Source organism: Toxorhynchites rutilus, chromosome 2, assembly GCF_029784135.1.
Source record: "Toxorhynchites rutilus septentrionalis strain SRP chromosome 2, ASM2978413v1, whole genome shotgun sequence".
NCBI lineage: Eukaryota > Metazoa > Arthropoda > Insecta > Diptera > Culicidae > Toxorhynchites > Toxorhynchites rutilus.
Genome location: NC_073745.1, coordinates 226,350,085 through 226,494,263, shown reverse-complemented (window position 1 = coordinate 226,494,263; position 144,179 = coordinate 226,350,085). Strand labels below are relative to the sequence as shown.

The following is a 144,179-nucleotide window of genomic DNA, read 5'->3' as shown; positions in this document are numbered from 1 at the left end:
AATAATCTTTTGGAATAAGTTAACTATCCTATATAAGGTTCTTCTGTATACTTATTTTAAATCTAAATGTGACGTCACATGCTTCTACTTGCGGTTTTATGAAGTTTATAAGGTTTATGTGGCTCACGGCGACGGATCAGGGTGGGTGGCGATGACGTGATATCTGCGGTGCGAGTGGTACGATGATTTCAATTCTGTTTCTGGTTCATGCAGTCTCCTTCCAACCGTGCAATAAACCTCTCTTCAATCTGCAGAGCACCGACAGACAACACGCACCTCTCTCGACTGCTGAGAGTGGAGGTGCGACTGTTTCCCTTGGATGGATGTGGTATAGTATATTTCCAGATTGCTTAGCCACGGAGACTTTCTACAACACCAGTTCTATTGTTGGTTATTCAATCCTGATCGCGCCGAGGAACACAATGGCGTCTTTGATCCTGGCGAATAACTGTATGTAATACAAAGAAAAATGCCCTTTGTTGGACCTATCCACTTTGAGACTTTGACACTTTGAGATAGTTTTAAAGCGAATATCAAACCTACTAACCCACAGTTTTCATTCGTCCAAAAGTGGTTCTTTCACCGTCAACCTACGGAAGAAACCAGGCATGACGTTAGTAAAAATCACTTTTTACTTCTCTTGGCCCTTTCGGCCATTTACCCATTTTAATCAGGGCGCGCACTAACTGCTCTCTAGCGTAGTCAGGATAGAACTCCGTTGACTCCTGCTAACACGCCGAGCAAGAGGTCGACAATCAACCTTATTAATCTAGAAAACCCGAGCTTTTCGGTATTTATGTTTTGGATCCTACTCGCGAGTGCCTTCATCCCTACCCGATCCACGGAAGACCTTCTCGGGTGAACGGCAACTGTCATACGCCGAGATTGAGTGATGAAGTGAGAGACTAGAAGGTGCGGGAAACTGAACATCGTGCGGAGAGTTAGATTTTGGTCGTCCTTCAAGTGTCCTATAAAAAAAGTGTGACAGAGTCACACGCTCTATTTTGGAACTACCGGTTACAGTTTCATGATGATCTGAATCAGGTTTCTTATGAAATCTTGTAACTGTTTTTATTTGACGGATGATAGTTGTAGTATCGTGTATTTGTTTCTATTATTTATGTGGTGAGAAGGGTTGCTAGGAAAATGGTTTATCTGAAGCCAAAACAGTTGAGCCGGGTTAAGCCCAAGGCCAACTTGTACTAAAAGTTTTGAGTCTAGTATAGTTCTAGGCCAAAACAGTTGAGTCGAGTTCAGCCCAAGGCCAACTTATAAATAAAAAGTATCACACTGAGTATGAATCAAAGTCAAAAAAAGTTAAGTCGGGTCAAGCCCAAGGCCAACATGTACTAAAAGTTTTGAGTCGAGTATAGCTCTAGGCCAAAACAGTTGAGTCGGGTTAAGCCCAAGGCCAACTTGTACAGAAAAGTTATACATCGAGTTTCGGTTACAGTTGAGTCGGGAGAAGCCCAAGGCCAACTTATACTAAAAATAAATAAATGAGATAAAACAAAATTCAACTAGTGTAGCTCAAGAAACAGTTGAGTCGGGTCAAGCCCAAGGCCAACTTGTTAAGTAAAAACAGCTGAGTCGGGTAATGCCCAAGACCAGTGTATAAATAAAATTTATTTGTGTGATCCAATGTTCAATGCAAGCAAATACAAGTGAATGTATAGAGGAAATCAACAAACATTTAAAAAATTAATTTAAACAATCAAACATTAACAGACAAAAAGTCAAGTCGTACATCTCGTAATGTTGCGGAAGAAACAAAAGTGGTACAGGTTAAGCAGAGAAAAGCGACATCGACATGGCTATCGGGCTCGTGGCTGCTTAAGCCATTTGCAGAGAATTCGCCCCTCAACATACGCAGAGCGGAGTCAGAGTAGCGAAAAGAAGAATTCATTCAAGCGCTCGAACGTTCTGTATTGGAGATCGCGATGAAACTTTTTGTTGAGCGATGCAGTTAAGGATGATCTTGAACGGATTATGACGAATGGTTGATATCTTGATTATATACGGATGGAAGCTAACGAAAGAAATTCAGCAATTTGGCGGACAAGGGTAATGTAAAAAGAAATGAAAAACTAGGATTTTTATGTTAAAATGAAAATATGTTTCCGATTTTTTTTCTCTGAATTTATCCTCATTTTTATTCAAATAGCGTGGGAAGATGGTCACGCGTATTCTAGAACTTGTCACTAAGAATGCATTCAAGGAGTGTTATTTGGCATAGAAATCTCAACTAAGTACTAATGAAAATGACGCGAGTAATATATATGTTGAGACGGCGAAGTTTATCTAGGAATGTTAATGCCATTTAAGGGAAGAAAGAAGGGAGGAAGTTCCTGAATCAACACAAAAATTTGGCTGCCATTTTCAAAACACGAATCGCCCACAAACGATCCTAAGAAACCCAGTTTGTCTGAAGGTGCATTACCAGATAACAGAGAATCTATCGCTAAGCGCTTTGACACGTGGCAGATCAGAAGACCCCAGAGATTCCTTAATGTGATCAATGAAGCTGATGAATAAAAAAGATCATTCTTGTACGGTGCTTTCTAGTATCGTCATTTTTAATGTGAGGGGAGGATGTGGTATCCTAGATTTAGTGTGTAGTTGGAATGACAGTTAGAGTGTGTTGAATACTACATTGAGATGAAAATATATATTGGTTTTTGAGCATTTAATAGTGCTGTGTGTCTTGTATGTCGGAATATCACAGTTGCGTGAACACACCCAAAATCGGACAAACCAACATGATTTACTCTATCAGTAACAGAAATTGTTTCAGATTTGTATTACATTTCTAAAATACTGTTGAAAAAAACTAAAACAAATTAAGGTGTTTGTTGACAGGATGGCGAATTTCACACCTATTCGACTGGACGTTGGTAGCAACATCTAATTGGAACTCATTTTTCTCAAACACGTATTTTTTAAAAAATTCTCAAAAAAAAAATTATATGAATGGCCGTTACAATTTCCAACAAGTCGTCCATACATATGGTAACATTTGTGTGCAAATTTTCGCATTTGACATGTTTCTAGATAGAAAAAAGATTGCAGAACATGTAAACCATGATAATGTGTACATGAAAATGTTACGGGTCAATCATTATTAGTATTTTTTCAAAGAAAACATGAAAGAATTATTGTTATAAAATCTCTCTTTCCCTGTAAAAGTGTCCATCTTCCGATTGTCTTCCGAAATTGTAAAAGCTATTATTATAAAAAAATTCAGAATTAAAAAAAACAAATTATCGAAAATAATGATTTTTTTTCTAAAAAGTTGATTTTTGTGTTTCAAAGATTTGACGTTCGCTGAAAATAGCAACTTCGCGATGAAGTTACTACTGCGTTGCCTAATTTATGAACCAAGGAAGCGATCTGGCGTAGTGGTAACATCCGCTGTTACAAAGATCACCTGTTCAATTCTCACTCCCAAATGGAAGTAAAGTCACGAAACGGCCAAAAGTGTTGGAAGTCACTATAAGGCCTTGTTCTCACTGCAGCGGGGCGTCAGCGTGGCTTGGGCCGGGCGTGTGACGCTTACTATTAATCGTGTGTGTTCTTACCGATGTGTTCACACCAGGCTGACGTGTCGTGAGCGTGTGACTGGCGTGCAAACGAAAACACTTCACGCCGGCGATATTTGTACTTCTCCGCTTCTCTCTTGAATATTTAAAAATAAACCAATTTTCACTCTTTCATTCAAAAACACACATTGACAATTTTCATAAAACACGCCGAAGACACGCCGCTGGCACGGCGCAATGTGAGTAAATTAAAATATCGTGGCAAGAAGTGAACACTCACCGCTCATGCCACGTTGACGCCCCGCTGCAGTGAGAACATGGCCTAATACAGAAAAAAAAATGAACAGGCTGCTACTCTGGGGGAACGGTGTTATTTTTATAACCAGAGTGGCAACTCCTGTTGTGGTTTCCAAGTTATGGTGAAGGGTTCTTCTCTTCTTCAATGGCACTAACGTTCCTAGAGGAACTTCGCCGTCTCAAAGTAGTATTACTTGCGTCATTTTTATTAGTACTTAGTTGAGATTTCTATGCCAAATAACACGCCTTGAATGCATTCTGAGTGGCAAGCTCTAGAATACGCGTGATCACAGTGCAAGTCGGAGGAAATTTCTTTGACGAAAAATTCCCCCGACCAGAACGGGAATCGAACCCGAACACCCGGCATGTTAGTTATGACGCTAACCACTCGGCCACGGGAGCACATGGTGAAGGGTTGCCTAATTGAATTTAGCAACCAGAATTTAGGTAGGGATGCTCTAAACCAAGGCGCGTAGAAGTATATCCTAAGGTGGGCCAACTTGCTAAAACCACTCTTCAGCCATCTTGGAAGTCTACTGTGTTTTGTTTGTAAACAAAACACAATACGCTTGTGCCGGAGCTCGCTCGTGATCAGTCTGTCTCTTTCACGCTTCAAGCAAATAATTCCCCTTCTGCTTTCTTCCGTACTGTTTTTATATACCGCTCCCCTAACCAACTTAGTGACGAAACGGCCTCACCTAGTACCATAGACCCGTCTTACTCTAAACGAAGCTCAATACCGTCAACGCGAATAAAATTCCCTTTTTCAAATTTTAGTACAGTGATTTGCCTCTAATTGAACATCTAGTTGATTGTGACACTAATAATTTGACATTTTATCCTCCAACTGAACATTTTTGTAAACATCCTTTCGGCAAGTTTCTGAAACACGATACTGTTTTAGCAGTGTTTTCAATCATTTTACTAGTTTATGTATTTTGTAAACATTTTAACTGGAATAATGGGTATAATGTGATTATATCTATTCCAAGGCGCCTAGAAGTATATCCTAAGGTGGGCCAACTTGCTAAAACCACTCTTCAGCCACCTTGGAAGTCTACTGTGTTTTGTTTGTAAACAAAACACAATACGCTTGTGCCCAAGCTCGCTCGTGATCAGTCTGTCTCTTTCACGCTTCTAGCAAATATTTCCCCTTCTGCTTTCTTCCGTACTGTTTTCATACACCACTCTTCAAACAACCCTAAGTGGTGCGCACTCAATCCACTTCATTTCCAAGCAAATTCATGCATGTTTTCGAGCGATTTCTTGCAATAAATTTTCAGACCACCAGAGATGCCAGATTTACAAATATGTTTGTAAATTTACAGACATATCTGTAAAACACTTATTTTTGTTTTAGACTTTTTGGATATAACAATATTTCACAGGTTTTTGAAAAAATAAGAGGCTCTATTCATCACATCAAAGATATTTGAAGTTATTATATTTAGTTTATATCAATACACATGACGTTAGACCAGCGATACTCAACCTGCGGTCCGGCAGTCTTTCTGGTTGGCTCATCTGGTGTGTATGAAGTTTAGAACTCATACACATAAGTACTTTTGCCCTGACATCATTGCAGACGAAAGAGAGTATACGGTTATTCACAATTAATGAAAAATTGCATTCTCTGCAGGTAAGGAAAAATCTTGAACGAAAATTGTCTCTGATAATTATTTTCTGTTCTAGATAAGATTGTTTTGCTGAAATACAAGGAGATTTATTGAAAAATAGTTAAGTTAGGGTCAGGACTATGCCTTCTGAGTATTTAAACAACATCGAATAAAAATTTTCATTCTATTTTCAACAACTTACATTCGCTTTCGGGTCTGCTTATGACGAAATATGGGTTACTGTTCGATATTTTTACCACAGACATGGTTCATGGCCGTGTGGTGATCTAAAGCTTGTATAGCCTTGCATGGCGGATGGAAAATATACACTGCATTTTCTTATAAATTTCATCAACGACAAGACCGCAAGCTTTGGTGGATGTCCAATATATCAACGAAGAAATACTGATTTTTATAAAAATTAACAGCGCGTATGTATCTGTATGTATGTATGTGTAGATCGTTGAAACATTTAAACACACTTACAACACATAAATTATTAAGTGGTCCGAAAAATCAATTTTTTCCACATTTTCCCAAAAATGACAAATGGAAATTAATAACTTTTGAATCACTGAACCGATTTAGATGATCGACATATAAAATTGAAACTAATGACATAGCCTTTTATTGGAAAATATTTAACTTGCGAAAAAAATAATTATATTTTAGTAATTATTGATTGTAGTCGTTTTTTATTTTTTTATGACTCTGGACTAGAGGGCGCTATATTTTTTTATATTTTCTCTTGAAAGCTGGATTTTTTACATAACATATCTCGATATCAGAGATGCTATTTATTCGTTTTTTAGATATGATTTTTCAAAGTTAACCGGTGGTACGAAAAATCAATTTTCCCCCTTTGTCCAAAAATAACTTTCTGCAAAAAATCATAACATCTGAACTACTGAACCGATTTAGATGATCGATATATTAAATTGAAGCCAATAAGCGAAATTTGAAAAATATCACACTTGCGGGAAGATTGGATTCCAGTAGCATAGGTCTAGTTTAGTCACATATGAATATTGATCGAAGACTTAAAACATATTAAATTTACAAAATTATAACTTAAAAACGATAATTATAGCATCTTTGATATCGAGATATGTTAGCTAGATAATCCTCAGCTTTCCATAAAAAATATTAAAAAATATAGCGCTCCTATCTTTAACCGAGAAAACTATGAAAAACTAACTCAATCAATAATTACAAAAACAAAAATTCAATTTTGAGCAAAAGTTATATTTTTTCAAAGAACAATAACTCGTAAGCTTCAATTTGATATGTCGATGATATGAATCGGTCCAATAGTTCAAAAGTTATGACTTTTTGTAGTGGGAAAAATGGGGAAAAATTGTTTTTCAAACCATCGATTAGTTCTGAAAAATCATATTTCAAAAACTAAAAAAATTGCTTCTCTGATATCGAGATATTTTATGTACAAACTTCTCAGCTTTCAAGAAAAAATAGCGCCCCCAAGTCCAAAGCCATGAAAACATTAAAAAACGTCTACAATCTATAATTACGAAACTAGGATCCATATTATCTGCAAGTTCAATATTTCTCAATTAAAGCTCATTGGCTTCAATTTGATATGTCGATCATCAAAATCGGTTAAGCTGTTCGAAAGTTATAAATTTTTGAAAAGAAGGCTTTTTGGGAAAAGCGGAAGGAATAATTTTTTGGATCACCCTAATCAAAATGGGCACCCGAATGAAAAAATAAAAAAATACGAGTTTTATGTTTTGCGATAAAGAACAAAATTACCACTTTTGACGAAGATCTGAGAACCACTTGGTTTGGCATGGAATGGCGGTATATATATATATATATATATATATATATATATATATATATATATATATATATATATATATATATATATATAAATACAATCTAACGTGCATAGCAATGTACAAAGTATTAATGAATATGTGAAAATTAAAGTTAAAAGACATTTCTATAGATCTGCACACTTTTACAGACTTTTCCATATTTTTAACAGACATTCACATGTTTTTACAGCCTTTTTTTAAAAATCATCTGGCATCTCTTCCTTCCACTTTTTATCGAATATTTTCAAATCGCAGGAGTAAACATTTACGTGACTTTGACTTCGTTTGTTTTTATTTCGTTCGGAAAAACGTTATGTCAAAGAGAGGGGACATTAAAAATGCGTTGCTCAGTGAAAGACTGAGATGCTCTTTCAGAGATGCAATGGTTAATTAAACAATTGACGGAAAAATGTAGTTCATTCAATTTATAATTTTAATTTTTTTTGCCCTTGACAACAATACCTCTTTTATAGTGTTGATTATCATAAGAAAAATAACACTCCTGATCGTTGGATCTCTTGTGACATTTCAATTGGATCTTTTTTGACAGCCGTTTTGATTCAGTCCGCACCAAGATGGTGGAGTTAACAGGTGGCTCGTAATTTACACTATTTAGAAAAGACGTATGAGGAATGGCAAGACGAAAAGTTTGGATTTGTTTATGTTATTACTTACGTTGGTATGGTTACATTTGATTTCGTCGAAGGTATTTGAGGCAGTATAATGAATAAACAGTTGTTGTTGAAAATAGTAACCTAGTAACCTTTATGCATATGCTTCCGCCAGCTGGCTCGGCTAATGTGATATGATTTATTCAGGGAATGCTTTGATCGAGGTACCGCCACTGGCGCACAATTTGCAGCTTTGTTTTTTGTGCTGGTTCATAACGGCAATCAACCGTGCCGGCGAAACTGTAGTCAATGTTTAGTGTTGTTTGGATACCACCTATGTAAATAAATTCAAACTTACGGGATTCGTCCGAACGGCAATTCTGACATTACGCTTTACCTTCCACTTCACTTTCCTTGGTCCGCACCAAAATGGTGGAGTTAACAGGTGGCTCGTAATTTACACTATTTAGAAAAGACGTATGAGGAATGGCAAGACGAAAAGTTTGGATTTGTTTATGTTATTACTTACGTTGGTATGGTTACATTTGATTTCGTCGAAGGTATTTGAAGCAGTATAATAAATAAACAGTTGTCGTTGAAAATAGTAAGCTAGTAACCTTTATGCATATGCTTCCGCCAGCTGGCTCGGCTAATGTGATATGATTTATTCAGGGAATGCTTTGATCGAGGTACCGCCACTGGCGCACAATTTGCAGCTTTGTTTTTTGTGCTGGTTCATAACGGAAATCAACCGTGCCGGCGAAACTGTAGTCAATGTTTAGTGTTGTTTGGATACCACCTATGTAAATAAATTCAAACTTACGGGATTCGTCCGAACGGCAATTCTGACATTACGTTTTACCTTCCACTTCACTTTCCATGGTCCGCACTACCTAGAACCAAGGCGCTTATATCAATGTATTACAGGTGAAGCAACATCATCACTTTAACAAGAAGGGGGTTACGGTTTGTGGAACGGGGGTTGTTTGTTTTGTTATTTCTAGGATACGCTATTTTTGCATTTTCACATGCGAGAGCGTGGGAATGAGAATGAAATCCTACAAAATCATCCCTTCTTTTTCACATAAATTCGCAAAAGCCGAACATAGTAGGTATAGTTCAAAAAAGCGTCGTAGCAGTTTGTAGAGAGCCGCCGGCAGCGTTCTGATGCTGTTTGCAAACAATACCGACAGCAATTCCAATATGGCTGAAAGTGCATTTCATATGATTGTTTCACCTGGTATATATAGAGGCGACTTGCCTAGAACCAAACTGTGACGAAACGACCTCACCTTAGGATATAATTCCAGGCGCCTTGATCTATTCAACGAAGATGGCATCAATGCCGGTAACATAAGATAACGTTTCAGAAAAAAATCCAAACAAAATAGCGCTGTCAGAGTGTAAACACTTTTGCAAATTAAATTACTGTCATAGCGACTCAAGTTGTTTACAAATCTTTGAGTTCTTTAAGTTACATATGAATTCATACAAATATCTGTTAAATGATGACGAGCTGTGAATCGATAGAAATGTATGATTTTCAAAGCTAAAATTTAAGTCATAGTGCCACACTCAAAAAAAAAACTTGCTCTATTATTTCAGCCCCAGTGATAATCCGAATAGTTATTGCCGTCTGTGTTTTTCGGATCGAAATCTGGTGTCGCTTTCTGCTAATGATGCGGATTCGGAAAAGTTTCTGTTGGAACAAATTTCGCAGTGCACTGGAATCGAAATAAACCCAACTGCCGATCTACCCTGCTCAATTTGCTGGAGATGTGCTGTAGCGCTAGAAGATTTCCATTTCTTCAGGCAAAGAAGCTTAAAACACGATGCCATTGTACGTGGAGTACATGTACCAACATCCAACAGTATCGAAGAAGATAGTCATATAATATCCATCAAACAAGAAGAGGAAACCACGTGTGTGCCTACGTCACCTCAGGAAGACAGATTATTGAGCTCTGACCATATAGATAATGACTTATTAATGGTTCAGAAACCACTACATGAAGACACGGAAGCCACAGCATCTGATATGAATGATGAAAACAATGCTGAGTTATTAATACCAGTGAAAACTTTCACCTGTCATATTTGTCAAACCAAATTCAGCGGTCAACAGTCGCTGAGTGTCCATTTCAAAGAACAACATTCCGATCGTGGGCGGCCTTTTAAGTGTTCCTATTGTCCTGCCACATTCAAGCGAAAACATCATGCGGAAAATCACATGTCATCCCACACTGGTGAGATGAGATATTCTTGCAAGGACTGTGGTGCCAAATATGCAAAATCTAAGTCACTGATACGCCATCGTCAACAATTTCATCATTCCGTTCCGGTAGAACAAACAGTTAAGATTCCAAAAATTATCGGTCAATTCCAGTGCGCGTATTGCCCAAAATCGTTCAAACACAGGCCTTCATTAAATTTCCACGTAAAATCGCATTATGACATATTACCACATGTATGCGAAATATGTGATGCACGATTCGGAAATGAAAAAGGATTACGGGTGCATAAAGGCAAGTACCATTCGATCGAAACTTTCAGTGTGCTTTCTGCCTCGCCGAACGAAGTTCACGAATGTATGCATTGTCCTCGAACCTTTGACGAGCAGAGATACCTTACACAACATATCAGATTCATGCATCAATCATCCTGGCCAGAGTATCACGATGAGCAAGTATTTACAGAAGAACCGAGCATGGAAACGCAAAGTTTTGATGAGCCTGATCAAACAATTGATGAGTTTCAACCAGCCACGATTAAAACCGAGGTTGAGGATAATGAGCTGTTGGACGGATTTGGAATGTAGTATTCATAAATCTCACAGAAATTTGCCATATTGTATGTCTGAAAATACATACGCTATAGTAATTTAAACTGTTGTTTTATTTGAACGTCTTTAATCTCCTCCTTAAATAAACGACGCAATGTCATCTAGATATAATTGGGCTATTTTGGAGCGACATTTAGAAGATCAATTTTGTCCATTTTTTTCGATTTTTTGGATCGATTCTTCGACTTGAAAGAATCGCGAAAATCGATTTTTTTATTTCGATCTTAGAAAAACATTTTGTAGATTTGTTTTCCAGTTTTCCAGATGGTAAAAATTCAATAAGCATAAGGCTGCGGCGGACTACATACAAAAACATGATACTATCAGAACAATCTATCTTGCATTCCTTAGAATGAATTTAACAGACTTTTCACAGTCCATCTCACTCCCACAGGCCACTGTCCGTTTTACCCCACCAGTACAATTATTTCAAAAGATTAAATTTTCCACTCAAAAATCTCTGTTAACTCATAAACCGAAATATACCCATCAGCGAATTGAATATTGGTATTAAACCCGTCAAAATGCTTAATATCGAAGCCGCTAAAATTACATCCACACGCAGGATGAATGTATGGTTTTTGGTTTTTGTTTCCCAATATAATTGCCAAACTCCAATTCAACGACATGTTTACATGCTAAAATACACAAAACATTTTTTTCAATACGCAAAACAATCAAAAACATTGGTGGCATAATAGTTGCCACCTGCCCGGCTAGCGTAAAATGTTGGTGGCAATATAGATGCCACCTGCCCGTCTAGCGGAAAACACTTGATGGTAAAAATGTAGTTTTTGTATTTGAAATTTTGATGTTAGTTTCAACAAAAACAACTAATAAAATTCATGATCAGACTCAATAGGTCCTAAACAGTTCATATGTATTGAAAACTTCAACAAAATGCCTGTTTTCCAATAACTTTACGGGAAATTTGATCTTGCTGCTCTAAATTGGGAGTTGTTAACACAAAAATGGCTCCAAAATGAATATTTTTGGTTTTTTCGCGCTCAAAAAAATCAGGCATGTTGCAAAGACATTAGAACAAGTTACCACATAAGATTAGAAGTGATAATTTATTGTTCAAGAAGAGAAAAAAAATCGTTGGTGGCAATATAGATGCCGGTACCCGTTAAAGAGTTAAATACTATAAAATAAAATGTAGAAGATGTTCTCATTTACAATAATCTGAAATTCAAAAGGTAACTATTCAAATCAACCACATGTCCATATTACCCCCACCATCCGTATTACCCGCACTTCCCCATACATCTGCAAAACATTGAAAAGAGTCAGAATGTAGTGCCGAAAGAAAACAAGAGTCCCGGAATACACTGAAAAACAGATTTCGATGCTGAAATCCCAATCCCAATTGATAACAAAATATTCCGGAATATGTTAGACGACGAAAGTTACTCCCCTTTTTCAAAGACGCGCAGTCTTGGAAACGAGCGATACTATTCCATGAATAGTTCGACTGCATCTCCGAACATAAAATAAAAGTTTAAACATAAGTTTGACCAGTAAGTAATGCTGTACGTTGTCATTTCCGAGAGAGATATTCCTAAGCCATGGATGAAGCCATCAAATTTTCTTTAAAAAATGAATTCTGGTTTACAACTTGATTGTTAGCCCAAACCAGAGACTATCAATCATGGACTGTGTACCAGAACTCATTTTTGTATGAAAATTTTGATCCCCTTTTATCAGAGACATCATGCTGATGGACTATACGTGTTTTGGTTGGATAAATCCTCATCGCATTACGCCAAAATAACACAATCTATCCTGATTATTCAACCGATCCCATTTGTATCCAAAAACCAACCCGACAAATCTGCCTCAGTATCGCTCAATCGAACATTTCAACGTAATTTCGAGCTCCTTGGTGTACAAAAATAAGAGCTACGAATTGCAAACAGTCGATTGGTAGAATGGAGAGATGCATTCGCAAAGTTGACATTAAGGACATCAAACGGAAGCTTCAGCGAACAGCTGGTTACGAACCGTTTTCAAATGTTCATTAATTTTTTTTTCATGTTCACATTTTTTTTTCTGGTTTTACAACTTGTGAAAGGAATTCCAAATTTTTTTGTTGCCACCAGTTATATTTATTTAAGTACAGTAGAACACCGATTATTCGCGGAATACAGTGGCAGATCACCGCCGATAACGCAATAAGCGACAAAAAATTAGGTGTAAGCACAAAAAAAACAATATTTCAGCATGAAAACTATGTTTCATCAATACAGATATCATTAAAGTGTCTATCTTTGAGGTTGTCATTTGATTCTAAAGTATTGTAGAGGAGGTGCGGGTAAGACGGATAGTGGGTGTAAAATGGACAGGTGGTTGATTTGTATAGTAACACTAGCGGACCCGGCAAACGTTGTTCTGCCAAATAAATTATTATTAAGTGACAATAACAATAGTGATTGAATAAACAATAACTAATATATTGTAAGTATGTTTGAATGATTTTACGATTTTGATCCATTCGTTGATGAAGATCAAACGAATATGTGGCGATGAGAGCTCTGACGTACAGAGGAATTGAGCGCTTTTGACGATAACTGCCGACAACAATAAAAAAATCAAATCATTCAAACCATCTTATTTCAATGTATTTCATTTACGTAACTGATGTGTTTGATGTAAAGTGTTAATATGTAAAAAAGTAAAAAATAAATAATGTTAATAAGCTAAATGTAAAGTGAAGGAAAGTAATATATTTTTGTCTTAAAGTAGAAAATGAAATAAAGAGAATCAATACTATAATCAATCGTTGGTGAAAAATAAGTTTTCTGAATGGACAGTCAAATTCATGATTGCTGGGTCCCGTTTATGAATTGTGAAATCAAAAATATGACAGACAACTTCATTGGTACTGATATACTGGCCAATTTTTTGGTGCATCATTTCGTCGTTGTCATTCAATCGAGAAGTAGTCACATCAATATTCTGAATTTGAAACACAGCCGTATTGCTTCACATATTCAAGGACTTTTATTTGTATTTACTGCTTTTCGCCGAACAGCCGAACTCCACATTAATATGAACATATGAATGTTTGTCAGCTGAGGCGAATATGGAACTATCCAACGATTTTCATTCCGTCAACTTGATGAAAAATAGAAGTTGTGGACCAATTTACTCTCCATCAGATTAGCAGATTACTTCATGTTATTTGAATACTTAGATGACATACTCCTGACCCTAACTCAACTTTTTTTTCTATATTTTTTAACTACATTTCTGGTAAAACTTTCTTAATAATATAAATATATTATCAGACACAATTTTCGTACAAGATTTTTACCCACTTGCAGAAAATGTTTTACTGTGTTACATACAAAACATATTTGAAAAGATATAGCTAATTTACATCAATATTTTTCATTTTTTCGGATTTTCGAGTGAAAAAAACACGCTTTTAGTTTATTCCACTCGAAAATCCGCTTATATTTTTACAGAAATAGAACACGAAGCTCAATGTCGTCTATGTCAAATTGCTATGCATGATGACGTTATCACAACTTAATTGGACTTGAGTCGAATGGATTATGTAATGAAAAATGCAATTTGTTCGAGTTTTTCTGACTCGATCGTATTTCAGAATAAGCGTGAGTAGTTGATCAGTAGACGGATCTAAAATTTCCGAGGCAATTACACTATCGATTAACATATGCATTGCGTTTTAGCCTGGCAATAGCAAAGACTGTATCGGCATTGCTTTTGATAGCTTCTCGCAGGTGAGTTTATTCGTCCTCATGCTGCTTCTGTCGATTGTGTCATAGGAATCGTAGTCGTTCGCCTCCTACCTTCGCGTACATGCTGACCATGAATTGTTGGCACAGTTCACGACATCGTAGATCATAGTCTTAGCTGCGTTTAATCTTCGTTCGACAATAAAAATACATGGAATTCTCTTGTTTGTTTCATCTCATATAACTACATATTCATAAATATTAATTCGAATCATTGAATCAATACACGTGTTCTCCAGCTGATAATTTATCTGGATTGATGACAATAGCGTGATTAACATTTTGCTATCCGATCATGTGTGATCTGAAGGATTTCAATAATTCATTGTACTTATTCGATAAGGTTTCAGTATCTCATCGATGCCTTCATTTTTAGAAGAATTGAGGTTTTTTCCGCATATGTGGGTGAAAGTTCGATGAAGCGTACGTAGCGCCATTTGTCATTCAACAACGTAAATAAATTCGTTCGGTTGGAAAATAGAGCGGCAGTTAATTTTTTTATTTGGATATTGTGTTTACAAAAATACTGAAATCGTGAAATAAAAAATTTAAAAATGGGACGGTGTTAAAAGGATAAAAATTTGTGTTCTTATGTTTTTTTTCTGAAATCAAATTTAAAAAAACCCGCAAAAAAATTATTCAATTTATTCAGAAAAATGTTTTTTTTGCATAGTGTCACCCTAACCGATATTAAAAATACGGTAATCGATATCCTAGCGGTATGTAATATAGTTTACGACCTATTCTCATGCCTAAGGGTGCTCATACACTGTTTGACCGAAGCCAAATATTTGACTCTTTTTAACAGATAAAATTTGGTCGACGTGTACTGATCAAATATATGCTACACAAAACACAACAAGCAAATATTCAATTTTTGGATGCCTCGAATACTTTTTTAGTCTGTTCTTCGAACCTGTCGGTACATGGTTAGGTTACCTTGAATATTTCAGTCGATTTTATCCATGTTCGGTGTTTGACATTGTTGAATATTTAAGAGTGGCAAACAAAAAAGTGTTTGTACAAATATCAAATCAAACTTTATCTGTCAAAATATATCAAATATTTGACCTCCGGGCAAACAGTGTACGGCCACCTTAACAAACGTTTTGTGCATAATTCCATTAAAATCGGTCGAGCCGTTTCGGAGGAGTCCGGCAACGAACATCGTGACACGAGATTTCTATATATATAGAGAAGAATAGATTATGAATTTCAAATTTCTGGTAGCGAGAACCCCTTCTACACGCTATTCTGTAATATTTTATCCACCTTATGACAATAAATGCAGATCAAAAGTGGAAAAGGGAAACAAAACACGAAAATCAAACATGATTCTGCGTTTGGATGTATTTTTTTTGCGGTTTCGATATTTAGCATTTTGAGTGGTTTAATTTCAATTCGCTGATAGTTATATTTCTTTTTGTTAGTTAACAGAGAAGAGATATTAGTTATGTACGGGAAAGTACAAATTCATTTGTGAGTGAAAAATTTATATTATTACTGGTGAAGTGAAACGGACAGTTACCAGTGAGAGTATGATGGACTGTGGAAAGTCTGTTTATTCTATTCCTACGGAATGCCCTTCGTCTATAAACAGAAATCGAATCACCAAAGGTGAACTGTTTAGAAGATGACTGAAACCAAAAGCAAAATAGTTGAGGGTCTGTCCGTTTTTACTGCTGAAAATCAAAATATGACTTCCAGGTGGATTTATTCGATTTTCTCATCATTTAACGAATATTCGTGATGATTTCAGACCTTGGTTAAATAAAATTATTCCTCTCACGAGCGATAAGCTTTTACACTTCTTCGGCAGCAGTTTGTTCCAGATTTTCCAATTTTCGAATTGCTTCCCGGTTATTTGCTCATCCAATTTCAATCCGATTCGCCATACTTCGTGAAGAGTGACCTTGAGATCATATGCAAAGCAGCTCTCACTTGGTTGGAGCTCGACTCCCATCAAATAATGTCGCGTCGAATCGTTTATAGCAAATCTTGAACATGAAACAATCCGTCGATGTGCCACCACATCCCTGAAACTTTCTCCGTGGCCATCTCCCCTGCTAAATTCAAGTTCTTCTCTTCAGTTGGTTCTTTATTCAAAGCCTTCAGAACTCTAGAAGAGTTGGAGGTCCAATTCCTTATTTCAAAGCCCCCTTGGGCGTGAACGAATTTAACGGCCTTCGCGAGCTCAATGCCTTTATTTTCCGTCTCAGTGCTTGCGAGCATGTCGTCCACATAGTGATTCTTAGTTATAGCCACCGCTGCTGCTGGATACTCTGCCGCAAAACGCTGGGCGTTATGATTTTTCACGAACTGTACCCTGGTTGACGATGAGCGTGCTCCAAAAATCATTACTTCAACGACGTACGTGCTCGGCTCTTCCTGTTCAGTATCATCCCACCATAGACAGAGTTGGTAGAACCGATCGACGGGTCGAATTCCTATCTGGAGAAACATCTCGCGAATATCTTCTCATATGACGATACGATGTTCTCGGAATTGTAGCAGGACTGATACCAAAGAGCTCATCATATATACTCCATGCACGGAAGCGGCTGCATCCCACACGACCCTGATTTTCCCAGGTTTGTTGGGATTTATCACCGGGAAAGTAGGAAGATACCAAGTTTGCCCCTGTTTGTCCCTCTGGGCTATCCTTCCTCACATAACCTTTGGATTGGTGTTCTGCCAACTTATCAGTGAAGGCACGCTTAAGCTCAGCGTCTCTTGACAGACGCCTCTGGAGACAATTTAACCTTTGAATGGCCATCGGACGGTTCTCAGGCAGACGAATAGTATCGAAACGTCTGAGAAGGCCCGTTTCGTACTTCTTTTCAACGACTCGTGTGAACGATTTCAACGATGATATCGCCCTTTCATCATCTCTTGACATCAGAGAACTCACAGGCGACATGATTCCCAACCTATCTAGGCTGAAATACTGCTTAACTTCTTGGTGACTTCGATCATCGCTCTGTAGATTACACGCACAAATGTGCTAGGTGTACTTCCCGTCGACAGCTGGGACGAACAGCCTCCGAAAATCGTCCAGCCCAGGTGAGTTTGTACGGCAATGGGCTCACCCAACTTTCCTTCACGACAACGTCGAACCAAAGAAACGTTGGCATGTTTCAAACCAATTAGTATTCTAGGCCGCACGAGATTGTAAGACTCAACTTGAATTCCTTCTAGGTGTTTGTACTTTTTCCTCAGTTCTCGACGTTTAAGCTCTGCAGTGGTAGTTCAAGTGCTTCGACCGTTCGTACGTCAGTAAGGTCAAATCTTTTCCTTTTCGACCCGTATATTCCGACATCCACCTTCCGCGATTTTTCTTCGAATCGATGAGTTCCTCCTGTTCACTCAAGATACTACGCTTTAGACCAGCTATACTCAACCTGCAGCCCACCAGGCTCTTTTGGTTGGCCCGCCTGGCCCGTTATCATTTTGTATGTGTAACAATCACGAAAACTTAAGAAATCATTTAGGAGACATGAGATGAGAATAACGGAGTTTAACACACTACACATTTCACATCTACACATTAGTTAGTTGTCTAGTTAGGTGGTATTAGTAAATTAAATATCTATTAAATATATTTAATCCGATCATTAGCACTAACCCCGTCGATATTAGTGAATAAAAATGAAAATATCGATATGAAAATCGTGACCTTTTTTGACATAAGACTACGTTTCCCAGTAATGGTACCAAATCAGAAAAACTGGTTTTTCTATGAAACAGTTTTACCGTTAAGCTGTTATGTTACCATTATTTTAGCTGTGAATCAATTTTGATGGTTTGCATTCCAATCCAATCGGAAATTCTTCAGTTTTTTCAGTAAATTACACATTATGGTTCCCCAACCCGTAAATGATTTTAATTAAGAAAAACTGGAAGAATACACATTTTCCTATCGTGTTGTTGTGGCCGAGAATGTATGAGGGAGGTACTATATTTAAATATTACTGTTAATTAGACATACGTAAATTAGTCGCTCGAAATGCAATTGCAGCATTCGTTCTACGGACAATGTGGATAGAGATAATATTACAATCTTAGCTTCCCCGTATTCTATTCATTGAGTATAAACAAGTCATTCGCGATTTCAAAACACAGTATTCACAATTCATCAGTCATCTAGCTAGTAATAGACGGCTGCGAGTCTTTCAGTCTTTCTCAAGGCCGAGTGTTGTTGAGTTTTCAAAATTGGGCTTTTTCAAGGCTAGAGGCGAATGAACTGATGAATTTAAAAGCCTCTATAATTGAAAACATCAACATCATCATCATCATCATTCAAGTCGTCTCGCTCCAACAATCAAAATGCAGTCTTTCTCAATGTAGCTATCACACACAATGGTTTTGCTCGATTCTATGTAAATGTTTTTGTATGGTACAATTTTGTTCGGTGGGGGCACCGCGTCGATTTGCGTGCCGTCTGGTGAAGATTGCCTCTGTATTTTTGAATCAGATCATATTTGAATCTGTACTGGGGTGTAAGTTTAAAATTTCTGAAACAAAAGCGTTGCAATTGGGGCGCAAAGTTTCAAGCGTTGACACCTCTTTGTCAGTTGTACAATGTGGTATGTCAATCATTTCATTCGAAAGATAAAAGGTGTATGAGTAACAATCTATTTAATATTTATGTTTGCCTGAAGAGAGCTTCTGTGAATTCACGAGTATGTTTGGATTTATTGGTGTAATGATGTTGTTTTGAATCTTAGAGGGTTTAAGCTTTCTCAGTTTATTCGTCTCTAGCCATGAAAAAGACCAATTTGAAATACCAAACTAAACAACCCGGCATTGAGAAAAACTATTTGGAAAACCTTGCTGCTTGGAGGACTGATAAATCGTGAATGACTGATTTGTGATGTTTTCAATCGATCATTCAATTTTGTGATTTCAATGCTTTCGGGTTGAAAGTGACGTTAGGCATTTTTCAACGTTGAGAGTTGTGTTCTTCGGTGACAAAAATTTAAGTTGGGCTCACCCAACTTTCCTTCACGACAACGTCGAACCAAAGAAACGTTGGCATGTTTCAAACCAATTTGTATTCTAGGCCGCACGAGATTGTAAGACTTAACTTGAATTCCTTCTAGGTGTTTGTACTTTTTCATTCATTTCAATCCTTTTGTCAATCCTTGTCTTTGCTATCAAATCATCGTACTAAAGAGCTCTATTATTAAATTTCTTCAATGTTTGTGCTCGACGGCAATATTTTCGTAGTTCTATGTTAACAGAGCGGTTGTGTCTTAAACATTACCCTTCTTCATTTAGCTTTTTTTTTCTTTGCGGCTCGCGGCATCATTACCAGCACGTGTTTGTGGCCCTTTTGAGAAAAAAGGTTGAGCACCACTACTTTAGACTCTCCTGACAGCTCTTGGTCACAGGCAATTTGTTCATCTAACAGCATATTCTAAATTCGCGAACAAAAGCCCAGCGTGCTTCTTACGAGAGCTCCCGAAAACGCTTACATTTCGTGGCTTTCGGACAAATTCACTTACAAATCGGACAACTCTTCGAGACTATCGTTCCGGATTTCTCGGCGAACTGGTGGTTGACAATCGGACGAGCGTTCGCTGATTTCTGTCCGGGTACGGTCACCGATGGCGACTCTACGTATGTGTTGACAAAGGCTTTACCTTGGCGCTTCCCACGGGTGTCTTGTCCATAGCTAAAGGATTTTCGAGGTTCTGCGAAAGTGCTGGCATTTTCTGCTATCGAGTAAATCCAGTCGGAAAATGCAACCAGATTCGACTTTCTCAGTGTCTTGCTATGTCTCGCCCAATCTAGCTTTGTCGCAGGAGGAAGTTTGCTGACGAGTTCCTGCATTAGAGTTACGTCACTCATGTACTCTTTCCTCCCACAAGCGTCGATAGTAGAACGTAGATTCTGAACGTCGAGGGCATAGTCCACGAGTTTCACAATGGAATCTGATCTAACTTGTGCCATGGCTAGAATTTTTTTTCCCGAAGAGAACCGATAATCATGCGCGGCTGCCCAAATCTGAGTTTAAGAATGCTTACTGCTTTCGATACCGTTGACGGATGCAACTTCGCACTGTTACTAAGGCTTCATCCTTCAGGCAATTCTGGAGGCGGATCATGTTCTCCTCGTCCCTATAGCCGCACATCGTTGTCATGCTTTCGTATGTCGATATAAACATCGGCCACTCTTCGTGATTCCCACTGAATCGGGGAAGATCACATGATATTACCTGCCGTGCAACTACCTGTTCACGGCTGAGCGCAACGTTCATCTGAGAAAAATGTCACTTTGGCTAGAGGTTTTATGTGACGTTTGTTGTGTTGACTTTCGCTTTGGAACGAAGGGTGCGTGGTGATCGTCATCGCTTTCATCGTCATCGTCGCTTTCGGCTTGCTCCTCCTCTTCGGGATCGGAGCTTCCAGAGCAGATGGTGCATCAGAACCACCGCCACCGCTAGCTCCAGCTATTTCCTCCATCAGTTCGAGCTTTTTTGCCATCGCTTCCGTTTCATTTCCTCAAGCATGAGCGTCTCTTCTGTCAGCACCTTTTGAAGCTGCATCTTGAGAATTTGCATTGATTTGTTTAACGAATCTGATGTCACAGATTTAGATTTTGTTGATTTATTCACCTTCTCGATTTTCGCAGACTTTTCTCCATCCATACAATGTTGTGATTTCTCCCGATCTGCTACTTCTTTGCTCTGAGGATGACCCTTAAGACTCGAATTCTTAACCGATTTCTTAGGTTTGTTTGATTTCGATTTCTTAGCACTTACAACTGCTAGTTTGGCTTTCTTCACTGTACTTCTGGTGTTCCTTCTGGAAGTCTTCATCTTCTGCTGGTTTGTCGCCGCGGTCTCACATTTCGGACAAATCCATTCATAGTCTTCGACGTCCTTCGTCAATCCAGCACAATCGAAATGAGTCCAACCTTCACAACAGTCGCATTGGACACAAATCTTACACAAATCACAACTCCGTTCCTTCATGAGGGCGAGTTGCTGAGGAGCTTTCGGTGATTTCTTCTCAACCCCTGACTTTTCCGTGCTTGTTGTAGCCTTGTTGGATATAGGAGTAGTAGGTTCGGCTGAGTCGGACATCCTCTCTTACTTACGTTTAGTCAATTCTCTCCGTGTTTTTTCGTTACCTAACTCCTATCTTCGATCTGGCTGTACTGTCCATGTTTGCATAGGAGACGTAATCACCAACACCATTAGTGTTAGGAAAACGCATTTTTTTTTTTTGGTTTTTTGGCCTACAAGCATAACCATGCAAATTTCCAATGAAATGATCTGTCCAGTTGAAGGATATCATCGGCAAAAAGAGAACCTAGGAGATTTTGCGGATTATCATATTTTTTCCATTTGGAAAACGCTTGCGTCTATTAATGCGGACAATCAATCGTTTCAACGAGCATTTGTTCGTATAGCTCAGTGTCGAAGTCTATTTCAGTGTCTATTGGCAATCGCTTTTTTATCTCTGTGCATTGTGTAAATTGAAGCTAAATGGAAAAGAAAAGTGGCTGACGAAGGACGTGTATTCCAGGAAAAATTGTCTGAAAGATACTTTTTTACGTGCATAAATCATGGTTTTTTTGATTTGTAATGAAGCTGCTGCTGTTTTGAAGGTTCAATCTGAAACGAAAATATGAGTCGAAACATGCGTCAAAAATGGACAAGTTTTTGCCACATCCTGTTATCCTGAGTTTGGAGCGAAAATGGTTTGTTTGAAAGTTTGAAAGAACGAGCTGCCGAGTATGTATTTTACTCAGTGATGATAGATGAGAGAAGGATTTCGAAGTTACCGAGGAATTGGCTAACCTTTTTCCTATGGATGTAGGATTCGAGGATGCCTTGAAGGATATCGTCCAAATCACCAATCAACTCGCACGCATTGGATCATTGTGAGTTCCAAGCTTCTTTTCTTCTTTTCTTTATTCTTTTTTTACAGTCGAAAACAAACTCAAGTTCTAACAACAATTGGGAAATTTTCATTTTACCCATGTTGTGACATTGAGAATTTCTCTAGTATCGACAACAAGGAAAAATGTTGATGCACTCCAGTCGATGAATGCTGTCGTTCTCGCAGATTTTGGTACTTCAAAGCACATGAAAGAATTCTCCAATTTTCTCTACCCCATTCAGTTTCGATGATGTACCTACATATCGCCGAAAACATTCAGATGGAACTCATTCAAACGCAGTGTGAATTACTATTGCGTGACAAATTTGAAAAGCATGATGTCTTGGATTTCTACTCCAGAATTGATCCAGAAGCGCGATTTCCAGAACTAATGAAACATGCTCATATTATTACTTCTTTGTTTGAATCCACAAACATTTGTTAGAAATTGTTTCAGTTATGAAAGAAGTGAAATCAAAGTCATGGAACAGAATTACTGACAGTCAGTCACTATCAGTGACTATCACTCATATTCAAGCTGATTTAGATAAAATGGCTCAAGAAAAGTAGTTCGAGTGAAATCGAAACGGTGTTGGAGTGAGTTTGTATTTAAGGATTTTCGATATTGAAACAAACAAAACATATTGTAGAAACTTTTTTATGATTGAAAGAACGTCCAATTCAATTGTGATACCGTATTTACATAATCAAGTATAGCCATAATTCTGTCAGTGAAATGGCGACTGCTCTCAGCAGAGAAATTTGGAGCGAAGAAAAGTGGTAACACTGCAGTCGTGTAGTTCGATGTCCACCTTCATACCCCTTCTGTATGAGAAGCGTGTGGAAACTGTCACGTAATTTAAGTGAGGGAAAACGGCAAAACGACGCTCATATTGAAGCAAATATATTTGGAACGATGCAAAAAACTCCTAGAATGGTTAAAAAACGAGACTAGCAACAAACCTACTAGACTTCATCCCCGCAAATTATTGGCCATTTGCCGATCCATCGGATTATTCACTTTGGGACAAATTGAAGGAGCGTACCTGTGGACGTTCTCATTGGAATTACCAATCGTTAAAGAATTCTATCGAGAAGCTGCAGCGATTGACCATGGTCAATCATGGTGTATTCGACTCTGCGTGAAGAAGAGATGGTCGAATAATTTTGCCAAAAATGTAAATTCTGGATAATTTTATACCTTCAATAAAACTTTTGGGTTTTTATCTTATTTTGTTTTTGAATTATAAATTTTACAGGTATAAAACTGCTTTATAATTTAAAATAAAAAGTGAATCAGAAAAGTACCAGTTAAATACGTAGATTTTACATTTCATTATGAAAAGTAGTGAGAAAAAAAATATTGCGGCCCGCACCATGTCTATGCCTGGCCACCACTGGTATAGCTAGACGTAATCACCAGGTTGATTTGTCTGTAGTGTTGGCATTTACCTTTCCGATAATAGTCACAACGTCTCCGTCGATAGTTTCAGTTGTTGTCGGATAAAATCAAATCGGGTTGGAAGGAATTCCAATGACTAACCATCACATGAAGAAATTGAAGATATTGACAAAAAAGAACTGAAAGATGTTTTAAAGCTTCATTTAATTTCATTGACCAGCTTCAGCTTCAAAAAGTCACAAAAAGATTTTATAATCATAAAAAGTATGGCTCTAAGGCACATGAAATTGAAGATATTGACAAAAAAACTGAAAGATGTTTTAGCGCCTTCATTTAATTTCATTGACCAGTTTCAGCTTAAAAAATCACAAAAAGATATTATAATTATAGAAAGTTTGGTTGAATCCGATAGATGAGACCTAGTAGAATAAAAGTTTATACAGGACCAGACCACATGCTCGATGTCATGATAACCATCAACACAAACGCAAATATTAGGCTGTCAAAAAAGTCCTGCGGTATTTTTTTTGAATTTTCATTTGTTCATAAAATTAGTTACAATCATCTGTTTTAAGTCAAATATGCGCCGTTTTGTTCGATGACTTGTTCCCAACGAGATGCCAACTTCATAATACCCCTGTTATAGAAGCTCGCTTCCTTATTGGCAAAAAACTCGGATAGCTAATTTTCACAGGCCTCTTTTGTGGCTAACTTCTGACTACCTAGCTCGTTCGCCATGGACAAAACCAGGTGGTAGTCACTTGGTGCAAGGTCCGGACAATATGGCGGATGCAAAAGAACCTCTTATCCGAGCTCCCGAAGCTTCTGGCGCGTCACCAAAGAAGTGTGTGGCCTGGCGTTGTCCTGATGGAAGACAATGCGGCCTCTGTTTATCAAAGATGGCCTCTTCTTCATGAGTGCTACCTTCAAGCGGTCCAGTTGTTGGCAGTACAGGTCCGAATTGAGCGTTAGGCCATAGGGAAGCAGCTCATAATAGATTATTCCTTGACAATCCCACCAAACACACAGCAGAACCTTCCTGGCCGTTAATGAGGGCTTGGCCACCGTCTGAGCCGCTTCAGCGGGCTTCGACCACGAACGTTTGCGCTTCACGTTGCGTAAGTGACCCACTTTTCATCGCCAGTCACCATCCGCTTCAGAAACGGGTCGATTTTGTTGCAATTCAGCAGCGATTCACATGCGTCTATACGGTCAAAGATGTTTTTTTGCGTCAACGTGTATGGCACCCATACATCGAGCATCTTTGTGAATCCAAGCTTCTTCAAATGGTTAATAACGGTTTGATGACTTATCCCCAGCTCTTGGCCGATGCTACGGCTGCTACTATGCCGGTCTTTCTCGGCTAATTCAGCGATTTTGTCGCAATTTTCGACGACAGGCCTTCCGGAGCGTGGCGCATCTTCGACGACCTCTACACCAGAACGAAAACGTTGAAACCATCGTTGTGCGGTGGAAATGGAAACTGTATCGGGTCCATAAACTGCACAAATTTTATTGGCAGCTTGAGATGCATTTTTGCCTTTGTCATAGTAGTACTGTAAAATATGTCGGATTTTCTCTTTATTTTGCTCCATATTTGCGACACTATAACTCACGAACGACTTAACCAAACAATACACTGTCAAGGACTATATTATAGCGCGCAAAAATACCTTTCCAACAAGCTATAGTATGACTCGATACAATGAATACAACTAGAACTACGCACTTACAACGACACCTCGCGGAAATACCGCAGGACTTTTTTGACAGCCTAATATTAGTGGAGGTGGGGGTAGAACGGACATGTTAAGCAGAACTTCAATTTTATCTTTCGAGAACCATGTTTCCCAAAACTTTGATGCAGTTTCTTGCAATTCAATATACTGTTTTTCTACCTAATTGGCCAAATATTTCACAAAAAAGTGTTTTTCAATGTTTTTTATTGAAATTAAAACAGACCGAAAAATACAAAAAAAATCAATGCGGGTAATATGGACATGTTTGTAATATATGAAGCGTTCTCTGTTAACTCACAAACCGAGATATAACCATTAACGAATTGAAGTTTGATATTAAACCACTCAAAATGTTTAATATCGAAGCAGCTAAATAAAATTACATCCACACGCGAAATCATATATGATTTTCGGTTTTTGTTTCTCTTTTCCACTTTTGATCAGTATTCATTGCCATATATTGAAAGAAATTAATATCTTTGATAATCACACTTCAGCTATTATTTTAGAACTAATCACCTCTACCTTTAATCCGATTCGTAGAATATAACAATTGTAGGTTATGCTCAAATGTTGGATTTAGTTTAGTTTTTAATCTAGAATAAGAGAGGTACTTCGTCATAAGTTTAAACATTTTAAAAATACAGTAAAACCCCAGTTTTCCAGTTTTTTGGTTTTAAGGGACTCTAACCCGTGCTCTATAGTAATTCTATAGAACTTTCCGAAATTTGTCAGTGAGTGGTACGCTCTTGATCTTTTGTTTTGGTTATGGCTTTCACATTGTCTGTCCTCCGATATACACGACCTCACAGAAGGATAGTTGAATGATTGCTGTATTGATAAAACATGCTGAAATATTTTTTTTTCGCGTTCTCAATTCATGTTTAGTCCTTTATTGCTTTTTCTTCGATTTTCGTTATCCGAGGTAACAAATGAGGATATTAGTAACAAAGAAAGTAATAGCTTATTGTTTTGGGCCGTATTCACATCATAAACCTATCGGGAATGAAAGATAGTCCCGAATCTAAAGATGCTTAAATTAACAACAAAAACACAGCATGGAATGTATTTTAAAAATATGTATATTTACATGTAACTTCTTCCTTTCGTTCCATTTTCTGAGATATTTCTTACAACCTAAGCTATATTTTATACGCTTACAGTAATATTCTCATTCAGTTATGTAGCCACCAATACAATATGGTTGCGTTAAACCTCGAGTGAATTGGGACCCTTAAATTTACGCGGAAGCGTACAGCACAGTGATAGATTTCCCACAAAACCGAAGCATAGACAGGAGAGAACAACAGGGAAAAATAGGAATACATACTTCGCACAATACACCAGAACGCGTACCGTGAAGCGTGTTTGAGTGATATACCCGAACAATATCCAACTTGAATTTGCACTATTTCCTAGCATTTACATATCTAATTTGATCTGAATAAATAATAAAATAAATAAATAAGTTTGCAGTCCTTTCAGTAATCGCACGTAACAACTTTCTGCTTGGGTTAAGAACACTTCATCTACAGCTCAGGAGTTGGTCGTTTTCGCACGTACTTTGCAAAATAATCCGGTCTCCAGCATTTGCATGATCCCGGTATTAAGAACCAATCGTAATAGAGTCGTACTTGGAAGCACCCAATCTCATCATGACCATCACAATGTTGATCCTGCTTACGAGTCGCATGGTTGCTGTTATTTTCGTAAGAGGTCCCTTCGGAGGCAGTTGGAAGACCTGCCCTCTTCTGCAAATACTGTTGATAGGCCTGGAAATCCTGGACAGAAGGCGTGGTTGTCGTGGAGGTAGACGTAGTATAGTCTTCAGCATTTGGATAGAATATTTCAGCAACCAACAAACTGACCCAGCGAGGAGATGACAAACACCCTCCGTCAAGATAATGGCAACGCGCTTGTAGACATCGCGTTACTTCCACTGTTTGGGTGAAATACCCCTCGTAAGGAATCTGCACAACGTATCGCCAGGAGCCTTGATAGTTTTTGGCGAACACAGGGGTAGCGTACTCTACCTTCGCTGGACAGGGTGTGGGTGGTCCTTCATAACGGGGTGGAGGTGGATAAGCGCTGGAAATTTCTTCACGTCGTTCTGCGACCAGCTTACTGCTGATAGGTTCACCCTGTACAGCGCGATACAGAGCACAAAACACACCACCACCGTCGCAAAATTTTCTGGGCATTCGAGGTTCTTCTTCGTCTTTGGGTTCTTCATGCATACGGATTCCTTTGCCCATACGACGACCAATACTATGGGACAAACCATGAGTGTAAATAGTATGCAAGGAAATCGTTGTTATCGTAACTTACCCATTATCATCAAACTGGTCTACGGAGTCATTCGGCAGAATTTGAGTAACTTTGGGTAATGTGTCATCAGCTTTCAGCACAGGCAACGTTTTGGATAAAAATTTCAGTGTTTGATTCCGAATAAGCTCGCTAGAATTGTTGTGAGAAGTATGAACCAATTATTGAAGTTATTCTACCGGTATGTAATCAAACTCACAATGGATAGGGTTCGCCCAGTACGCTCTGTCGCATAGGGTTACGTGGAATTTTACCCTTGTTCAAGTCACCGCACAGGTTGTTAGCAGACACATACGGCTTAGGATTGTTGGCATCCTTGCAATCGACATTGATATGAGTGTAAGGCGGCGAGCGAACCTTGGGTGGGACAGCAGAAGGCGATTCTATAAAAGCATAGTATCTACAGTGGAAAAGAAAAAAATACAAATGAATTAAGTGAGTCACATGAGCGTCCTGAATAATATTACCCCTCAGGAGGTTCCTCCGAATCTAGGAGATCATCGGCCTTGATCAGTAGTTGGCACCCGAAAAGTAGCTATAAATAAACGAAAAAAATTGATGGTTTCGAAATAAATCATGTTCTTCTTCTTAAATGACATTAACCCATATTAGGCCAAGTGTTCGAAAAATCGAACAGCAACTTTGATAATTTTCCATGGCTCTGGAAAGCAACAATATGGTAAAGTTTTGGCATCAAATTATAGCTTAGTTTATTAGCTACCACTTACCATCAACCTCATTAAATTTTGTAGAACCTTATTGGGCAATAAATTCGTTTTGAAGCAACTATGTGCGGAATGTGCATAACCTCACATAACCTCACAAAAAATAAAACCTTATAAAATGCAAAAATATGTAAACTTTTCTACAGTATTACTTTGATAAAAGAGCACACATTGTGATGTAGGAAAAAAACCCATTGGATTAAATCTTCTACTGGAACAAAAATGTAGGTTTTGGCCAATGTTTTCGTTTGACGATTTTCCAAATTTTTGTCATTTTCCGAAAAACGGAAGAACGAAAAAAAAAATCTTGAAGATTGGGGTTTCTGTAAAGCCAATAATCAAAACTAAACCAATGGCTTTCGTCAAAAAAATAATTTTCACAATTTGGTCGTTAATGGGTTAACGTTTCTAGAGAAACTTCACCATCTCAACGTAGTATATTTTTTGCGTCGTTTTTAATCATACCTAGTTGCATACTAAGCCAATTAACACACCTCCTAGTCATAACGAGAATCGAACCCGAATCCCCGACATGTGAATGTGTGTCACTAACCACTCGGCCACGGAAGCAATAAATCATGTTATTCTCTCCGAATGGCTCCACGTCGCAATAAAAATCAAAATTGAGAATTCGTTGACAGTGGAAAAAATGCTCAACCATTACACAGTTATTGATATTTTCTAATCACAGGTTATGTCTGGCTTTAACTTGTTTCCCCGAATTTGTTCTCATTCGAAAAATACGCTTTCAGGTCGTCTCTGATGAGACGAAAAATTCAATTTGGTTGGGCCAAATGTTGTTGCTTCCTTACGGAATGAGCCTCGATATTATTCAATTCGCTAGATTGAAGGTGTTTTTTTGATTTTATGATTCGGGGAGTTTCATTTCAGAAGGAATGGACTTCCATCAACTCGAATGAATGATCAGGAATACATCAAAATGATTTACAGCTATTTTTACATCTAAATGATTGAATTTTCCAATGAATCCGGATTTGGCATCCAGCTGTTATGGAATAATGCAATGGAATGGTATGCCGTGAATAACGCGATGGTGGATCATCGTCAAGTAGAGCTTGAAGAAGACGCAAAAACGGTGGAAAACGAGAGACAATGCAAGGCGAACTGGTGCTCTGTGGCGGTCCAAGTCGACGAAACCGCTATATCAAACTTAATCACGGATGTTAAAAGGAAGGTTCGGACTGTTCGGATTTGGCAAAGCGGAAACTTCGATGAGTATTCGATGAGTACAATATTTATTGAACTACTAAAAGATGGTAAATGGTTTGGATGGATGGTTTTCCAATTGTAGATTTTTTGCAATCATTGTTTCTCTCAGAACCGGTAAGTAAGTTATGAATAAAAAAATGGCTACAATACAAATTATAAGTAGGTGTCTAATCCAAAAAATGGTGGAATGCTAAAAAGCTATTCCATCGTTCCATTCGAGCCGTTCCACCAGATTCTGGTAATTTTCATCAATAAAGCAATTGAGATGAGAACTGGCCGACAAAAATAACGCAATCCTAGCAAATGCATATGGCACAATATTGAATGTATAAAGTTTCGAACAAAGAACTTTTAAGAGTGACACCACTTTGGATTGAAAAAAGATGAAGCAAAAATTCAGTATTTGCCTAAAGGAGGCTGTTGTCGCATTCAAAGGGTAGACGAGCCGCATAGAAATCAGATCAAGACGGTCAAAACACCTTTAGGGCATCCATATACCATTGCACAGCATGTGACAGCGTCAAACATTGCCACCAGTTTCACTCGCGAGAACTGCCAAAATCAAGACTCTTAAAAATATACTACAAATGGAGAGGGCAGTATTGGCGATCTAACGTACAAATCTACACCTAGGCGGCGCTGCGGTGAAAGTGATGATGGTTTTAAATTTTGCCATGTGAGCTTATGGAAGGTTTGTAGTTCTTTCCATAAATTACAATGTTATTATCATAAAAGATTATTTGATTGCGATGAGTTTGTAAGAAATTTAGTTCTGCGCAATTTTATATATAACATGTTATTTATTTACCTCTTTCAGTAGTGAAAACTATAAAAATGTTGACAATGGTTGAATTAAAAAAGGAAATTCGAGAGCACAATCAAACACAAGTAGAAAAATGCACGATTCCTGCATGTGAGAACTACCTTGGAAAGCCCGAAAGTAAAATATACGTGATTTGTTTTTGAGTTTTAGGTTACTTCAGCATCATTTTCTTAGTTCAAAAACAAAATCCAGATATCTCACCGATCGCTTACGTTTTGCGTTAGATCGCCAATATCAAAACGCTCTGCAGCAATCTTAAGCGGCCCAAACACGACATTGGCATTGACACTATCAGTAATGACAATAGTAGCAAGAATCTCTCCATTCCGCATTATTATTATTATTCAACCCAACACGATCATTTTAATCGCTTGGAGGAATGCGGCAACTCTAGCCTTCATAGTTGTAAGAGAAATCAACACATTTTCGAAATGAAAATTATCAATGAAAATTAAATTTATTGTATCAAATAAACATCCCCATCAATAATTTGAAAGGTTGTCTGTAAACAATGAGAAAATTTTGAACGAAACTTATTTCTAGAAATGATTTCTAATTATTATTTCATCAATTTGATCTGTTCTTATAATGTCTTTCAGTAATGAATGAAGAAGGTTCAGAATAATATGTTATGAGCATTCAATAAAACATTTTGAAATGCTTTTCATTGATCTATTAACAATTTAAAACTGTATTTTGTCATAGTAATTTCAAAAGTTTATGCTTGATTCATTACCATCTAATACCTTCGTAGATGTCGACACCGTTCCTTATCCGTATGCTCCACCCCCGTATTTGGGCAATAGATGTCGACACTGTATCGTCGCCATCGCGAATTAAGATTTTAAGCTTCTTTTTTCCATCTTTGTGGAGCGAAAATGATAACGGATTTCCAAGTGCAATGAACAAACTTTTAAAATCAAAAAATATAAATGTAAAATTATTTTCTTCGCATCAAATATGTTGCTCTATGTAATCGAGTAACAAGTTTCTCCATAATTAGCTTGAACTAAAATAATATCTGGTGGTAATTTTATTTCACAATAATGAATTTTAGTAGGGATTTCAGAAAAATTATTGAAAATTGCAAATAACAGCAAATAATAACTTTCATTCAAATTTTATGAATTTAAAATTGCCTTTGGACCCACTAATCTAATAGAGAGTACATTGTCTCACAAACATAGGTTTTAACACAAGATGTCGCACAGTATCCTTGACATCTCGAATCAAGGCGGGTCTATGGTACTATATACTTCTAGGCGCCTTGTCTCGAATGATAGTGTCCCTGCGCTGTTACTGTAATGATGGAGCGAGATCAGAAAATCCGGATTTTCATCATTATTGCCCGACATATCAATTTTGTCAACCTTATACGATCATTGTTATTGTAATTCTCATAAAGTAATGTCATTATTATTTATCGTGTAAGGGACCCTTTTGAAGTATAGTATTTTTGTACACAAAACAATACACGGTTTTGTGAAATCTATTCAATACGGCATTTTACGTTGCAAACGTTTCGTCTTTTCTATACGCAACACGTTTATCTTCGAATAGAACTTGCACCTGTACTGCTTTCATACACCGCTCCCCTAACCCACGTATCAACCATACGGTCGCGCTTTATACCATAGAATCGTCTTGACTTTACCGATTAGTTTGGCGAAGACTGCTAAATTGACAACAGATCTTGACTCGCGGATCATATTTTCTTAGCCGGGGCCTGGATCAAAACATTGCGAAACAAGCAAAAAAAGCTCAACGGAATTGACAGCTGAAGGAAGGGAAATAAAAGAAGTTGCTCCGGCTCATGAGTTGTTGAGTCTGATAGGTAGGAACAGGTGGAGCTACCTCCCTGATGTCGATGATTGGCACTAAAGGGGCGGAAATAGGCCGACGAAAAATAAGCGAAGATAGAACAAACAGATCCCACTATCAGGAAGAGCAAAAAGTGTTACTTTTCTGGTGCAACACGACACGATGCGCCAACTCATCAATCGACCATTGTGAACAATTTTGTACGAAGAATGATTCGTTGATAAAAATTCAAGTATTCCAGGATAAAACGATATGTCAAAATCGCTTATCGGCCATTGCTTGCACAATTACCAATGTGTTTACCAATACAGGGCGTATTCTTCTATAATGGACTCAACGTGACTCCCGGTGACTTTTGTCGTCTCAACATAGTTATAAACTTACGGTAATTAATAGTAATACTCAATTGCGATTCTTTATGCCAAGTAACACGCCTTGAATATATTCCGAATGACAAGCTCCAGAATACGCGAGACAACAGTGTAAATTTCGTGGCCATAACCACCGAATTGTTATGAGAGAATTCAAAAACGTATTTTTTCAAACATATCCAAAACCAGTACGCAACAATATCCCACGTAATTCAATGTCAACTATGCGGTAGTATTTGGGATACAACTCTCCTGTAACCTTTTTAAAATGGGAAAACATTTTTTACGGAACCACAGAGCACTTTCGTGTAGTAGTTGGGTGAGTTCAGCCCGTCCGTAGCTGCCAAAGTAATAACGAATAGTAAACATCACGAGAAACGCCAAACAGCATAACATGGTACGAACATTCAGGAAAACATAAACAAAATGAGATAACAGCAAAACAGTAGTGATTAAAGTGAAAATTCTTTTTATATCTACCAGAGAAAAATAATGAAATAAATCAAATAATTATGACTAGATCATCGAGATGCGATAATGCGATCGCGTCTTCGACTAGCAAAGGCTCAATGCTACACGATAGATTAGTAGAATGAAGTGTACCAGAAGTTCTTCCTTTTCACCTATGCCCAGTTGTAATCCTATGTTCCCAACTTCTGATCCATCTTGGTCAAAATCATGCGATGAATAGTTTGATGCAAAACATCCATAACAAACGGGTACCCAATAGGTTCACATCAGTAACGATTGGAATTTCTCGTTCAATGTTAAGTTTCGGATGTCAACCAATTTGGAGCAACGCGAATATTATCAGTACGAGCGTAGCTGGGACAAACGGTGGAATAGAGTCGGTCACCGTAAACCAAATTCCGGTTTCATCGCAAAGAACGTTCATCCTGAACAACGTCGGTGAAATTCCAGGTACCACAAATGTATCGATACCGCCTACATCTAGCGTAACTTTTCCCCCGTTTGAGACTCAACAACAACCCGCTACACCAGTCCGAAATGGGCCATCTTGTGAACAGATGGCGGCGAGACAAATTATGCCGCGGGATCTTTCAAAATTTGCTGGTGATCCGCAGAACTGGCCGTTGTTTTACAGCTCGTTTTGCAACTCCACAGAAGCGTGTGGATATACGGATTCGGAAAACTTGACGATCATGCAGCGCTGTTTGAAGCGCTTTAAAAACAGTTTGGATTCGTTTGCTGATGCCACAGTCGGTGCCATACGCTATCGATAAACTACACAGGTTGTACGGTCGACAAGAAATCCTGATTTATTATCTCCTCCAAAAGCTCCGGACAGCACCTTCTCCAAAAATTAATAATTTACAGACGCAGATTTGCTTCGGTCTCGCGGTACAAAACATCGTAGATCACATGTCTATCGCCAATCTTACTGATCATCCGACGCTGCTTCACGAGCTAGTAAAGAAACTGCTACCTCAAATCTAGCAGTGGTCCTACCACAAGAGCAAATTTGCTAGTGTCAACCTAGCGACTTTTAGCGCTTTCGTGTCCAACTGGTGATGCTCATACCTATCACCACCTGGAGGACCTTCCTGTTCTCAGTTACACGGATGCAATTCCGGGGATCATCATTAGTATAGAACAAGTCCGACTATTAACTGCATTGGAAACACGAGAAGGAAGAGATAATAAGTCGATAGCAACGAAAACGCGTCTTGGATGGTGCATCTTAGGGAAAAAAATCCGACAGCGGAACTACGACGGAGCAGCTCAATCTACATGCAGCTGGCGAAATGAAAAAAATTGAAACGCATCAGTGGGTGAAGCAAGAGTCGAGCGTAACTGTGTAACCGGAACCAGAAGAAGACAAATGTGCGATTTATAGTGGTAAAGACACGGAGTTCATAAGAGGAAGTTACAGAAGAAGCGAGATCCAAGATATCCATGAGGACTTTGCAGTCACGTCCACGAACGGTAACACAAACTGGCCTTCCAATCCACCATCAACGGCTCATGTGGGGGGGTTCATGGAAGCCTATGGTGCGTCCTGTTAAGACATTTTTCAATGCCTATTCGAACAGCATTAATCAATTTACACGCATTCTTGTTTGACCAAATTTGGATCGTAGCACCCTTTGATATTTTTCACACTCTATCTAGCAGCCTAATGCTGAATACAGCTATAACTACTCATTTTCACAACCATCATGCGATGGTACTGACCCCAGAATTATTCTTAGACTTTTCTATTCGATTAGCTCTAGTGAGCATAACAAAGAATCATCTGAATTAGTGGAGACAAGAAAGCATGAACGATCGTATCTGACATTTGACTGGTGATGACACTTGTTACTATGGGTGCTCATACACTGTTTGACCGAAGCCAAATATTTGACTCTTTTTGACAGATAAAATTTGGTCAACGTGTACTGATCAAATATATTCTACACAAAACACGACAAGCAAATAATCAATTATTGGATGCCTAAAATATTTTTTCAGTCTGTTCTTCGAACCTGTCGATACATGGTTAGGTTACCTTGAATATTTCAGTTGATTTTTTCCATGTTCGGTGTTTGGTATTGTTTACTACTGTTGAAAATTGAAGAGTGGCAAACAAAATAGTGTTTGTACAAATATCAAATCAAACCTTATCTGTCAAAAAATAACAAATATTTGACCTCCGGGCAAACAGTGTACGGCCACCTTATGGTGAGTTGGTTCCATCCAGTGAACGTGTGTGCTCCCAGTGTAAACTAAATCTGTTTCATACACGACTTGATACTGTCGAAAATTGGTTCAGAGCTTTGGCAGCTTGTGAAGATAAGAAATGTGCTGTCTCCCAAATTTATTCAGACACCGTTTTCACGCACAAATTATGACTGCAATGAGCCAATGTTGAGCATTTGTCGATAATTTAATAAACACTGCAATAGTTTTGATCTCGGTAGGGGAGGACGGGGTAAGACGGCCACCCTGGAATACAATCAAACACAATGTTTACAAAATTGAAGCATTTCTTCATATCAACCCTTAATATAATTATCAAAAACGAATCAAAGGGCCTGGCCGGATATGGAAGTAAAAAGTGCCCCCAAACCAAATTGCCTGCTCTATGGCAATTATTGTATAGGGTACTAAATAAGAAATTTTGACTATTTTTTTGAACCCTTATGAGGTTCAACATAGGATCTATGGTCAAAAACGTTCTTTTCAATGTCTTTCATGCCATTCTCGATAGCTTCGAGATAAAAATTTGAACAAAAAATACTGAAAGTACATGGTACTATAGTGTATCGAGAAATATTGGGTTGGGAAAAAAGAAATGTCGTATATTGTCAATATATGGCAACACTTAAACATATCTTGTGTTGTACTTATCGCATCGAGTCATACTATACGGCTATCTAAAGACGACAATCTGTACTACAAGTGTCGTTTTGACAGTGTTGTGATTGTCCTTTTCAGTCCAAAGTTATAGCGCGTCAAAGATGGAGTCCATCAAGCAAGAAATTCGCCATATTTTACGTTTTTACTACCTGCAAGGTAAAACTGCAACGAAGGCTGCCGAAAAAAATCGTGTAGTTTATGGACCCGATACTGTAACGATTCGCACAGCACAGTGTTGGTTTGATCGATTTCGTTCTGGTGTAGTGGCTGTCGAAGATACACCCCGTATCGATAGGCCAATCGTCGTGGAAACCGATAAAATCGTTGAAATCATCTAAGTAGACTATCTAAGTTTAATCTAAGCACTCGCTCGATTGGCCAGGAGCTGCGTATAGATCATAAAACCGTTTGGAATCATTTGCAGAAGATTGGATCCCAAAAAAAGCTGGATGTATGGGTGCCACACGAGTTGACGCAAAAAAATCTTTTAGACCAAATCAACGCCAGCGATGCACTGCTGAAACGGAACGAACTCGACCCATTTTTGAAGAAGATGGTGACTGGTGATGAAAAGTGGATTACGTACAACAACCTAAAGCGAAAAAAGTCGTGGTCGAAGCGCGGTGAGCCGGCCCAAACCATCGCCAAGCCCGGATTGGCGGCCAGGAAGGTTTTGCTGTGTGTTTGGTGGGATTGGAAGCGAATCATCCACTATGAGCTGCTCAACTATGGCCAAACCCTCAACTCGGTTCTCTACTGTGAGCAGCTTGACCGTTTGAAGCAGGCGATTGACCAGAAGCGGCCAGAAATGATCAATAGGAATGGTGTTGTTTTCCACCAGGACAACGATCGGCCTCACACATCTTTGATGACCCACCAGAAGCTACGGGAGCTCGAATGGGATGTCCTATTGCACCCACCGTATAATCCGGACCTGGCTCCAAGAGATTATCATCTCTTCCGGTCCATGCAAAACGCTCTTGGTGATACTAAGTTGGCCTTTAAAGAGGCTTGCGAAAACTGGCTGTCTGAATTTTTTGCAAATAAGTAGGAAGTGGGGGGGGGTTTATAAGGGGATGATAATGGAGTTGTCTTTTAAATGACAACAAGTTTGCTTGATTCACTACTACTCTAATTCGTATTTAAACATGTTTCTGCATCTTTTCTTGATATGTGTGATTTTTTTCAGAATTTCAACAGTGTTGCGCGATACAAAAAAATATATATTTAAAAAATGTTGATATTTTTTTAGAAATTTAAAACTCCGTACTGGTTTAATTTCTATTTAAATATGTTCGTTATGAAGTTGTTGATATTTGTGATTTTTTTTCATGAGACTTAGAGAAATGTGCGGCGCAAAAATACCCAATAATTAAAAAAAAAACTCATTTTCCAATATTTTGTCAATATCCTAAAATCTATAATAGTATTGTATTCATATGTTCGTGAAAAGTGCCTCAAAATCTTGTCACCAACGCTATGAAAAATTTTGTACAAGGTATCAAATTAGAAAAATTAAGTATTTTTTTAAAATCCCTTTATGGTTCACTATCAGAGCTGTAGCCAAAAGCGTAGTTTTTGACGTAGAACTACGTCTTTCAAGAAGGGTGCCAAATCAGAAAACGGGTCACGTTTTTGTGAAATAAAGTTAAAGTTAATAACTATTTTCACAGCAAACAAATTCTGATACTTCGCAAACCAATGGAATCGGAAATTATCTAAGATTCGATTGATATACAGTATAATCCACTAATGCCAAAACAGTTTAAATTAATGAAAACTGAAGGCATTCTCATTTTCCCATACATTTGTTCTGCCGATTTGTGTGCATTCCCGAACAGAGCTGTCAATAACGAGCAACTGATACATTCGTTTCTGCCCGTTTGGTTTAAATAAGCCATCCGCGATTTGAAGCTGCACCACTTCTCGTTTGGTGGTCATCGAAGCAACGTGGTTGCCGCAGAACGTCGAGCGGGAGAGGATTGTTTTTTTTTTGTCGGGTGAAGGAGGAGTGTGGAATAGAATTTCTCTCCACAAGTAGCCTTCTCAGGCCTAGAGGCGGAAACCAGAAATAGAATAGAATGAAAACACAGATGCGAGTGAGCTAGCATACCGCAACGAGCGGATATCATTCATGCCCAATGCTGATTTCACACACATACACATAGCTCGATTCAAGGAGAGGAAGCCCACTGTATCAAGGTGTGCTACGACGAAGAAGCGCAGCATACGAGAATTTTCTGTGCTCGTGCGGATATGGAAGAGTATCCGGAATTTTGGAATATGGATATACATTGCATTTATTTAGATAAACGTATATTTCATGATAGTATGCTTTCAAATTGCAACAGGGTAACCTTACTGTTGCGTGTTGTGGGGTTCGAACACATCTCAAGCGGAATATAGGAGCAAAAGGGTTCATAGTTTGTGATCGATATCTGAGTGGGAAGGAGAAAGTCTGATGCGAGTTGAGCCAAATAAACGAGAAGTGCTGATATCTTTCGACTCTACTCGATTCTTTCGAGTCTACTGAAGTAATAAAAAAAAAATAGCTAAAAAAATATTACAAAAATTGCAATTGCGATGCATTCTAAAATAATATTCGAAGTGATAAACAAGTGGATTGAATAATATAATTCCGTAGTTCTACGTCGAAAACTGCGGTCGTGTCCTAGATACAACCCATTACAATTTTTCTTTTTTTCACACCATACTCAATACGCTTGGAAATGAACATTCGAGAAAATACTCAAAGTACGTCTGTACTTTGACCATGACAAATTATTAAAAAAATATATAGAAAATAAAATTTTTAAAATAAAAGTATTTTGGATTTTTTTTATTTTTAGATCCATTAAAACATAATTTTCATTTAAATATATCTGTTTTTCATATGCCTTTTTTTCATTCATGCTCTAAGTTTTGCGGCACTTTTTTTTATAATTTGAAATTTTTGAATTATTAAATTATGTTTTGAGACACAATACTGCAGTGTTAGTACTTGTTTTTTTATATTCATGATTTTTTTATAATGTATCGAGTATTTAACGTACTATTTTAAGGCAATTCTTGAATACAGCTATAAATCATGGATTCTTCGTTGGAAAAAGTATATTGATTCAGAAGAGACACATTTTGGAGGCGATAATATAAATTTAGATGATAAATAAAGTATTTTCTTTAAAAGCACAAATTCCCGGTATAAATTTGGCAGAATGTATTACATATTTAGTGAACATAGAGTTGTGAAATCAAAACTCGAAACATAAAATATTTACAATTGTAATAATAGAGCGGTGAAAATTGTGTGACAATAAACATTTAGAATACCAAACGTCATATAACACCTAAACATGGACGTGTGTAACAAAACATGTAAAAAAATCATACTCAATTATTTTCCACAATCTGACTAAAAAAGTCACTGGTAGGTGGTATCCACTTGAAGTTAGGCCCGAACTGTATGAGCATCTCCCAACAAAGTTTCCGCAGCTTTGATAATAGACTGAGGAGAAGTAACAGCAGCTTGCAGTAAATCAATTATTTTCAAATATTTTCCCAATTTTCACCGTCTGCATTTTTATTTTTTATTTTTATGAAACCGATGTTTAATAAAATTGTAAATTTAAATTCATAAGACTAAACATATCAACATCTGTTCTATTTATAGAAGCATCCAATTACGTATAAAAAATTCGAAATGCCAAAAAATTTTGAATTTTCGATGGTAATTTTATCATAGTAAGATGCACTATGAGAATTTTTTCTATATTTTCTTTTCCAAACTATTGAGAGTGTCGTGAAAAAAAGAAAAAAAATACGTTTATAGCCATAGCTCTTATATCTAATTTTCTAATTTCTAATTAAATAGCGCTGGTGATATGATTTGGGGCTCTTTCTACGAATACACGAATACTATACAATAATAAATTTTGGGAAAATTTAAAAAATGCTAAAAAATCATTAAACAAAATGGAAATAAAATAGTATACTGAAAATTTATTAGATATTTTCGTACCGCGCATTTCTCTAAATATTCTAAAAAAAAATTACCAATATCAACACATAATAAATACACAAGCAAATAAATATACATATTTAAAAATAAGCTAAACCTCAATGGGTCTCAAAATTCTAAAAAAAAATTAGAAATATTTTATTTTGTGTCGCGCAACACTGTTAAAATTCTGAAAAAAATCACACATATCAAGAAAAGATGTAGAAACATATATTAGGCTGTCAAAAAAGTCCTGCGGTATTTCCGCGAGGTGTCGTTGTAAGCGCGTAGTTCTAGTTGTATTCATTGTATCGAGTCATACTATAGCTTGTTGGAAAGGTATTTTTGCGCGCTATAATATAGTCCTTGACAGTGTTTTGTTTGGTTAAGTCGTTCGTAAGTTATAGTGTCGCAAATATGGAGCAAAATAAAGAGAAAATCCGACATATTTTACAGTACTACTATGACAAAGGCAAAAATTCATCTCAAGCTGCCAATAAAATTTGTGCAGTTTATGGACCCGATACAGTTTCCATTTCCACCGCACAACGATGGTTTCAACGTTTTCGTTCTGGTGTAGAGGTCGTCGAAGATGCGCCACGCTCCGGAAGGCCTGCCGTCGAAAATTGCGACAAAATCGCTGAATTAGCCGAGAAAGACCGGCATAGTAGTAGCCGTAGCATCGGCCAAGAGCTGGGGATAAGTCATCAAACCGTTATTAACCATTTGAAGAAGCTTGGATTCACAAAGAAGCTCGATGTATGGGTGCCACACACATTGACGCAAAAAAACATCTTTGACCGTATCGACGCATGTAAATCGCTGCTGAATCGCAAGAGGCCATCTTTGATAAACAGAGGCCGCATTGTCTTCCATCAGGACAACGCCAGGCCACACACTTCTTTGGTGACGCGCCAGAAGCTCCGGGAGCTCAGATGGGAGGTTCTTTTGCATCCGCCGTATAGTCCGAACCTTGCACCAAGTGACTACCACCTGTTTTTGTCCATGGCGAACGAGCTAGGTAGTCAGAAGTTAGCTAATTTTATGAACAAATGAAAATTCAAAAAAATACCGCAGGACTTTTTTGACAGCCTAATATAAATACGAATTAGAGTAGAAGTGAATCTCAAAAAATTTGAAAAAAAAAATTCAATATTTCAAGATTTTTTTAGTACCTAATTTTCTCGATACACCATAGTAAGATGCCCTTTAGTATTTTAAAAAAAATTTCATCTCGCAGCTATCGAGAATGGCATGAAAAACATTGAATAGTACGTTTTTGACCATAGATCCTATGTTAAATCTCATAGGGGTTCAAAATAATAGTCAAAATTTCTTATTTAGTACCCTATACAATAATTGACATAAAGCGGTTGATTTGGTTTGGGGGCACTTTTCACTTCCATACCCGGACAGGCCCTTTATCATGAATGCGCCGCGAGTTATGCAGTCAACAAGTCAAGTGGTGTGGCGTGCGTTCAAATGATGGCAAATCACATCTCTTACAATAGTGGCCGTCTTAACCCCGGTATGAGTGGAGTAAAAGTGCCTCAGTAATTTAATGAAGTGCTTGAAAAACATACCGATTTCTATAAAAGCACACTTAACAGACATGTACCTTTTTTTGTGCGGGGGATAGGGACCGCTCAAAAAAAGTCGCATAAAAAAATCGTGCGAAACTTCACCAGTAGCTTTAAAAAATCGTGTTCGGTGCACATTTTGGAAAAAACCTTTTTTTGTGCGGTAGATAGGGACCGCATAAAAAATTTTCCCCTCAAGAAAATCACTCAAATCCACGCCATTCACCGTTCAATTTCCTTTTGTTTCCTGCTTTGCGATGGGACACTTTGCCTTTTCGGTTGCGCGTGGCTGTTTTGTGCTTTTAGTTGCATGTCGAACGTGTTGCTGTTAGAAATCATGTCATGCAAAAACTTAGAAAAACTTAGAGTATTTGATGAAAGGAGAGGACTGATTTAAAAGTGAATAATTGAGACGCAAATATGCTTTTTTCGCACAGAAATGCGTATAAACCATCGAAAAAAAATAAATGGACGATAATTTCGTCAAATATCCTTCCTTTCATACACCGCACAAAAAAAAACCGCACAAGAACAGAAAATCGCACAAAAAAACCGCACAAAAACAGGTTTTACTGTATTCACCACTAAAACGATAATTTCAAACGGGCAAATTTATAAATCTGTGCTCGTCGCCATCTGAAAAGTTTATTTTTGTTGTTTTATCATAACGTTGCACCTATACACACGCCAAACTGGGAATACATAATTAAGGGTAATGCAATACACTAAAATAATACATTCTAATTGTTCAATAGTTGATTGTTTCAATAATCTAGAGAGTGGCCATCTTGACCCCGGGTGGCCGGCTTCCCCCGCCTTCCCCTATGTTTCGCAGATTGTTGGAGTACATACATCTCTTACATCTATCATCTATCTCTTCAACCATAAACACTCCTTCTAGTTATTAAACTTTATGATTATATTTAGTACGTAAGCGTCATTGGGGTTCCGTACCGCTGTTGTTAAATAAATAAGAAAGCCAAATTCATAGGAATTAACATCATTCGTCTGTGTTCTATGTCTTTAAAAAATACACTGTATTGAAACAGAATACACCCAGGTGTTTTTTACGCGGTTTTTTTTGCGCGGTTTTTAACGAGTCTTTTTTACGCGGATTTTCCATTTCACGCGGTTTTTTTACGCGGATTTTCCAATTAACGCGGTTTTTTTACCCGGATTTTCCAATCAAAGCGGTTTTTTACGCGGTACCCGCGTTAAAAAAGACCAGTGCAATATCACATCTCCCCCTCATCTCACACTTTTCTCTTATGTTCCCTCAGAGCATATTACGGTAATTAGTGCTTGTAACGGAGCTTAGCGCTTATGAAGGAAATCAGTGCCGCACCTTATCACGATTCTTCCGTGCATTTTAGGTGCTAGGTAACGGGTAGCTCACCGGGCTGTATAACGGGACAGGGTTTTTACGGGCAGCGATTCGTGAATGGATTTCCCTGTCTACTTAGCTCTGGACGGTCCAACAGTGGTACTGCACGTGCATCGGAAGTAGAGTGTACAAATCACAAGGGAATCTTCTAGCAAAAGCAGATGAGCTCATTCGTGAGAAAAACTGAACTATAGCTACCAGTACCCAACGAAATTGCAGGAAAAAACTACGGGTTTTCGGAAGCGAGTAACACTCAACTTTATACTTCCGTTCTACGTAAGGATAGTCCCATTTGATATCTATCATTAGGTGACATGGTTTTTTACGCGGATTTTCCAATTAACGCGATTTTTTTTACGCGGATTTTCGAATTCGCGCTTCTTTTTTCGCGGATTTTCCAATTAACGCGGTTTTTTACGAGGTACGTATCACCCGCGTAAAAAAAAATCTGGGTGTAGTCACGTTTAGTGAGGAATACAATGACCAAACAAATAATGGAATAACAAGCATTATCTATTGAGAAAATACAAATCATTCGTAGAATTCAAATTAAATGAACGAACTGTGACAAAAAGACTTGATCGTATAATTGTTTATCGACCGCCTAAAAACTCTCAAAAGTTATTTATTATTTTCATCAGCCATTAATCTTGCCGTTCTGTCTCAATAGGTCTTTCGACTTCTTTCCGCCATTCGATATCGTATTGACATTTTTTTTTTTGAAAAAGTAGGAAATTACGTAGGCCAATTATAGAAAAAAGTGGAAACAAACGAATTGCAAACAATAGCCAACATTTTGAATAATATATTCTCTAAAGCCAATAATGTAACGAGTTCAATTACTGCCTCTAATCTGTATCAGCTTCCGAATATGAACTTGACGTAGCTTGAGTAAATGAGCCTTGGAATTGAATGAGTAATAAAAAATAAATTGTTGTTGTTGCACACTTTCAATATTATTTTTCGACTGTTTCAGTGCTACTTTCATTTTGTGGTAAACATCGAACATTCGACTGTTAATATCTCTGTGAGAAATGAATCATGCATGTGCCACTTCACCATGGGATTGATATTTAACACGCTGAGCGCCGTGTCGGTTCCTAAGGACTGATGTTGAGCTTTTCGTTAGAAAAACGTTAGAAATATAAAAAAATGTTCGTTCCCGGATGTATTACATGAAACACTTTCTAGTTGAATTTCTGACTATTTCCACAAGCGATTTTCTTAGACTGCAACTATAAATGTACAAAATAATGAAAGTAATTGTAATATAACTCTTTTGTGTCAACATTTTTTCGTTTTTAATCATTTTTTATTCCCGTGCCGTACCTTAGCAGCTAAAATTTCTACCAACAAATATTCATTTCAAGAGCCACTTTCCTTTTTTTTTGCATTTTCGAAACGAGTGTGCTGAATTCACTTTCCGAGTTAACTAAAACAGTATGAAATCGATTTTAATGAAAGGAAAAAGCTCTCGTTCTTCAATTTTGAGTACGGGGAAACTTCAATCTCCGAACGACGAACCCTTAAAACCTGTTCTCAGCATTGCCATAAAACAGCTCTTAGCTCAGCAGGAATACTCCGAATTTCACTTTTCCAAAAACTAAAACCATCAGACATTCTTTCCACGTGACGTCCTCAATCACGATTGTTATTGACGACTGTGTCCAGGTCAACGATTTTATCTTCTTCAATACCACAAAGTCGGCACCAATTAAAAAATAACAGTTTTCCACTTGACCTAGAAACACAATTCACTAGACGTGTTTGCCGATCGGCTCCATTTCCGTGTAATCCGTTGTTCCCGCATTAAAACACAGGTTTCAGGTTAATTTCGCGAAACAAGTTGAAAGAAAATTTTCCTCGTATCATTTTCACTGAGGTGCCCTCTCCAAAAGTGGGACATAATTTACATATGGGTAGTATTAGAGAATTTGATTCAATAAATTCAGGTTGTGGACAAATTTAATTTTTTTTTTTTTTGAACACTTGGAACACTAATGCTTACCAGAAACACTAGGCAATTCATTTTTGCCATTGTTTGCTGGAGATGACGGAAAAAAAACTTGTAACTTCACGATATTCAAGCGCACCGGGTTGCGCAGTGCAAGTTGTGTACGGCTTGAGATCTAAAAGAGCACTGTTTTTCTAGCGCACGATTGCCACCAGAAACAGATAACGAAAGAAGAAATTTCTTGTAGGCTGTTCACCTTTCTTCCTCGCTCTCTTTACACACTCTGTGCTCTTAACTCGCTGCTAATGCTGTATCGGAACTGCCGCGAGATTATACAATGAACTCAACTACTAGAGAGAGAGAAACACCCCATGCAACTCTTTCCCAGTGCATTCATAAAGATTTGTTCCGCTTATGTAAATGTTCGAACATGCGGAAAACTAGAACTATTAAATGCTGTCTCATCGAATTGTACAATACAACATACTTGATTTTTTTAAAAGGTAAAGAAATCGTAAATGAAATACGCAACGGGTTTTTTCTTCAGAAGTTCAGGACATCGCGTAATAATCTGATTTTGCAGTTTACAGCTAATAATAATGATTCACAGTTTAAACGGAACCCCGCGCTAATATATAAACGAACCGATTGAAATATACGGCCGCTGCCGTTAGCGAATGGTAAATGCACTTCTCTCATCCAATGATCTCATTGTTTATCATACAGTACTTGTTCCACAAACGCCAGTAACGGGCTGTACCACTGGAAGAAATATTTTGTTTTATTTATGCTCTGAATCCAAATGAGTACAACGCACATCCGAACACAAAATTTCATCAAATCAAATAAGAACCATAATATTATAATCATCGTATACGGCATCATCAAGGTCTGATTCGTTGATCTACAAAACCGGTTCCACCAGGTACGAGGAGAAATTTCTTCGGAAGAATTTTCTGATGTTCGTCCTTCACCCCTAGCGGCGGATGAAGGTGGAGAAACTTTCTATTTTGTCTTCATGCTGTTGTAGCACATTTGAATCAATTCACAGGTGCGCCTAGGCTGCGATGATCTTGTACGATTCCACCAATGTTGGGTGAACAAAATCTTCGTCACTTCATCGATAAATTGCGAGTTGATTGTGAAAAAGTTCTTGGTTTGCATAATCAACGGTTTACACTTGTCGGCCCAGCTGTGAGTGTTTATGGTTGACCTACATCGGAAGAGGCGATATCGGAAGCGAATAGAAGGCAAATATAGTTACGTATGCCTACGCCTTTTTTAGCACAGGTGAAACTGAACAGTTATAAATATTATCAAAAAGAGAAAATCTGCTGGCAACAGGAATCAATTTCCATAGCAAGAGGAATAATGTAATCGTTCTAAATTTATATATCTTCGTTCATGTAGTGTATATATTATATTTTAAATTCATGTTTTAAAATTCATCAATAAAATATTGTAAAAGATAGTTCATACTTTTTGTAATCAGACGATTGCATTATACAGTATTGTTTGAGTATTCACACGAATATGACCCAATTAATATTTCAGGCAAACTGAATTGATGGAAGAACGTTGAATTAAGCATTAGTGGTCTAGCTGAGCAACAACAAAACAGACGCAACTCAATTCTGATTTGATTTCGCGAAATCGTTTTAAATGTAGGGGATGACATTTAGGCACAACAATTGTAATTTCATTCGATGCGTGATCCAAAAATTTAACTTATTTCTTCGTGTTAAGCTATTCCCAATCATTCCCAGTGTTGAATCGTGATGATCACATGAAAAAAGTATCCAAAAACAATTATCTTTGCTTCATCGCAATTCGAAAACATATTGGGCAACAAGAGCATTGCAGTCTGATAACAAACGGATGTTCAACATACTTTATATAACCGGACAGAGATGTACAGTGATGCTTCTGAATCCGGACACTTTTTCATTACATTCAATATCATGCCTAAACCATGACATTTTTTGCATGTTGAATTAATTCGACTGAGTTACTGAATTACTATTGTGTCAATTTAGTTTAGTGTCAAACATCGTACCTAACTGTTGACAAAAAATGTAAAAAATCAAAAATCAATGTGAATTTCACAAACCCATGTCCGGCAAATTCAGAAAATGATTTTAAATCCGGGCGGTCAAAAGTTGACGATTAAATTTCTCATTGAAGGAGTTGCATAAGGGTATGTTAGAAGCCTTAGTATGCAGTATGGGTGTGGAGCAAAGATTTTCGATCCGAGAAACCGCAAAACTCTTCGGTATACAGGACGGGGTCGATTATATGACCCGTTTATATGTACGTGGGTAACTTTGTAACTTTGTCTGTAGCGCTGTCCTACATTAACAGAAATTTAACCCCCTTCCTGTTGACCGATTGATCTGAAATTTGGAACGCACCTTTATCTCTGCAGTCATTATTAAACTGCGTATTTCATGATCTTGAAAATCCATTCAACCATTCCAACCATTCAACATTTTCTTTAAAATTTTGGATTTGCATTCTTCTACTAGTCAATCTCGTTTGATACCCATATTGATGGGGTTTAGAGAAAATATGTAATCCGTCATTTTGTAGCAGCCGCCATCTAGGATTTACATTTTTCATCAATGACTGTGTTCTACTAGTCAAGCCCTTTCGTGTGATACCCATATTGATGAGATTTTGAGAAAATATGTAATCCGCCATTTTGTAGCAGCCGACATCTTGGATTTACATGTTTCATCGATCGATCATTGGTTCGACAACTCGCAAGCAGATCGGACAAGTTTTTAATCGATCCAACAAAGGTGTTTTTTTCACATCGAATAATAGTGTTCTTTTTCACCGGTTGCGCTTGCGAGTGGAGCGAAGTTTAAAGTGGTGCGCGCTGAGGATCCAAATCAGACACATTCATCACACACGCCACACAGCCGCGGCAAGTAGAAATTTATTTTTCTTTTGTTTCCCTATCATTCCTTCTACCTTCTGTGCACGATTTACACCATTGTTCAACTTTATGTTAACCAAATCGGCAAACGTTGGCATTAGGGGTGATCATTATTTCTTATATACCGTTGAACATTTATTGGATTTTTTTTTTTTCATTTTATCATTTTATTTAACATAAAATAAATTGAATTTAATATTCGCATCATAACCTTATAAAAAATATTTTTTTCACTTATTTATTTATTTTGATTATCATTATATTTTGTTCATATCGAACAGTTGACCGATTTTTTTGATATGGCTGAGGGCGGGAAGGATCCCCCATCGACGCCATTGAATATTTCCGATACCGATCCTTTTCCTGAAGAGCAGAAAGATGAAGCAGAAATTGAGGAAGAAACTTCTGTATATGAAGTTGGAAGTTCCGAAGATGAGGACGTTGAAGAAAAACAGGATTTTCGTCCAAAAGAATACCCTAGAGGCTACAAAGACCCATTCATTGTATACTTTAGACGAAAATCTAAACCTCTCAATGTCATTCGTATCTCGAAGGAACTTACTCAGAAGTTTTCCGAAGTTACCGAGATTACACGGATGGGGCCAGACAAACTACGAGTTGTCGTCTCAAGCAGGACCCAAGCGAACGAAATCACGCGCTGCGACCTCTTTGCGATTGAGTATCGCGTATATGTGCCCTGTTGCAACGTCGAAATAGACGGCGTAATAACCGAAAAGGGTTTGACTCGAAAAGAGATTATCGATGGTGTCGGTCGCTTCAAGAACTTCACTAAAAACTGTGAAGATTCTTGCGTGCGATCGACTGAAATCTGTGTCACAAAAAAATGACAAAAGGGTTCTCAATCGGACAAACTCTTTTCGTGTGACTTTTGAGGGTTCCGCCCTTCCAAAATACGTTGCAATAGGTGCACTTCGTTTACCTGTTCGGTTGTTTGTACCCCGGGTAATGAAATGCAACAAATGTATGCAACTCGGTCACACGGCCGCCTATTGTTGCAATAAAAAACGTTGCGCAGATTGTGGAGAGAGCCATGATGAGAATCCTTGCGCGAAACAGCACAAGTGTCTTCATTGCGGCGGGACTCCTCATGATATTATTCAGTGCCCGGTGTACAAACAACGAGGGGAAAAATCAAGCGTTCCTTAAAGGAACGTTCCAAGCGGACTTATGCAGAAATGCTTAAGAGTTCCGTTCCAACGACTCAGGACAATCCCTACTCCATTCTGCAGAACGACGAGCCTGTTGCTGACGCTCCCAATGCAGGAAGTTCCGGTACATCGCAGGGTGCCGTCAGGAAAAGAAAAATTACTTCTTTTCCTTCACTCCCCAGAAAGACGACCGAAACTTCCCAAGTTGGAATGAAAACTCGAATTGAACGTGCTGAGAATAAACCGAAGCAAGTACCTCCTGGTTTAAGCTGTTCTTCCACGCACCAGGGGTCCTCAGCACTTCCCGGAGCAGCACCCACCCGGTCTGTTCCATTTTCGCGGTCGAGGCAACAGCCACAATCTGGTTTGCTTGCGCTTTCTGACCTGGTGGACAACATTTTAAATGCTTTAAATATAAATGACCCTCTTAAAAGCATAGTATTATGTTTGCTTCCGATTGTGAGAACATTTTTGAAAGAAAAATGTGGTTTTTTAGCAGCGTTCATTTCCCTCGATGCCTGATTCAGTGCAAGAGGTCAAGGATTTGACCACTGTAATACAGTGGAATTGCAGAAGCATCATCCCTAAACTAGATTAATTTAAATTTTTAGTTCATAGTTCTAACTGTGATGTATTTTCCCTCTGTGAAACATGGTTTTCTTCAGCCGACGAGCTGAATTTCCACGATTTCAACATTATTCGCCTCGATCGAAATGACTCGTTTGGTGGCGTACTATTGGGGATCAAAAAATGTCATTCCTTCTATAGAGTCACTCTCCCATCGATGACAGGCATTGAAGTTGTCGCTTGCCAGACACAAATCAATGGCAAAGACTTCTGCATTGCCTCGATATATATTCCTCCAAGTACCATGGTCGGCCGCCATCAGTTTTTTGATATCATCGCGGCATTGCCGGAGCCGCGGCTAATCTTAGGTGACCTCAACTCCCATGGAACAGCATGGGGGTCACACTATGATGACAACCGTGCCACGTTGATTTATGATCTGTGCGACAACTTCAACATGACAGTTTTAAATACAGGGGAAGCAACTAGGATAGCCAACCCTCCTGCACGGGCAAGTAAGCTAGACATATCACTTTGCTCTTCTTCATTATCCCTGGATTGCACGTGGAAGGTAATCCAAGATCCCCACGGTAGTGATAACCTGCCAATAATTTTATCGATCGCCAATGAATCAGGTTCTCGTGAGTCAGTCGATATTGCGTATGACCTCACGAAAAATATTGACTGGAGAAAATTTGCAGAAATAATATCTGAAGCACTTGTTTCAATGCATGAACTTCCTCCACTCGAAGAGTATAACTTTATATCGAGTTTGATTTACGAAAGCGCACTTCAAGCTCAAAAGAAACGTGTTCCTGCTACCACTTTCCGACGTCGTCCTCCATCACTTTGGTGGGACAAGGAGTGCTCAAAGGTCTACCTTGAAAAATCATCCGCTTTCAAAAAATTCAGGAAAATTGGATTAGTGGAATGGTTTCGAAAGTACCAAGCTCTAGAAGCCAAACTAAAAGGTCTGATTGAAGCAAAAAAGCGTGGATATTGGCGGAAGTTCGTCAACGGTTTGTCAAGAGAGACAGCTATGAGCACTCTTTGGAATACGGCTAGGAGAATGCGTGGCTGGAACCATACAAATGAAAGTGAGGAATACTCTGACCGTTGGATTTTCAAATTTGCAAGAAAGGTTTGTCCCAATTCCGTTCCTGCACAAAACGTCGTACGCGACATTCCGCTCCAAGGCGATTATGAGAATTTTTCGATGGTAGAATTCTCAATTGCACTTCTCTCATGTAACAATTCAGCTCCGGGGTCGGACAAGATTAAATTCAACTTATTGAAGAATCTTCTCGACTTGGCAAAACAGCGTTTGCTGAACTTGTTCAACAAGTTTCTGGAGCTGAATATAGTCCCGCATGACTGGAGACAAGTGAGAGTGATAGCCATACGAAAACCCAACAAGCCGGCTTGCGATCACAATTCGTATAGGCCGATTGCAATGTTATCCTGTATTCGTAAATTGTTAGAGAAAATGATTCTACTTCGTTTGGACAAGTGGGTTGAAGCGAACAATTTGCTGTCAAATACGCAGTTTGGTTTCCGCCGAGGTAAAGGGACGAACGATTATCTCGCGCTGCTATCTTCTGAAATCCAAATCGCATTTGCTCGCAAAGAACAAATGGCTTCCGTTTTTCTCGATATCAAAGGGGCATTTGATTCAGTTTCCATGGAAATTCTCTCAGAGAAACTTCATAATCGTGGACTTAGGCCAATTCTGAATAATTTCCTGTACAATTTACTCTCAGAAAAGCACATGTTTTTCAATCATGGCAGCTTGAAATCTTCTCGATACAGTTTTATGGGCCTGCCACAAGGCTACTGCCTAAGCCCCCTCTTGTACAGTTTTTACGTCAATGATATAGATGATTGTCTAACTAGAGATTGCACGTTGAGACAACTTGCAGACGATGGAGTTATTTCCATCACGGGTACTAATCCCGCCGTTCTGCAAAAATCCTTGCAAGATACCCTGAACAACCTGTTCACGTGGGCTCTCAAGCTGGGTATCGAATTCTCTACGGAGAAAACCGAAATGGTCGTTTTTTCTAGGAAGCACGAACCCGCCCAATTCCAGCTTCACCTATCCGGCAAAGCGATCAGGCACTCGATGTTTTTCAAATACCTTGGAGTATATTTTGACTCTAAATGTACCTGGGGAATACACATTGCGTATTTGAAACAGAAATGCCAGCAAAGAATCAATTTTCTCCAAACAATAACCAGAACATGGTGGGGCGCCCATCCAGGAGACCTCATTCAGTTGTACAAAACAACGATATTATCAGTGTTAGAATATGGCAGTTTTTGCTTCCGATCAGCTGCCAGGATTCATATTCTCAAGCTGGAGAGAATACAATATCGTTGCTTGCGTATAGCCATGGGGTGTTTGCATTCGACACATACGATGAGTCTCGATGTTTTGGCAGGAGTACCCCCGCTTACTCATCGGTTCACAGAATTATCCTACAGATTTCTCATCCGTTGCAAGATCATGAATCCATTGGTGATTGATAACTTCGAAAATCTACTCCAACTGACTCCTCAGTCAAGTTTTATGTCTTTATACCATGAGTACCTTACCCATGAAGTGCACCCTTCACCGGGCATCTCCAACCAAGTTTGCTTCCCATACTTTTGCAATTCCTCTGTCAATTTTGATCTGTCCATGTGACAAAAGATCCATGGAATCCCAGATCATCTACGCTCCGATTATATTCCGGAGATATTTTCGGCAGAATATGGGAAAGTTATATCTAATATCTTTACTGACGGTTCATGCATAAACGGGTCCATTGGCTTCGGCATCTTCAATGAAAATTCCAGTGCCTCTTTCAAACTCAAAGATCCTTGTTCCGTGTATGTCGCTGAACTGGGTGCGATATATTACGCATTAGGGATCATTGAAACATTGCCCATCGACCATTATTTTATTTTTTCAGACAGTCTCAGCTCAATAGAGGCAATCCGCTCAATGAAAGTTGATAAACGCTCATCTTATTTCCTAACAAGAATAAGACATCTATTGAGTGTTTTGGTCGAAAAATTATTCAAGATTACCTTAGCATGGGTTCCCTCTCATTGCTCGATTCCGGGGAATGAGAAAGCGGACTCGCTAGCTAAGGTGGGCGCTTCAGAAGGCACACTTTTTGAAAGGCAAATTGCTTATAACGAATTTTTTCACATTCCTCGTCAGGACACACTCGTTAGTTGGCAGCGCATGTGGAGTGAAGATGAGTTCGGTCGTTGGTTACACACGATTATCCCTAAGGTTTCGACGAAAGCTTGGTTTAAGGGATTGAATGTCGGTCGTGATTTCATTCGCGTGATATCTCGGCTTATGTCCAATCACTACAACCTAAACGCGCATCTCTATCGCATTGGGCTCGCAGCAAACAATCTTTGTGATTGTGGCGATGGCTACCACGACATCGAGCATATTGTCTGGTCGTGTATCCGGTTCCATGCTGCTCGCTCTCAGCTCTCTAGAGCACTGAGAGCAAAAGGCAGACAATCGGATATCCCCGTCCGGGATATCTTAGGTAGCCGTGATCCTGATCTTCTGCTTCATCTATACCTGTTCCTCAGAAACACCGAAGTCAACGTTTAATGATGTTTCCTTCGTTGTGTCCCTGTTTCGTATCCCTCCTATCCGATCTATAAACTTTTACTTAGTCGCGGCAATACATACACACACTCTTTACAGATACACGGGCCAAAGGTTGTGCAGTCCACTGATGATTCAACAAAAGCCAAAGGTTGTACCGCTCATGACAACTCTACACGAGCTGATGATTGCGCCGGCTAGTGACCATTCTATCCTGGATTCCTCGAGAAGACGCACCACGCTAGATATGGGGTGCGTACGCCACCACGCTAGATATCGGGTGCGACGAAAACACTTGTAATACTAACCTCGAGCCAACCGCGAGTAATCGGTTACATATTACTAACATAGTTATAAGGCAAACATTGTCGAAATATTGAACTCCCGGCCCCGTCAGGTTAACGCCATATAAACCTTAATAAAAATATATATTTTGGATAAAAAAAAAAGGAAAAATGAGAGACTTTTTTGTCAAAAAAGAGTTTCTTGTGAGTTCAGGGGATTTCGCCCCGTTGATGGTAACACTGCATTCCCCATTTCGGGACGACAATTTTCGGCTACTCGTTCAGTCTGATCGGACGGTTTTTAGTGTCAAGATGTACAATTTACAAGAACTCGAGCAACCGAAGACTTAATGAAACTTTATCCTCTTATGGTAAGAATTTCAACATTTCTCGACGTCGATTACTTCCCCTGGAAGTACGTGAAGGACCGTTGCTATGTTAATAAGCCACAAAATGTGGAGGAACTTGAAGAAGAAATAACTCGGATTTTCAACAGCATCGAAGTCGTAATGTTAGAGATGTGCATGAAGATTTTTGTTCACCGTTTAAAACGCGTTATCGAGAAAAGGGGTGGTCACATCGAAAATGTCCTAAAATAAGCATCATTTCCGTTTTTTTTTTAAATCGGATCTTTTTTGTAGTAGTTATTAAAATGTTTTGCGTGAGCGTTAAATCGCGATTTTCTAACAACTTTGCTGTACATCGTATTTTAAGCAGACGTATGTATTCCGAGTTATTATTTCAGCAAAGAAAGGTCAATGATTCTAGGCATGTCCTTATAAAATCAGTCATAAATGAAATTGATCATCTGATAATGAGAATAATGATATTGGTACCTGCCACCACGAGTATTGGGGTAACGGCCGGTGGTTTTGGCGTGGAATTGCTCTAAATCCGATTTGTATCTGGCACTAATTCGTTGTTACACATTTTTATCTCATAAATTATAACTTATTCAATCATTGTCCACTTACCAAACAAAATATGTTCACCTATTTGAACTGGTTTTTTTACTAATGCTTCTTTGAACATCTGACCATTTAGGAATAAATTTTAATTTAAAACATAGATTCTAATGTGTTTCTCCTAGACTAGACTTCTATTATTCAATGCAGTATCGACAAAATTTACACCGTTTTGATAAATTCAGCATACTATGTTTCTTCTGAATTAACTAGAGTTTTAAGTACAGTTTGTACAGTTCTCACGTAGCGAGGAAAACCATTCGGCTGAATATCCTACAAATTTCGCTTCGTCAATTTGGAAGCTTTCGGGCTTAATATATTCGGCTTTATCGGGATATCCATCGATTTCGAATTCAGGGAGCTCGCTAACTTTTTTTTCCAAATCGAGCCCATGTATTCGTAGAACAGTACCTTCCTGAACATACTGCAACGTACGTGGGACCATTGTATCCAACTGCTTCAGCGTGGTTAAAGTGCCCTAGCTTCTTTCTGCATCTGCGATAACCGATGAAATAAGCTTATGATTAGCAGCCACGACAAAATCATGATCTAGAAGATTAATGCTATATTCGAGATGCAACACACTCAACACTCGGTTAAACATACTTCATTCCAGTGGCGTAGCGTAACCGGGTGACACTCGGGCGGGTGCTTTGGGTGTTTAACAAGTTTTTTGTTTTTTAATTAAAGGTAAATGATACTGAACCAGAAAATCTTTCTATTATAATATTAGAATAATAAAACAATCAGCAAATTCAACAAAATTGACAACGAAGCCAGTCCATTGAGGCGTACCTATCCCATTGTTGAGCCCAAAAAAATCAATTAATTTCAAGTTTGAAAAATTTCTTTCACGAGATACCACAAATAGCAAACGGTTACTAACAGCTATGCAGCTATGCTATGCTTTGCATTCAGCTCGCATCAAGAGCATTTGCACAATCTCAGTGTCTGTCCCCGCTCCAAAAAATATTTATTGTATAAGAAGGAAATAGTAAGAAAGTAGACAGTAGAACTAGAAAGAACTAGAAAGTAGTCACATATTGTAGAACATCCTAAAACTTTTTTTTTCTATTTCCTTATTTTGTAACTGTAAGTCCCATATACGTTTTCCTAACGAAAAGCTTAACGTTAGTCCCTAGGGACCATCACGGGGCTCAACGTGTTAAGCTCACTTTGAGGTTCGGAAGCGTTTCATAGAAGTTTCATTTCAAGATGAACTGCAACACATTCAATGCAATTCAACAATGGTATCGTCCAGTTTAATTTCAGCAACCGATGAGATTTTGATATCACAACAAATGCTCACTTTCCGAAACTTCGTCATAGAAATTTTCCAGTTTGTGGGACGTATTTTCAGTTCACTGTTAGATGCTGACAATATATGTCGAGCTTGAATTGCTTCGAAAATTTCGGCTACTTCTTCAGACGATTTTGACCGCTCTTGAATTTCCCGATTAAAGCGATCAATGTACTCTAACATTCCCACCCTATGTTCGTCCTCAATTGTTAGACCGGGATCGGAAAATCTTTCGTCTAGCTTGCTTGTCATTTTCCGATTTGTCTTCCAGAAGCATATTCGTCCTCGTGGATTTTTAATCAAGCCTTTTGAATGGCTTTCGACTATGCTGCTCCAAAAAAAATTACCAGCGCACTATGTCTGGTCTCAACATTACCCAGATATTACATTTTAGTTTGAATTGTTCCTACTTCACGTAGTACACCGAATTATAATCACAAACTACTGATAGAAGGGACTGTGCACTAGATCTAGTATTCGAGTTTTGGCAAGATCGCCAAAAACTTCAATAGCTGTGATCAGCCCATCGTAGTTCGCATAAATTGGTTTCTCAACATTATAATGAACACTTATCTAATTTGCGACAACCTTTTTACCATCACACCAACATGGCTCAGAAGCATATCCCAGGGATGAGTTGATCTTTGCTGAATCGATCTTTGAAAAACTGAATGCCTTTTTCTAGTTTATTTATTTATTCTATCTAAGTGCCTTCGTTTAAACATGGAATAAACATTCACATTTCTATCCAAATTTCATTTTGATTCGCAGCATGAAGGTCGCAGAAAACTTGAAAGCACAGAAAAATAATGTTTTTCAGGGCATTCATCTTGTACCGGCATGGAATGAATACCATAATCCCATAAAATCCAACCGTGCCATACATCTTGCTTTTAGTCAAAATCATGGTAGCAGTCCTAGTTCTAGAAAAGAACGCTTCAGTGGGACCTAATGTCACCATTCGTCATAATTTTCACCGTCATTTTTTAGAGTACAAAGAATCGATCCAAAAATCGGAAATCGGAGAGGAAAAGCTCGATCTTAAATTATCGATCCAAGATCGCCCAATCCTAGTCTTCAAACCCCATTGATATTGCTTTTTTGTTTTGTTTTATCAACAAAACCTGAACTTCTCCGTTTGATCCTGATGTTTGGAATGTTGTTGAAAGATGTTGAAAGGCTCATAATGAAATGAATTCTCCATTTATGAACGAAATCGTTACTCAAATCAGTAATCTTTCCCCTATTCAAAACAAAAAAAAACAAAAAAAGGTTCTTTGACATGAGCTTTTCCATAGTTAAGTTTTACACTAAATAATACCGCCAATCACTGACGGGCGACGTTCTTTCAAAACATTGAAAGTTTTTTTTAATTGTTTCATAATATACGTATCATGGTCAGGGGTGTCATCCCTTTGAGGGTGACACACGGGGCGGACCGCCCCCCTACACAACGCCACTGTTTCATTCCGTCCCAAAATCGAAGCCAGCTGCTCAATAATAGAATGGAAAAAATGGAAAAAGGGAAGTTTATTACGTAACGATTACGGCTACCCCCCTTCTACCCCGATGACAGTCATTGGCCTTCATTAAGCATCGGATATAAACCACAGACGATGGAAATCTGCCAGGAAATCAAATGAAAATGGGTAACGAATGCCTGCTGCTGGATTAATTAACTCTTTGCACTCGAGGTCTGTTTCGCTTGCACGAATCAGCTACATTTATAAACAAACTAACGTATACAAACATTAAAATTTCACTTGCTCATTTATTTTTATGTCAAAAACAACAAACTTATGAATGAGTATTACACTCCGTGATTAGACAAAAAAAAATTAGTACAAAATACCATAAAGTCGTAGCACCCTCGCTCAAGTCGGCACTTCACATCGGCCTGGCGCCGCTCGGGTGCAAAGGGTTAAAAGAGCTGTTTATTAAAGGGGTATTCTAGTGTGGAGGCAAGATTTTCGGACGTTTTTTCGAGCTTCGGAAAAATAAAACAAAGAATATTTTTATCATCCAACATATCATTATGTGTTTATCTATATTTTAACAATAAAACAAAAATTGGACGGAAAAAATCATAATTTGAATAGTTACACGCTGATGAAGTGAAGTGAAGTTCGTACACAATTCCATCCCATCTGGATATCTGAAACAAATAAAATGAACAAATTCTGAATCAGTAAAGATGCTGCCATCGCATGAACCTCGGACAAGTCAAAAACTGTGGCTGGTATAAATCGCAGCAGGAAACAACTGCAGAAAAAGACCGCTCAGAAAAAGTGTAGTAGGCTACACCCAAAGTTAATTTTTAGCACATGTTATGGCATCCCGATTTATTACACTAAATGAGCTGAAAAATAACAGTAAATGTTATACTCCCCAATACATGTATATCATTTGTATAATATATACGCTAGAACCAATATGAGCGAGCGAAACAGGAGACACATTTAAATGAAAGCATATGAAAGCTTTTCGTATAGTTTGCCAAATACACGGCTCAGACAGAGAAAGATATATTCTCGTTCATGTTCTTCTTTATCCTCTTCGAAAACACTTTCCAACTGCATGTTATGATGAGGTGTAATATTATCACGCTTCTTTATAACAGCACTGGCAGCTATATGGATAGCGTGGTCGTGTAAAATAGCTTTGTATTCCAGCTGGCCTTGGTTCGATCCCCTTTGACGTCGTATGGACTTTTTTTTTGCACAATCCCAAATGAAATGAGAAAAGAGAAAAAAAGACGGGTGGGTAATGTCGGGGACATAACCGGAGTGACGTAGGACTATACAAAGGGGACAGCTTTTGTTAAATATATATTTAAAATATATTGTTTTACTTTCTTCTCCTACGTGAATACCTACCTATCTACCTGAAAAATGGATTAGTTTACTGTTTACTCTTAATGAATATGTGATGGTTCTGAAAAGAACCTTTGGTGTTGTGTTTTTGTTATCACTCGATATTCCCATCTTGTTCGGTTAAACCTTCCTGTTTAGCTATTGCGTTTGCCACTCGCCACAGCTTTCACAGTTGGAAAATTTCTTCCCATCCAGCTTGTGACATGTTGTTCAGTAAATTACATTTAATGCGACGTGCCGGAGAAACACTTTGCCACTCACTGAAACTAATTGTTGCCTTGATGAGCGCCGAACCGAAGCTGCTCTGTTCTTGATGCGGGTTTTCTGATTGTCGTGAGATGCTTTGCAAGCCAACTCGAGCACTCCGACGGCCGAAACTCTATAATCGCTGTTAGGTATACTGGTGCTCCGGCACCAATCCGTTCGGCCTAGTTACCCTTGCGGAGCAATCAGTGAATGCGACCAACAGGGAACTGGAGACCTGCACGGTTCGAGTGAGACTTTGCCTTTCCCTTAACTTGTCCTCCTTTGTTACGTCCACGATGCCGATGCCGTACAACCACACGGGTTTACGGTTTGAAAGAAAATAAGATATTTTTTTGGGCTCCGCGTGTTTTATACTCTAGCGGTACACACTCACAGGATAGAGAAAAATCAGCAGACTCAGCCAGAGAGGCGAGTCCAACGAGACGAACGAATGAGCGTTAAAAGGGAGCGATGGCAAAAAAATACATTCATTACGATTTGTTCGCTCGTTGGATTCACATGCAGGCTAAAAAGGATCCTTTTCAGGATCACAAAATTATCTTCAATCTAAAGAGTTTATTGTTTTGTTATCACTCGATATCCCCATCTTGTTCAGCTAAACCTTTCTGTTTAACGATTGCATTTGCCGCTCGCCACAGCTTTCACAGTTGGAAAATTTCTTCCCATCCAGCTTGTGACATATTTTACAGTAAATCACATTCAATGACACGTCGCATTACCACCACTCAGTATCGGATTGGAGGTAATTTTAACCTGTAATTGAACATTTGCGATGACAGTGGTACAGTGTCGACTTTCAATGTGGGGTCATAATTTGGATCTCTATGTTTACAAAAATGTCCAACTAAATATGTCGCATTACAATTAGCTAAATGTCGAGATAAGTGTAAATTACTGCACTTTCAATCTAGAAGCAATTTAAGAATTGGTGAAAATCAATAAGCTCAGAACAACTGCCAAATTCACATACTCATCAGATCCTGGCAAACAAATTATGAAAAAATCAATTTGTGTTTTATTATTATTTTGGATAATGTTTTAGAAAGCATTGAACTGTATTTCCTAAACTCTTTTTTGGAAGGTTTAATGGCCCTGAAAAGCGCCTTGTATTTTGGAATGGTTCCAATTTAGAAAACTTAGTACTCGTGGTTTTGAAAAAAAAACATTTCGAACGCCCTCGATGCCGCCTTGTTCTGGATTTGCCACCAAAGCAGTTTGTATAAAGAACAAACTTTTTTCTTCTGCTACCTGATGCCGTTTTGCGATTGCGTTTGCCACTCGCCACTCGCTGCAACTGCCTGTTGTCTTGATGTCCACCGAACCGAATGTGTTCTGTTCCGAATGCGGGTTTTCTTATCGTCGCGAGCAGCTTTGCCAGCTAACTCGATCACTTCGGCGGCCGAAACTATATAACGCCGGCTAGGTGGACTGGTGCACTAGTACTAACGCGCTAGGCCTAGCTACCCTTGCGGGGAACTCCAGATCAACACGGTTCGAGCGGGATTTTGCCTTTCCCCTCACTTTTCCTCCTTTACCATGTCCAAACATGGCTGCTTGGGTTGGTTTGTTGATGTGTTGTGATGCGAACCGATGTGGTGTACGGTTTGAATGAGAATGATCGTTACGGCAGCGGAGCGGGGATTTTTAAGCTGACTGGCTGGCTCGAGAATTACGCATGTGTGAGACTGCGACCAATGTTTCGTTCATTTTTTTCTTTTTCCTTTCCAATCGTGCTTCATTCTATTTCGCTGCTGCTCTGGTTGCCCGTTTTGGTCGGTACGATTTGAGGAGCACAAAATGGACCAATCAAAAATGGGCACATAGTGCATTTTGACAATGCTTGATATTTCGCAATTATTCAATTATTTATCTCAAGAAAAATGAAATGTTATTCGTTATGATAGATGCGTAGATATATTTCCTATCAATTGATGCAAAAACCTTTGCGATCTATTGAGAAATGCTCGAGTTATAAGCGTTCCAAATCTTGCATTTTTTCCTACTTGTTCAGTGCCTAGATGGAAATCTAGGCACTGAACAAGTAGGAAAAACCCCCTATATCTTCCGGTTAGACGTAGTCCTACGTCAAAATAAAGAGATGTCTGCTCGCATACATACAAACCATTTTTAAGCTTTAAAAACAGCTCATTATTTGCGCATTTGACCCTTCAGCACACCAAATGGCATCTTTTCTGCCAACGCTAGTTTGGGTGAATAAATATTGTGGCGCGGGAAAAACATGAATGCCTCACTGAAAAAGCGTAATTTCTATTATAATCAATGTTTCGTTTTAGTTTTTCGAAATTTATTCTTAGCTCAATGCAGTGCCGTCTCGTCCACCTGTTCAAACTGTTCATAGAACAGGTAGACAATCTCAGAAAAAAAAATATCAATTCACATTTGTAGCATGGATTTTGTATTTTTTTTATTTGTAATTTTCATACTATCCCGAATATCCTTACTTTCTTTTGTGTTTGGGTGAAACTTCTCCAACGTGAGAATGTAATCTGATGGCTACACTTGACAAAACTGTGGGAGATGCGATATGAATAACAAATACTAGTTAAGTTTATCGGTTCAGAAATTTCTAGGAACATAAATAGTTAGTGTGAACCTATGTTTAACACTCCTATACTCGCGCATTGGTCTGTCAGACCGAGAAATCAATAATTCCTTCATTTCTCAGAAAATATCAACACTACGACTTTGCGATTCTCTCTAGCTTCGTTATTCGTCGTTCGTCATCATTTAGCGTATCGTATGTGTTGGTACAAAGGGGACATGTGCCACTTTTTTACACATTCGGTCTGACACACCGACGCGAGTATAGGAGTAACTTTTTTGGACAAGTGCCTTTTTCATATTCTGGAATATTGTTGAATGAAATGTATAAATTAATGTTAGTAGCGTGGAATATTTATTGAATATAATGCATAAGATTATTACCGGACTATTCTTATTTGATTTCAGTCCTTTTTGTAACTATTCATCGATATATTCGTCGTTAGATTCATACGTTCAAAAGCAAAATATAAATGTTTGACTTTCGTATAGTTTATTCGCTAAATATAATGGTCATACATTTACACACTTGTGAAAGAATTTCACTTGTTGAAGAATTGTAAACAGTAAACTATGAACTAATCGGTACCTTATTGTAATTTTTAACAGTTACAGTTTCGGGGATATTTTTCCACAAGAAAACAAGAAAAACAAAAGGAAGTTCCTAGAAACTTTTTTATATCATCTTTTTATGCCCCATCTAAAAAAAGCATTAATTCTTAGTTTACCAAAAAACAGAGACAAAGAATATTAGGAATATGCAAACTTTATTTTCCAGAATCTTTATCATCTGATAATTATCTAGGAGGTCGTTATATATTCTTCTCTTCGATAAAAGACCCGAAAAACACGCATCAACTGCATGAAATGTAAAAAATATGTTTGTTTCGAGCATGCAGTTATGCTATATTCTGATTCTTACTCCAATGAAACCACAATCGACGAATACGTTTTTATTGTAATTTATAGCTCTTTATACTTCCATGAATTATATTCAGTTGCTTACTTTTAATTAATAACAGTGAAAAATTCGAATTTCATTCAGCTCGCGCAGTCCGAAGACATCGGTCGCAAATTTGTTCGCGTCTATCATATAGTGGAGATTATACCGTTATCAGTGGCTGGTGAAGTTATTTCGCCCTAACGGGGTTCTCTTTATTGCGCGAGTGAGAAGAGCAGCAATCACAACCAGCGTGAGGAAGAAGTTCTCCACCGCGGGCGCGGTGTGTGTGCCGTATCATCGCTGTGTGTGCTTTATCATCGTCATCGATTCCATCATCGTGTGGTGGTGCGATTTACCGTTGCAGCTGTACCGAGCGATTGCCACGCGGTTCGATTGGGACGCCGTTTCATTTCATTCGCATTGGTGTGCGATTTAGGTATAATATATATATTAGGTTTAGGAAGATAGAAGAATTCAAAATTATATTATTTCATATCTGCCGTAATGGCAGAAGGTCAAGTTGAAATGGAGATTGAAACTACTGTTTCCTCCTCACTAGCTACAACGGGGGCTGGGAAGTCGCTCAAACGCGTTCCCCCCTCAGAAGATGTCTCTTCAGAGAAAGAGTTAATTAACCTCAACAAGCCCCCCTCAAGAAAATTGGCAAACTTTTCCTCTTCGCCCCCTCCATCTCCCGCTTCCGTTCAACTCCCGAACTTGCCTCCCAGTCCTACTGATCCCGCTCCCGCTCAACAATCGACCTCGTCCTCCCCCTCAGTTGTTTCCTCTCCTCGTGTCAAGGTCTATCCAGACGATGCACCTGGAGCTGGTCCATGGGTTGTTTTTTTCCGGCCCAAACCTAAAGGAAAATCTATTAATGTCATTCAGGTTTCGAAAGATCTGGCAAGATTTTATTCCTCCGTGGTCGAAATCTCTAAGGTTAGGCCGAACAAACTGCGTGTTGTCGTGAGTGATCGGAAACACGCAAATGCAATTGTGATCGACGAGAGGTTCACCCTAGAGTATCGTGTCTACGTGCCCTCCCATGACGTAGAAATCTCTGGGGTGGTAACTGAAACGGGTCTGACGTGCCAATTGATAAAAGAAGGAGTTGGTAAATTCAAAAGACTCCCTTTGGTGGGCGTTAAAATTTTGGACAGTCGCCAACTAGGTAAAGTATCCCAAGAAGAGGGAAAAACGAAATTCACGCCGTCAGACTCGTTTCGAGTAACTTTTGCTGGTTCGGCCCTCCCTGACTACGTCATGGTGGACAAATTGAGACTGCCTGTGCGACTCTTCGTGCCAAAGCCCATGACTTGCAACAAATGCAAGTCAGTTGGTCACACTTCAGATTATTGTGCCAACAAGGAGCGCTGTGCAACTTGCGGAGAGCAACATGTGGGGGAATCCTGCAGTGCGACTGAGCGTAAGTGTCCATATTGCGGGGGATCCCCACACGTGCTCTCAGCTTGTGAAACTTACAAGAGTCGCTGGGAGAAACAGAAGCGCTCTTTGAAGGAACGCTCAAAACGCACTTTTGCGGATATTTTAAAGGGCGCTTCTCCACTTGCCCAACAACAATCAATCAACACTCAAAATGTCTTCGCCACGTTGCCCGTTGACGATATGGAAGCGGACACAGCTAACGGGGGCACACCGTTCATTTTCCAAGGGAATCCCCGGCGCAAAAATGTGACCACTCCCAAAGTTCAAAGACAAGCCCCACCGGTTATACCCCCTGTTAGCATGTCTAAAAAATCGAGTGCAGCGGACAAGCAAAATCAGGTTCCTCCTGGTTTCCGTGGGAATGGTTCACCTTTGAACGGCCCAGCACTCGAGGGGACATCAAAAACCCCAACTGTCCCTGTTTTTCCGTCTAGTTCAACTTCCCAATCGGGATTTATAAAGTTGACTGACCTTGTGGATCAAATCTTCACGTGTTTTAACGTTTCCGACTCCATCAGAACCATTGTCATCTCAATGCTTCCAGTGTTAAAGACAATTTTGCAGCAATTGATGCAAACATGGCCCCTTCTTGCAATGATTATCTCTCTTGATGTCTAATTTAAATAGAGAGGTCGGAGATATCACTGTTTTACAGTGGAATTGTCGTAGTCTTATCCCTAAATTGGATACTTTCAAATTTCTAATTCATAAATTCAATTGTGATGTTTTTGCTCTGTCCGAAACCTGGCTCTCTTCTCAAAATGATCTCTCTTTCCACGATTTTAATATAATACGCTTGGACCGCGATGACAGATACGGAGGGGTACTATTGGGGATTAATAAGTGCCACCCATTTTTTAGAATTGAACTTCCACCTATTGGAGGGATCGAAGCTGTTGCTTGTCATGCAAACATCAGAGGCAAAGACCTCTGTATTGTCAGTTTGTATTGGCCTCCGAGAGCTGCGGTTAGCCGCAAGCAACTTGTTGACATGTGCTCACTCCTTCCTGAGCCACGATTGATCTTGGGAGACTTCAACTCTCACGGAACTGCCTGGGGGGAACAGTACGACGACAATCGTTCATCGTTGATATATGACCTTTGTAACAGCTTCAATATGACCGTTTTGAATACTGGGGAAACAACACGTGTACCTAAACCTCCTGCTAACCCAAGTGCTCTTGACCTCTCGCTTTGCTCGAATTCACTATCGTTAGATTGCAAGTGGAATGTAATCCAGGACCCCAACGGTAGTGATCACTTGCCAATCAAAATTTCCATCACCATTGGGTCGAATTCTTCTGAATCTATAAACATGGCATATGACCTCACAAGACACATTGACTGGAAAAAATATGCGGACGCGATTGATCTAGCCATCAATTCCAGAGATGGTTTGCCTCCATTGGAGGAGTATAACTTCATTTCTCGTTTGATCTATGACAGCGCGGTTCGCGCTCAAACGAAACCCATCCCAGGCTCCACTATTCGTCGAAGGCCTCCCAATCCATGGTGGGATAGCCAATGTTCCAAGCTTTATCAGGATAAATCGAACGCATTTAAAGCTTTTCGAAAACGTGGAACCATTGAGAATTTTCAAACGTATTTGGACCTTGAAAATCAATTTAAAAACTTGATCAAAGGGAAAAAGCGTGCTTATTGGCGAACTTTCGTGGGAGGTTTATCACGAGAAACGTCAATGAAAAAATTATGGAAAGTGGCTCGAAACATGAGAAATCGCTCTTCATCGAATGAAAGCGAAGAATATTCACATCGATGGATTTTTAAATTTGCACGGAAAGTTTGTCCCGATTCCGTTCCTGTGCAAAAAATTGTTCGAGATATACCACAAGATAGGTGCGATCTTGATTCCGAGTTTTCGATGGTAGAATTCTCTCTTGCTCTCCTTTCTTGTAACAATTCGGCTCCAGGAACAGATAGAATTAAGTTCAACTTGCTGAAAAACCTCCCTGATGTGGCGAAACATCGCTTGTTGAATTTATTCAATCGGTTTCTGGAGCATAATGTTGTTCCAGATGATTGGAGACAAGTGCGAATTATAGCTATTCAAAAACCCGGAAAACCCGCGTCCGACTTCAATTCGTACCGCCCAATAGCAATGCTGTCTTGTATACGGAAATTGTTGGAGAAAATGATCTTGTTTCGCCTTGATCGTTGGGTTGAAACGAATGGCTTACTCTCAGATACACAATATGGGTTCCGCAGGGGCAAGGGGACGAATGATTGTCTTGCGTTGCTTTCTTCAGAAATTCAAATGGCTTACGCCGAAAAAAAACAAATGGCTTCAGTATTCTTGGACATAAAGGGGGCCTTTGATTCTGTTTCAATAGAGGTTTTGTCAGACAAATTACACTCTCGGGGTCTACCGCCTCTATTGAATAATATGTTATATAACTTGCTTTGTGAGAAACATTTGAACTTTTCTCATGGAGATTCGGCAGTAAGTCGGGTCTCTTACATGGGCCTCCCTCAGGGCTCATGTTTAAGCCCCCTTTTGTACAACTTCTATGTAAGCGACATTGACAATTGCCTTACACAAAATTGCAGCTTAAGACAACTTGCAGATGATGGAGTAGTGTCTGTCGTAGGATCAAAAGAATCCGACCTGCAAGAACCCTTACAAGATACATTGAACAATTTTTCAACCTGGGCCATTGGGCTAGGGATCGAATTCTCCACGGAGAAAACAGAGATGGTGGTTTTTTCTAGGAAGCATAGACCAGCAAAACCAAAGCTTCAACTTTTGGGTAAACCGATCACTCATGCTATGTCATTCAAGTATCTTGGGGTCTGGTTCGACTCCAAATGTACTTGGGGGGCCCATATTAGGTATCTGAGTAAAAAATGCCAACAAAGAATAAACTTTCTCCGTACAATTACCGGCACCTGGTGGGGAGCCCATCCAGAAGATCTTATAATGTTGTATCGAACAACTATTCTCTCAGTGATGGAGTATGGCAGTTTCTGTTTTCAATCAGCTGCCAAAACACACCTCATTAAACTCGAGCGAATTCAGTATCTTTGTCTCCGTATCGCGTTGGGATGTATGCCCTCAACGCATACCATGAGTCTCGAGGTTTTGGCAGGCCTACTCCCACTAAAAGATCGCTTCAATTTATTATCTCTTCGGTTCTTCATCCGGTGTAAGGTCATGCACCCATTGGTGATCGGAAATTTTGAGCAGCTGATCGGGCTAAATTTTCATTCTGGATTCATGACTTCATATCATGAATTCATCTCCATGCAGGTTGATCCTTCTTCGTATATTCCCAACCGTGTTTGTTTTCCTGACTACATCAATTCCTCTGTACATTTTGATCTGTTCATGAAGGAGAAAATCCATGGAATTCCAGATTATCATCGATCGGGGATCGTTCCTACGATCTTCAATGCAAAATATGGGCGTATCAATTGTGATAATATGTACTTTACTGATGGGTCCTCTATGAATGAGTCCACAGGATTTGGAGTGTTCAACGAATTTTTTAGCACCTCACACAGTCTTCAGAATCCTTGCTCAGTGTATATTGCTGAATTGGCAGCGATACACTGGGCGCTGGACAGCGTCGCCTCACGACCTGTTGAACACTATTACATTGTAACGGATAGTCTTAGCTCTGTCGAAGCTATCCGTTCAGTGAGGCCGGAAAAGCACTCGCCGTACTTCCTTGAGAGAATACGAGAAATTTTGAGTGCTTTAACCAGACGCTGTTATGTCATTACCTTTGTCTGGGTCCCCTCACATTGCTCAATTCCGGGTAATGAGAGGGCTGACTCATTGGCAAAGGTAGGTGCAATTGAAGGCGATATTTATCAGCGTCAAATCGCCTTCAATGAATTTTATTCTTTAGTCCGTAAAAATACCATCGTTAAATGGCAACGTAAGTGGAACGAAGATGAATTGGGTCGGTGGCTTCACTCGATTATCCCTAAGGTTAGCCTCAAACCATGGTTCAAAAGTCTGGACTTGAGTCGGGACTTTATTCGCACCTTCTCTCGACTCATGTCCAATCACTGTTCGTTAGACGCGCTACTCTTTCGTTTTAATCTTGCCGATGGCAATATCTGTGCTTGTGGCCAAGGTTACCACGACATCGAACACGTTGTTTGGTCGTGCGAGGTGTATCTTGTTGCCAGATCGAATTTAGAAAACTCTCTTCGGGCCAGAGGAAGACAGCCCAATGTGCCGGTGAGAGATGTGTTGGCTCGGTTAGACCTTGATTACATGTCCCAAATATACGTCTTCTTAAAAGTTATCGATCTTCGTGTGTGATTGTCCTTATATCCTTATATTTTCCTTTTCCTTTTCCTTCGCGAGAAATTAAATCCCTTCTTACTAACAATAGAATAAGGTGAAATGTAAATACATGTTAGATATAAGATAGGCTTAAGAATTGAGTATGATGAATGTGAGTGCGAATGTGAGTGTGAACATTGTCAACATATCCTTATATCCCTTCCTTTTCCTGAAAAAAATGTCACCCTTCTAAACTCGAGCAAACCGCGAGTAATCGGTTCTCTACTTCATTAACACTAGAATTAATGAAAAATGATTATATATACTTGTAACAATACAGATAGGAGTTCGGCTCCTTTAAACTTATGTAACTGAGCCTGTAAAAATAAACGATTTAATAAAAAAAAAAAAAAAAAAAAAAAATTCGAATTTCGTTATTTCTGCTGGAGTATCAAAAATAACTCTATTTTGAGGAGGCTGAATAAGATACCTATTAAAACATAACAAAGACGAAGAAAACATATTTTTTGGAGCTTTTCATTCAATCATACCCTTTTCTTCAAATAAATGCCAATAAAACCTGAAAATTACACAATGGCAATATTACAGAGAAGTTTAATTTTCGGTCTGTGACACCGTGCGCGAGTATACGTGTTATGATTTTGCACGCGAGTACAGGAGGGTTAAGGAATCGTGGATTTAGAACTCTCTATAAATAGCAATGAGAGAAAGGAAATGAATAATGCTTCATAGGCCTTCTACACATTGGGCAACCGCAACCCGATCTATGTTGGTGATGTCAATCGCATCTCCAACTCAGCTCTGCACATCGAGGCAACTCTAACGTGATGAAATCGTTAAGTTTTCACCTGTCATCATGAATTCGGAATCGCTGGCAAAGATGTCATTTCTTCAACTATCGCAGGAAATCATATGAAAAGCGAATTATAAAAACATGATTTAAAAAAAATAGTTTGAGTTTTTTCTTGACTCGATCGAAAAGAAAAAAACAAAAGTACTTAATTTTAAACTCTTCAATGGTTTGATGCCATGAGCACCATAATACAATAATACAATGGGCCTGATTCTCCTGCGCGAATGGAATGTGACAGCGATGAACTCCTCAAAGTCACATGACCCAGGTCACCGTATCGCCGAAGGCGATTGTCCTGACGTGAGAGGTTCATTTTGGAGTAAAATACCCAATAAATTACAAATGGTGCAGTGTTCATTGAAATATATGTCAAAGCTTGTGATTTTTGCAAAGGCTCCATATATTCAATGTGTTTCATGAATGTATATTTTTTATATTTTAAAATTTTTTATTCTTTGTTACAAATATGTACAGGAAATAGTTTCGTTCATCTTTATAAATGTTTTCCTCTTATTATAATTGATGAAAAATAATATTATTGAGATGAGAAGACAAGAAAAAATATATTTTCAAATCTGTTTTTGCACAGTCCCTTTGCATTAATATGAGTGTATGTTATTTGAATTGTTTTGATTTCGTATCCGTGTTTTGATTCCGCATTCGTATTTTGACTTAGTATCCGGTGCTGATTCCGTAATAATTACGCTGAAAGTTTATCTGAATGTTGACCATTCTTTATAACATTGCAGTGAACATTAAATTTCATAGTCGCCTCACATAAAAGCCATCAAGGTAAGATATATTTATTATGGCATTTAAATAAATTTAAAAGCTAATTTTTTTTCATAGACAAGGAGCCGATTAAAATGATAGAGCTGCCAAGGATCTTGTAATTCTACTGTCCGAAACTGCGCTGTTATCGTCTGGATTCTCACTGGATGAGCCCGGTGTGCACGCATCTCGCATCTACCTTATGGGTCTTGGAATCGATAAGGACGAAGCTATGAGCACAGATGATAATCCAGCCGCAACTACTGATGAAGATGCTCCTCCACTAGTGGATGACACCGATGATGCCTCACACATGGAAGAAGTTGATTAAACACATACGGTTTTAACTACTTAAGTAGCTTTTCGTAATTTTTGAAAGTCTGATTTGTGTTTTTGGAGAAAGGAAACGGTGTGCTGAATTGAGTTTCTCGTATCAGTTAGGGTCAACTATTGTAAACTTACGTTTTAATTTTGTACCGCGTTATAGCGACTGCAGAAGATGTATATTCTTGTCATTAGTAATAGCATACCAAATACTTGAACTGACTACATGTTAATAATAAATATAAATTATTTCAAAATTCACAGTTTAACTGGATTGCATTAGAAATTGCTTATTTCTTCCGAAAATTTTCACAAAGTAGATGATGAATTCATCTTTGAATCTGGAGTAGCAGTTGCCCGTTTGGAACGGCGAATTATTAGAGATCGTTCAAATCCTTTGGAAATGCCTAATCCTATTTTTGGCTACCATTGCTGGTACCAAGATGATGAACTATAGGTGTTTCGTTCTTGACACTTTCAGGACATGATGTGAGACGAGTTGCGAGACGTAACTTTCAGAATTATTTACTTTTTGTTTGGGTGTGTGGTTATGATTTCAATGTCAATTCCTTAGCGAAAATAATTGAAGGAAAAAATAAGCAAATATATATTCGTGGAATATAGTGCACAACCTCCTTTTGCTCTAGCCAATTACTTGTAACGGCCCTCTCCGGATCTCCTTCCCGGTATATGCACAGCATTCTCCTCCCTGAGCGAAATCAGTGGAGCCACAATCAGCGTTATTTTTTGTCACCATCGCCGTAAACTGATAGTACTCTTTTCCCCGCCGATGGGAGCCAAACAGAAGTACATTTTGCTTGGAAAGAAAGGCGAAAAGATATACTAAAACATCCTTCTGCACTGTTATGATTCGACAATAAAGCGCGAGCAGTTATTTTGCCAACGAATGCATTTGTCACCAAAAGATACGACTTGTTTTGTAAACAAATTTGTTTTTTCACGAGCAATGACCGAACAGCAATTTTGACATTGCGGTCCACCTATAGTACAACGCCTTGGCTGGTACTAGTCGATAACAAATGAGGATACGACTTCAAAAGTCACAAAGTGGCATGTTTTTCTACCGCAATCGCCCACGAGAATTGAGTGAGTGTTCATGAGAGTTCATTCAAGGTAAAAATCTCACCACAGTCGCCTTCGGGAATTGAGTGAGGCAATTTTTCCGAGCTGTCACTTCTCATTCGCACATCAGAATCAGCCCCAATATGTTATTTGCAGAACAATACTGTTAATCTTGCTCGAAATTCAAATCAACTGCGAGAAACAGATAACCTTCATCAAATTTTGTGATTGCATTAGAAATACAAGAAAAGAATACGTTGCCATTCGGCAGTAGGCTTTAGTAAGATACTGAAACTTTGAACTGAAAGCTTTGAAAACGAATAATTCTAGTAAAAACATTCATGTTCGATACTTCGTAACTAGTCACAGTAGTGCCGTTCTGTTCTCATCATGTATCACGTCTCCCCTCTGGTACCGGAGCAACATAGGTCGTGTCAGAAACCTGACGCTTCCAATTCGGGATCCTCGTACAATTCTGCTGGTCGCTTTACTCGAAAAAAATATAAATATATACAATTGTATCTCAAATTAGCAAAATACTTACATTTCGTTCGTGTTGCTAAAGCTGGGCTAACCATGGAAGCACTGTTTGTTATTATCACTGACAAATACTGAAACTAAACGAACGCAAAAATTTAAATGTCAACAGCAATTGAACGAAAAGTTTGCCGACACACATCGCGCACAACACGACATGCTAAGTTGAATAGAAAAAGTTGGTCCGACCTAATGTGCCAGTTGCCTAGTGTGTATGCTCTCATTTGATTACACATGCTCTCAACTTTTTTGACATATTCGTTAAGTTGCTGTCCAACTTAGGTTGCCTAGTGTGTAGATGGCCTTTACATGAAAACATTGCAGAGAGAGGAAATCGGAAGTGAAAACCGATCTCATTCTCTTATAGCGAATTCGTTTTTGTTCAGTTTCAACCACAGTGCCACATTAACTGCTGTCAAAACGTTTTTTTTTTCACTCAGTTTCAACCTAGTGTCGCACTAGGTTCGCCCCGAAAGCTGTTAGTTTCGCACTGAGATATTTCACGGGTTGGCACTCGGGTTCACCAATACAACTATACTGAACTGTCAAGTTCCGAGTATTATTTTGGAAAATCTAAAAATAAAGACTATGAAAATGGAAAACCTGCCGCTTTTGCTTTTGTATTATTGGAATCGTAATCCAATTCGGATTCTGATTTTGAAAAGTATATTCGCGTAGACGACATTAAGCTTTGTGTGCTTTCATAGGGAGGCGAAAATAATGATGGATATTCAGGTGGAATAAACATGCTTTCAAAATCAAAATTACATATTGAACAAAAACTGTGTCTAATGATGATTTGATATTATAATAGTAATTGTTTGTTGACCAAACAGGAAATGCATCGACAAATGGTTAAATTAGTGTCAAGACTACATGTGTTAGGTAATCAAACAATATGAGCTAAAAATTTCCATTCAAACTATCATATTTTTACATGGCACTTGGCCCTTCTAATCTGATAGAGAATAATTTACCTCCCAAGCACTAATATCGCCACCAGACGTCGACACTGTACATTTGTCGTCGCAAATATAAACAAATCAGACTATATAACGCACACCAACAAACACCAAATTACAGAGTCAGTTTGGCACTAACTCAGTTTTAAAAACGAATTCGCTATTATTAACATACGACAGAATATGTAGAGCTGAGAATTTGGCAAAAAGCAATATGTTAATAGCCCTTTAATAATGAGCTCATTGAAATTAGAGTTCAGTCTCTGAATTATTGTTGGATTGAGTAGTCGTGTTTAAGGTGAAGGTGGAAGCTGCCACAATGGCGCTCATTTCTTTCAACTCCCTCCCTCACCCCTCGCCCGAAAATCAATAATTTTGCGAAAAAGTGTGAAGAAAATTATCGTTTTCGCACACTTCCCATCAAGTAATATCAACAAAACTCTAATCAATTGCTCACAAGATATTAAATGTTCATCTGCTGTCGCACTGTATAGTGAAAAACGTCGGAAAACTCGAGCTAGTGCTCTGAAAGTTAAATTTTCGTTTTTCAATCTTCGGCAATGGTTTTGTTTGTATTGGTGAAAGCATCATTATTTTTTCGACACTGATGCCAGACAACATCATCGAAACAGCTATAAAAACCACTCAATAAAATGTTATTCCTGAGTCATAGCGTTTCATGTCATTAGAATCAATAGAATAAAATTGTGTTGATATCAATACAATTATTATTTCTACTATTAATGAGGAGGCGATCTGGCGTAGTGGTAACATCCATGCCTCTCACGCTAAAGGTCACGAGTTCAATTCTCACTCCCGACATTCTTCCAAAAATGGAAGTATAAGTGACGAACCAGCCAAATGAGTTGAAAGTCACTATAATACAGAAAAAAAAAAAAAAAAAATTTCTACTATTAATGGGTATATAATGTAAGTTTTAACAACTTTAACATTGGGTATGAAAATTGTATTGCAGAGCTCGGAACACTGCCACGGCTGCCTATGATTTCAAAAATAGTAAACGGAAAAGTATTACAGTCAATCAAAATGACTCGGCCAACAAAGAGAAGGGTTAAGGCTCTCCAACGTGAATATGTGAAAACAATACGATCAACGAAGGAAAATATTAAGCAATTATCAACATCGAGTTACTGTGCAGAGAAACTTGTTAATTCCAAAAGAGCCCCAATTCGCATGTGTTATAAATTTGCTCATGTTACGCTCCCGTATAATCAGATTTTACTTCATATGCAAATACACCTTCTATATATATTTATATTTGCAAATGTTCATCGGAACAAATCGTTCATATATTTTACTTCAGTATTGAATTGTTATTTTTTTTCAAATGTATTATGTGTAATGTAATGTACTCGTGTCAGTGAAGCACCACACAGTCTGATAAATGAATTGATCTATTTACGTACAAAGATCAAAACAAACGAAACAAATTGCTCTTCTCTCACAAACACTATTACCCCATTTTTACACGTGGTTTTACCTATACTACTACAAAGACTTGCTTCCACCTTCACTTCAAAGCGGGAAAATTGGAAACCTGAATACGACAATGGCGACAATGTGGAATAATCTCGTTAACCGAATTTTGTGGAAAGTGCGATTGTACAAATGTGAATATTTTTCTGAAGAAAATAGTACACAATTGAAATCAAGATGTGAAATGTTTTTGTCGGCCATTTTAAGTGGGACGAAAAATGTGTTAACCATGTAAAACTAAAGTAATTAAGTAATTTATTTGCCCATGAAAATTGCGGAAGCGTTCCGAATTATCGAGCACACAGAAAAAAGGGGAAAAGTCGGTCATGATGATTCGTGGAACAAAAAGACGTGGGACGAAAATGATTTCACCGGCCATGCAAAAATAAAAAGGAAATGTCGGCCATGAAGATTCGTGGGACAAAAAGACGTGGGACGAAAATGATTTCGTCGGCCATGCAAAATAAAAATTGAGGGGTTGTGTCCGAGACACGACCGCTTAGGACGTAGGACTACGCAATCTTTTTTTTTAAATTTGTTGGTTTATCATTTCGGATTTTATTTGCGAATACGTCGAAATTTCATAAATAACTGTTTAGTAAAAAGTTCCGGAGCCTTAAAAAGGTTTAATAGCTTGGGTGGGTTTGTTGAATCTTCCCGAGAAACAACGATTCTTTTTTTTTGCGAGAATAATAAACTAATTGGTCATGTGTCGCAATTTGTTTCTTTATATCAATGCACGCATTGCACTGAGTATTCAACGAGAGACATCTTTCGTGCATCGCCATTCGAAAAGCATCGCACACGCGTCTAACAAATGCACACAGTTGCAGCGATAAAAATAAAACATCGTGAGAATGACCGTTTATGAACGTTTCTCGATCTCGTTCAAAACCGTCAACAAAGCTAGGAGCTTGTTGCATCAGAACAGAGCCGATGCACACGAGAGCAAATACGAATGGCAAGCGACAATTTATTTACAATGCAAGGGTGAAGTTTACTTCGCAGATATTCTCTTTTCGTTTTCCCCCTTCATTGTTTCTATTATCTCGGCTGCATAAGTTGCCCGTTATTGACAGCTCTGTTGGGGAAAGTACACAAATGGACAGAACAAATGAATGGGGAAATGGGAATGCTTCCAATTCCCGTCAATTTAAACCATATACAGACTATGGGATTGTAATGTATAGCATATCAAAAAAAATTTTAGAAAATTTCCGATTCGATTGGTATGCAAATCGTTAAAATCCGTTTGCAGCAAAAATAGTTATCAACGTTAACTTTATTTCATAAAAACGTGACCTGTTTTCTGATTTGGCACCCTTAATGTAAGACGTAGTCCTACGTCAAAAAAAACTGAAACACCACAACACACAACCCACACACAAACAACACAACATTACGAAATAAGCAGTAATGACTACCGGGTCCAAACCTGGACGGCCGTCATTCAAACACTGCATTTTCAAGTGCGACAGGGCAAACGCAATCAGCTACTAATGCGCCGCCCAGCGTAGAAATAACATTTGAGGTTCAATGTTTTCTGCTAAACGAAGTCGATGGAAACGATGGAAATCACACACTCACCATTTTTTATTGAACAGGCAGCTTACTTGATCACGCGTCGCCTCTGTGTGAATGTAATGGGGGTGAAGTCCCCATTTAACGATGATAAGAAATCAAGGCGGCCCAAACCACCAAGATGTCACGATCCGAGTCAACCGCCGACCTGCCGTCGGGGGCGGCGGTGTCTCGCACGCAAACCTGTGTCCCACTGATTGCCCGGTTAGTTTGAAACACAGGTATTAATGTAACAAAACATAAAAAGTGGGATTTATGAAATTTATTAATATTAACTTCCTTATTTGGGGGTCTCCGTAGCCACATTGGTTGCGCGTTCGCTTAGTAAGCGATCGATCGTGAGTTCAAAACTCAGGGCCCCCATTGACCATCTTTGTGTTGTTACAGAATAACTACGTCCACGCAACAATCATCAGCGATGGAGATCGATCCACGGTCGAAATAAGATCGATTCATCCATACAACTGCTCTGCTCTGCAGAAATATCGGGCAGCTGTTCTATAAATAACTCAACAATGGATCAACGACTGTTTCCGCTGTCCAGTCTTAACTGTGGATAATGGAAGAACAGATAGAAAACTCTTTCGCCTAAATGGCTACTGTGTAAATATGTACCATTTTCAATGGTATAGAAGGGAATACTCTAACGCCGAAAAATGGCAACTGTGTAATGTGCTAATTATAGATATGATAAATATGTGACATGTACACGATTAAAATTCGGCTCTGTTACAGCTAAAATGCTAATGAGCCTAAAATAAACAAAAGGGATAAAAAAAACTTCCTTATTTGTAGTATACATGTATATATTTTTTTGACGTAGAACTACGTCTTTCATTAAGGGTTCCAAATCTGAAAACAGGTCACGTTTTTATGAAATAAAGTTAACGTTAATAACTATTTTTGCCGCGAACGGATTTTGGCGATTTAAATACCAAACGAATCGGAAATTCCCTAAGATTTGTTTGATATGCTATACATTACAATCCCATGGTCTGTATATGGTTTAAATTGATGAAAATTGGAAGCGTTCCCATTTCCTCATACATTTGTTCTGTCCATTTGTGTGCTTTCCCGAACAGAGCTGTCAATAACGAGCAACGAAGGGGAAATCGTAAGATGTAAAGTCTCCGTGAACAAAGGAAAAGAAGAAGAACGAAGGGGAATATTTGCCTAGAGTATAAACAGTGGATCTCGCTGAGGCCAACTTTCATTCTTCTTGAGGAAATCGGCTGAACAACATCGTTGTTGGGCGTTGATGGATAAAGTAAAGTTTTCCAAGAGCCTTCAGCTAACCTTCAAGGTTAGAGACGAATAAACTGAAGAAGTTTAAAGACTCAAGCAAGGAAGGAAGGCAAACTTTCAGTATCGTTCTGTATTCAAACCAATGAACATCGCTTGTTCTTCCTTGTTTTGTGTCATCACATGTCTTCGTTTCGAATTGAACTGTGGACGCGACCAAATTACTCACTCGCTGATGTCTCTAGCATTGCAATTATTGCATCAAACTGACGCCATTGCATTAAGGTTCTGAGCTACACAATTGTGTGACTAGCTAGGCTATCGTCAGCTCACCAAGAAAATAAATGTTCTGGAATTTTATCAGTGATTTGGTTTCGCATGACGATAGGAAAACTCTATCCACAAAGGATGAAGGGCTTCTGTTAAGAAGAGCGCAAAACGGAGAAAAGTGTGTGTATATTTAGTTGCTTCAAGCCATCGATATATGGATATTTGTGTGCGTACTTGCGTTCTTCATAACCCTTACGTAAAAATAGTGCATCTCCACTACGCTGAAACCCCATTTGTATCTGGTCCCGTGTGCATTGGCCCTGTAACGAAGCAACAATCGCCTGATTTTTTTATGTTATGATTGACGATTTTTTGGTGTTGCAAATTATGCAGTCGTAATTATAAATATAAACAAAGAGGGGAGATAGCGGGAGGGAAATATTTACGCTAGGGTATTAGTAATGAAATTCTGCTCGGGCAAATATTCAGCCTTTTTCCAAGCAGTTAAAATTGTTTGTTTTCTGCCATCAATGCATTGAACTGACGCTATGGTGAAGCAGGTGTTAAGGTTGTGCACCAAAAAAATTTTTTTTTTGGAATACCAAGTTATTCAATAAGTTATATTAAGTTATTAATTTATTTGGGCTCGCGCGCCAGTCGCAAAACTGCTTTCAACTAGGATTGTATTTGCGCTAATCTTGATCATTATGAAGCAGTGCTACTCTTTTAGAGGTTATGGAGATTAACATATAGAGTTTATTTCGTTTATTTAGTCGCCAAGAAAGTAAATGTCGTTCTGGAATTTTGTATGTGATTTGGTTTCGCTTCAAAATTCAAAAAGTCAAAAATATTAACATATTGCGGACCGCTCATGAGTTTTCTCGTGTTTCGCGTTCCGTCTATTACGGATGGACCACGAAATAACCCGTGTATTCTACACGTGATGGTTAAATCCATTGGTTGCCAAAAATCTAACAAGACCTACCGATTGCTCGGCTTCGTCTCATCCACGCCGAAAGAAACAATCTCATTCGTGGAATACGAAAAAAATGAGCGTACAAGTTTGCCCCAAAACGTGCGGTCCGTAATATGTTAACATAAAATAAAACAAGAATAGCGCTATTGCGCTCCCCGCACTTTTGGCATATAACAAGACCTAATCCCCGGGATTAGCGCTCTCCCGGATTCAAAGGGTTAAGCAATGTTTTGTGCGAGCCAATTTGGCAGTCTTAAAAGCAGATCACGTATGTTTTCATTGGCAATATACTACACTTAACCCTTTCAATACGGCAGTGTGCTCCGCCGGAGTGCTACCGCTGTACGGTGCACTGCGCCGAAAAGTATGCCCATCGCGCTGGTGTGATCGATGTGCAGTATCACTCTCATGTCGTCTATAGACGACCCTCGTAGCGAAAGGGTTAAATAGAGGAGCTTTATTCTTCACTTCGTTTCATAGTGGAATTTTAAGGTGCTGACAAATACACTAGCATAATCATGCATCAATCTTAGTTACACTTACCTTGCTATCGTTTGTCCGTTGCCTTCCACAGTTTACCAGATTGGAAGCCTTGTCCTAAATAATCCCCTTATCTAACAATCGATGGTCGGTTGGCTGAATTTGCATGTGCCCAAGCAAAGACATTAGTTCAATGTCTTCCAGCATAGATCGATAGATCGCGTTTCTCATCATTGCAGTGACGGTTCGTATACGGCATACTTTCATTAAGTTGAATTGAGCCTCAACATGATCTCCAACAACTGTTGGAAAATCTTCATAATGAGGCAGGCTTTAAATTCAAGAAATGTTGAAGTCTTGAATGGTGCATATACATAGGTTTTGGTGACGCGATGGGAAAAGTGAGACAAAGCTTTCCAGCTTTTTTCTAGCTTTTGGAGAGTACGAACGTCGCTTTTGTGAACCCCTACTTTTCGACCTGAGACACCACAACTATTTATACTTTGCTCAGATATCCGGAATAAATTGATACGAGAGGTCAACTTTAAATATATCAATATACTTTGTGACTTGAATAATTGATTTGGAAAAAAACGTGTCATCTTGAATACTCACAGAGTGTTGCACTATGTCACTCCACTAGCTCCACCTTAATTTCTTTCCAATTTTACTAACACCTCGTTTTCAATTGCACACACTTACGCTTACACACAAACCTTATTCACAAAACGCAAACTGCTTAAATACTACCCGAGGCAACAACGCACTGATTTCTCACATAATTGTAACCAAAACAAATATTTAGGTGATGATAAACACACTTTATTTTTGCAACAATACAATGTAATACATTCGAGCATATTTCAGAGAACAGAATTGCGATTGAAATTGAAGAAATCTGTTGCCACAATTGTATAGTCACATATTAAAAGTAAACTTCTTGCTCTGGTTGAATATATACAGAGATGCTACAACTTTGACTCACTGACACATTTTTATCTGTTTTCTTCTCATATTAATTTGTGAAATAAATAGTAAACAAACTGAACTGAATCGAAACAAAAACTTCCATGTTCTCGATCACTGTACTCTTTCGGTGCTATCTGGCAGCAATTCGTGTAAAAGCGCCTTTTAATACAAAGTAACATTTGTAAAACCAATTTCAAAATCAGAATTTTCACAACAAATGCTACATCCTATTATAAGCGCTTGATAGAGACATGTCTGTCAATATTAGCAAATATTGGAATATTGCTTCGAACAACTGTTTCATTGAAATCACTTTCACATGAAAAAAATACATTATACATTATCCGATTTCGGCACTTTTTCTGTAGCTGTAGAAACTCCAGAAATTCGGAAAAACGTTAACACTGCTACACTATCGTAAGTGATGGTCTACTACTAATCACGTAGCACTTCACAAAAAGAAGAGCATAAATATCGTGATGGCGAGCACATTAGTTTCATTTAATGGGAAAACTTAACGTTACGGAACACAGAAAACTAGAATTTTATTTACTGTATATAGCTCTGAAACAGAGCTCACGATAGACACGAACACAATATTAATCAAACCAGATCACAAAACCGGCACTGGCACTAAGTTCAAGGGAAACATGAAACACTGTATCGCTTGAACGAAAAATGAGGTATAAACGTTCATAACACGAACTAGAATTAGAATTGTGCCAAAACTCATCAAATCATCGATTTCTACACTTATTACACGAATTACTTCAGCATTGCTTCAAAATATGGAAGGGCCACCAAACTTATTGATCGTTTGTAACTATCAGGAGAAACTGTATTGAATGATCAAAACTAATAAACAACTCATCACAAATTAAGGGAAAACGGAACATATCACTAGAAGTACATTTCGAGTCAATTATGCTTGATTGCAACACTTTCATTTGACGCAATTAATTTGTTCTGCTACATATTTCATTAACACTGGACAACACATTGTATACTGATGTTCTTCAGATACGTATCTATATATTTTAGATGCACGAAACTTTTAAATGTTTTTTTTGTATATATTTACGCTCAGGGTGTCTTAGCTTGTAATACAATATTATAGTTCCAGAAGCGGTTATTATATTATACGTTAACACTAAATCATTACTATACTGCGTAGTACATAAAAACAAAACTTCAGTTTTCTCACATTTCTATTTTCAACTCTTTTTTCTTCGATCGTTTAAAATGTGTCTCCTTCTTATATAGTCACTTTCTTTTCTCACTATGGAAACTAGGACTTGAGAATAAATTTTCGCAACATTCCCAACCTTTATGAAATGAATGACTGTTGGGAAAATATACTACATCGAAAATTTCAATGTACGACATAATTATACATTTGAATGCGTCTCGGCTTGATTTATCTCCGTTGTTATGAATTATAAATTTATCCTAGCATGAATCTCGCCATTGAAAACTACAAAACAACCGCTAGATGTTACACTTCCACTTCACCTCGATGCACACATTATCTCCGGCTCTGGCTCGGTGTTTTATTCCACGTCACGTCATCATTTTCATCAGCGTTTTGGTTCTAATCTGCCGGTTTCCGCTTTTTAACTGTACTCGCACTGCGCGCGCCGCTGGTTGCCACCATTTCGATACACAAAACTCTCACATAAAACCGCACTCATCGGACATAATCCATCATCATCACTCATCACCAGCGCATTTTTGGCGTCGTATACCAGCATCGCATTGAACGTGTCGAGGTTTTTCGTGTTTCAGTTTCACATTGAACTTTTCTTCGCGGACTTTGCGTTCTTTTTTTTTGCATTTCTCACTGGCTATATTTTTACTTGGTACTCTTCTGTGTATAAGATCAATGATGAGAGCAAATTGTATCGAATGGGTGTGTTTTCAATGTTGACTGATTAGGTCGATCGATCTTACGTTCGCTCGATAGTGTTTTGTTATATAACTTAATAAATAATTTTTCACCTGCAATAATTGAAACCCGTTAGTGTTGATTCGTTTCGATATATGGAAGTGCAGAATTTTCCAAATACTACATATAAAGCTTGCTATTGGTTCTTTAATAGTCATTGCAAACGAACCAGAAATTATAAAGAAATCAATTAGCACGTTGAGTGCCACGGTTTTACAGGGACTCTATAGAATTTTTAAACATGTTAGGACCAACGTTTCATATCGTAGCGGAAGGTATTTTTGTTCGAAATTCAATGCTTATAAGCTTATGTGCTTATATTAGTTAGCTTCATTATCATATATTATACTGTCAGTCACCGGTGACTGATGTGGCAGTCAACGTGTTAAATTAGTTCGGTAATTCAAAATAATTTGATTATGAGTATTTTAGAGTATAAACATGTAAACGAACAGCACTACACAAAAAATATTCATGCTTTGATAAAACGTAGGTGAATATGAAAATCATCCAAGCACCATTATTGGAATATCATCTAAGGAAATGCTACAACCTAATCATGATGCTGATAGTTAAGAAAACCAACTTTGAAATACACCTAAAATTTATTTCTCACGTAAAACTGTTGGGAAAATCTATTTTATCTACGGATAATAAGTACTGCCCTCATACTTGAAAAAATAGATGGACGAGATTTGCGAAACCAATAAATATAAAGAGATGAGAAATTTTTAGATTAGAATGTACTGACTGCATGCGAATAAACAAATAAGCTTCATTCTTTTATACATTCATGATCGTAGGTATGCTCTTATTTTTTTTAATTATCAAACGTATCTTCTATTTAACGATATAAATATTATGCTCAATTTATTAACTAAAAACATTAATTTCAGTCACTGAATCAATAATCAAAACTTCAAAGAAATAATTGGAGCATAATCACGATACAAGAAATGATTTAAAAGACGACCTAATAATTATAATTCACGCTTGAATCTCAAAATAATTTCAACTTACGCATCAACGTTGCTTTCGTCTTCTACTCAAGCCGTTCCACCTCGAACAACCACAATCACAAGGTGGTCTTCCTTCAGTCCTTCCTCAGTTAGATTGTGACATGTGCGCTTGAGCAGTTCGGTTGAAAAATCGCACGGCGGGAATGAATACAGTACTCCAGTGGCTTCTGTTTCCTTATTGAGCAAGGATATAACACCGGCGGCTTCCTTCTGCTTCAGGTAAGAAACGAGATTACGTAATGGGCGTGTCTGAACACTGGCGTCATCCGACGATGCTACCGAGGATGTTGATCCTGGCAACCCGAGGAAAATTGCATGAGAGGATGAAGTTGAGATACGTTTCTGTACGTCTTCCAGTTTGGGTTGATCTAGACGCAGACGTTGAGTAATTCTAAGGTGGTGTTTGCCTTCTTCATCCTTCATCAAGCTCTCTACGATGTCATTATCTCCATCAGTCAGATGGAACTTGGCAGGGAATAGTGAGCTTTTCAGTATCAACGCACCCTGCCATACAGTAGTAGATTTACGGGCGACTTCTGGTAATGTCCGCGCACTCGACAACATGCCGGTTCTCCTAGACGAAGAATCCGAATCAGAATCAGCTGGGCTTCGTCGACGAGGTGAGCGAGAACGAGATCTATCTATACCTGGTTCACGTGAACCAGACCGCCGACGGGATTCGTATTCACCATCGGCTGGTGGACGACGCCATTCGTCACCTTCACCGTGATGGTGATGTGGAGGCCCATCTCGATGATGGAAACTGCCGCGGAAACCTCCGCGACCACGGAATCCTCCTCGTCCACGGAATGGTCTTCCACTGTATCCACCGTAACCAGCCGCGTCATCGTACGATGCTGCACCTTCCGGATATTCATAATCTGGACCTCGACGGTACTCTCCACCCTCTTCAAATCCTGCCCCACGTTTCGAGAAAGGTGGCGTTGTTCCATTATCAGCAAAATCGATACGGATGCGGCGATCCGGGGCACCTAGGGGGAAGCCTCGCATTTCCTTAACGGCAGCAGTAGCTGCATCAATCGAATCATATAAAATATACGCTTGGGTATCTCCCTTGTTGTATTCAATTTTTTTAATCGCGCCAAATCGATCAAATTCACGCTCAAGCTGAGTAACCGAAGTCCATGCTCCAAGGCCACCAACCCAGACTCTCGTTGTAGGGGTAGCTTTGCCATAACCAATTTTACATTGGAATTTGCCAATATACTGACCTGACAATTCAACTTTGGCTCTGTGAGCCATGTCCAAGGTTTGATAACGCACAAATGCGAAAGCATTGCCAGTTCCCGGTGGTGGTCGCTTAATATCAATATCTTCCACGATACCATACTTTCCGAAAATACCCCTTAGTTCTACATCTGAAATGTTAATTTCTAGATTACCAGCAAACAAAGTCCTGGTAGCTAGTGGATCTTCCTCTGGTTGAATATGATGTAAATAGTTAGGAAATTTGTCCTTTTTGTTATCAGGCTTTTCAAATGGAGCTCTTGGTCTTGGAAGATACGGACGTGGCATGTAATGATGATGTGGAGGTCCTGGATGCATGTGAGGCGGTCCATGATGATGCATTGGTGGGCCACGTGGCATATATTCATGGTGCATCGGGGGTCGAAATTCTGGATGATGCATACGCCCTGGGGGTGGACCATATCCTTCATATGGATGGTGCTCTGGTCGGCGACGTTCGGGTGGAGGAACACCAGGCGAACGAGCATAGTAATGCCGATCATATTCTTGTGGGGATGCCGAACGTGGTCTACGATACGATTCGGATTTGGACGATTCATACACTGGTTCAACCAATGCCACCTTATCATACAGAACAATTCGAGACTTGGCATGCTTCGCTTCTCGAGCATCTTCCGACGTACGGAAACAAACATACGCAACACGTTCATCCAAATCATGCGAGATGCGAATGCTAAAATCTCCAAATTTTTTATACTCCCGGTACAAAGTTTCTTTGATAAATTCATCAGATGCTTTCGGATGCAGGGCACTTACACATAGTACCTTATAGGAGTATCTTTCGCTAGCCCCTTCTCGTGCTGAACGAGAATATTCCTCGCGATGAGGAGATGCATAACGGGCGCTTCCGCCACGAGGGCTTGGGGATCTTGCTACTCGTCGTCTCATTCTATCGGGTGTAACTCGCTCGTCTGAACTTCCCTCGTAACGTCCAATACTTCCGCGCCTCTTCGATCTTGGTACTGAATCGCGCGAGGCACTACGTTTCATGTTACGTATCTTCACAGTAATACGATCTCTATCGCCTGACCGGATGCTACTCATCAGCCGTCTTCATTAAATCTGAATAACACAGGCGTGGGCAGCCAGTATATAAAACTTTTTTACAGTTTTTTTTCTGTAAGTACACCTGCAAAATAAAAAAAAAGATGGTTACGACATTGCGAACAATAGAACTATAAAATATTGCAAATTTTTATGTTTTTACCAACCAACGAAAAATTAACTGAAAAAACAGCTGAGAACGCTGTTAAAGTATATGAACGACGCAACACTAATCGTTCAGATTTGAAATCACATTTGAAATCATCATTTCCATGTAAATATCTCACAGATTCAAACAATCAGCACTAACGAAAATCATATCGATATTAAATCTGATTTGATATCAAATTACAAGTTTGTTATGGTATTTCGTTTTACCATGGACAAAATCGACAGCCTATTTTTATAGCACCGCATAGCAATAAACTTTCACACACATACAAACTAGGCGCATCACAGTGTGCAAATAATACTGAGGGGCAGATGAACTTTGAACACCAACACACACTAGCGTGCATCACTCAATATATACCCATGAGCGACGGGCTCAGCTTCCGAGAACCTGGATTGTAAAACAAAATGGCGATACATTTTCACTATGAATGATTAGACACTTTAAAGCCGCTTATGTCGCTCTTCTACTTATGATCAAATAAACTAGTAAATTAGTAAATCACAAGCACAGACACAGTTTCAAGGCTTCAAAGCCAAATTTAAAATGTTCTCCGGACTAATCGCACAAACTGAAAAATGTACCGCGTCGTGCTACGCCATAAAAGCATTCAATGGTAGAATATAATACACCTTAATAAAATCTATATCATTACACCTATTACTCACTTGAAAACTGTAATAGGACTAGAAATAAGCACTTTTTAACTTTCTGAAGCACTTTAATAAGAACTACCTAAAATCACTTCCTCTCGGTTGGATGCACCAGAACCTATTAAATACTGCGATGAACTGGATGAAATGAGTTCCTTTTCTATACTATTTTTCATACCGAATATATATATTGAAGTGAATAATACAAGGTGGGAAGATTTTTCTCCAATATTTATTGACGAATTTAAGTTAGAATTGCAACCAGATGGCGCAGCGAGTAAAATGATGATGTATTGTTTTTTTTGTATGGAATTGGTTTGATTTTTTCTGAAAAATCAGAATTTTTTTGCAAATTTCCCGGATTCAAGTATTTTTTCTACGCTGAAAAGGTTAGAAAATCATCATTTTACATTGTTTCATTCATAACATATGACGAGTGATTCGATACAAGTATACATTTTTTTATTAGGTAAATGATGGGTAGCATTTGTTGCGCTTCAAATATTGCAGATCCTTCTCGTATTAGTCGAAAGGAATCCCCTGCATAATCAATTGTATCAACCAACTTGGTATAATATCGATTGCATCGTCATTATTCACAGTTTGAGCTTCTGAAAAATGTCCGGAAGTTAGTACTCATAACCTATATTTACTATCAAACACAAACACTTCGAAGGTTATCTATAACTTTGGTCACATCGCGTCTTAAGACCATTGTAAATAGACAAAAATATAATTTTCTGACCATTCATTGATGACATTTAATGGCTAAAATGATTGTAAATAGAAATAATAAACATAATCACGACCGAATCGCGCTTTTAAGTGCGTGAAATAAACAAGCACCCTCACTTTTGTAGTTCTGAGCTCTAATGTAGGTGTCGCATGAGCTGATTCAGCTTTGCGTAAATTCGTCAATAGCGAATTCATTTTTGTTCAGTTTCAACCCCAGGGCCACACTAACTGCTGTCAAAACGTTTTTTATTCACTCAGGTTCACCCCAGTTTCGCACTAGCTTCAACCCGAAAGTTGTTAGTTTCGCACTGAGATGTTTCACGGGTTCGCACGCGGGTTCCCCAATACAACTATACTGAACTGTCACCAACAAACTGCCGCATTTGTGAAACTGAAAACGTTTTTTTTATTACATAGTCAGTTTGGAACTGACTCAGTTTTAATTCGAATTCGCTATTAAAGTTTTCCGAAAATTATTTCGTCGGCAATTCCACCTCATTTTTTTCCACGAATTAAGAAAAGACACAGCGCATATTTGCTAAATAAAACATAGTTCTTTTTCTTATTCAAAACCCTCACTAATAATGGTTGTTTTCGAATATAATGAATACCCGAATTGATATAAGTGCGATTCACATACAACATCCACGTCACGTTCACGTCCCGTCACGTCACGTTACGTAAGTTATTCTACCATGCAATTCTCATGAAACCATTCACATACACCGGCGGCATAACAACCCGTCAGCGACCGCTCATCGAATACGACCGGCAGGATTTGTAGAAAACAATGTTTGACGGAGACGGACGGTTCGTTGGGGTTTTGTCTGGGCTTTGTGTCTCGGCTTTTGTTTTGATTTTGGTTGTATTCTTTATGCCAACATATCCCTTAGTTCCAAATTTCGGAGTCAAAATCATTCGCGACTAGCTGAGAAAAATAGCCTATATATTATTATTGTTGAATAAGACTCGGGACTACGGGGTTGAACCATTTAAATAATAGAATTCAATGATTTTCATTGAATTTTTATAAATTTAGTACTGGTTCTAGGTATGTTGATTCGAAAGAGGGCATTGCAATTTAAAACTGTTGTAGGTGGCGACACCATGAATAACATTAAATAAATCATTCGTTTGACACTTGACGTGACGGTGCTGCTGCAAGCATAGACTGCATGCAGGGGATAGTAACTTCAAGCAAAAAAGTGGGACCGATTCGAGATTGCTTTTATGTAAACAGTGAACTTTTTTTACACTCTAAAAATCGAACCGACTTGCACTGACAACTGAATGATATTGTCAATTTGTGCGAGATGCCTCAAAACAGCTGGGAATAAATATTGTTTATATACAGTAAGTTACAGTTGATGCGACGTTTAGATTATTGAACAGACCTGTAATGTGACACGTTTAATGTGACATTTTTGTAAACATCGAGTTCGGGGACCAAATTATTGCGCCACATTAAAGTTGCCACCAGACGTCGACACTGTACCACTCACATCGCCAATGTTAAATCACAGGCCTCCAAAGCGACACTGAGTGGTGCCTCGGCATGTCGTATTAAATTTAAATTAGTGTATTATGTTGTTATTTACAGCCGTATGGCACCCGCCATGTTTTTGGTGCCAACATCTCAAACGTTAGAAGTATTTGTTTTCTTCAAAACAGCGATCCGCGTTGACGGCAGTGAGCTTCGTTTACTAGTTAAGGGGAGCGTCAAAGAATGGCTGATTTTCAGTCGGAATGAACGTTTTCAAAATTAAAATTATGAATGAAAATTAGCTTTTCCATATCAAATTAGTATTCTGTTTAAATAAAAAACATTTTTGTTTGCAGGTGGGGAAAAAGTCTCATACGAAAATTGTTTATGAAGACAATTTTATATTATAAAGAAAAAACAGGAAGTGGGTTATATCTATGGTATAACCGCAAGGGTGACGTAGGACTATCGTTGATTTAGAGATCATTTGTATGCAGTTGAATCTGAATTCATTCTGAATGAATGAATATTTGGAGACTTCGAAAACGAGAGCGTTACGTTGGAGGCACAAGGTTTTATGCATCCAATATTGGATACGGAAATATCTTACTGATGGGGAAGAATAATCTTCAGAAGCTATCCTGTTGATTGCGATTGATTGAAAAATCACAAAACCTAATGTATTTGGTCACAGTGTTACATGGATAGAAAACATTAAAATAAACTCTTTCATATGAATGTAATTTTAAATTCCCAGAGGAACTGGCAGATTATTTTCAGTAACGATTAGATATTTCCACATTTTCCTCGATACTGGAAGCCCACCAGTGGTTAATGCTAACTCGATAACCATCTGTTAATAGCACTTGATTGAAACATATTTGGTCACAGTGTTACATGAATAGAAAACATTCAAATAAACTCTTTCACATGAATGTATTTTTAAATTCCCAGAGGAACTGGCAGATTATTTTCCGGATCTTTCTCGATCCAAACGGAAAGAATTCCGTGCGTGTATGTGTGTGTGTGTAGCGGCTGCTTCGAGATCTTCCCGGGGAACCGTTTGTAGCATCACTCTCCTCCTGATGGATTCCCTTCTGGCCTAAAGTGCACAAACAGACTCTTGGTGACACCGTTCATCCGCGCTTTCATGATAAATGAAGAGCTTCACCACAACAGCGACAACATGCTCCAATCGCTGTTCAATTAGAACAGAGTGGATTTCCGAGCGGCGCTCGCTTATATACCGATTGGTGATTTCAATAGCCTATTTTGAAAGCAAATTTAAGACTATTGAAACAAGTTTTTGGATCAGAAAGTAACAAGTATAGAACGCGTAGACATTTTATCTTTCGAATGAAGTGTTTATCATACCATTTCGTTCAGTTGTTTAGGAGCTATTAACACTCAAAATCTCGGTCTCCGGCGTAACGCTTTCGTTTTCGAAACTTTGATTTTACACCCCGGTATAGAAATGAAAGACGTAGTCCTACGTCAAAAAATCAGCAACAATGTTGGAATTGTATGACCATATGGTTGAATGAAAGTCAGAAATACGTGTTTCTAATAATTAAATAACATAATGTGAAAATTTTCATTCAAATTTTAAAATTTGAAAACCGGCTCCGTGTCTTCTAATCTGGTAGAGATTACACTTATGATTTTGGGACCCAAATTATGGCTCTAACTTGAAGTCGCCACCAGACGTCGACGTCATCGCGAATTACCAATTTACCACCAACTGACATATCGTGATGTCGATGATGAACTTTTGCAGCAGAGGGATAGTGAGATAGCTATAATCCTGTCATACACCTGGTTATTTATGTCATAATGTATAATGTCATAAGCAATGAACACACATTTATTTTCCACTTGCAACAGTATTCACGATGGTTGGATGGATGAATATACGACTCCTACATGCATCTAGTACGACTATCGTCGTCGTAGCATATGATACGAAAGAGTTGCACTTGGATACTTCATTCCTGATTGTTTATTGTGCTTTAGTGGAAATATCGCAAAATTTATATAGAAATGGTTAAATAAAGTTCAGTACTACATGTTTCAAGTAATCAAATAACATGAAGTAAAAAATTTCATTCATATTTTAACAATTTAAAACTGCCTTCGGGCCTGCCCAGCAAACATTGAATAGTAAAAAAAAATTCGAGGGATTGTATCAGAGACACGACCGCTTAGAACGTAGGACTACGCAATCTTTTTTCTTTTGAAATTTGATGGTTTATCATTTCGAATATTATTTGCGAATACGTCGAAATAACTCTTTAGTAAAAAGTTCCGGGGACCCTGAAAATGTTTAATGGCTTGCGTAGTTTTGTAGACTCATTTCGAGAAGCAACGATCATTTTTTGCCTTTGCGAGAACAATACGCTATGGTCATATGTCGCAATTCGTTTCTTTATATCAATGCACGCATTGCACTGAATATTAACGAGTGGTATCTTCCGTGCATCGCCATCGAAGACGAATGATCTCTCTGAGTTTCAAGTGTCTATAATTCAAAAGAAGAAGAAGAAGAAGAAGTGCATCGCCATTCAACAAGCATCAAATACGAGTCTAACAGATGCATACAGTTGCAGTGCTAAAAATGAAACATCGCAAGAATGACCGTTTATGAAAATCGTTTCTCGACTCTCGGTAGATACCGTCAACAAAGTTTCTAAGTTCTATGTTTTGCGCAATGAAAACAAGCTACACACAAAAAAACCAAACACTGATGTTTAGAAGCGACCTAAAATTATTTGTACTCTTCTCTTTTTTCGCCTGCTTTGCCATTCGGATGGTTGTGTTAATTGCAATGCCAGATGCACTTCAAGTGAAATATTCACTAGCGTTCACAGCTCGAAGGGATACACTTAACACAAAACGAGCAGAATAAGCGACCTTTGTTGTTTCGGGCACAGACATATTCTGAGAATTTTCCTCAGAGGCGATGCAATACTTATACGCTAGCGACAGCTTACATACTATGCAAGGGTGGAGTTTACTTCGCATTTTTTTCTTTTCGCTATCCCCCTTCGTTGTTTCTGTTCTAGCGGCTGCATAAGCTACCCGTTATTGAAAGCTCTGTTCAGGAAAGCACAAAAATGGACAGTACAAATGTATGGAAATTGGGAATTCTTCCATTTTTCATCAATTTAAACCATATACAGACTATGGGATTGTAATGTATAGCATATCAAACAAAAAAAATCATAGAAAAAATTCCAATCGAATACAAAACGTTTAAATCCGTTCGTAGCAAAAAAAGTAGTTATTAACATTAACTTTATTTCATAAAAAAGTGACCTGTTTTCTGATTTGGCACCCTTAATGTAAGGCGTAGTCCTACGGCAAAAATCTAAAATTGGAGGCGATATACATACATCTAAGACACATTACTTGTATGATGTGTATAACTGGCATATGCATATGAAATTGGAGGCCATATACATGTATATGGCGTGTATGATGTAATATAAACGATAATTATACGATTTATTATTTTCTAGGATGTATGTATATCGCCTCCACGTTTGCATGTATGGGCTGGCTAGGCGCATCATATACATGCAATTCATATTAATCATACTTGTATGTTTGTGAATATAATCCTCAAAATAAAATAATTACACTAAACCTTCATTTCAAACAACTTATGCAGTTACCAAATCACGCAATAAACATCAAGAATTGCTGGGAACCACTTATCAATATTTGTTCAAATTTAAAAATGTGCTTAACTCCAGTTTTGTTGACAACTTTTATGCATTCAATTAAATCGTACGATAAATCATATATAAACATAAACATTCCCACCTTTCATCCTTCATTAAACACCTCGTAGTAGAAATCTGTCAGTATGCATACACTCTCCTATGAAACATAGTGGAAAAAAATATATTCGTCGATGTAAACAAGCAGTGAAAAAGGAGACACTTTTCGACGAGTGATTTGTATGAAGTTCCACTGCCGTGCTGCATGTGTGAATTGGTCGAGACGTTGACGGAACGTGGACTTTCTTTTCCGTAACGTTCTATGTGAATCGCACAATACTGTAAGTTACATTTAAGTGAGCTACACATACAGCGTCACCGTCCCGTCAACTATTCTCTTGGACTTATTTTTCCGACGTGAAAGTTTTTTTAATTTATTAATTCGTTTATTTTTACAGGCTCAGTTACTTAAGTTTAAAGGAGCCGAATTCTTAAATATAATTTCAAAACTACAATTTTACAATTTACAATTTTCTTACATTTATGGTGGAAAACCGATTACTCGCGGTGTACTCGAGTTTAGAAGAGTGACATATTTTTAGGAGAAGGATGGGATATAAGGAAATTGTAACAATGTTGATGAACACTCAATTCAAAAATCTATTCGTATATCTATAGTGTATTAATGTATCAACTTATTCTACTATTTATAGCAAGGGGACGAATTAAGTGCGATTCACATACAACATCCACGTCACGTTGCGTCAATTATTCTTCTTTGGAATTCCTATTGAAGCATTCACATACACCAGCAACGGCAAGTCGAAGTTCCCGTTGCTGGTGTATGTGAATGTTTGCATAAGAACTGGTTGGAAGAATAATTGACGCAACGTGACGGGACAGAACGTGAACGTGACGTGGATGTTGTATGTGAATCGCACTTTACCCGCAAAGGACGGAAAGGAGGGTATACACGTCAAAGTTGCCGTTGATTCATTTCATTTCTTTACGTTGACTTCACGGTGACGGGACGTTGTAATGTAACATACTGTACTTATAATCAAGATAATCTATGGTGCTAGGTGAAGCTAATTTGTCACTTGGTGGATTAAGGGAGCGGTATATGCAGACCGTACGGAAGAAAGCAGAAGGGGAATCATTTACCTGAAGCGTGAAGGAGTGGTTGATCACAAGTGAGATTGTGCACAAGCTTGTGATGTGTTTTGTTTTGTTGTTTAAAAACAAAATACAGTATACTTACAGGATGACTGCAGAGCGTTTTTGACATATTGGCGCACCTTAGGGGTTGTTCACATACCACGTGGGTACGAAAATGTCCACGCTTGTTTATGGTGAGGGGGAGGGGGACATGAGCACATTAAAGATATTTTTGAAAAATACATCCAAACCTATAATCAAAAATCAATAAAATTAGCTCTGACTTTTTTTTAATGTTTCTGCCCACTCTCAAAGATTTATATTTTTCCATATCTCTAAACTTCTTCACTAAAATGCGCATTTTTAAAGTAACGCATTTGAACCAAGAGCGATCGATTTTTTTGGTATTTGGTATTGAATGTTGGCTGAAATGCGTTACTCCACTCGCCGTACTCACCAGATAGTGCACCTTCAGATTATCACTTGTTCAGACCCAAGAAAAATTATCTCAAGGACAAAACTTCAACTAATCTTAGGGATGACGGAAATTTGTGGAAGAAAACGGTGCATATATATTCGAATAAACATACGTAGAATCATTTTGCTTTTGAATTTTTTTCCCAGATATCCAATACTTATGAAATTATACAGAACGCTCATGATGAAACCATCAATCAAGATTATACTGCAGGTTTATGGTTTTTTTTTTATTAATTCGTTTATTTTTACAGGCTCAGTTACTTAAGTTTAAAGGAGCCGAATTCTTAAATATATTTTTAAAACTATATATATATAAACAATTTTCTTACATCTATGGTTAGTAAGGTGGAAAACCGATTACTCGCGGTGTGCTCGAGTTTAGAAGGGTGACATATTTTTAGGAGAAGGATGGGATATAAGGAAATTGTAACAATGTTGATGAGCACTCAATTCTTAAATCTATTCGTATATCTATAGTTTATTTACATTTCAACTTATTCTACTATTTATAGCAAGGGGACGAATTACCCGCAAAGGAAGGAAAGGAGGGTATAAGGATGTAGGGACAATCACACACGAATATCTATAGCTTTAAGGAAAACATATATATGGGACATGTAATCAAGGTCTAACCGAGCCAACACATCTCTCACCGGCACATTGGGCTGTCTTCCTCGGGCCCGAAGGGAGTTTTCTAAATTCGATCTGGCGACCAGATACACCTCGCACGACCAAACAACGTGCTCGATGTCGTGATAACCTTGGCCACAAACGCAGAGATTGCTGCTGGCAAGATTGAAACGGAAGAGTAGTGCATCTAACGAACAGTGATTGGACATGAGTCGGGAGAAGGTGCGAATAAAGTCCCGACTCAAATCCAGACTTTTGAACCACGGTTTGAGGCTAACCTTTGGGATAATCGAGTGAAACCACCGGCCCAATTCATCTTCATTCCACTTGCGTTGCCAGTTAGCGATGGTATTTTTGCGAACTAAAGAATAAAATTCATTGAAGGCGATTTGACGCTGATATATATCGCCTTCAATTGCACCTACCTTTGCCAATGAGTCAGCCCTCTCATTACCCGGAATTGAGCAATGTGAAGGGACCCAGACAAAGGTAATGACATAACAGCGTCTGGATAAAGCACTCAAAATTTCTCGTATTCTCTCAAGGAAGTACGGCGAGTGCTTTTCCGGCCTCACTGAACGGATAGCTTCGACAGAGCTAAGACTATCCGTTACAATGTAATAGTGTTCAACAGGTCGTGAGGCGACGCTGTCCAGCGCCCAGTATATCGCTGCCAATTCAGCAATATATACCGAGCAAGGATTCTGAAGACTGTGTGAGGTGCTAAAAAATACGTTGAACACTCCAAATCCTGTGGACTCATTCATAGAGGACCCATCAGTAAAGTATATATTATCACAATTGATACGCCCATACTTTGCATTGAAGATTGTAGGAACGAACCCCAATCTAAGATAATCTGGATTTTCATGGATTTTCTCCTTCATGAACAGATCGAAATGTACAGAGGAATTGATGTAGTCAGGAAAACAAACACGGTTGGGAATATACGAAGAAGGAACAACCTGCATAGAGGTGAATTCATGATATGAACTCATGAATCTAGAATGAAAATTTAGCTCGATCAATTGCTCAAAATTTCCGATCACCAATGGATTCATAACCTTACACCGGATGAGGAACCGAAGAGATAATAAATTGAAGCGATCTTTTAGTGGGAGTACGCCTGCCAAAACCTCGAGACTCATGGTATGCGTTGAGGGCATACATCCCAACGCAATACGGAGACAAAGATACTGAATTCGCTCGAGTTTAATGAGGTGTGTTTTGGCAGCTGATTGAAAACAGAAACTGCCATACTCCATCACTGAGAGAATAGTTGTTCGATACAACATAATAAGATCTTCAGGATGGGCTCCCCACCAGGTGCCGGTAATTGTACGGAGAAAGTTTATTCTTTGTTGACATTTTTTACTCAGATACCTAATATGGGCCCCCCAAGTACATTTGGAGTCGAACCAGACCCCAAGATACTTGAATGACATAGCATGAGTGATCGGTTTACCCAAAAGTTGAAGCTTTGGTTTTGCTGGTCTATGCTTCCTAGAAAAAACCATCATCTCTGTTTTCTCCGTGGAGAATTCGATCCCTAGCCCAATGGCCCAGGTTGAAAAATTGTTCAAAGTATCTTGTAAGGGTCCTTGCAGGTCGGATTCGTTTGATCCTACGACAGACCCCACTCCATCATCTGCAAGTTGTCTTAGGCTGCAATTTTGTGTAAGGCAATTGTCGATGTCGCTTACATAGAAGTTGTACAAAAGGGGGCTTAAACATGAGCCCTGGGGGAGGCCCATGTAAGAGACCCGACTTACTGCCGAATCTCCGTGAGAAAAGTTCAAATGTTTCTCACAAAGCAAATTATATAACATATTATTCAATAGAGGCGGCAGACCCCGAGAGTGTAATTTGTCTGACAAAACCTCTATTGAAACAGAATCAAAGGCCCCCTTTATGTCCAAGAATACTGAAGCCATTTGTTTTTTTTCGGCGTAAGCCATTTGAATTTCTGAAGAAAGCAACGCAAGACAATCATTCGTCCCCTTGCCCCTGCGGAACCCATATTGTGTATCTGAGAGTAGGCCATGTTTATGGTTTTGACTAGGTTCATTTTAGCCACCAGTCACTACCCAAACTAATTTTGTGTTCTGTAAAAGAAGGAGTGTTTCACCGATACATTGGCGAAGTTTATGTTTTTGAATCTGCGGAACTGTTAACTGAATCGCATCAGAAATTGTTCACTTACCAACGTCTATGAGTTTGAGCGGCGATTCGGGTGTTGATCGAGCCAAAACTGCATAACACGAGACAACACTTGAACATCGAATTGTGCTGTGTTGTAGAAATATCAACTAAGAATTAATAGAAAAAAGGGCGCCAGGAATACTATGGTGAGACGGCGAAATTCCTCTAAGAACGTAAGTGCCTTTAAAAAAATGAGAAAGAAAAAGATGTACATCGAATTCTTTTGTACCATTGTCGTCTTGATTCGAAATCCAATTTTTCTTCCATAGGTTCCAATAACTATTATTACCAAAGCCCTTGATTGAATTGTCTGTTTTTTTTTTTTAAACACAAACAGCTCGGCCATCTCACGTCGGTTTATAATATCAAAAAATAATCAAGATTAAATTCACAAGCGATGTTTTGATATGGAGTTTTGCGAGAAAATGGAATTTGGTAGGAACTAAACAACGATACAAATATCTAATCGCGGAAAAATCAAAGAATTGAGAGAAACCCGCCATCATTAATAAAGCTAACATTTTTTGACGTAGAACTACGTCTTTCATTAAGGGTGTCAAATCAGAAAACAGGTCACGTTTTTATGAAATAAAGTTAACGTTAATAACTATTTTTGCCGCGAACGGATTTTGGCGATTTACATACTAAACGAATCGAAAATTCCGTAAGATTTGTTTAATATGCCATACATTAGAATCCCCTTGTTAGTAAATGGTTAAAATTCATGAAAACTTTAAGTGTTTCTATTTTTCATACATTTGTTCTGTCCATTTGAGTGTTTTCCCGAACAGAGCTATCAATAACGAGCAACTTATCGACGACCAACGGAGGGGAAATCGTAGGATTTAAAGTCTCCGTGAACAAAGGAAAAAAAGAATGAAGGGGAATACTTGCCTAGAGTATAAACAGTGGATCTCGCTGAGGCAAACTTTCATTCGGCATCGGACTGTTGAGTAATCCAGTTCACTTTGCTTTCGCTGCGCTTCGATCTAAGATTGGACCCCACCAGTGGTAATCCAACTTGGAAATCGTCGTTTGATTTTTCTGTTCGTTTTTCGCGTTACTCGTATCGTGTGTTCTTCTTTCCGCGTCATAAATTGGACGCTTCGCGTAGTGTGCGATGAGCAAGAAGAAGAGGAAGGCAGGCTCGAGCCCTACAAAAAACGAACGCATTGCCAGGGGCAATACAATTTCGAGGTAAGCGTCATCTAATGATGCACGCGATGTTGGTGCAGTGAAAAGCGCTCGCACTGAACCGAGCCTTCGCGAATGTGACACCGCACCGAACAACAGCGAAGTAGGCGATTTCGGACCGTCGGTCGAAAATGTAAACGCCCAGGCAGCAACCAAATCAAGCTCCCCCCGCTGGTGGTGAAGGCGGTCGCTCTTGACAAACTCATCAGTGAATTCGCATCGATGGCTGTTACAGCAGAGTACAAGCTGTGTGGCATAATTCGGTCTTTTTCCAAGCAGTTAACATTGTTTATTTTCCGTCTTTGTGCCTTTGAGAATGTATCAATGCATTAAACTGACGTTATGGCGATGCAGACGTTAAGGTTGTGCACCAAAAAATTATTTGGGAATACTAAGCATCTTGAATATCTTACTGGAATGTTATAAGTTATTTGGGTTCGCGTGCCAGTCGCAAAACTGCCTTCAACTAGGATTGCATTTGTGCTAATATTGATCATAATGAAGCATTGCTACTGTTTTCGAGGTTGTTATTAACAAAAAGAGTTCATTTCTCTTGTTTAGTCATCAAGAAAGTAAATGTTCTGGAATTTTGTATGTGATTAGGTTTTGCTTGCCAGTAGTAAAACTTCCTCCACTAAGGGAGACAGCTGCGCTTATCTCGAGCATGAGAAAGTTATGCAACTCAGGCCAGTAATATTAACAGAAGCGTTTCTTTTGAGAATAGCGCAAAATGATGAGAAATGTTTATATTGCTAGTAGTTTCAAGCCACCAATGTATGGCTCTGTATGCATGCTATGGTGAACGCTTGTTTGTACGAACGATATCTAGAAGTGCGATTCCTTTGAGGCAATACTAAATAACATATAGCATGATATTTGATACTTGCAAATGTTGTCATTGTTGTTGTTTACATGCGGTGCCAAAGATATATTGATGTAGTTATGAGATATGGAATAATGGTACTGGTGCAACATGTATATAATCGACTGTAGCCGAGTCTATGTCAATTTCGAAAAAGGCCACCGGAATAGCCTTCGAGGTAAATTTTCAATGCATTGACATGAAATAAATTGCGACATACGATTATTTTGCGAGGGCAAGAATGAATCATCAATCAGTTATCGTCAACTGATTCTACAATGAAAAAATCATTTCTCGCGTAACTTTTGAAAAGGTCCAATGTAACATTTTCGTCAACTCGAGAAAAACGAAGTTGAAGACCCGAACATGAATCTGCGAATTGTATTGAAAGGTATCGATCTCTATCGCTACTTTCACCACTAGCAGTCAAGAATAACTCTGAAAAACCAATCGTACCTGTTGTTCAGTGATTTGAGCTCAAATTTGAAGCCTAGGAACGAACAATGTTACATTGGACGTCTTGACTGCCGCGTTTGCACATTGGACATATTACGTTGCACGATGCGAATCTGAAACTAACTACTAAACAGCAATTCAAATATCAGCATTTCGTTCTAAAGACATATTATTGTTGTTATCACTTGTTGAATTGCACTGAAATCGCTAACAACGCCCGTAAGAAACAAAAACCCAAAACGACCGAAGTACGAAGTTGTGTTGTTTTGACTGCTTTATTACTTAGGACGTTCCGAGCGTCGGAGGAAAGTGGCGTCCGAAGTAACAGCCGAGTGCTTAAAATACGAATCTGCACATTGGATATTTTTTGTATCGGCGATAAAAAGATGAAGAAGATAGATACATGAACGATTGTTTTTGTAATGCATTCAATGATTGAAAACTAAGAGCGTGCATCCATTAACTCGATTTGTTTACTTTTGTTACATAGGACCTTTTCAAAAGTTAAGCGAGATTTCATAGATTATTCAACTAAGCAGTTCCCAGCAAACATTAAATCACATAACAAGCGTATATATAACATCATATGCCCTAAAATTTGGTTGACATATAATGCGCCTAACTGGCATATGCATGCAAAAGTGGAGGCCATATACATACATGACAAATGCTTACCGAATTTGTTTGGATGAATATGCAACTTTGACCGGCTATAATAGCGACTTTTGCCATACTCATATACGATTTATTACAGACATAGAAAAAAAAAACAAATGGCGCAAAATATTTTCGTGAAATTTTTATTATAGCCTCACGAATCGCCATTTTTATATATGAGTATTTATGTTTGCAGAAATAATAATTGTTTGACTGACTTGTGTTGGGAGTGGAATATAAATGTTTAAAATGGCACAGATTGATGTTTGGTGAAAACTGCTCCGATGTGGGTTCGAACTCTGGTCGTCTGGATTATCATCCACCAGCTATCTCGCGCGGCTATCTGAAATTTAATTCAACAGCGGTTAAAACTTTCGAGTGCATCAGCATTTCATTGACATTTCAATATGATGTAATATGTTCTTTATTAGGATCTAATATGATTCACTGTTTCATGATTTTCTTCAGCATGCAACACGATTCACTACAGTACTGAATCGATTTAAATTATACGCTTATACGACACACAAACTGCATCAGCGTAATATACGCATATGATGCGGATTAAATACATTTTACGACAATGTACATCATGAAATTGATGTTTATTATACCTAATTGCGACTTAATTTGATAATGGTACATAAAATCGACTTTTCATATTTTATGCGATTTCAAATATACACGATACATACTTTGATTGATATTATATGCGATTATGATTTATTCGGATTTCTTGTAAGACTTGGCACGTGCAAAATTATACGATTTAATGTTTGCTGGGTTGTTTCTAAAATTTCACAGCATTATAGAATAATATCCGAAGGTATAAACAAGCGACTTATATAAAATAACAGCCTAGTTCTACGTCAACAATTCGGTCGTACCTTGGACACAACCTCCTATAATTTTTTCAATAAAAAATAAAGAAAAGGAAATAGAAACAAACTTAAAACCAAAAATGGTGGCCTACAAGGGGAGCGGTATAGGAAATGTACACGCTTGTCCACGGAGGAGGGGGAGGGTGTCTAAAATCGCACTTAATCGTTTATCAGTAGCTGATTAAAATACGTCGATCAAAATTTCTGATGATGCTCGAGATTTTTTTTTAAAATTTTTTTATCCCATTTATTTATTTATTAGGCTCGTTAGAATTTTAGCTGTTACAGAGCCGGGTTTAATCGTGTACATGTACATATGTTTATGTTTCTATAAATTGTAAATTACACAGTAGTTAAGTAGCCATTTAGGCGTTGGGTTTTTCTGTTCCATTACATTATGGTAAATTACACAGTAGTAGCCATTTAGGCGTAAGGGTATTCTTTCTGTTCTTCCTTTGTTCAGCAGACCAAACAGCGGAGACAGTAGATATTGATCATTGTTGGGTTATTTATAGAACAGCAGCCCGATGTTTCTTGCAGAGCAGAGCAGTTGTATGGATGAATCGATCTTATTTCGACCGTGGATCGATCTCCATCGCTGATGATGGTTGTTACCGCGACCCGAGGTGAGAAAAACACTCTCTTCTAGTTGCCTACTTGTTATTCCTGCAGGTAAGTAATAGTGATAAATGCTTACATATATAGTGTTTATTCTTTTCGTTACAGGCTCGCGGTATCTGATCTACGACCTCAGCAGATATGCAGTCAACACTAAAGTTTTAATTGTAGGTTATAAATATAGTAAGTATTCATATTAAAGCAACTGCAAAACAAACCTTCGATATTTGTTCCTTTTCCGTTTACTGCACGGATGGAATACTACTGATAATAGTAATAATACTATTCCGAAATATTACCACCAAATAAAATAGAGATTTAAACAACGCTTTAACTTGAACTTTCGCTTTCTCAAAACATTCCAATTCACATGTCCTAACATGAAAACCAAACGTCACTTTTTTTCGTGTGGCGTCCGCAGTCATCGCAATTTCATCGCTGCTACGAGGGAATGGAAAGTGGATTCACTTATACGTCATGGTGGTTGCGTGGACGTAGTTATTCTATAACAACACAAAGATGGTCAATTGAGAGCCCTGAGTTTGAACTCACGATCGATCGCTTGGTAAGCGATGCTCGATGCTCGAGATGACGGCATCCAAAAAATAGTGGCGTGTCATATCCCTGGGTATTCGCGTTGAAGGCGGAATGATGTCAACATCTGGATACGATATTAGTTTGTATGAGGCCAACTATTCTCTATCAGATTAGTCGGCCCCAACGCAGTTTTAAATTACTAAAATTTGTATGAAATTTTTTTCTTGGCGTTATTTACCTACTAGAAATGCGTTGTTCTGATCCTAATTTAAACTATTTTCTATGAATTTTCAGATATTCTCACCAAAACTTACCATTATAATATAAAGTTATCTTTAGACACAATTTTTGTATATTTTTTCACTACTTGCATGCAAAGGTGATTTTCATTTACATAGAGTACTAATTTGGTTTGGTAAAAATAATTTTCATTCATAATTTTGATTTTGAAGCGTGTTCATTTCTTCTGCAAACCCATATCAGAGAAGACAAGTGGAACATGAGAGAAAAAAGTTTTGTGGCAAGAAATTGTAAACAGTGAAAAATTTGACAGATGATTTACGCTCTAAAAATTGAACATAATGTTAAGATGTCTCTAAAACGGTGGGAGACATCATATATAAGGTGGGAGGTTCATATATGTTATTAATGTTAGCATCATCATGATGAACACGACGAATGGGATAGAAATAACGAACTGAAAACTGAATAAAATATATATATAGACGCTGAAAGTGCTGATGACCAATACCATAATCCATTTTTATTGGTTTATGTATAATGTCGTTAATATTTGCATTATCAGAATAAACCCATATGTATTGTAATCATAACTTGCTGTGCTATTCATAACAACATTTATGGTCGTATTCCACCAATGATGACAAATGTGTAATTTACGAATGAAGCTTCGCCATAGAAACTGGACATTGAATAAAAAAATTAAAATGTGTTAAGAGCATCAGTTGAAATATTTTAAAGCATTCTTATCGAAATAAATTGAATGATACAATAATTCTACGACTAGGTAATGTATGTACGCTTAAAAACAACATAAAAATATGATTTCTGAATAAATTTCATTTTTTTCAGCTTCGAACAAACCCCGTAAAAAACCGTTTTTATTTTTTAAAATACCCTCTGTTGGTATTGTATCTAGAATTCACAAGGTAGTGAAACGTTAACATCAATTAGTTTCTAATAATAATCTTTTTAGTTGCCGGGGAAATTAATACCAACCTATATTTTTTTAGCCAAACCAATATTCCATGCCAAACCGTAATATTGGTTCTCAGATTTTCGTGTAAATTGGTAGTTTTGTTCCTTATCGTAAAATATTAGATCCCATTCCATTCTAGGGTGGTTCGAAAAATCTAGTGTTTCCCCTTTTCTCCAAAAATAACTTCTTTTTTTTAAATTCATATCTTTTGAACTACTAAACCGATTCAGATGATCGACATATCAAATTAGACAGTTAGCTAGTCTTTTTTTGAAAAAATTCTACATTTGCAAAAAAAATAATTTTGTTTTCTTAATTATTGATTTTTTCTCTCTGATTTTTTAATGTGTTAAGTAAAAAACCCTTAGATTTCAAGAAAAAATATAAAAAACATAGCGCCCTTGGTCCCGACACCATGTAAACTATAAAAAAACAGATACAATTATTAATCACGAAAACAAAATACATTTTTTTCGCAAGTGCAATATTTTTCCAAAAAATTCTAGCTGATTGGTTTTAATTTGATATATCGATCATCTCGGTTAACATAACTCAAAAAAGAAAAAATAATACATCTGATTTGAGTAAAACATGTAAATGTGTAAATTAGAGCGCCGTTGGTCCCGAAACCATGCAAACTATAAAAAAATGGATACAATCAATAATTACGAAAACAAAATTCAAATTCGTTGCAAGTTTGATATTTTTCCACTAGCTCATTAACTTCAATTTGATGTGTCGATCATCTGAATCGGCTTAGTGGTTCAAAATTTATGGGTTTTTGATAAAAGTATTTTTTTGGGAAAGTGAAAAAAAATGGAATCATCAAAAAAAAAATAATACAGGTTCAATGTTTGACCATAACGAAAACAACCTACCAATTTTCACGAAAATCTGAAAACCTGTAATACTGCAATAGTTCACAAATTTCAAAGTTCGCGTTTTTCTTGTTGTTTTTCATATCTTTTAGTGCGGCCATAATAATAATTAGGATTACTGCACTTGGATGACCGCTGGAAAATATAAGTATCATTAACTTCCTTGAATATTGGATGATATAATATATACAATCGAAGACTCTTTTTGTCGTTTATGAGTTTGGTTTTTTAAGTTACTACTAGGCATGTTTGCGGATTAATAGAAAGATATGATATGTTGATCCTTGAAATAAGTTTGAAAGTTAAGAATTGGGAAAACAAATACAAAATTCATGTGAATGGAGACGACTTTTGTGTACAGCACATGCCACTGGGGCCTTTTGCTGATTAAGTAAGTAAGAAACGTCATAACTTTTTAACCATTGAGTCAAAAATCGACATATCAAATGAAATCTTATTCTTATATGAATCAACTTCAATCGGTCATTAAAAACGAACTCAGAAATTAAATACTACAGAAAAACTTTAATTATAAAAAAAATTGCCCTCTTTCACACCAAATTTCTTCTATCTTGTCGCAATTTTAAACCTCTCAAATTGAATTGTGAAAATGATAGGTCAAAGAACGAAAAGCAGGAAAAATTAACAAATAATGGGGGGTAATCATGGATTTTTAAAAACCATCTCAAAAAAATATTTAAAAAAACATTCCTTTTTAATTTCTCTTTCAAATTTTGATAAAATTGCACTGAATAGTAAAAGTAGGGCAATGATAATATTTGAATAAACTTATATAATAATAAACATGTTTATATAAACCTTCCCATCTTAACATTTTTCATTGAAGACCTTGCGTCAAGACAGCTCAAGTATCATGGGCTTAACCCAAGGCGCGTAGAAGTATATCCTAAGGTGGGCCAACTTGCTAAAACCACTCTTCAGCCATCTTGGAAATCTACTGTGTTTTGTTTGTAAACAAAACACAATACGCTAGTGCCGAAGCTCGCTCCTGATCAGTCTGTCTCTTTCACGCTTCAAGGAAATAATTCCCCTTTTGCTTTCTTCCGTACTGTTTTCATATACCGCTCCCCTAACCAACTTAGTGACGAAACGTAATCGTTCATCAGCTAATCGAATAGTTTTCAGTAGTTTATTATTCGATACGATTAATCGCCCCAAATAATCGATTAATCGATTAATCGTCACACTGAGAGAAATAATTAATTAAACTAATATTTCTCATTTGCTAGAAAGCCATATGGAATCTAAAAAGTGTTCATTCCGCCTGAAAATCAATTATTATCTTTTACGCTCCCATAAAGTCGTAAACGAAGCTCAATTCGCGTTGACGGCATTGAGCTTCGTTTACGAACTTAGGGAAGCGTCAAAGATAATGATTGATTTTCATGATAAAACTGAAGCGGCCGTACGTTTTTTTCTCTCTGGGTTTGAATCGATTAATCGACGTAAATTATTCGTTCGCTTCGATTATTGGTTGTGCAGTATTCGTTCGATTAATAATCGATTTCTGTAGGAAGTATTCGATTAATCGAACGATTATCGGGGATCACTAGATCCGTCTTGGGCTTAACCAAGGCGCTTAATCTATGTATAACGGCTTAACATCGGCTTTTTTGACACGAACGAAATAAAATTTGCACATCAAAAACAGATGAGAAATCAGTCTGAAATATTTATGCGTATTACCTGAGACGTATTACCATCCGACTCAAAATGCGTTCTGTGTTAGCACAGTTAAAAAAAAACACCTCTGTATACTTCAAAAACGCTCAGAAATGCTTTCTGTTGAAGTCCGATCCGTCGTTTTCCAGCAAAATTTGTTTATCCACAGATACAAGCATAATCGGACACTGCAATATTGGAACAATCGGTCATGTTGACCATGGCAAAACGACGCTTACGGCAGCAATAACTAAAGTATTATCGAAAGAAGGACGAGCTGAGTACATTGCTTATGACCAAATCGATCGTGCCCCAGAGGAAAAGGCCCGTGGAATCACGATTAACGCGGCGCATATTGGGTATAGTACGTCAAAAAGACATTACGCTCACACAGATTGTCCAGGACACGCGGATTACGTTAAGAACATGATTTCCGGTGCATCTCAAATGGATGGAGCTGTGTTAGTGGTGGCTGCCACTGATGGTCAAATGCCCCAAACAAGAGAGCATTTGCTATTGGCACGACAGGTTGGAGTGAACAATATTGTTGTGTTCATCAATAAAGCCGATCAGGTTGATCAAGAAGTGATTGAACTAGTAGAAATTGAGCTAAGGGAACTGTTAAGTGATTTCGGATTTGATGGAATAAACAGCCCTGTAGTTGTAGGTTCAGCACTTCTTGCCCTACAAGGGGACCAGTCTGAGTTGGGAGAACCGGCGATACAACGTCTTCTAGAAGCAATCGATACTTACGTCCCAACACCAACGAGAGATTTTGTGTCACCTTTTCTGTTACCAATCGACAATGCATTCACTGTCCCTGGAAGAGGAACCGTAGTGGTTGGTACTCTGGCGAAGGGAACTATGAAAAAGAACGATGATGCGGAGCTCTTAGGATTTGACGAACAAATTAAAACAACGATAGGTGGAATACAGATTTTCAAAAAAGATGCTAGTCAGGCGAAAGCAGGCGACAATATTGGTGCTTTGCTCAGAAATGTTAAAATAAGTTCCGTTCAACGAGGTATGCTTCTCTGCAAGGCAGGTAGCCAACGAGTGTCAAACCACTTTGATGGTACCATGTACCTGCTTGCGAAAAATGAAGGCGGTCGTTCGAAACCACTCACATCTAAGTACATCCAACAACTGTTTAGTAAAACATGGAACATACCATGTAGGGTGGATCTTGTAGGCCAGGATATGCTTATGCCTGGAGATCATGGCAATATTCGGTTAACATTGTTAAGAAAAATGGTCATGTCATGTGGACAAACTTACACTATTCGCGAGAATGGGAAAACTGTATCAACTGGAATAATAACAAAAATTTTGGAATATGTAGATCTCCCACAGAATAAACTTATCAAGTTACAACTAGACCAGTTACAACAGCTCCCTTGAGAATTGAATTGTAAATAAATGCTCGACCGTATTATCGATTTTTAAATATAACATAATCTTGAACAAACGTTTAGAACCTCCCTTTCATTTCTATCGTTTCCGAAAATACATCCTTATTCATTCGTATCATGCTAGTCAAAATGAGCTTGGAAAAATTTTCTTTTTGTATCTGCAGCAGTGAATAACAAACTTTATGGAATTCACTCAATTTATTAGTCATTCGAATGGCAGCTGCTTGCAATTGACTAGTTACAAATGATTATGACACGTAAATGCATAGAAAGGAAAATTGGGTCTTACTAGTCTGAAAACACATTCGTAATTCCAGCATGAAAATACCATTTAGGGGAGAGAGAATTATTTTGACTCACTTTTATCAATTGAGGAAGCAGAAAAGTTTGTTGACGTGTGAGAGCCACATAAAAGTAGAATTTGAATGTCTAAATACTTTTTAAATGTTAGTGTCAAGTTTCAATTGGAGTGAGGTAGCATAATACTTGAGTTAACAGTACTCTTCAAATCGTCGATTGTACTGGTCCAATCAATGGCGGCCATTCTTGGAATGGCACTAGTAATTAGTTCCGTAACTTTCGTGATATTTTTCTTAAAGGTAGCCAACACGTCTGCCACATTGACGTTTTCACCGCAATCTCTCCAACAATCGTAATCTGTAGCCATGGCAATGGCTACATAACAAAGTCCTGCTTCTTTTGCTAGAACCACTTCCGGTACCAAAGTCATATTGACTAGATCCGCACCCCATTGGCGGAACATTTTACTTTCGGCTTTGCTAGAGAATCTAGGACCTTCTATTGTGACTACGGTTCCTCGTTCGTGTACCGGAATTCCCAACTCTTTGGCGGTTTCGATCAACACTTCGCGACTTCGACTACAGAATGCTGGTTCCATGGGTATGTGACAAACTCCTACCAGCAGCTCGTTGCCATCATAAAATGTTTGTGCCCGTTTCGTAGTACGATCGATAAAATTATCTGGAATGACAATATCTCCAGGACGAATGTTTTCTTGCAACGATCCTGTAGCGGTTGATACAATCAAATGCGTGCACCCGAGCTCCTTGAGCGCCCAAATATTTGCTCGGTAATTCACATTCGAGGGCATAATTGAGTGGTTCCGTCCGTGGCGGGCTAGCAAAACGCAATCAACTCCGGCTATTTTCCCTTCAATTAGTACATCCGATGGATTCCCGAAATGTGTGTTCACAACTTTTTCTGCACGTGATTCAATAATCTGACTATCATCCAGTCCGGATCCTCCGATAATGCCGATCTAAAAAAATTTCTATAATGTATGTTAGTATTGAAATATATGTGTACCTTTATTGGTTTGTTCATTGCGAGATTAATAATTTCCACAGAACAAATGCACTCGACAATAATAGTTGTCGTGAATAATAGTTATCATTAAGTCAGTAGCCCGGTAAATGCGTTTGTCAATTCACGTGAAAAATATTCTTTATTGCTCTGACGAAAAGTGATGAACACTTTTCTTCATTGACGGAATTAGCAAGATCAATAAATGGCAGATCATTCACGCATACGTCATTTCTCGGTTGTCAAAAAATTTAAAGCGGCAGTTTTAATTCCACACCTTATCTGGAAATCAAAATCATGGTATTGACGAATTTACAACCAGATGGGGCAGTGAGTGAAATGATGATGTTGAAATTAATTCGTATGAAAATCGTTCAATATTTTCAGAAAAATCAGACTTTATGTTCAAATTTTCGGTTTCACGTATTCTATCTACGCTAAGAAGGCTAGAAAATCGCTATTTTACAATGTGGTATGTATATTTTGGATAATGCCTTGGTATAAGTTTTATAACTTTATTTTTTTTTCAACTAGGTAAACGATGAGTGGCATGTGTTGCGCTAAAAATACTGCAAATATTTCTCGTATCGGCCCTTATATTATCAATGATATCATCCAACTCAATATGTTATTGATTTCATCACCATTATTCACAGTATTCATAATCTATATGCATTATCAAACTTAAAATTCTCGAAGATTATCAATGACTTCGGTTCAATTGGGTTTTGAAACCATCGTAAATATACAAATCTCTAACTTTCTTACCATATACTGACGACATTTAATGGTTGAAATGAAATAAAATAGAAAGAAAATGAATAATCACGTAGTGAGAGAAGACAGTAGACAAAAAATACTACTCTTTCGATTTTTACTAGTTTTCAGATTGTTATATTTTGAGAAAACTATTCACTATTTGAGTGAATAGTTTGCTGCTTGCTTGCTCAGCTTGTTGAAATTTGTAGTGATTCACACAAGGTATTTATTTATTTAAACTTCCTTTTATTAGAACAATAAGTCACTTTCAAACACTGCACATATCCAGAGCACGCCGTGTATATCCGTGTTGCTTCGTAGTCTCTAATGGCGGGTTTACATTAGGGAGATCTATAGCTAAAGATGGATTTATTCACATGAAAATATATGTAAACGGGTAAGAATACATATGATACACTTCTTCGATGTATATATGTATAGAATGTATAGAATAAATTTGGGCATATGTAAACGCTGGTGAATTCCTCACTGGTGAGAAATCACTAAAGTTGGATGCAGTTCTACTTCAAGTGAATAAATTCACCGAAAGTATGAATATATTCATTATATAAGTTCGCGTTAGTGTAAACGGTTGATGCGACTTCTATAAATCTCATCATATTTCATCACACGAATCGCAATTATAGCCGGTCAAAGTTGCATATTCATCCAAACAAATTCGGTAAGCATTTGCCATAAATACTTAATCGATTTAAATTATACGCTAATACGACACACAAACTGCATCAGCGTAATATCCCAGCAAACATTAAATCGTATAATTTTGCACGTGCCAAGTCTTACAAGAAATCCGAATAAATCATAATCGCATATAATATCAATCAAAGCATGTATCGTGTATATTTGAAATCGCATAAAATGTAAAAACTCGATTTTATATACCATTATCAAATTAAGTCGCATATCGGTATAATAAACATCAATTTTATGATGTACATTGTCGTAAAATATATTTAATCCGCATCATATGCGTATATTACGCTGATGCAGTTTGTGTGTCGTATAAGCGTATAATTTAAATCGATTCAGTACTGTAGAAAATCGTGTTGCATGCTGAAGAAAATCATGAAACAGTAAATCATATTAGATCCTAATAAAGGACATATTACATCATATTGAAATGTCAATGAAATGCTGATGCACTCGAAAGTTTTAACCGCTGTTGAATTAAATTGCAGATAGCCGCGCGAGATAGCTGGTGGATGATAATCCAGACGACCGGAGTTCGAACCCATATCGGAGCAGTTTTCACCAAACATCAATCTGTGTCATTTTAAACATTCATATTCCACTCCCAACACAAATCAATCAAACAATTATTATTTCTACAAACATATATACTCATATATAAAAATGGCGATTCGTGAGGCTATAATAAACATTTCACGAAAATATTTTGCGCCATTTGTTTTTTTTACGATGTCTGTAATAAATCGTATATGAGTATGGTAAAAGTCGCTATTATAGCCGGTCAAAGTTGCATATTCATCCAAACAAATTCGTTAAGCATTTGCCATGTATGTATATGGCCTCCACATTTGGATGCATATGCCAGTTAGGCGCATTATATGCCAACCAAATTTTAGGGCATATGATGTTATATATACGCTTGTTATGCGATTTAATGTTTGCTGGGATACGTAATATAAGTATATTTTACGACAATGTACATCATAAAATTGATGTTTATTATACCGAATTGCGACTTAATTTGATAATGGTATATAAAATCGAGTTTTTACATTTTATGCGATTTCAAATTTACACGATACATACTTTGACTGATATTATATGCGATTATGATTTATTCGCATTTCCTGTAAGACTTGGTACGTGCAAAATTATACGATTTAATGTTTGCTGGGGTACCAGTGCGCAGCTAAATGGCATTCCGGAAATTTCGGATGCTGTTCGAATGGAACTGGTTAGTCGAGGCCAAAAAAAAAGTCAATTTATGAAGTTTCCGATTCCCCAAATCGGAAGAGACAAATTGGCTGATATCATTGATTATGTAGGGGTCGATACGAGAAGGATTTTCAGTATTTCTAGCGCAAAACACCCTATTCATCGTTTACTTTGTTGAAAAAAATTAAAGTTACAATACTTATAACAAGCCATTCCTCGTAATATACATAGCACATTGTAAAATGATGATTTTCTATACCCATATCAAATTAAGTCACAATTCGGTACAATAAACATCGATTTTATGATGTACATTGTCGTAAAATATATTTAATCCGCATCATATGCGTATATTACGCTGATGCAGTTTGTGTGTCGTATAAGCGTATAATTTAAATCGATTCAGTACTGTAGTAAATCGTGTTGCATGCTGAAGAAAATCATGAAACAGTAAATCATATTAGATCCTAATAAAGAACATATTACATCATATTGAAATGTCAATGAAATGCTGATGCACTCGGAAGTTTTAACCGCTGTTGAATTAAATTTCAGATAGCCGCGCGAGATAGCTGGTGGATGATAATCCAGACGACCGGAGTTCGAACCCACATCGGAGCAGTTTTCACCAAACATCAATCTGTGCCAATTCATACATTCATATTCCACTCCCAACACAAGTTAATCGAACAATTATTATTTTTACAAACATGAATACTCATATATAAAAATGGCGATTCGTGAGGCTATAATAAACATTTCACAAAAATATTTTGCGCCATTTGTTTTTTTCTATGTCTGTAATAAATCGTATATGAGTATGGCTGAAGTCGTATTTGGTTCTTTCACAATTCGTGAATATATTCATATTAGATCGCAATTCAATTTCAACATAATCGCTATTATAGCCGGTCAAAGTTGCATATTCATCCAAACTAATTCGGTAAGCATTTGTCATGTATGTATATGGCCTCCACTTTTGCATGCATATGCCAATTAGGCGCATTATATGCCAACCAAAATTTAGGGCATATGATGTTATATATACGCTTGTTATGCGATTTAATGTTTGCTGGGTCGTGTGTTGCGCTAAAAATACTGCAAATTCTGCTCGTATCGGCCCTTAAATTATCAGTGATAGTACCCAACTTGATATGTTATCGATTCAATCACCATTATCCACAGTATTCATAACCTGTATGCATTAGCGAAGTTAAAGTTTTCGAAGATTATCAATGACATTGGTCCAATCGGGTGTTGAAACCATCTTTCTTACCATATACTGATGACATTCAATGATTGAATTTAATCTAAAAAGAAGTAAAATTAATAATCACGACCGAATCTATTGTGGTTCTGAGCTCTAATGTAGGTGTCGCATGAGCTGATTAAGCTTTGCGTAAATTCGTCAATTTCTTCACAAGAAATGTTGAAGTGGAATTCGGTTCAACAAACACAACAATGGAAACCTCATATCAACAGTCACGCTGTGAACAGCCCAACTGTGAACATTCGAACAATAGGAATATTCTAACGCCGAAAAAGGCGGCATGTGTTGTGTATCGATAGAATTGGAATACTCTTAGGGCGAGGTGACACTGGATCGGAGTACGCACGAAAACTTAATTGTGCGATAACTGACGAAGAGAAACGAACAATTTTGTTCGATAGAAGCTGGCGAATTCGAACGAAGCAAGTGGGAAGCAATGTAACCACACCAATACAATTCTATGTGATTGTTTACTTCTCACGATTGTATGCGTTTCGTGCAGCCTTATTTTCGTAAGAAGCTGCAGGCAGTATCACCGTAGCCTTAGGCCTAAACAGCTACTGTGTAATAGATAAAACAAATCGAGTGGTTGTATCCGAGACACAACCGCTTAGGACTTAGGACTACGCAATTTTTTTTTTAATTTGTTGGTTTAACATTTCGGATATTATTTGCGAGTACGTCGAAATTTCATAAATAACACTTTAGTAAAAATCTCCGGGGACCCTGAAAAGGGGAGATTTGTTTATTTGGACTATAGGCTGTTAGCCCATTAGCCTTCTTAAAATTAAACGTGAATACAAAAAACATAAAACATACAAATTTAGAACTTATACATTCAGTTGGTCTCTAAAATATAATCTTAATCTTCTTAGAATTTCTTCTGATGTCATATTTACAGAAACAACATTTTGCAGCACGTTGAACTCACGCATAAATCTGGCTGTCGGTTCATGCTGGGTGTAATTTCTGTTCCTCAGGGGTGGGTCAAACATCCTCCGTCGACGAAGAGAAACGGGGCTAGTGTTAAAACGAATCCTGTCGTAGAGACGCGGGCTTTTGATCCGTCCGTTCCGATCCGACTCGACTTCATGTAAAATATTCGCTAGTGTTTACAGCTCGAGCGGAAACAACGCAAAACGCAAAACGAGCAGAATGAGCGATCTTTGTTGTTTCAGGCACAGAAAGATTCTGAGAATTTTCCTCAGAGGAGATGCAATACTTATGCGCTAGCGACAGTTTACTTACTATGCAAGGGTGGAGTTTTATAAATATTCTCTTTTCCATCAATTCACTCGCAAACAGTTCGTTCTGAATCAGTTCGCTCACCTACAGTACAATCTCAATTAGTTCGCTCACCAACAGTTCACTCTCAATCAGTTCGTTCATGTTTCATAATGGTCATCATGTGTGTGGCTTCCAGAATAAAATGAAAAACTTTGCTATCTAACGCCACTCGTCGCGCGGAATGAAGAGGACTGACTCATATTCCGAAAACTATTTAAATACTAATTTTAATGAAGGTGTCGGCATGTCGCATTAAATATAATTTACTGTATAGATTCTAGGCTTTATCGATACCTGTGAACGATGTTAAAATGAAGCCTATACCCTCAAAGAATGTATTCATTATTAAATTATTTATAACATTTAAGTTTAGTTTTAAAAATTACATTACATTGAAAAATGAAATGTTCGGAATATGAGATAAAACCAATTATGTCGCATTACAGGCCTGTCCAATTAGATGTAACCTACTGTGTTAAGTTTTGTAGGATAAAATTTTTTTAGAGGTAGGTTGTTTCTTGAAAGACAAAACATGTGCCATCCATGTGTGAAGACATGTTTTCGTTCCATGGGAAGATATTTGGAGAAATTGTCTGGCACCCCTGGAGTTGTCTGCTATCCAATCGTAAACTTATCGGCTAACAATGTTTCCAAAAGTAAACAATACAACAGTGGAATACATTAAGTTGTGAATTTTCCTTGAAATTGTGATATCTGTCTGCAATTTTAACTTTCGTTACACGCTCACAAGTGCGTTTTCATAGTAGAAAAAAACGGAATTGATTTCACATTAAATCAACATGATCGATCCCAATTATATAGAAATTAATGAAATCAAAGGGTTTCTATCATTTATACAGAGTGTAAGTATTTCTACGCTGTACAATCTTGTTAATCACACTATTATTAACACGTAAAGATTGTTTCATTCTGTATAGTATTTGCTTGTCTCCGTCGACATTTGAATACATATCGTTCATCAGAACCGAGGCTATGAAACTTGTTTTGTTATCTTTCTAGATCGACTGGTATGATCCTTGGCTCATCGGGCTAATAGCGTTTCATATATGTATAACAACCACAGCTGTGTTAACGAGGAAATGTGGAAATTTTCAAGTTTTTCTTTTCCTAGTGTTGTGTAAGTAAAGTAGAAATTTTCAAGTTTTTCTTTTCCTAGTGTTGTGTAAGTAAAGTAGTATTAATCGCAACAAATATTGTTGAGCTATTTTGATTGTCATAATTTCTACATTCAGAATATTTTGAAACCCAAACAGTATCTTTTAATTCAATTTTGAAATATCTGATCACTTGGAATGCAAAAGCATAACCGGCATTCGTTCAAACGCATTCTTTTAAAATTGTTCGAATATAATAAGCTGTAATTCAATGCCTCATTAGTTTGTCGACAATGTAACGAATCCTAAAAACAAGCGGATAATAAATCATGGATGTGTCTGAAGTTAGTTCTTATAAAGGTTACTTGAAGTGGAAATTAATACATGTGAAGACGGAACAATCCGGATATTACCAATCGAATCAAATCGACTAACTCTATGCTACCGGTAAATAAGAGCCGGCTCAATATAGCAATATATTGAGGGTCATCTATAGGCAAAACGCTGTTAATTAAAGGAGCTTCGATGTGTGTCTCATATCGTTGAATATTTTTAAAACAAATAATTCAGTTAGAAATCTTTGTTATAATTGATTTGCAATTGTTAATCTTAAATTTGTGTTTTAGTGTTAATGGTATACTTTTCGGAGAGCATCAACGAGTACGCAGCTGTGAACTGGAGGATTTTTTCGAAGCAACAATATTTCGACGACAAAGGTCTCTTTATATCAGTGGTGTTTTCTGTGCCAATTTTACTAAACTGTATGCTCATGGTGGTACGTTTTGTTGAACATTTTCCTAACCATTCGTTGTTGTGTAAAATATTATTGATGTTACAGGGTAGTTGGCATTATCAATCCACCCAACTGATGACTCGTCTTAAGACTGCTCAATTGCGACAACAAATACGACAATCCAACAATCGCAGGAGGATACAGGAGCAAAAAGAAGAATAAAATCGACGCCTTATTTGGAATAGGAGCTTTATTAGTGTGTTGTAGATACTAAATATGAACAGTGTTGTTAAAACTGAATGCGGGGCAAAAGTACATCACCGTTTATATATGTATGTGTGTATAATATAACGTTGCACTTATTATCGATGTGTGTTAGTCACTGGGTCATTAAAACAAGGGTTTTTTTTACTTATTGCCTGTTGTATCTGAAAAATTTGTGTGTATGGTACGAACATTGAATCGGGAACCTATATGAATATTGTAATAATGACTTTGCACCATAATACCATAATAGATAATGTTACCCCGTTAACGATTTCTTGGGATGTGATGTCGTGCAGGGAATGATCGAAACGAAGTTGTCGCAGGACAAGATGGCAAATCAGTTTTATCGAACAGGTATTGATGTGTTACATCTGTGTGTCCTATTCTACAACGATTAAGAACCCTCTGTTCAACTCTATCGGGTCGAGAAGCTCTGCTGATGATGATCGAATTGACAGTCAACAAGTGGGGGAACCGAGGGTAATACGGACAGTGGGGGTAATATGGACAGGTGATTGATTTGTATACTTACATTTTGAATTTCAGATTTCTGTTCATGAGAACACCTTCTACATGTTATTCTATGACATTTAACCCAATGAATACTGATCAAAAGTGGAAAAGGGAAACAAAAACCGAAAATCATACATGATTCCGCGTGTGGATGTTATTTTTGGCTGCTTCGATATTAAGCATTTTGAGTGGTTTAATATCGAAATTCAATTCGCAGATGGTTATATTCCGGTTTGTAAGTTAACAGAGAAGCGATATTAGGTATGTACGGAAAAGTAAACTCATTTTTGAGTGGAAAATTTATGTTATTGAAATAAACGGAATGCCCTATAAATGGTCTAGGAGTCCCAAGGAATGCCCTATAAAAATGTCTATAAATGGAAATCAAATCGCCAAATTTGGACTGTTTAGAAGTTGACTGGAACCAATTGACGAATTTACGTTGGATTTACAACCAGATGGCGCAGCGAGTAAAATGAGGATGTGTTGATTTTTTTGGTATGAAATTCGTTCAAATTTTCTGGAAAAATCAGAATTTATCTTCAAATTTCCCGGTTTCATGTATTCTTTCCACGCTGAAAAGGTTAGAAAATCATCATTTTACAATGTGATATGTGTATTACGAGGAATGGCTTGTTATAAGTATTGTAACTTTAATTTTTTTCAACTAAGTAAACGATGAATAGGGTGTTTTGCGCTCAAAATACTGCAAATCCTCCTCGTATCGGCCCCTACATAATCAATGATATAAGCCAATTTGATATGATATCGATTTCATCGCAATTATCCATAGTATCAATAGCCGGTATGCATTATCAAACTTAAAATTTTCGAAGATTATCTATGAATTTGGTCAAATCGCGTGTTGAAACCATCGTAAATATACAAAACTCCAACTTTCTTACCATATACTGACGACATTCAATGGCTGAAATGAATCTAAATTGAAATAAAATGAATAATCACCACCGAACCTTGCTTTTCAGTGCGTAAAATAAACAAACACCCTCACTTTTGTGGTTCTGAACTCTAATGTAGATGTAGCATGAGCTGCTTCAGCTTTGCGTAAATTCGTCAATAGCGAAACAGTTGAGGGTCTGTCCGTTTATACTGCTGAAAAGCACGATATCACCTCTAGGTGGATTAATTCGATTTTTACATCATTTAACGGACATTCGTGGTGAGTTCAGACCTTGGTTGAATGAAATTGTTCCTCTCGCGATCGATAAACCTCTACGTTTCATATATTACAAACCTGTCCATATCTCCCCACTATATGTCCCAGCTAGTGATCCCCGAAATTTGAAATTAATCGTTCATCAGCTGATCGAATAGTTTTCAGCTAAGACAAGACGTGACAACTGGCTTCTTAAGGTTGCCAAATGTTATAAAATTTCGGAAGATTATTTTCCCATGAAAAACATGTGTTCTTCGTATCATGTATTGTCTGAGCTGCTCATTTTTTTTTGTATTAATTGTTCAACCGAATGTCACATATTTCAAACAATAAGTACTTTCCTGTTATTTTGGAATGCAAAAATATGATTAATTAATTAATTAATTAAATAGCTCAAGTTAGGGTACGAAAGACGTGCTTCAAGTAAATAAATAACGCCAAGTAAAAATTTTCATTCAGATTTTAACAATTTAAAAGTGCCTTCGGGCCGAGTAGTTAGACTTGTTAAAAACTAATTTCGTATCCAGATGTCGACACCGTATCGTTGTCATCGCGGATACAATTCATTTCGTTTTCACCGTGAAGTGTATACAGGAATAAGGCTTTATAATTGAACTTTGATATCGTTCAAACACTAACAGTACTGAAATATTGATAAAATAATACATTTCCAAAATATAACATAGCGTTTATTCAGGTTTTGTTTTTGTTGGTATGTATGCTTTATTCAGGTTCCAACATGATTTTAAATACTTTTTCTGCTGCCTTGGTTGTTATTTGTTATGTGGCCCTAATTTTATTACTAACTGCTTTACGTTTGGAAAATAATTGAATGTTCATCTCTGATAGGCCGTTGCTATTATGCTATGCTAGATGGCAAGAGAATCACAAAAGGATGTAGGGTGGAAATTCCGATGCAATGTTTCCCTCTCTTCAGGAACTGAACACCGGACGTAATAAAAACGAAAACATACAAAGAATCCATAATAGAAATTTTCGCTAAAATGAAATTTGAATGCAACTATTATTCAATTTTGAATATATTTGGCAACACTGTGAAAATATTGGAAATCCCATTTTTGTATATTTATCTTTGTCAACTATTTTCCACATCAGAAGCCGAGTTGTAAGTGGTCCGAGTTTGACAGAAAAAGTGGTCCGGAATCGGCCCCCTATTGTCATGTCTCGTCTCAGGTTTTCAGCAGTTTATTATTCGATACGATTAATCGCCCCAAATAATCGATTAATCGATTAATCGTCACACTGAGAGAAATTATTAGTTAGACTAATATTTCTCATTTGCTAGAAAGCCATATGGAATCAAAAAAGTGTTCATTCCGCCTGAAAATCAATTATTATCTTTTAAGCTCCCCTAAAGTCGTAAACGAAGCTCAATTCGCATTGACGGCATTGAGCTTCGTTTACGAACTTAGAGGAGCGTCAAAGATAATGAATGATTTTCATGATAAAACTGGCCATACGTTTTTTTTCTCTCTGGGTTTGAATCGATTAATCGACGTAAATTATTCGTTCGCTTCGATTATTGGTTGTGCAGTATTCGTTCGATTAATAATCGATTTCTGTAGGAAGTATTCGATTAATCGAACGATTATCGGGCATCACTAGTCTCAGCATCGAAAAAAATGTTTTCGATTTCGCTCTGTTTTAATTTCAGTAAAAAACATTGAAAAACACTTTTTTGTGAAATATTTGGCCAATTAGGTAGAAAAGCAGTATATTGAATTGCAAGAAACTGCATCAAAGTTTTGGGAAACATGAGTTTCCAGAGATATAATTGAAGGTTTTCTTAACATGTCCGTTTTACCCCCACCTCCCCTACTAATAGCAACGAAAAGCCGGTGCCACATATCTTTTTCTATACTCGACAAAAAAATAGAGAAACAGCGTGCGAAGTCGAAAATTTTAACTGATTTTTGACATACTGTAACTTCGTGAAAAATCAACGTATAAGATGAGATATACCTCATTTTAAAGCATTCAAATATTAGAATATGCATTTGTAGGTACGAGGATTGCAAGGAGTGATGATACTCACAGGTATACATAGGCAACTCATGAACACGAAAGTTACGAATCGTTCATTCTGGTAGTGGTGCAAATCGACCCTTCCGCCCCGGGTGCGACGCAGACCCTTCCCTGGGAGCAACTTTTCTACTTTTCTGGCAGAAGAGGGGTGCAAATCAACTCTTCCACCGCGGGTGCAAAAGCGTCACTCGACGCCACTAAAAAGCACTCAGTATTTCTGGTATAATTTGCGATGAACTGCTTCTCTTATTTACTTCAACAAAATGGGCCGAACGAATCAACATGAAACGTTCACATGTGTTTTGAGGATACACTACGTTGAAAATCACATTTCACTGGCGTATCATCCAGGTAAATACCAATGGCTGAAAAGAAGCTTTGATTTGGCCTGGATAATCTTTTATACAACGTATATTAGTGCGGTGCAAAAGTTTCTACCCATCTGTGTTTTGGTGGTTCCGTGCGAGCGAACGCATGATGGGTGCATGCGGATCGTTCACCGAGTGGTTGTTGTTGTTTTGAATTATAGATACTTTAGGCTGTATGACAGTCAGTCGTCTTTTTATTCACACTGGAACAACCACTCAAAGTTACACAGTAATCATTTCAAGTGGGCGTAGGCGCCTCATTTTGGTTACCCTGGTCAAGGATGCAAAATTTCGAAAGAACATGTTGAAATTGAAAAGCAATTTTTATCAGTACAAAATATCTCCACCGACACTATTCTCTTCGTTCTATCGCGTTGCCGCGGTGCCTATGACTGCTGACCAGTCTTCAGAAAACAAACGCAGCGCTGCGCTTGAGTTTAGTTTTCATAAGCGCGCGTTCAAATCAAACCCGTAGTCTCTCTTGGCGCGAAGTGCACAAAATTCATAAACACGACAGTGCAAAATGTACCTAAACATAAAAAAACGGCGCGCCTCCATGCGAGCCGTATACGATTGTATGAAGAAAAGTATCTTAACAGAGAGAGCAACCCAGATTCTAGCGCGCAGTATAGAAATACGGCGCAAACTTCAGCGTAAAACTGAACGCGAAAACGGCGCTGGCAACAAAACATTTCATTTGTGTTTCGGAGCGTGCTCATTGTCCAGAACGCATGTGTACACAAGGAGTAGGAGCCCAAATGGGTACAAAAATCTTGTTACACATCAGCACCGGATTGCATTCTGAAAACTACTGCTTGCTCATCATCACGTTTGTTTTGGTATAGTTTTCGTTCCATCCACAGAAATATCAGTTCATTCCCGATGTCAGTGAATTCTCAAGCCGAAAATATCACCTTTCATTGCGTCCTGGTGAAATTTTTGTTGGTCATACGACCATAAACTCAATGTGCCGTTGCCCATGTGTGTGCAATAAGTGCGATTCACATACAACATACACGTCACGTTCACGTCCCGTCACGTCACGATACGTCAATGATTCTACCATGCAATTCTCATGAAAACATTCACATACACCAGCAACGTAACGACCCGTCAGCATACGTTCAACGAAAACGACCGGCAGGGTTTGTAGAAAAGAATAATTGACGAAGACGGACGGCTCGTTTGGTTTTTGTCTGGGCTTTGTGTCTCGGCTTTTGTTTTGATTTGGTTATACAGTAATTTACATCTACATCGACATTAAGCTAAATGAACAGATCTGTGATGCAACACGTTTAATTAGACATTTTTACCTCTAGCTGGACATTTTTGTAAACATTGAGTTCGGGGCCCAAATTATGGCCCCACATTGAAAGTCGCCACCAGTCGCAAATGTCCAAATACTGGTCAAAACCGACTCCAATGCGACACTGAGTGGTGCCTCAGCATATCGCTTTATAAGTAACTTACTGTACTTTTTATGCCAACATATCTCTTAGCTCCAAATTTCGGAGTGAAAATCATTCGCGACTAGTTGAAAGCTAGGTAGTGCGGACTGAATCAAAACGGCTGTCAAAAAAGATCCAATTAAAATGACAAAAGAGATCCAACTATCAGGAGTGTTATTTTTCTTATGATAATCAACACCATAAAAGAGGTATTGTTGTCAAGGGCAAAAATAATTAAAATTTTAAAATGAACGAACTACATTTTTCCGTCAATTATTGATTTAACCATTGCATCTCTGAAAGAGCATCTCAGCCTTTCACTGAGCAACGCAGTTTTAATGTCACTTCTCTTTGACATAACGTTTTTCCGAACGAAATAAAAACAAACGAAGTCAAAGTCACGTAAATGTTTACTCCTGCGATTTGAAAATATTCGATTAAAAGTGGAAGGAAGAGATGCCAGATGATTTTTAAAAAAAGTCTGTAAAAACATGTGAATGTCTGTTAAAAATGTGGAAAAGTCTGTAAAAGTGTGCAGATCTATAGAAATGTCTTTTAACGTTATTTTTCACATATTCATTAATACTTTGTACATCGCGTTGCACGTAAGATTGTATTTTGTATATATATAAACAGCCATTTCATGCCAAACCAATATAGTGGTTCTCAGATCTTCGTCAAAAGTGGTAATTTTGTTCTTTATCGCAAAACATTAAACTCGTATTTTTTTTATTTTTTCATTAGGGTGCCCATTTCCATTTTAGGGTGATCGAAAAAATCATTTTTTTCCACTTTTTCTCAAAATGACTTTTTTTTTAAAATTATAACTTTCGAACCACTTAACCGATTTAGATGATCGACATATCAAATTGAAGCCAATGAGCTTTAATTGAGAAATATTGAACTTGCAGATAATATGGATCCTATTTTCGTAATTATTGATTGCAGTCGTTTTTTAATGTTTTCATGGCTTTGGACTTGAAAGCTGAGAGTTTTTTACATAAAATATCTCGATATCAGAGATGCTATTTTTTCGTTTATGAAATATGATTTTTCGATTGATGGTTCGAAAAACTATTTTTCCTCATTTTTCCCACTACAAAAAGTTATAACTTTTGAACTATTGGACCGATTCATATCATCGACATATCAAATTGAAGCCTACGAGTTATTTTTCTTTGAAAAAAATATTACTTTTGAGAAAAATTGAATTTTTGTTTTTGTTATTATTGATTGAGTTAGTTTTTCATAGTTTTCTCGGTTAAAGATAGGAGCGCTATATTTTTTTATATTTTTTATGGAAAGCTGAGGATTATTTACCTAACATATCTCGATATCAGAGATGCTATAATTATCGCTTTTAAGTTATAATTTTGGAAATTTAACATATTTTAAGTCTTCGATCAATATTCATATGTGACTAAACTAGACCTATGCTACTAGAATCCAACCTTCCCGCAAGTGTGATATTTTTCAAATTTTGCTTATTGGCTTCAATTTAATATATCGATCATCTAAATCGGTTCAGTAGTTCAGATGTTATGATTTTTTGCAGAAAGTTATTTTTGGACAAAGGGGGAAAAATGATTTTTTGAACCACCGGTTAACTTTGAAAAATCATATCTAAAAAACGAAAAAATAGCATTTCTGGTATCGAGATATGTTATGTAAAAAATACGCGCTATTATTTTTTATAAAAATCAGTATTTCTTCGTTGATATATTGGACATCCACCAAGGCTTGCGGTCTTGTCGTTGATGAAATTTATAAGAAAATGCAGTGTATATTTTCCATCCGCCATGCAAGGCTATACAAGTTTTAGATAACCCCACGGTCATGAACCATGTTTGTGGTAACAATATCGAACAGTAACCTATATTTTGTCGTAAAAGGACCCGAAAGCGAATGTAAGTTGTTGAAAATAGAATGAAAATTTTTATTCGATGTTGTTCAAATACTCAGAAGACATAGTCCTGACCCTAACTTAACTATTTATCCATAAATCTCCTTGCATTTCAGCAAAACAATCTTATCTAAAACAGAAAATAATTATCAGAGATAATTTTCGTTCAAGATTTTTCCTTACCTGCAGAGAATGCTATTTTTCATTAATTGTGAGTAACTCTCTTTCTTCTGCAATGATGTCAGGGCAAAAGTACTTATGTGTATGAGTTCCAAACTTCATACACACCAGATTGGCCAACCAGAAAGACTGCCGGGCCACAGGTTGAGTATCGCTGGTCTAACGTCATGTGTATTGATATAAACTAAATATAATAACTTTTCTGTATTAAAACTATGGAAAAATGTCATATGGTGAGTTAAATATCTTTGATGTGATGAATAGAGCCTCTTATTTTTCCAAAAACCTGTGAAATATTGTTATATCCAAAAAGTCTACAACAAAAATAAGTGTTTTACAGATATGTCTGTAAATTTACAAACATATTTGTAAATCTGGCATCTCTGGTGGTCTGAAAATTTATTGCAAGAAATCGCTTGAAAACATGCATGAATTTGCTTGAAAATGAAGTGGACTGAGTCCGCACCACTTAGGTTGAAAGAATTATTCTATTTATTATTATTATTGCATAAGGGTCGGACTACGGGGTTTAAGCATTTAAATAATTGAATTCAATGATTCTCATTGAATTTTTCAAAATTTAGAACTGATTCTAGGCATGCTGTTTTGAAAGAGGGCATTGCAATTTAAAATTGTTGTAGGTGGCGACACCATGAATAAAATAAAATAAATCATTCGTTTGGCATATGACGTGACGGTGCTGGTGGAAGCATTGACTGCATGTGTGAATTGGTGGAGACGTTGACGGAACGTAGACGTTCTTCTCCGTAACGTGCTATGTGAATCGCACAATAAGCGGCACAAAAATGGGACCGGGGCTACAAACATACCAGGAAAACATACACAGGATCACGCGTTTAAACGTCTGACGCAGTGTCAGTGAGATGATATTACTCTGAATGGAATTTTGTTCCTTTCTACTGTCAGCTGATCGAAGATGCGTATGAATATGGGGCTGTCCACATACCACGTGGACTATTTTAGGGGGGGTAGGGGTTACGAAAATGTCCACGCTTGTCCACGGTGAGGGGGGAGGGAGTTTTGATATTGTCCACGTGGAAACGTTAAGTATTTTTTAAAGTAGAACATTCAAGTTAGAAGTCAAAGTTGAATGAAATCTGTTTTGTATTTACACGATTTTTCGAACTTCACGCCCGCCCTGAGTGCTCAGTATTCATCAATAAAAATACTGAACTGCCTGAGAGTGCTGCTCGGTCAAACATCCATATTTTTTCATATGACAACCTCTTTCCTGAAATGTATATTCTGAAGGTAACGCACATGAACTAGGATCCAATTTATTCCACCCGGTAATAGAGGGAATGGGACAATGCATGGACTACATATTAACCCATATTACGGAACCCGATCGGATTTGACAAATCGCAATCCGAACGAAATAAACTTTTGCATTCTACATTTCAAGGTTGCATTATTTGTACAATCCGATAGGATTTTACTCGATCAAATTAAGGGGGATAGAGACACGAATTTCGGACGTTTGTTCGAGCTCCGAAAAAGTAAAACAAAGAATATTTTTACCATCCATTATATCACTATTTGTTATATCAACAAAACAAAAATTGAACGGAAAAATATATATCCATAATTAGAAGCTGATCGAGTGAGGGGGTTCAAAAAAAAGTTGTGCCATGGCGTACAAGATTCCACCATCTGGTTCTCTAAAACAAACAAATCGAACATATTCTGAATCAGTAAAGATGCCACTATCGTGTAAACCTCGGACAAGTCAAAAACGTGTTTTTTGATAAAATGGCGGAAATTTGAAGGAAAAAAATGCTGTTAAAAACTTTTTTTCTGAGTTTCTTGATTTTTTTAAAATAGTAAAGTTACGAAATTGTGCTCCCTTGGCCGAGTGGTTAGCGTCATAACTAACATGCCGGGTGTTCGGGTTCGATTCCCGTTCTGGTCGGGGGAATTTTTCGTCAAAGAAATTTTCTCCGACTTGCACTGTGATCACGCGTATTCTAGAGCTTGCCACTCAGAATGCATTCAAGGCGTGTTATTTGGCATAGAAATCTCAACTAAGTACTAATAAAAATGACGCAAGTAATACTACGTTGAGACGGCGAAGTTCCTCTAGGAACGTTAGTGCCATTGAAGAAGAAGAAGAAGAAGAAGAAGAAAGTTACGAAATTATGATTTTTATTAGGTTCATGCGATAGAAAGATACATACAGATTGTATTAATATAAACATAGATCGGATAAGTAGAACTTGAGATATCGTGTAAACCAGTTTGAAAAACATATTTCGAGAAAAACGCGTTTGAAGTTAATTGTTATGGCCGTACTAGATAAGATATCGCATCACTAAAATGGCTATAACTTGGTAAATAATGAGATTTTCAAAAAGTCTCTTCTATGGTATATTCTTAAATGTCTGAATTAGAGAAATATAAAGAAAAAATATATTTTTTTCAAATTTCTAGACTAGAATTCCCTCTTAAAGAACGCAACATTGTGCTAATTTCAAATCCGACCGGATTCAGGAATAAGGGTTTATTTTACCGAAAAACACTTGAAGGGACTTATCTCAATCTGCGATTCGTTTCATAAACGCGACGAAAATACATATTTGTAGCGAATTGTAAAGGGCAAATCATTTACAAGAATGTTGAGTTGAAAAAAATCTAAGCAAGTGAATGGAACCCCGAAGCAGGTTTTCGCTTGAAGAAAGTTATGGCTGGGTCTGGTAGGACTGGAAGAAAATCTGTATTATGAGCTTTTACCAAGCAACTAGTTTCGATGAATTCCAACAAGTACTGCTAGCAGCTGAACGTATGAAAATCAACGATCCAGAACGCTTCTAGGGCACTTCTAAAACTCCACCCGCCTTACACACCAGATATTGCATCTTCAGATTATTAACTGTTAACTTACTGTATAGCATAAGTTCAGAGAGGATGGAATTCTCAAGTTGCATGAAGGATGCTGAAATATTCAGGAAAAAACCGTGCATCTATGATCGAAAAGATGTATGCCTACAAAAATATGCTTTTGGTTTTTTCCTTAGAATCGGCATGAATTTTTAAGGACAATATTCAGCATGATTTAACAATTAAGGGTTGTAGGTCAACGGAAACATCGATCACGATGATATTGCAGATGTTTTGTTTTTACTAGGTTCATTATAGCCATCAGGCACTACCGAACCTGTAAAAGCGAAAGTCATTGATGTTTAGACGAGAAAATTCTGTTTTCAAACAAAGTGGTTGATTTTATTGTCTGATTTTTTGAAAACTCAAACAGCCAGCCAGCTTTAATAAAAATACTCGAGAATAAGCTCACAAAGGGTATTTTAAAATGGATATGGATATAACGTGAATTGAATTCGGAAGAAAATAATGAACTCCCGGACAATGTTGAAAAACATCGAAGATTTCAAGACAAATCGTTACCATTGGTAAGGCTATAATTTTTATCAATAAACATATGGAATAGAAAATAGAAACGAACTTGAAATGAAATTTATACGAAAAGATAAAATTTCTTGATTTTTTCCTCAAAACCGGAGGAATGTCCACGTGGACAACAGGGGGAGGTGTATAAGAAATGTCCACGCTTGTCCACGGAGGGGGAGGGGGGTGTCTAAAATCATGCTTTTTCTGTCCACGTGGTATGTGGACAGCCCCTATGTCGGGTGTTCGTTCTCAGTGAGACAGTGAAACGAATGAGTGTGAGGAATAATGCAAAAACCAAATGTTACACGTGACGGAGTGTCGGTTGCATGTAGGGTAACACGGGGTGATTTGGTCATATGGGGTGATTTGGACCACCCTTTAATCTCAAAAATTACGGCTCAACTTGGATTTTTTATAATGTCATTTCCTTCTATTGTTGAACCGTATGTACCTAAAGTAAAAAAAACTTTGGTAAAACTTCACAAGTAGAGGGAAACGGTAGCATAAACACAGCAAGCACTTTGATAGTCAAAAAATGTGAGTTTTCCGATAGTGGTTTCAAGGTTTTTCCCACTAATTTAACAAACTTTTCGTGTATTGTGCAGTAAAGTTCAAATTTGATTACATTATCAAATGTACTGAATCAGGGGTGACATTGCGCATTTTGAAACGAGTGATTTTTGTTCGTTTCGACCACTTTGACTTAGCTTTGTTTACGAACCCAAAAATTTTACATTTCTCTACGAGCCAAATTTTACTCTAAATCTAAAATCTAAATCTAAAAGTTCGAATTTTCTTGAAACGAGTTACTCGTTTCGAAATGCGCAATGCCACCCCAGGTTAGCCTCTTTAATGAAATTCAGAGTGTCTCTTTCTCTCCGTGTGTCGCTTTGCAATACGACATCTAGACCACCGGTTAAGCCATACCTCCTACGAAGATCCGCAGTTCACAAGCATTCCGTTAGAATATGCCCAACTGTTAGGCGGGTACCGCAACAGGTAGGGGATTCTTTTTTTTTTGCTAGAAAGTTATGAGTCAATCACGTATGTCCGATATGAAGACGTGATAGAATTCGCTGTTCGCTCGGTCCTTCCATTTGCCGTTTGATGCTTTGATTCTACGAAACTGCAAGTCCCGTTCACGATTCCATTCAGCCTCCCAAGTGAGGAGAATAGAATTGTTCGCGCTTCTAATGTGGACCTTACCAGGTATACCCATACTAGCGAGCCTCTCCGCCCTTCGTTAGCAAACCGATCGGCTTCCTCGTTCTCTGGGAATCACCTGTCAGCTGTTCTTCAATTTCTTGAATGATGGTGTATTTGATTTTACCACCCACTACAGCTTTGAGAAAGCCTGCCGAATCCGAACAAACAATGACGCTTTTAGCATCGGTGACGCTCTCTAATGCCAACCTAATGGCGAGAGCTAATGCATGAACGATCCTCTGCACACATACCATCTCAAACGGCTGTTTACCTATTTCAGCTAGTAGACTCTTAATGAGACTACTGTAAAACGCACCCGATGCGAATTCCACTGTTATAAGCTGATTCCAGCATCTTAAAATATTTATCCGCTTTACTTGCGAGGACGATACCATACACCAGTTGAGGGATTATCCACCTTTTGAAAATATTCAAAAGGAAGTCTCGTGGGCTGCTTTTCAGCCTTCCTTTAATCGCTTTTAGAACGTTCAGGTGATCCGCAATCATTCTCTTGACCAGTTTTGCATTGTGCTTGAAATTCAAGTTTCTATCAATGAAGACTCCAAGGAGTTTAGAGCTGTATCCCTCGGGGATAGCTTTGTTATTCATAAAAATGGGAGCTCTTTGAGCACCCCTGGCCCGCCGTCTTATTGCTAAGATACTTGATTTCTCACTAGAAATCAGGAACCCTACTACTGTGTATGAGGTGTCCGAGCGAACGCATGATGGATGCTGTTGATTGTACCAGATTCTTTCCTTAGCCTCCGGAAAATCGTGTTGTTATCCCCAACAGCAAGGCATCCGTGCCGAGGGATGAATGCCCGATGGGGCTACTGCCAAAACCACAGCTCTACGCTCTACGCCCGCTGTATATGACTCAGCAGCATGCCATCTCACTGAGCCACGGGTTTCGATTGAATCGCTGAGGGAAAGTCAGGAAGTGGTATAAATGGTTCCAAAGACATGGGAGTTACATCAGAATAACACGCAACCTACTCAGCTTGAATAAGACAGATTTGAGTACATTAACCGGTCTATTGACCGGACACTGTCCGAGCAGGTATCACCTTAAAAAAATCGGAAAACTAGCAGATGATAACTGTCGTTTCTGCAATTTCGAAGCTGAGACTTCGGAACATTTACTGTGTCAATGCAGTACACTAATTCAGCGAAGACCGCGAATTCTTGGAAAGGGCATTCTTATGCCTAAGGGGCTGTCCACATACCACGTGGACAACTTTAGGGGGGGGGGGTGTAGGCGGTAAGAAAATGTCTACTCTTGTCCGCGGAGAGGGGGGAGGGGGTACAGACTGAGTCCACGTGGACAGGAAGAATTTTCTCTCCGTATTTATCAATAAACGGATTGAGCCGCCTTAGAGTGCTGTGCCCAGCCAACGTTCATATACTTTTTCTCATATCATGGATCTTCTTCAGTGAAATCTTTATTATAAAAAAATATCACGTAGATTGTGAATGTCCAACTCTTTCCTATGATCGAACTTTTATAGTTACGGGGTATGCATAGCCCTCATAGCCAAAACTATAAAAATTAAACGATTCCATAATGGTTGAGATCTCATGATATGCGTAAATGATTTTTCATCAAATATAATTTTCTATACATTTTGTTATACCTCGAGAACAGTATATGATAATAATGTCTGTATAGTTTTTCATACTGAATTGCGTGTAAAATCATTTTTCCAAAGTATTTTCATTCCATTAATTTCTAGGAATCAATATTTACATTTGCATGATATTGTCTATGCATCACTAGTCGTCAACTTAAAACAATTGAGCCAGTGTTCTGATAAATTATAGAATATTGCAGGAGGTGATAGAGGATCATATTTGATGAAAAAATCCTACGCATATGTTGACACACACTGTTGAACTTTTCTTAAGTGTAATTTTAGGTCTTGAACTGACTCTAATTTAGAAAGTACGCTCCTTAGAATAATTGTACTGTTCATTTGACAGATAAGAAAATTTTGCACAGAATGCAGTTGTAAAACTATCAAATAAATGGAACCCAGAATAAACTTTTATTTGTAAAGAAGAAACTTCAAATTTTGTGTTTTTAGTTAATTCTCCAAAAATGCATGATAAACTGGATTGTTTCTATCAGTCAAATTGAAGCTCTCCGACCACTCTACAGTTCCTTCCTTGACACCACAAGGAAGTGGTAGTCACTTGGTGCAAGGTCCGGACTATACGGCGGATGCAAAAGAACCTCCCATCCGAGCTCCCGGAGCTCCTGGCGCGTCACCAAAGAAGTGTGTGGCCTGGCGTTGTCCTGATGGAAGACAATGCGGCCTCTGTTTATCAAAGATGGCCTCTTCTTCATGAGTGCTGTGAGTGAGCTCAATATACCCCTCGATAAGAGTAGCTCATTTAGGAAGTCATTGTGTGCATTTATTAATGATACTGGCAACACGTCAACGTAGCGAGAAGCTCTGACACATCGTTGCATAGTCCTCTTTCGATTACGGACCGACCTCGAGGTAAGACGTGTGGACGTGCGCAACAAATAAGTGCTCTGATGCGCCGGGTGATTCCTGTCTGGATTTGAGGCCTCACATTTTGGCGATCCTGCCAGGAGTTCAATTGTGGACAATTGAACTGTTAGTAACCTGGAAATCCAAAACAATCAGAAAGTAACCGACGGGAATCGCTCGGCGTAAAACAAAAACATAACAAAGTGAATGTGATTAATTGAAAAGCGCGTGGCAATTCTAACCTGCCAAAAACTGGGGAGAATTGCAATTTTTTTTCCTTTCGTTTGTAATCCAACACAAAAATCACAACGATGAGACGGAGGCGGGTGACTGTTTCCCCGTCGTCTGCAAACCGCGGAGGTTGAAAAAAAAAGAAAATAATAATTGATAAGACGAGGCGGACTGTTTCCTCCGTCGTCAGCGGGCCGCGGAGGTCAGAAAAAATGATAAATATGAATTGATGAGACGAGGTGGACTGCTTCCACCGTCGTCGGCAGACCGCGGAGGTCGGAAAAATCATAATTACGAATTTATTAGGCGAGGTGGACTGTTTCCACCGTCGTCGGTAGACCGCGGAGGTCGGGAAAAATAATGAATATGTATTGTTTAGACGAGGTGGACTGTTTCCCCCGTCGTCGGCAGACCGCGGAGGTCGCTGAAAAAAGTCTTTGGAAAGTCTAAAGGACTCCAAAGTAATAAGAATTGGAGAGATGAGGTGGACTGTTTCCACCTTGTCTGTATACATCCGAACTATTTACAAATCGTCTACGTTTTGCTTTGTTTTTTTTAACACCGTAATGTTTGTAAATTACAGATAACGGCTACGGATAGAACCGACAAAGAACCGAAATCACTCCTGACATAGAAGAATGGAAGCCACAGGAAAATACGTGCGTGCTACCGATAATTCGGATAGCGGGGAAGAGTCAGATAATCTCTTCAAATCTGTGTGTTTGGAAGAACAGGGCCAGGATTCAAACGGAAGTAAATGCAGCGGCGATAGCGATCAAGAGCACGACGAACGCTCAGATTCGGTCGCGTCGGACACCTCGTCAGTAACTTCAATCACATCGGATTCTTCAGCAAGATCTAGCGAGAGTAGCGAACGTAGAGAACCCCCCAGATTCCAGGCAATCAGCGAGACACCACCGGAGGAAGCAAATGAAAATAAATCCGAGACGACAAAGAAGATCGAGCGCCTGGAGAAAGCCATAGCAGAGCTAACTAAAACGCTGAACACATACGAACGACCGGTAAGCAAAACGCCTCTCCGAGTTGACGAAAATTGGAACGCTCCTTACGGTTCGAGTGACCGTGGTGACAGCATTCAAACCGCTGTGAGATGGGATCATATAAGACCTTTCCCAAACGGTATTCCAGAGAACAGAATGTGGGAAGAATGGAACCGCTTTATCGAGAACTTCGAAATAGCGGCATCCCTAGGAAATGCTGTCAACGCAGCACAACGCTCAAAGCTTTTGTTTCTCTGCTTGGGTCAAGAGCTTCAGGGCGTTGTGAGAGCAGCCAAACTGCGCCCAAGTCTATCAGAACCCGACTGCTATCCAGTCTTCGTCAACAATGTCCAGCGGTACCTGCAGTCCATGACGGACACAGCAGCGGAACACGAGGCGTTCGCCGGCATGAAACAAGGACCAGAAGAAACCGCTGTTGCCTTCCACGCCAGACTTCAGGATAAGGTTAGATTGTGCGGCTACAGCACCGCTGATCAAGAGCGTTTCGTTAGAGCACAATTGCTTAAAGGTGTTCGAAATAGAGAGCTCTCTAAAACAGCGAGGATTTACGGCTACGACGTTAATTTCATTGTTCAATCGGCTACACGGGGAAAGGCTTACGAGGCAGAAATAGCACGACCCAGTGGCTCCGATATTTCCGCAGTTTACCGAAGGAGGTGGCCGATCGGAACAATCTTTCCGGATGGACTGATGAAGAGAGTGAAGACAAACAGGTATTAACCGATTGAAATTTGTAAATTGTTTCGAATAAAATACTAGTTTTGTTTTGAGCCTAATAAGCCAACTGTTTTATTTGCGTTCTACACTTTCAGCGAGTAAATGCCCTATCTCTTTGCGATGTGTTGATTGATTGTAGCGTGGGGTCGTCGACTCCAATAATCTTTATGATAGACTCCGGAGCCGATGTAAACGTTATCGGAGGGGACAACTGGAAGCTCCTAAAACGCGAATTTCATATAGGGCGAGCTGACCTTCATCCCGTTCAGCCATCCATTGAAAATGGGTTACACGCTTACGGCTCAAAAGCGTCGATAGCCATCACTGCTGCCTTCAAAGCAAAAATATCTGTCCCTGGAAACGCTAACACCCTTATTCTTGTTTTCGTACGAATAGAAAACGTTCGAAAGTATGCCTCATTCGTATCCTTGGTTTCGTACGAAAGAAATCTATCCATTCGAACTTTCGAACATCGTTCGTTCGAACGAATTGTCCTATCCTTGTTTTCGTACGAAAGTGTTTTTTCGCCTGTCAGTCAAACGTTAATGTTGGGTTGCGAATCAGACGAAGCGTAGAAGAAAATTCAATCGATGTTTACGTTTTTGTGGTTTATTCAGGTGATGTGGTATGTAAAAGTTCATTTTCTTTTATGTTTAATTCTGAAATTCTATGTGATGTGCTTTAATGTTTATTTGAATTACAGTGAAAAATTGCTGTAGAAGCAGAAAGAAAGACATTTCCAATAGAATATTTCAACTCTAAAACCTAGACGAAACAGAACCTGGATAGAACAATGTAAGTGAACAATGTTTTAAGCCATTCATTTTTTTTTATTTTAACCTAATCATTTTATTCCCATCGGACTGTTTAGGTCGAAACCATCGAAATCCAAAAGCACAAACAAGGATCAATACAGCCGACTGGTTGATCTCTTGGAAGAGCAGCCGGATATCGCGAAGGGTTTCGCGAAATGCAATGCTTCTCCCTACTGGAATTCTGTGGCAGCCGAGTTGAACAGTCTTGGGCCACCAACTAAAGATTCAACTGCGTGGAAAAAGGTAGATACATTCAAAGTTCTGTATTTATATTCGTTTCTCTAAACCAGTTTTTTTGCAGGTCTGGTTCGATTGGAAATCGAACACGAAACGCAAGCTAGCCCACAACCGTCGCGAGCAATTTGCTACAGGTGGGGGTCCTAGTAAGTTTATTGAACTTACTGCGCTGGAGGAACGAGTTGTTGTTCTTGCAGGACTTGCTCCAGCAGTTGAGGGCATAGCCGACACTTGCAGTTTCGGGCTAGAACCTAGCGCAAATCAATCAATTCATGACAGTGGGGAATCTGCGTCGATTGAAGATAATCGAATTCCGGAGGATAGAGCCAATGAGAATAATGAGACGCATACATCGAAGAAGAGGAGGACATCAATGCACACATTGCTGGAGACACAAGTGCAAAACCAAGCAACGTTTCATGACTCGGTCACCAATATTCTAAAATGCTTTGAAAAAAAAACTGCTGATTTGGTTCATTATAACAGACAGATTTCGAAACAGTTAGAGAACATAAACGAAACTATCAACAATGTGCTGATGGAAAATCAGAGGCACAATCTGGAATTAGAGAGAATTAATCTGGAAAAACTGAAAATTAAAAAAAGGATTCTTGAGATGGAATTAAGCCGTCTACAATAGACATTTCGATTTTAAAACAAATGTGAATGTAATGTAATGTGAATGCTAAGCTATGTTGTAATTTAATGACATGAATTTTAAAAGTATATATTGTAATGTGAATATATTACATTTTCGAATGTAATAGTTAAAAACTACTCGAAAAATTAGAAGTGCGATATCGAAAATTTAAATAAGGTTGTACCTTCGTGAGAAATTATCACATGCAAATAAAAAATACATAATTTCAAAACTACATTTATGTAAGGTCTACTTATTGCTTTGATAAATATAAAATTCGAACACCAATCTTTCAGAGTACCAAAAATCGATTCTTTGTAGTGTCTTATAAAATATACAAGTACTAGTGTTTGTTATAATTTTTAATAAGATGCTGAAGATTTCATTTTGATTCGTGTCGCCGTTATGGTTTTCTGATTGTTCAAAGCTTTGATAGCATTAGTGACGAACCTGATCGAGTTAAAACTACACAGTTCGATTGACAAACTAAGAATCATTTTTATTTCCTGTCTGAGCTATAAAGATACAGTTCACTTTTCAATGCTACTTATATTAAACAAAGTGGCCTATTGTCCTAGATCGGTCAAGTCAATGAACAACAACACACGTTAAATAAGTAATGCTAACATCAACATGTGAGATATCACGTCACTGACTAGGTGGTAGTTGGTGACTCGGTGCATGTTTGTGGTCCAACTTGTTAATGTTTTCAACATGTGATACGTTATGGCGCTGGTACAAGAATGTAGGTGGTCAGGATCGTTGCTACTGTTGTTTAAGTTCTACCTGAGTATTCGTATAGAAAATGAAAACAGAAAAACATTGTATTTGGATCAAATATTGTTTTTGGTGGGTGCCGCGTTTGCTGACAAAAACAGCGGCGAGTTGATGATTCAATAGTCGGTTTGGCATTGTTGAAGCGAAATTGAGTTGACTTCGTTCTACGTTTTGTGACAATGGATGAAACGTGGATCCAATCCCACACTCCTGAGTCCAATAGGCAGTCTGCAGAGTGGTTGAGAAATTTATTTATATATCCCATACTATAATGCCGGGTGTTCGGGTTCGATTCCCGTTCTGGCCGGGGGATTTTTCGTCAAAGAAAATTCTTCCGGTTTGCTGTGGTCACGCGTATTCTAGAGCTTGCCACTCCAGAGTACATTCAAGGCGTGTTATTCGGCATAGAAATCTCAACCAAGTATTAATGAATGACCCTAGTTAATGCATACGTTGAGACGGCAAAAGTTCCACAGCGAACGTTAACGCCATTCAAGAATATCATAAAACCGATGTTTGTTTTATCGAATTACGATTTAGTAATATCATGATAAATAAAATCGGGTTTTCCCATTTTATACAATTTTAGATATATACGATGTATAATTTAATCCACGTTACAAACGAGTGTGATTTAATCCAACTTTATATACAACTTAGAATATGCAAGTTATACGATTTGAATCAGTTCTCAAGACAAATAATGGATACTGTTATGCTGCAATGATGGAAAACTATAGAATTTACCTCAACTTGAATAAATCATGCGTTTTTCGATGTAATATTTCACGATAATAAATATAATTGAATGTGTTTTAAACTATACTATGTAAATTAATGTTTTCGTCAGTGAAGGAAATATTTATTTGTAAATATTTAACATATATATGAAGGGTATATAAAATCTAGAATATAGGAATTCGACACTTTAAAACATCTATTCAGTTGACTGAACCTCATCATTGTCGTTCTTAAAATATAAACATATATTGTGCAGGGCACAGCAAACACTGATAATTTTTGCCGCTTTGGTAGGCGTATAATGGAGCTGACGAGCACCAAGGATACATCGAAATCGATTTTTTAGAACTCCAATCGTTCGCTCTATTATCCCCCTTGCTAAAACATGCTTGCTGTTAAATTCGCTTTCTGGACTTTCTAGTTCTGGAGCTCGATAAGGCGTGAGCAACCACGGCTCGGAAGGATAACCGGCATCACCTGCAAAATAACAGAAAAATGATTGTAAATTATGTACATCAATGTTATTCTTGTAAAGTACCCAAAATTTTGGTATTTGTGTCACCATTCCTATGCATTTCCTGTAAACGTGCTCTTGCTGAACTCAAACTCCAAATATGAGAGTCGTGATTAGACCCCTGGAAGCTTGCATCAACGAATCGAATACGTTGGGTGTGATCACATATCTGTATAAAAATTTACGTTTTTAACAAGAAAGGATATTATTGAAAAATTCAAATAACAATCAACTTACTATCATAGTATTCAGACTATAGAACCCTTTCCTATTATAAAATAGATTCCGGTCTGCAATTGGCGGAATAATTTTAACATGCGTGCCATCTACACACATAATAACGCCCGGAATTCCCGATTTTTCATAAAAAAATCGCTTTGCTTCCCTCATTTCTTGTTGTGTCATTTCGAAATTTATCCATTTGGTGCAAATCTTCCTTTCCAAAATAATCAACATCTCGTCGAGAACTTTGGAAAACGTTGACTGGGCTATAGCCACATCGTAGTCCTTGCTAGCACCATGTTGATAGCTCCCTTCTGCGAAAAAACGCAAGCAGACAGCAAGTTTATCAGTCACCGATAGACCGCCTTTCTTTTGACGTGGAAATTCATTTTTTATCTCTTGTACAATGTATCGAAATGCTGTTTTATTCAAACGAAAGTTCTTCTTGAATCTGAAAATCAAAAATTAAAATGTCTTATAATAAATCATCTAGCTCTAAGAATTGATCATTCTTACTGTGTTGTTGATAAATTCATGATGTTGGTTTTCTTTCTAAGGTTACTTCTACTCATTCTCAAAGAGGGGGTGTTGTCTTCCATCATTGCGACATAACCCAGCATAACAGTATCCATCTTTTGCCTTGAGAACAACAATTTCAACTGCACAAGCAAGTCACTCGATTTCCACCAATTTATCAACACGGATCTAGAAAAAGAAATAAACCAACGATCTGTAAAGAAGTCGAATTTGTACAATCGGCAAAACCATTGGTGACATTCGGATTTTAAAAAATATAATCCTCTTGAAATCTTTCATACAAAACAAACGCTCTTTTGTAGCGGGGAAAATACACATTTCAAAAACTGAAATTATCAATGAAAATTCATTTCTCACGGTCTGATGAACAGCTTTTATCAATTCAAATAAAATTTAAAACAAAAATCGCACTTAGAATAAAGTGAAACACAAATCGTTTGTTTATCTTTGCTTCATTACAACTGCGACGGGAAAAATACACATTTCAAAAACTAAAATTATCAATGAACTTTGATTTCTCCCTATTCGATAAACAGTTTTTATTAATTCAAATAAAATATAAAATAAAAATCACACTTAAAACAAAGTGAAACACATATCGTTTGTTTATCTTTGCTTCATTACAACTGCGACGGGAAAAATACACATTTCAAAAACTAAAACTATCAATGAAAACTCATTTCTCACTGTCTGATGAACAGCTTTTATCAATTCAAATAAAATTTTGAAAACTATCGCACTTAAAACAAAGTGAAACATACATCGTTTGTTTTTCTTTGTTTCTTTACAACTATTTATTTTGCAGACGGCGACATTGATTCTTTGCAGCGATTTGACAATTCAACTTCCCTAGATAAGATTTAAATTTCGAAACACATCTGGTAACACCAACAGTGTTTACATTCGAAAGTGGATTCGTTCAGCCAGGTTCGAACGAAACCAATGATACCTTCTCCGAACGTGTTCGAATCAGAGCGTTCGAACGAAAGCAGATACGGCCGTTAACAAGAATAAGGGTGTAAATCTCCAATTGAAGCGTTATTTTACGTTGCAAGTGAAGGACGACGTTCTTTACTCGGTAGATCGATAGCGAGCGACATGGGCTTGCTGCATGTGGGAGTAGCCGTAAACAGCTGTGAGGAACCAAGTAACACACAAGAGTTTCCCAAAATGCCGGGAATTAAAATAAAATTCAGCATAGACAGAAGTGTGGTTCCAGTCAAGAATGCCTACTACAACGTTCCAGCGGCATTCAGAGAGGGGGCCCGTACCAGATTGCGCGAGATGGAAATACGTGGCATAATAGAGCGAGTCACTAAAGCCCCGGAGTGGATTAGCGGAATGTCTGCAGTTGCTAAAGGCAAAGACGACTTCCGATTGGTCGTCAATATGCGAGGACCTAACAAACCAATCAACCGAGAATACTACCGTCCACCACTGATCGAGGAAATGAAGGTAAAACTTCATGGGGCTCGATACTTCTCAAAGCTCGATTTAAGTAACGCCTATTACCATCTGGAGTTGTGTAATGAGTCCCGTGACCTTACAACGGTCCTAACCGAAACGGGAATGTTTCGTTTCACGAGGTTAATTGCCATGTTTGGCGTTAATTGTGCGCCAGAAATTTTCCAACGCGAGATGGTTCGTATCCTACAAGACATTGATAACTTGATTGTATACATCGATGATGTATTGATATACGCGGCCACATTGGAAAAACTCCGAAGAACAGTAGCACAAGTTTTGCGAATATTGAGAGCCAATAATTTGACCATCAACACAAACAAATGTGAATTTGACAGGATCCGTTTAAAATTCCTTGGTCACGAACTCGACAAAGACGGTTTCCACATTGAATAGGCTAAGGTGAAGAGTATTCAGCGTTTCAGAGAACCAACGACGGCCTCAGAACTTCGAAGTTTTCTGGGCCTCGCTTCCTTCGTCAGTCCCCACATTCAAAACTTTGCCGACATAACTAGCCCACTATGGTCGGCAACAACCCAATGGAATTGGGGTCCGCAACAGAAAGAAGCTTTCAATTTAGTTAAGGATCGAATAGTGCAATGCACCATATCACAAGGTTTCTTTGCCGAAGATGACCAGACGATCTTGTACACGGACGCCTCCCCGGTAGCACTAGGTGCTGTCCTTGTGCAGGAGGACAGGAATCAAGCTCGCAGAATAATCTCATTTGCCTCTAAAGCCCTTACAGTAACCGAGAGAAAGTATCCACAGAACCAACGAGAAGCGTTGGCGGCCGTTTGGGCTGTGGAGCACTTTTCCTATTTCCTTTTGGGTAGGCGTTTCTCACTCCGAACGGATGCTCAGGGAGTAACTTTCATCCTTAATCGCACTAGGGAAGAGTCGAGTAGGCTAAGGTTACTTTGGATCGGAGTACGCACGAAAATTTGATTGTACGAATAGAAACAAACAATTTTGTTCGATAGAAGCTGACGAATTCGAACGAAGCAAAGGGGAAGTAATGTAACCACACCAATGCAACTCAATGTGGTTGTTTACTTTCACTATTGCATACAATTCGTGCGATCACTTTTCTGCATCCAGTGTAACCGCTGCCTTAGGCTAAGGTTACTTTGGATAGGAGTACGCACGAAAATTCGATTGTACGAAGAGAAACAAACAATTTTGTTCGATAGAAGCTGACGAATTCGAACGAAGCAAAGGGGAAGCAATGTAACCACACCAATACAACTCAATGTGGTTGTTTACTTTCACTATTGCATACAATTCGTACGACCACTTTTCTGCATCCAGTGTCACCGCCGCCTTAGCCTTAGTTGTTTTCGTTTGTTTTGGTTTTATGATTTGACAGATACGCTGAATAGCTGAATAAACGAGAGTGGGACTAGTAAGAAGTAAATATATATGCACCTTGGTTGGTACCAAGATGGTGGAGTTAACAGGTGGCTCGTAATTTACACTATTAAGAAAAGACGTATGAGGAATGGCAAGACGAAAAGTTTGGATTTGTTTATGTTATTACTTACGTTGGTATGGTTACCTTTGATTTCGTCGAAGGTATTTGAAGCAGTATGATAAATAAACAGTTGTCGTTGAAAATAGTAACCTAGTAACCTTTATGCATATGCTTCCGCCAGCTGGTTCGGCTCAAGACGCGTAGAAGTATATCCTAAGGTGGGCCAACTTGCTAAAACCACTCTTCAGCCATCTTGGAAGTCTACTGTGTTTTGTTTGTAAACAAAACACAATACGCTAGTGCCGAAGCTCGTTCCTGATCAGTCTGTCTCTTTCTCGCTTCAAGAAAATAATTCCCCTTCTGCTTTCTTCCGTACTGTTTTCATATACCGCCCCCCTAACCAACTTAGTGACGAAACAGCCTCACCTAGTACCATAGACCCGTCTTGGTTCGGCTAATGCGATATGATTTATTCAGGGAATGCTTTGATCGTGGTGGTTCATAACGGCAATCAACCGTGCCGGTGAAACTGTAGTCAATGTTAGTGTTGTTTGGATACCATCTATGTAAATAAATTCAAACTTACGGGATACGTCCGAACGGCAACTTCCACTTCACTTTCCTTGGTTGGTACTACTTATCGTTTATGATGCAAGCGAATCGACATTAGGTGTTGCACTGATAAAAAAATATCTATAATATTTGCATGAGGCTTTCATCGATCAGCAAAGTAAATGAGTTTATTAGTGTTTTTCTATCATTTAGCAAATGTTTTCTTTGGAGGAGAGGGAAGATGTGAGTGAGCTCAATATACCCCTCGATAAGAGTAGCTCATTTAGGAAGCCATTATGTGCATTTATTAATGATACTGGCAACACGTCAACGTAGCGAGAAGCTCTGACACATCGTTGCATAGTCCTCTTTCGATTACGAACCGACCTCGAGGTAAGACGTGTGGACGTTCGCAACAAATAAGTGCTCTGATGCGCCGGGTGATTCCTGTTAGGATTTAGGGCCTCACAAGTGCTACCTTCAAGCGGTCCAGTTGTTGGCAGTACAGGTCCGAATTGAGCGTTTGGCCATAGGGAAGCAGCTCATAATAGATTATTCCTTGACAATCCCACCAAACACACAGCAGAACCTTCCTGGCCGGTAATGAGGGCTTGGCCACCGTCTGAGCCGCTTCAGCGGGCTTCGACCACGACCGTTTGCGCTTCACGTTGTCGTAAGTGACCCACTTTTCATCGCCAGTCACCATCCGCTTCAGAAACGGGTCGATTTTGTTGCGATTCAGCAGCGATTCACATGCGTCGATACGGTCAAAGATGTTTTTTGCATCAACGTGTGTGGCACCCATACATCGAGCTTCTTTGTGAATCCAAGCTTCTTAAAATGGTTAATAACGGTTTGATGACTTATCCCCAGCTCTTGGCCGTTGCTACGGCTGCTACTATGCCGGTCTTTCTCGGCTAATTCAGCGATTTTGTCGCAATTTTCGACGACAGGCCTTCCGGAGCGTGGCGCATCTTCGACGACCTCTACACAAGAACGAAAACGTTGAAACCATCGTTGTGCGGTGGAAATGGAAACTTTTCAACCCCCGCACCTCGTTCTCTGAAACTTCAAGGTGGGTGGGTTTGGCATCATTGCGTAGGTCCAATGATGAGAAGTTTGGCATAAACGGTGTTCATTGGAACAACCGTATTGCCTCTGTTACTTGAATTGTGGAACGCGGACAAACGGTGTCGCGGGTCCTTCTTAGCGCAGGTGCAAGTCGCGGAGCAAACCGGGGTTTGGAACGAAGGAAAAACCCGCCCTCAGGTGTTGGGTGTCTCATTGCCGGGCAAAGCAAGAACACGACGGTTGGTATCCCTCGCGGGAGTGGCGCTTAAGCCAACCGCTTACCTGCGGATAACCCTCCGGTCGCGACAAACTCGCGCGCTTTCCCGGCGTCGCGGGTTACATGTTACATATTCATATATATTTTGTATATATATATATATATATATATATATATATATATATATATATATACAAAAATTAGAGCGTGGTGACCATGGAATGCGTCGGGCATACGTCGATTGGGTGAACGAACAACAGCAGCAAAATGCTGAATTTTCGCATCAAATTATCTTCAGTGATGAAGCACATTTCGAGCTCGGGGGCTATGTGAACACCCAAAATTTCCGTATATGGGGCTCAGAAAATCCACACGTGATTGTTGAGAGGCCATTGAATCCGCCAAAGTCACTGTTTGGTGCGCATAATGGTCTGATGGAGTCATCGGGCCGTATTTCTTTGAAAATGAGGACGGCGAGACGGTAACTGTGAATGGTAAGCGCTATGACCGCATGTTAACCGATTTTTTTTTGCCACAAATTGAAGATATGGATACGGATGACATGTGGTTTCAGCAGGACGGCGCCACGTGCCAGACAACACGACCGAACAAGGCCATATTGCGAACGAAATTTGAGGGATGCATAATTTCGCGTTTTGGTGATGTCAATTGGCCGTCCAGATCATGCGATTTGAACCCGCTAGACTTTTTTTTGTGGGGTTATGCGAAAGACCGTGTCTATGCCAACTATATATATATATATATATATATATATATATATATATATAATATATATATATATATATATATATATATATATATATATATATATATATATATATATATATATATATATAGATATAAATATTTTAAACAGATATAATAGTTTTCGATATTTTATTCAATACATGAGAAAGCTTTCTAAATAGAAGGTTAATAGATTGTCCAAAAATATGTTTCAATCGGGCAACAGACTTCAAGGCTGTTCTTGGAAAAAATGAACAAAATTTTAATAAAATGGGGAGGATCGGGGCAGCGGAGGATTAATTTGGCGATGAATTGCTCTCTGATAAACTGTGACGTTAGTGACGTTTTGATAAGGATTTAAGTGGAGGAAAACTAAAGAGCAATACAAATAATTTTTCGTGCAAGGTTAGTAAAAAATAATTGAGTCGTGAGTTTTCTGATGTTTTTAAACCCACGAGCATTTTAGAAGTTCTCTAGACACTCAATGCAGAATGGTTAATAAGCAGTTGAAAAATAAAAAAAAAAAAATATATATATATATATATATATATAGATATTGAAAATATTTTTAATAAGGTATTAGTACCCTTTGAAAATTCCCCGAACTATTGCGGAAAAGGTTACTATTGCGCTGATGACTAAAAGTGATTTGATTTTGTAAATGAACCGACATTTCCTGTGGCGATCGTAGTCCGAAGCAAGATAAGTGAAGTGGAAGGTAAAACGTAATGTCAGAATTGCCGTTCGGACGTATCCCGTAAGTTTGAACTTATTTACATAGATGGTATCCAATCAACACTGAACATTGACTACAGTTTCGCCGGCACGGTTGATTACCGTTATGAACCAGCACAAAAAACAAAGCTGCAAATTATACGCCAGTGGCAGTACCACGATCAAAGCATTCCTTGAATCACATTAGCCGAGCCAGCTGGCGGAAGCATATGCATAAAGGTTACTAGGTTACAATTTTCAACGACAACTGTTTATTTATTATACTGCTTCAAATACCTTCGACGAAATCAAATGTAAACATATCAACGTAAGTATATACATAAACAAATCCAAACTTTTCGTCTTGCCATTCCTCATACGTCTTTTCTAAATAGTGTAAATTACGAGCCACCTGTTAACTCCACCATCTTGGTCCGAAGTAGGCAAAGAACTACACTCGACAAAAAGTAGAGGAGCAAAATGTGACTACGAAAGTTTTAAGTGATCTTTGAAACGCTGTAACTCTGTTATAAAATAATGCATTCGTCAAAGCAACAACTGAACCATGTATTAAATAGATTTGACCATTAATTTGCTATGCGTTCATTATTTCATGAAATATTCTTAATTCGAAATCAAAGGACAATTTTTCATTCGATAAAGAATACCTCTATAGTAATTAGTTCTACTGAACCTCTCTATGAATCAAATGGAAGCGAAATAATCATGTTGATTGAATTGCTTTTAAGAATGTATTTCAAAATCTAGAGAAACTTTAAAAACAAACCATAAACGCTCTATCTTTTCTTGCAATATATTTTGTCTACAACACATATACGCATCACACACTACAAATTTGTAGCTTGAAAATGCTGTATTTTCTATCTCAATATCATCATTTATATCGAAGATACAGGCGTTCCGAAATCGCTGAAAATTTTCGACCGTTTACTCCTCAACCCTTTGTCAAGTGAAGATCTATAGATATCAGTGCATGTCTCCTACTTAATTTTTTCTTTTTTTGAAATTCTTTTTAATTGATAGAAGAATAATCTGTGTATATAAAACTGTTCTATTCGTTTTTGTGCGCTTCACAAACTCGAGCTCTGATGGAGCTCATATTATAACACAACACACGAGCTACTTCAAAAATTGTTGTTGCTACTGCCAACGCCTCAAGAAGCTTTAAGATTTCCAGATGAAATAAGCACACTTCTGAAATAAAGCTGTGAAAGAAATTAACTTTCTAGTATTGAATATGTA

General features: G+C 38.1%; 8 protein-coding genes and 3 long non-coding RNA genes across 12 annotated transcripts in view; 4 read left to right on the top strand and 7 right to left on the bottom strand.

Annotated features, from left to right (window-relative positions):
- Positions 1 to 875, bottom strand: part of LOC129770644 (uncharacterized) — a 2,356-nt gene extending 1,481 nt beyond the window's left edge. The window contains exons 1-3 of the long non-coding RNA XR_008742156.1: positions 662 to 875; positions 548 to 590; positions 1 to 448 (exon numbers count right to left, since the gene is read on the bottom strand). The exon at positions 1 to 448 is cut by the window's left edge and continues 1,481 nt beyond it. This is a non-coding gene — a long non-coding RNA (uncharacterized LOC129770644). The remainder of the gene's footprint in view (positions 449 to 547; positions 591 to 661) is intronic.
- The window catches only part of LOC129770642 (transcription factor E4F1-like), an 11,444-nt gene extending 703 nt beyond the window's left edge, over positions 1 to 10,741 (top strand). The window contains exons 1-2 of one of the 2 annotated variants that reach the window (XM_055773600.1): positions 9,242 to 9,435; positions 9,507 to 10,741. In XM_055773600.1, the coding sequence (XP_055629575.1) occupies positions 9,407 to 9,435; positions 9,507 to 10,719 (1,242 nt within the window). In that variant the 5' untranslated portion in view covers positions 9,242 to 9,406 and the 3' untranslated portion in view covers positions 10,720 to 10,741. Of the gene's footprint in view, positions 1 to 9,241; positions 9,436 to 9,506 lie in introns of those variants that run through there. The other variant, XM_055773599.1, reaches the window with a different exon arrangement.
- Positions 7,972 to 8,768, bottom strand: LOC129770645 (uncharacterized). Its single transcript, XR_008742157.1, has 4 exons — positions 8,725 to 8,768; positions 8,431 to 8,666; positions 8,299 to 8,363; positions 7,972 to 8,235 (listed from the first exon to the last, which is right to left on the bottom strand). It is a non-coding gene; the product is annotated as an uncharacterized LOC129770645 (long non-coding RNA).
- A 15,863-nt stretch (positions 10,742 to 26,604) lies between the features above and the next one.
- On the bottom strand, positions 26,605 to 45,337 carry LOC129770282 (uncharacterized). The gene is made up of 5 exons (XM_055773008.1): positions 45,168 to 45,337; positions 28,333 to 28,400; positions 28,065 to 28,265; positions 27,869 to 27,997; positions 26,605 to 27,808 (listed from the first exon to the last, which is right to left on the bottom strand). Exons 1-5 carry the CDS (start codon positions 45,195 to 45,197, stop codon positions 27,070 to 27,072), a joined length of 1,167 nt encoding a protein of 388 aa, XP_055628983.1. The 5' UTR covers positions 45,198 to 45,337; the 3' UTR covers positions 26,605 to 27,069.
- A 34,367-nt stretch (positions 45,338 to 79,704) lies between these two features.
- LOC129769053 (RNA-binding protein spenito) lies at positions 79,705 to 86,124 on the bottom strand. The gene is made up of 3 exons (XM_055771066.1): positions 85,991 to 86,124; positions 82,839 to 85,235; positions 79,705 to 81,871 (listed from the first exon to the last, which is right to left on the bottom strand). The coding sequence occupies exon 2, from the start codon at positions 85,148 to 85,150 to the stop codon at positions 82,865 to 82,867; it is 2,286 nt and encodes a 761-aa protein (XP_055627041.1). The 5' UTR covers positions 85,151 to 85,235; positions 85,991 to 86,124; the 3' UTR covers positions 79,705 to 81,871; positions 82,839 to 82,864.
- Positions 86,125 to 100,262: 14,138 nt separating this feature from the next.
- Positions 100,263 to 101,417, bottom strand: LOC129771389 (uncharacterized). The gene is made up of 3 exons (XR_008742359.1): positions 101,272 to 101,417; positions 101,160 to 101,206; positions 100,263 to 101,101 (listed from the first exon to the last, which is right to left on the bottom strand). It is a non-coding gene; the product is annotated as an uncharacterized LOC129771389 (long non-coding RNA).
- Positions 101,418 to 105,318: 3,901 nt separating this feature from the next.
- LOC129768092 (elongation factor Tu) lies at positions 105,319 to 106,838 on the top strand. The gene has a single exon (XM_055769510.1). The coding sequence runs from the start codon at positions 105,422 to 105,424 to the stop codon at positions 106,769 to 106,771; it is 1,350 nt and encodes a 449-aa protein (XP_055625485.1). The 5' UTR covers positions 105,319 to 105,421; the 3' UTR covers positions 106,772 to 106,838.
- Positions 106,839 to 106,961: 123 nt separating this feature from the next.
- LOC129768305 (S-methyl-5'-thioadenosine phosphorylase) lies at positions 106,962 to 108,317 on the bottom strand. Its single transcript, XM_055769857.1, has 2 exons — positions 108,109 to 108,317; positions 106,962 to 108,061 (listed from the first exon to the last, which is right to left on the bottom strand). Exons 1-2 carry the CDS (start codon positions 108,124 to 108,126, stop codon positions 107,243 to 107,245), a joined length of 837 nt encoding a protein of 278 aa, XP_055625832.1. The 5' UTR covers positions 108,127 to 108,317; the 3' UTR covers positions 106,962 to 107,242.
- Positions 108,318 to 113,947: 5,630 nt separating this feature from the next.
- On the top strand, positions 113,948 to 115,562 carry LOC129770629 (transmembrane protein 18). Its single transcript, XM_055773589.1, has 4 exons — positions 113,948 to 114,210; positions 114,368 to 114,485; positions 115,089 to 115,237; positions 115,301 to 115,562. Exons 1-4 carry the CDS (start codon positions 114,148 to 114,150, stop codon positions 115,415 to 115,417), a joined length of 447 nt encoding a protein of 148 aa, XP_055629564.1. The 5' UTR covers positions 113,948 to 114,147; the 3' UTR covers positions 115,418 to 115,562.
- A 17,013-nt stretch (positions 115,563 to 132,575) lies between these two features.
- On the top strand, positions 132,576 to 135,247 carry LOC129770653 (uncharacterized). Its single transcript, XM_055773608.1, has 4 exons — positions 132,576 to 132,819; positions 132,898 to 132,989; positions 133,066 to 133,252; positions 133,311 to 135,247. Coding segments are annotated over exons 2-4 (765 nt in total). The 5' UTR covers positions 132,576 to 132,819; positions 132,898 to 132,987; the 3' UTR covers positions 133,887 to 135,247.
- A 256-nt stretch (positions 135,248 to 135,503) lies between these two features.
- LOC129770652 (putative nuclease HARBI1) lies at positions 135,504 to 137,691 on the bottom strand. The gene is made up of 5 exons (XM_055773607.1): positions 137,439 to 137,691; positions 136,657 to 136,845; positions 136,156 to 136,591; positions 135,943 to 136,087; positions 135,504 to 135,881 (listed from the first exon to the last, which is right to left on the bottom strand). Exons 2-5 carry the CDS (start codon positions 136,770 to 136,772, stop codon positions 135,601 to 135,603), a joined length of 978 nt encoding a protein of 325 aa, XP_055629582.1. The 5' UTR covers positions 136,773 to 136,845; positions 137,439 to 137,691; the 3' UTR covers positions 135,504 to 135,600.
- Between the last annotated feature and the right edge of the window lie 6,488 nt (positions 137,692 to 144,179).

Bases quoted from the DNA above. Each gene is read 5' to 3' on its own strand.
- LOC129770629 (XM_055773589.1), top strand. From the start codon at position 114,148: ATGATCGATCCCAATTATATAGAAATTAATGAAATCAAAGGGTTTCTA. The intron at 114,211-114,367 runs GTAAGTATTTCT...TTATCTTTCTAG, and splicing joins TTCTATCATTTATACAGAGT to ATCGACTGGTATGATCCTTG. The intron at 115,238-115,300 runs GTACGTTTTGTT...TTGATGTTACAG, and splicing joins TAAACTGTATGCTCATGGTG to GGTAGTTGGCATTATCAATC.
- LOC129770282 (XM_055773008.1), bottom strand. From the start codon at position 45,197: ATGGCAAAAATGAATTGCCTAGTGTTTCTG. The intron at 28,401-45,167 runs GTAAGCATTAGT...GTTTATTTATAG, and splicing joins TGAATTGCCTAGTGTTTCTG to CTACTTTTCGGGTGCCAACT. The intron at 27,998-28,064 runs GTGAGTTTGATT...CAACAATTCTAG, and splicing joins CTGGGCGAACCCTATCCATT to CGAGCTTATTCGGAATCAAA.
- LOC129770652 (XM_055773607.1), bottom strand. From the start codon at position 136,772: ATGGATACTGTTATGCTGGGTTATGTCGCAATGATGGAAGACAACACC. The intron at 136,592-136,656 runs GTAAGAATGATC...TTTGATTTTCAG, and splicing joins ATGAATTTATCAACAACACA to ATTCAAGAAGAACTTTCGTT. The intron at 135,882-135,942 runs GTACTTTACAAG...GTTATTTTGCAG, and splicing joins CACAAATACCAAAATTTTGG to GTGATGCCGGTTATCCTTCC.
- LOC129768092 (XM_055769510.1), top strand. From the start codon at position 105,422: ATGCGTTCTGTGTTAGCACAGTTAAAAAAAAACACCTCTGTATACTTC.
- LOC129770653 (XM_055773608.1), top strand. The intron at 133,253-133,310 runs GTAGATACATTC...GTTTTTTTGCAG, and splicing joins ATTCAACTGCGTGGAAAAAG to GTCTGGTTCGATTGGAAATC.
- LOC129769053 (XM_055771066.1), bottom strand. From the start codon at position 85,150: ATGAGTAGCATCCGGTCAGGCGATAGAGATCGTATTACTGTGAAGATA.